The following is a 144,179-nucleotide window of genomic DNA, read 5'->3' on the forward strand; positions in this document are numbered from 1 at the left end:
TTTTCCCTCTTACTAGCTCTGACTTAGCTGATAGCTACTTTGAGGAAAAATGTACTTACTATGACTGTGATATGTGATTGTCCCACCTAGCTATCTTAAGATGAATGTACTAACTGTAAGTGACTCTGTTTAAGAGTGTCTGCTAAATGACTACAATGTAAAGGTAAAATTAAAAAATCCATTTCATATCTATAGGCTACAATGAGATTTCCTGCATTTATCAAAGTCCCATCAGGTAGCCTGATTTCAGATGTGTCCATGTAAAACAGGATTATTACAGAAACGTTCTAGTCATCTATTGTGGTTAGTCAATCACATTATTGTGTGAATGTAACCGTTAATAAATCATCAAATGTAATCCATAACTGCAAGCTTAACAGTGCCCTTTATTGAATCAAGAAGATATTTGACAGGAAATACTTTTTGTTTGCAAACATTGCATGTCCATAGACAATTGAATGACATTTCTTAAAACACTTATCTCTGATCTAGTTTATAAATGTGACATAACAGACACTTATACCATGCTCCCCACAAAGCGCAGGTGATGTCATCAAACACACAAGAAGAACTACCTCCTTTCTCTCATACACACACACAAAGCATCCTCAATTTAGAGGATACTCACTGTGAATCTCACCAAAGATGACATTTTTGCCTTCAAAAGGAGCAAAATAACAGTGACACACCATTGTAGAATAAGGCATGTGTAAGATGTAATTTGTCTTTAAGTTTTCTCATGTCCTGGATGAACTTACCGTTGCACTTTCAGTTAACAGTTTCCCAGTGGGACTCATCTGGTCCCATTCTAATCCCCCAAACTAATTTTACCGCAAACAACAACCGTTAAACTGACAGGGGTGGCATTTTGGTCACACTTTAAGACACAGGTTCGATCATCCATCCTCTAGCGCATACTCAGTGTTAAGACTTAATGGATTGTAGTTCAGTAACAAACTTGCTTCAGTTAAAAAAAGACGAGGTTATCATTTAATACTGGAACTTTTACAACAAACATTCCCCTGAAAAATATATTATACAAAACATCATAATAACAAAAACTCCCCAAATAAAACAGTGAAAATTGGTGCACGATCCAGTGATGAGAGCAACATAAGACACCAATAAATAGCCAGTGTTCACATAGTCAGTAGCCTCTGCGTCACGGTAGATAGACATACTCCTTTCCTGACGCCCTGTCCCCAATCTCCCCGCACACACAGGTTCCCTTCCAATTAAAAAAAAAGGTGAAATATAAAAGCATCTTCTTTATATCATGTCAAAAAAGTACATAAATAAAAAATAAAAAAAAACAGTTCTTGTCGTTAGTATAAAAATTGGTAATAAAAAAGGAGAATCTTCAGTCAGGTCCGATGTTCTTGTCCATTTAAAAGTTTTTTTATTTTGTTTTCATATTGTCTTCTGTCCACTCTACTTAAACTGGTTAGGGATAAGTCCCATCTGAGAATGCAAACTCATTGGAGGACTGGAGATGCCCTCTGACCAATCAGACATATTGGAATGTGGAGAGGAGCTAGACCATTGGTCAGGGGATCCGGGTGAGGGAGTTAGAAAGGGGTGGTCAGGCACCTGCAGCTGGTGATTGGGTGTGTTGTCTATTGGGCCGGAATAGCTGTGCTGGGAGGGTGGGGTGAGGAACTGTGTGCCGAGAATCTGGGTCTCCTGGGGGAGGATGGTGTGGATGGGGATCGAGCGACCCACCCCGTTGCCCTGCTGCAGGTCCGAGCCGCTCAGCTCGCTGCTCAGGAAACTCTGGTTCAGGACCTGGCCAGCCGTGGTGGAGTTGGAGTTCTGGTGCTGGAGCTGCGGGTTCTGCCGGGAGTGCATCTGCTGCATGAGGTGGGGCGGCGTGCCCAGATGGCTGGTCTGCAGGCCCTGGTAGCCCATGATCCGGGACAGGGTGGCAGTGGGGACCCCGCGGAGGGGAGCCATCATACCATGGGACATGGGAAGGCCTTGGTTAAAGCCACCCTGCTGCCCGAGACCCGGGTGTATCCTGGAGTGCCAATCACACTGTCCTCTTCCCCCAGCTCCGCCCATGGCCATAGTGATGGTTCCCTGGCTGCCGGGGCTGGAAACAGGCAGGTGGGACAGGCGGGGAGGGTTCGGGTCAAAGGGCATACGCCCCATGTCCTGCCCCTTGCCCATGCCCATCTGACCAACGTGGCTGTCTCCACTGCCTTGCAGGTGGTTGAACGACATGGGAGGAGACTGCTGGAATGGCGATGTCATTGGTGGCGACGCCACGTCGGACAGGTACCCGTGGGGCGACTCCAGGGAGTCGACGGGCGAGAGAACGGCTGAGCTGTCCAGCAGACTGCCCTTCCCATCCAGGGACTTCTTCTTCCGTATCCTCATATCTTTGCCACCATCCTTCCCTCCAGAGCCTGGCTTGCGGACCTTCTTGCCCGGGGCGGTGGGCTTGAGGCTGCCCAGGTATCCGTTGGGGGAGCACAGAGGAGGAGACAGGTTAGTGGCGCTCAGGGTCCCATTATGGAGCCCTGGGCTCCTCACCAGGTTGTATTCATCGAGCAGACGGATGATGTCATGGTGCATTCGCTCCTGGGCGATGTCCCGGGGCAGCTGGTCCAGGTGGTCGGTGATCTCACGGTTGGCAAAGTGCTCCAGCAGTATCTTGGCCGTCTCATAACTGCCCTCTCTGGCTGCCAGAAAGAGAGGAGTTTCCTCCTAGAGAGACAGCAAACAGTGTGTGAGAAAATGTTTGTACAATACTTTATTTTACATTCGATTGTGATTATTCTTTGATCCCTTGAACAATGGTGGCATTTACTGGAATGGCATTGCACCACAATGAGCGTTTAGTATTTTTTTCCAACATTTCGAAATACACCATTGAGCATATAACAATTACACACATAACTACACAAGTTGGCAAATAGTAGTTTCACTAGTGTGTCAACTAGTGTGATATGTAAGAGCCATGTTTGTGTTATCCATGTTTTTCACCTTATTGTTCTGCATGTCTTTGTTGGCGCCATTCTTCAACAACACCATGGCAGCATCCACGTTGTTGACAGCTGAAGCCCAATGAAGGGCAGATTTACCTGGATAAGAAATTAAAATAAATAAAAGGATGGATCATTTAATGCAAAAGCAAATAACCTGCACATTCCTAGACCATAAGGGCCATAGGCCATGAAGATTGGTCAGCCGGTTGACCTTTTGTGACTAGGGGGCAGTATTTTCATTTTTGGAAAAATAACGTTCCCGTAGTAAACGGGATATTTTGTCAGGACAAGATGCTAGAATATGCATATAATTGACAGCTTAGGATAGAAAACACTCTAAAGTTGCAAAACTGTAAAAATATTGTCTGTGAGTATAACAGAACTGATGTTGCAGGCGAAAGCCTGAGAAAAATCCAAACAGGAAGGGACTCTTATTTAGAAGGCTCTGCGTTCCTATGCGTCCCTATTGAGCAGTGAATGGGCTATCAACCAGATTACTTTTTCTATGGCTTCCCTAATGTGTCTAGTGTCACAATACATAGTTTCAGGCTTTTATTTTGAAAAATGAGCCTGAATGCCAACATTGCGTCAGTGGTCAGCTCAAGTCTCTCATAGTGTTTGGTGCGTATCTCTCTCTCCTACTAAGAAGCCACCAGTCCCGGTTGATATATTATCGAATATATATTTGAAAAACACCTTGAGGATTGATTATAAACAACGTTTGCCATGTTTCTGTCGATATTATGGAGCTAATTTTGAATATTTTTCGCCGTTTTCGTGACTGCAATTTCCGGGCAATTTCTCAGCCAAACGTAAAGAACAAATGGTGTTATTTCGCCTACAAAAATAATATTTTGGGTAAAAAGGAACATTTGCTATCTAACTGGGAGTCTCGTGAGTGAAAACATCCGAAGCTCATCAAAGGTAAACGATTTAATTTGATTGCTTTTCTGATTTCCGTGACCAAGTTGCTAGCTGGACAAAATATTTATGTCCGTTGCATTATGCTAATTAGTGTCAGATGATGACAATGGTCCCGTTCACGGGATTGGGTGTCACTAGAGGTTAAGGGCAAATCTCAAATTACACCCATTCCCTTAGTACACTGTGTGGGAGATATGATGTGAACAGAACCAAAGTAAATTCAGTGTAACACGGAACCCAAACCGGCTACGCGCGTGCGCCATCGTGCATAAGTGTATTCCACCAAGCGCGATCACGACACGCAGGTTAAAATATTAAAACAAACTCTGAACCAATTATATTAGTTTGGGGACAGGTGTAAAAACAAACATTTATGGCAATTTAGCTAGCTAATTTGTCCTATTTAAATAGCTTGCTGTTGTTAGCTATTTGTCCTGGGATATAAACATTGAGTTGTTATTTTACCTGAAATGCACAAGGTCCTCTACTCCACAAATTATTCCACACATAACTGAATCGTTTCTAGTCATTTCTCATCCTTCCAGGCCTTTTCTTCTCTTGACCTTCTATTGCGATTGGCAACTTTCATAAATTAGGTGCATTACCGCCACTGACCTCATCTTCAGTCACCCACGTGGGTATAACCAATGAGGAGATGGCACGTGGGTACCTGCTTATATAAACCAATGAGGAGATGGGAGAGGCAGGACTTGCAGCGCAATCTGCGTCACAAATAGAACTGACTTCTATTTTAGCCCTTGGCGACACCGACGTTCGTTGGCGCGCGCAGTATGGGTGCAATAATTGAAGTATATATAGATTTCTACATTTATTTTGCAACGCTCGCGTCACAGTGTGGTCAGCCTGTAACCTACCAAAGTCATCGATGGCGTTGGCATCAGCATGGCAGTTGATAAGCTCATCCACCATGCCTTCCACAGCCAATCGGGCAGCCAGGATCAGAGGAGTTGTTCCATCATGCATGCGGGCGTCAAGATCAGTTGCCCGGTTCCGGATCAGAATCTGAACGAAAAGACAGACACCTTTAGTGAACATGTACAGTACAGGCTAAATCTGAGAGCAAAGTCCAAATGCTTAACTGGTAATAGGGAATGCTACATATGGCATCGTGTATATAATAGCATTTTCAATTCTCGGAAATGCACCGTTTTGCACATGCTATAGAAAAGCATTTTGATAGTCCACAAATGAAAAGTGGCATATAAAATGAATATATTTACTATTTCAGAGTAGCACTATGCTAAGTATGTAGCACTACTAGAGTACTGTAGTAGTATAGAGAACTCTGGTACCTGGAATACTCCCTGTGCGTCTGCAGCAACAGCAGCATGCAGTGGAGTGCGCCCCATGTTGTCCTGGACATTGGCGTCGGCGGTGGACTCCAGCAGTCGCTTGGCGGCGTCGGAACGGGCGTAGCGGGCGGCCAGGTGAAGAGCGGTCTCGCCGGTTCGGTCCGTCTGGTTGTGCAGGTTGGCGCCCTGGTAGATGAAGTCAGAGATGATCTCAGCCGAAGGGTCCTCCTCCTCCTCACTGTTCCCCGTCTCCAAGCCTCCTCCGCTGCACGATGCGATCATTAGAGGAGTGAAACCATCTGAGAGATGGGAATTAGATAGAGAGAAAACACACACATTAGGACAAAGGGCAAATACTGAGTGGCACTCCAGTCTCCTTTTCACCTCACTTAACACCTGATTTACTTAACAATAGGTGGGCATGGTGGTGTGGGCCTTTGCTCTTTTGTTTTAGTTATTGCTCCTCAAGCAAGGGGGGAGGCCAATATCATCACAAATTCACATCAGACCAACTCATTGAATGCCCTACTCCTTGAAGTTTGCAGTTGTGTCTAACAAACATTATTTTTCTCATAACATATTTATTTACCCTTTAGTGTGTGCACTTTCAATTTATTTATACGTGGGATATCCCATTTCTACAGGATTCATTTTTTTTGTATCACTGGAGGACATCTTTAATGTTACTTCTAAACAAGTCATGTGACATGGGGGTATGACAGAGACACTATATAGGCCCCCCATATCAGACGTCCTCCAGCTACTCCATCCAAGAGGGGGATATCAACCATTTCCAGGCCCAGGGACATGTACTAGTCTGTGGCGACCTAAATGCCAGAACTGGACAAGAACCTGACACTGTCAGCACACAGGATGACAAACACCTACCTGGAGGTGACAGCATTCCCTCCCCCACATGCCCCACTTGGCACAACTGCGACAAAAACGGGTCACAACTCCTGCAGCTCTGTCAGATGCTGGGTAAGTACAAAGTCAACGGTAGGCTTCAAGGGGACTCTTATGGTAGGTACATATATAGCTCATCTCTTGGCAGTAGTACTGTAGACTACTTTATCACTGACCTCAACCCAGAGTCTCTCAGAGCGTTCAGTCAGTCCAGTGACACGTTTATCAGATCACAGCAAAATCACACTCCTTGAACAGAGCTTAGCCCAATCATGAGGCATCAAAGCCAAAGGAACTGAATAATATTAACAAATGCTATAGACTGAAGGAAAATAGTGTAGAAATCTACCCCAAATTTTTTTTGGCAATAACAAATTCAATCCCTTCTAGACAACCTGGACAAAATGTTTCGCTGTAATAATGAAGGTGAATACTTGGCAGTAGCAAGCCTAAACAGTATATTTGACCTCTCAGCTTCCCTACCAAATCTAAAAATGTCAAGCAGACAACCTAAGAAAATGAACAGCAATGACAAATAGTTTGATGAAGAATACCTAAGAAAGAAATGGAGAAACCTGTCTAACCATAAACATAGAGACCCAGAAAATCTGAGCCTACGCCTTCACTATGGTGAATCACTAAAACTATACAGAAATACACTACGGAAAAAGAAGGAACACCACGTCAGAAATCAGCTCAATGTAATTGAAGAATCCATAGAATCGAACCACTTCTGGGAAAATTGGAAAACTCCAAAACAAAACAGTTATCTATCCAAAACAGAGATGTATGGATAAACCACTTCTCCAATCTTTTGACTCAATAACAAGGAACAAACAGCAAAAACATATACATGATCAAATAAAAATCTTAGAATCAACTATTAAAGACTACACTGGATTCTTCAATTACATTGAATGAACTACAGGACAAAAATATACAAACCCTCCAACCCCAAAAGGCCTGTGGGGTTGATGGTATCCTAAATGAAATGATAAAATATACAGACCACAAATTCCAATTGGCTATACTTAAACTCTTTAACATCATCCTCAGCTCTGGCATATTCCACAATATTCGGAACCAAGACTGATCACCCCAATCCACAAAAGTGGAGACAAACTACCGTGGGATATGCGTCAACAGCAACCTTGGGGAAAATCCTCTGCATTATCATTAACAGCAGACTCATACATTTCCTCAGCAAAAAAATTTACTGAGCAAATGTACTGAGTAAATACATGTCAAATTGGCTTTTTACCAAATTACCGTACGACAGACCATGTGTTCACCCTGCACACCCTAATTGACAAACAAACCAAAATAAAGGCAAAGTCACGCAGATGAGCAGGGACCCTGGGCATCTTCTTTTGGTGTTTTTCAGAGTCAGTGGAAAGGCCTCTTTAGTGTCCTAGGTTTTCATAATTGTTTTCATAACATAATTGTCTACCGTCTGTAAATTGTTAGTGTCTTAACGACTGTTCCACAGGTGCATGTTCATTAATTGTTTATGGTTCATTGAGCAAGCATGGAAAACAGTGTTTAAACCCTTTACAATGAAGATCTGTGAAGTTATTTGGATTTTTACGAATTGTCTTTGAAAGACAGGGTCCTGAAAAAGGGGTGTTTCTTTTTTTGCTGAGTTAATTTCCCTCAGATTACACAGACACAAAGAATAAAACTGGATAAACTCCCATATCTATTGGTTGAAATACCACAGTGTGCCATCACAGCAGCAAGATCTGTGACCTGTTGCCACAAGAAAAGGACAACCAGTGAAGAACAAACACCTTTGTAAATAAAACCTATATTTATGTTTATTTATTTTTCCTTTTGTACTTTAACTATTTGCATATCATTACAATACTGTATATATTCAGAATATGACATTTTAAATGTCTTTATTGTTTTGGAACTTTTGAAAGTGTAATGTTTACTGTTAATTTTTTATTTCACTTTTGTTAATTATCTATTTCACTTGCTTTGGCAATGTAAACACATGTTTCCCATGCCAATAAATCCCATAAATTGAATTGAATTGAGAGACAGAGAGAGAAGAGAGAAAAGGGAGTGAATGTATACAGTACCATTCAAAAGTTTGGACACACCTACTAATTCAAGGGTTTTGAAAAAACACATGGAATCATGTAGTAACCAAAAAAGTGTTAAACAAATCAAAATATATTTTATATTTTGAGATTCTTCAAAGAAACCACCCTTTGCCTTGATGACAGAAACCTGGAATGCTTTTCCAACAGTATTGAAGGAGTTCCCACATATGCTGAGCACGTGTTGGCTGCTCTTCCTTCACTCTGCGGTCCAACTCATCCCAAACCATCTCAATTGGGTTGAGGTCGGGTGATTGTGGAGGCCAGGTCATCTGATGAAGCACTCCATCACGGTCCTTGGTCAAATAGCCCTTACACAGGCTGGAGGTGTGTTGGGTCATTGTCCTGTTGAAAAACAAATGATAGTCCCACTAAGCGCAAACCAGATGGGATGGCATATCGCTACAGAATGCTGTGGTAGCCATGCTGGTTAAGTGTGCCTTGAATTCTAAATAAATCACTGACAGTGTCACCAGCAAAGCATCCCCACACCATCACACCTCCTCCTCCATGCTTCACGGTGGGAACTACACATGTGGAGAGATCATCCGTTCACCTACTCTGTGGCTCACAAAGACACAGCGGTTGGAACCAAATATCTCAAATTTGGACTCTAGACCAAAGGACAGATTTCCACAGGTCTAATGTCCATTGATTGTGTTTCTTGGCCCAAGCAAGTCTCTTGTTCTTATTGATGTCCTTTAGTAGTGTTTCTTTGCAGCAATTCAACCATGAAGGCCTGATTGACGCAGTCCCCTCTAAACAGTTGATGTTGAGATGTGTCTGTTACTTGAACTCTGTGAAGAATTTATTTGGGCTGCAATTTCTAAAGCTGGTCACTCTAGTGAACTTATCCTCTGCAGCAGAGGTAACTCTGCGTCTTCCTTTCCTATGGCGGTCCTCATGAGAGCCAGTTTTCATAGCGCTTGATTGATTTTGCAACTGAAATTGAAGAAACTTTAAAAGTTCATGACAATTTCTGGATTTACTGACCTTCCTGTCTTGACGGACTGTCATTTCTCTTTGCTTATTTGAGCTGTTCTTGCCATAATATGGACTTGGTATTTAACCAAATAGAGCTATCTGCTGCATTCCACTCCTACCATGTCACAACACAACTGATTGGCTCAAACGCATTAAGGAAAGAATTTCCAAAAATGTACTTTTAACAAGGCACACCTGTTAATTGAAATGCATTCCAGGTGACTACCCCATAAAACTGGTTGAGAGAATGCCAAGAGTGTGCAAAGCTGTCATCAAGGCAAAGGGTGGCAACTTTGAAGAATTTCAAATATATTTTGATTTGTTTAACACTTTTATGGTTACTACATGATTCCATATGTGTTATTACATAGTTTGGACGTCTTCACTATTATTATATAGTAAAAACAAAGAAAAACCCTGGAATGAGTAGATGTGTCCAAACTTTTGACTGGTACTGTATATAGAGATAAAAAAGAGCATAGGGAGATCCTCACACACCTGGGCCTCGGACATTGACGTCCATGCAGTCATTCTCGATCTCTCCCTGGGGAGGCGTGGGGGCGATGGAAGGGATCCGCAGGTCAGCCGCGTCCAGGTGTTGCTGGGTCCACTGTCTGTGGTCAGTGCGGTCACCTAGGTCCAACACGGCCTGCTCCTCAAACTAACACAGAGACAAACATGGTCCATCAACTATCGTACAAAATATTTTTTTTAAACGACTACAGGGCAACACAATCTCTGTGACCACACAATACACATTATGTAGGCAAAGGCAATTATGTGTTTATGTATTTAACATTAATTCAACAATTTCCAGATGTGTACACAATTTTACACATTTAGTGGTTGTACATGGTCTGTATAGGTTTCAGATGCTCTCTTACCCTAAAGCGTCTCGAGTCTGGCTCCTCCTCTCCCCACAATCCATTCTGGTTGTCGTCCATCAGAGAAATGTCCAAAATGTTCTTCAGTGGCCTGATGGACATAGAAAAGACAAGTTAGACAGCCACACATGAAAACACACACACACACACACACACACACACACACACACACACACACACACACACACACACACATACTTGAGTCCCACAGAGTCCTCTCCTACGGGCTCTCTGCGTTTCTTCTTGCTGGGCTCAGAAACTTTGAAGCCCTCAGGGAACCATAGCTGTCCGTGCTCCCGTCGGCGTTTACGTGACACCAGCACCCCCAGGCAGATGAAGCCCAGTACAGCCAGCCCCAGGAACACCACGTACATTGGGTATAGCTCAGAGGATGCAGGGGTGGGCTGCACACCTGGGAGAGAGGGGCAGGGAGAGTACAGCATGTCAGAATGGGGACAACTGTTGTACTATGTATGTAATTCTTACAGTTGAAGTCGGAAGTTTACACTTAGGTCGGAGTCATTAAAACTTGTTTTTCAACCAATCCACAAATTTCTTGTTAACAAACTATAGTTTTGGCAAGTGGGTTAGGACATCTACTTTGTGCATGACACAAGTCATTTTTCCAACAATTGTTTACAGAGATTATTTCACTGTATCACAATTCCAGTGGGTCAGAAGTGTACATACACTAAGTTGACTGTGCCTTTAAACAGCTTGGAAAATTCCAGAAAATGATGTCATGGCTTCAGAAGCTTCTGATAGGCTAATTGACATCATTTGAGTCAATTGGAGGTGTACCTGTGGATGTATTTCAAAGCCTACCTTCAAACTCAGTGCCTCTTTGCTTGACATCATGGGAAAATCAAAGAAAAATAGCCAAGTCCTCAGAATTTTTTGTTGTTGACCTCCACAAGTCTGGTTCATCCTTGGGAGCAATTTCCAAATGCCTGAAGGTACCATGTTCATCTGTACAAACAATATTACGCAAGTATAAACACCATGGGAGCACGCAGCCATCATACCGCTCAGGAAGGAGATTCTGTCTCCTAGAGATGAACATACTTTGGTGGGGAAAGTGCAAATCAATCCCAGAACAGCAGCAAAGGACCTTGTGAAAATGCTGGAGGAAACAGGTACAAAATAATCTATATTCACAGTAAAACGAGTCCTATATATTGACATAACCTGAAAGGCCGCTCAGCAAGGAAGAAGCCACTGCTTCAAAACCGCCATAAAAAAAGACAGACTACGGTTTGCAACTGCACATGGGGACAAAGATCGTACTTTTTGGAGAAATGTCCTCGGGTCTGATGAAACAAAAATAGAACTGTTTGGCCATAATGACCATCATTATGTTTGGAGGGGGAGGCTTGCAAGCCGAAGAACACCATCCCAACTGTGAAGCACGGTGGTGGTAGCATCATGTTGTGGGGGTGCTTTGCTGCAGGAGGGACTGGTGCACTTCACAAAATAGATGGCAACATGAGGGAGGAAAATGATGTGGATATATTGAAGCAACATCTCAAGACATCAGTCATGAAGTAAAAGCTTGGACGCAAATGGGTCTTCCAAATGTTCAATGACCCCCAAGCATACTTCCAAAGTTGTGGCAAAATGGCTTAAGGACAACAAACTCAAGGTATTGGAGTGGCCATCACAAAGCCCTGACCTCAATCCTATAGAAAATGTGTGGGCAGATCTGAAAAAGCGTGTGCGAGCAAGGAGGCCTATAAACCTGACTCAGTTACACCAGCTCTGTCAGGAGGAATGGGCCAAAATTCACCCAACTTATTGTGGGTGTGGAAGGCTTCCCGAAACATTTGACCCAAGTTAAACAATGTAAAGGCAATGCTACCAAATACTAATTGAGTGTATGTAAACTTCTGACCCACTGGGAATGTGATGAAAGAAATAAAAGCTCAAATAAAATCACCCTCTACTATTATTCTGACAATTCACATTCTTAAAATAAAGTGGTGATACTAACACTAAGACAGGGGATTTTTACTATGATTAAATGTCAGTGAAACTGTGTTTAAATGTATTTGGCTAAGGTGTATGTAAACTTCCGACATTAACTGTATGTGTTCTACGTCGGTCTGTGAATATCTGTATATTGGCATGCTGTATGACACACATTTTCCTAATGGATACATATAAAGTCACCATCATCATCTAAATCACAAGCATTAAAGTAGTTAGTCTATTTTCATAATTTCATAGTCATATTTTATGAAGGAGAGACATTTTTTAATGGAGAATATTTCAGCTTGAGAGACTATATGTTGGTACTTACTGGTGACTGCCTCGATGTAAGGAACATTGAGGTTCCCGCTGGAGGCCAGCGCTCCCAGGAACGCGGCGACGTCGGTGGCGCTCTGGAAGCATTCCGTGGACTGCTGGTAGCACTGGCGGTTATCAATCTCCAGGTATACCACCGACCTATCAGCGAAGGGGAGAGTTAATTCAACCAATAATAGGGAAGGAAAGGATTCACTTGAACAATCAGGTCAACTTCTGACTCTCCTCTCAAATATCTAATCTAAGGAAAATTCTTTGGAAAGACTCAACATGTAATGTCTGAGTGAGTGAGCGAGCGAGTGAGTGAGCGACTGTGGGTGCATTCGTGTGTGCATCATTGAATGCGTGTGACTGAGCAATCAATGTATAACAAAATGAACAAGTGTGTGTACCTACCCTTTGACCTGCATGAGGTCCAATTCTCGGCGCTGGCGGGGCAGGTTCACCATGGACCCCACGCTCTCCTTCACCTGGCCGAGCATGTTGGCCGGCACGACCGCCCAGTCAGGCCAGCTGTCGGTGGAACGCTTCACGTTGTGCTTGGCCAGCTCCTGCTCGCTGCCATAGTAAGGGAACACCATGGGCTCTCCGTTTGCGTCGCGCCGGAACACCACGTTGGTGTGCAAAACGCTGCTGAGCTCACGGAGGAACGTGGACAAACCATTTTTTAGCTGCTCGGGGGGGATGTGGACCACAAGGACCAGGTGGCCGTCAGCTAGCTTCTCGGGCATGTTGTTGGCGCAGTCCAGGCCGTCCCACTCGCACTCTGCGTTGTTACAGCCCTGGTCGCAGTGGCCGTCCGCGTAGTGGTCCTTACAGTACTGGTCATACAGCGGGCTGGGGAGATTAACATGGTCAATATTAGGATTAGCACTTAAGTTAACTAAAGACAGAGGACTTGGATGAGGTCGCCATGTAGATAGAAAACTAGGTAGGTTAGAAAAGATTACTTGCATAGGTAGACTTGTAAGGAGTTGGAAGGTTGGAAGTAGACAATGTTCATTATTCTTACAAACACAACATATCATCCTTCTTACATGGTTTAATATGTTTTAATAATCATCTGAGAGTGAAACAGGTTTGAGACTGGGCATAGTAAGATAGTGAGAGGTTGAGATGGAACACAGGATATAGGAATTCGAGCCGGACTGAGACTCACTTGCACTGTCCCTCCTGTCCCTGGCAGTCGAAGCCGTCGTAGAGACACCCAGGGCTTTTGCACTGTTCGTCGCACTTCCCGTCATTGAAGTACCGCCAGCACTGCAGAGCTGCCGAGCAGTTCTGCCATGGGTCATCGAAGTTGAGCGAGCAGTCGCCACCGTCCCAGCCGCAGGCGTGGTTGTTGCACAGCGAGTCACAGATGTGGTTGCCCGCCCACTCGTCGCACTGCGGGATCTCGCAGCTCACCTCTACCTCGGGTGGTGGTGTGATGTCCCGGCCGAACCCACCGGGAAAGGAGTAATCAAGGATGTGGCAGAGCAGGCCATTGAAGTTGTTCGGGCAGCTGCAGTGGAAGAAGGGTGCATCGGGGGTTCTCTGGCAAGTGCCCCCGTTGTAGCAGTGGTTGACGTTGCAGGGGCTGTTCGTGGGAGTCTGGCACTCAGGGCCGGTAAAAGCCGTGGGGCACAAGCAACGAGGGCTCAGGTGGCCAGAGACACAGGTGCCACCATTTCTGCAGTTGAGGTTACCACAGAAGCGTGAGTCATATTCGCAGGAGGAGCCTGTGTAACCCTGGATAGACAGAGATCGGTGAGATGAGGTTGTACCTTACACACATTTACTTTGCATTGCCAAACCGCTCCCTTTCCACAAAGATATACAAAAAAGAGACTGAAAGTGAATCAAACACATAAATAATGATGCTTAATGAGATTGTGGCTATAAATACATAGGGAACTAGGGGCTGTCCAAATGTCACCCTATTCCCTTTTCTCTATATGGGGAAGATGTTGCCATTATGGCCAGGGTGAGGTCCACAGTTTGTTGTCTGGTCAGTAGAGTGTGGCTCAGTTGGTAGAGCAAGGCGCTTGCAATGCCAGGGTTGTAGGTTTGATTTCCACGGGGACCAGTACAAAAATGTAAGCACTCACTACTGCTCTGGATGAGATTGTCTGTTAAATGACTAAAATGTAAATGTGCTCACCGGTGGGCATTTGCAGATGAATCCGTCGGGGTTGTTACTGGCCACTGCACACATTCCTCCGTTCCTACATGGTCTCCCCTTACAGCCATCAAACACCTTGTCACAGCGCTGGCCTGGAGTTGAGAACGATGTGTGTTATTTATGTACATTACAAATGTGTGGACAATTTTTTTTTTTTGCATTGTTGTGTCAATCAGTCATAAACACAGAATAATCCAATTTATTTGAGGTGCGTAGGGTATGGTCAGTACCTGTGTATCCAGTGCGACACTCGCAGCGGTAGCTGTTGGTGAGCTGGACACAGTTGTAGGAGCCTCGCAGGTCGCAGGGGTCCGACAGGCACTCGTTGACGTCACCCTCGCAGCGCTCCCCTACGTAGCCAGCGGGGCACATGCAGTGGTAGCCCCCCACTCTGTCCACACACTGACCCTTGTTGAAACACTTGGGCTCATTGGTCAGAGGGTCTGTAGAGGGGTTGCAGTCATCCAGGTTGATCTCACAGTGAATGCCTGGGGAAAGGGTGGGTTGAGGATTATCATTCAGGATTAGACCCACCATTTGTATAATATCAAGTGTATGGACCAGGTTTTCCTTGAGTAGGGTTGCACAATTCTGGAAACTGTCAAGACATTTCCAGATTATCTTGAAATCCAGGTTGGAGGACTCCCGGAATCAGGAGGGAATAAGCAGAAAATACGGAAGAACATGATTACATCTAATTCTATGTCATTTAGCATAGAGCTCCACTACTACTGCATGGTTCTACATGACTAATATGCTGCTACTAACTGTTCTGTGCTTGTTTTTCAGTGGTAGACTGTAGACGGATGAGAGCTTCATAGAGATTTTTATGAGATGGCTGGTGTGTGTGTGTGTGCTAATGTGTACCTTGTGTTCCTCTGGGACAGGAGCATTTGTAGGTGTTTATGAGGTCGATGCAGGTGCCCCCGTGCTGACAGGGCTGAGACAGACATTCGTTGATCTCCTTGGAGCAGTTCACCCCGTGGTACCCAGGAAGACACTGACAGAGACAAACCGGACCAAAACCATTAAAATACCAGAGAAATTAAGTACCATCTTAAACACGATTCAAGATACCCAGCATTGCTCTACTTTCACACTGTTCTAATATCAAGTGTATGGACCAGGTCTCCCTTGAGTAGGGTTGCAAAATTCTGGAAACTTTCAATAAATTCCCAGATTTACCCAAAATCGTGGTTGGAGGATTCCGGATTTCCAACCTGGATTTCTGGATAATCTGGAAATGTATTGAAAGTTTCCAGAATTTTGCAATCCTACTCAAGGGAGACCTGGTCCATACACTTGATATTATACAACGGGTGGTTCTAATCTTGAATGCTGATTGATTAAAACCCTATTTCAGCCGGTGTCTGTTCCACAAATTACCACTTTTTAAATCTATGACGTTAAAATGCTTGTCTCATCAGCCCAGCCAGGCAATTTATAAACTTGATATCCACTATAAAAAGCATCTAGACATTATCACACATTTCTTTTAAACCAACATTTTGCTTTCAACAGCAGATATTTGTATAAACATTGCTATCTATCTCTCCAACATTTGCAACACTGTTTCAATATTGAAATTCAATCTCCTGCTGTCCCATAGTAATGAACATGTCGGGGGTCAGGATGAAACAGACAGGAAGACAGTGTTTCTCAGCCAGTCAAAATCTGGAATAAGCTGGCATCATTTTTATGGATATATACAAAAAATATATATATTGAAAAAAGTCATTTGCAGTCTTTCCAGCTTCAGTTTGAAATGATTGTATTACTGTAGCTTTGTTGTTGGCTAGCTCCTCTGAACAATAGTGTCCTGACAAATGATCACATTTTCTATGTCAGGCAAAATCATGCCTCATTAGCTCATTGTTATGGACGTATCCAAATAAATGTCAATAGAAAACAGCTTAAACAAACGCAAATGCAGCTACTTTGCTGTTATTCTGGCTGCACTTCTGACGTGATTGTAAATTAGCCGTAGTTGGCTAGCTAGCAAATAAGGGATAAGAACGCTGCCAGCCAGTATGGCAATGGAACATTTAGAACGAACGACTGGGCCACGTCCAAAGATACAGAACAAAAAGACTGAACGACTGGGTCGCGTCTCTAGCAACCCTAGATGTGTGTTGGGACAAGTTTACATACATAAGTTTACATACACCTTAACAAAATACATTTAAACTCCGTTTTTCACAATTCCTGACATTTAATCCTAGTAAAAAGTCCCTGTCTTAGGTCAGTTAGGATCACCACTTTATTTTAAGAATGTCAAATGTCAGAATAATACTACAGAGAATGATTTATTTAAGTTTTTAATCACATTCCCAGTGGGTCAGAAGTTTACATACATTCAATTAGTATTTGGTAGCATTGCCTTTAAATTGCTTAACTTGGGTCAAATGTTTCAGGTAGCCTTCCACAATAAGTTGGGTGAATTTTGGCCCATTCCTCCTGACAGAGCTGGTGTAACTGAGTCAGGTTTGTAGGCCACATTGTTAGCACAAGATTTTTCAATTCTGCCCGCATATTTTCTATAGGATTGAGGTCAGGGCTTTGTGATGGCCACTCCAATACCTTGACTTTGTTGCCACAATTTTGGAAGTATGCTTGGGCTCATTGTCCATTTGGAAGACGCATTTGCAACCAAGCTTTAACTTCATGACCGATGTCTTGAGATGTTGCTTCAATATATCCACATCATTTTCCTACCTCATGATGCCATCTATTTTGTGAAGTGCACCAGTCCCGCCTGCAGCAATGCACCCCCACAACATGATGTTGCCACCCCTGTGCTTCACGGTTGGGATGGTGTTCTTCGGCTTGCAAGCCTCCCCCTTTTTTCTCCAAACATAACGATGGTCAAACAGTTGTTACTATTTTTGTGTCATCAGACCAGAGGACATTTCTCCAAAAAGTACGATCTTTGTCCCCATGTGCAGTTGCAAACCGTAGTCTGGCTTTTTTAAATGGTGGTTTTGGAGCAGTGGCTTCTTCTTTGCTGAGGGGCCTTTCAGGTTACGTCGATATAAGACTCGTTTTACTGTGGATATATATACTTTTGGAACCAGTTTCCTCCAGCATCTTCACAAGATCCTTTGCTGTTGTTCAGGGATTGATTTGCAATTTTTGCACCAAAGTACATTCATCTCAAGGAGACAGAACACGTCTCCTGCCTGAACGGTATGAGGGCTGTGTGGTCCCATGGTGTTTATACTTGCGTGCTATTGTTTGTACAGATGAACGTGGTACCTTCAGGTGTTTGGAAATTGCCCTCAAGAATGAACCAGACTTGTGGAGGTCTACCATTTTTTTTCTGAGGTCTTGGCTGATTTATTTAGATTTTCCCATGATGTCAAGCAAAGAAGCACTGAGTTTGAAGGTAGGCCTTGAAATACATCCACAGGTCCACCTCCAATTAACTAAAATAATGTCAATTAGCCAGAAGCTTGTAAAGCCATGACATAATTTTCTGGAATTTTCCAAGCTGTTTAAAGGCACGGTCAACTTAGTGTATGTAAACTTCTGACCCACTGGAATTGTGATACAGTGAATTCTGTAAACAATTGTTGGAAAAATTACTTGTGTCATGCAGAAAGTAGATGTCCTAACCGACTTGCCAAACTATAGTTTGTTAACAAGACATTTGTGGAGTGGTTGAAAAACACATTTTAATGACTCCAATCTAAGTGTATGTAAACTTCCGACTTCAACTGTATATCTTGTGGAAGGATGAAATAATAACGGTTTTATCTTGAATTTTGACACCCTACCACCCTTGATAGAAAGAGAGATTATACTGTAGCACACCAAGTGGCGGAGCTGTCGTTTTTGTTGTGCATGGAATTACGGAGTGGGCATTTAACTGTATAAATAAATTATAACAAATTAATAATAATTGATGTTTGTGTTGATTCAGATTTGCCAGCTAGAGCATATATACCTCACAACTGTACCCTCCCAGGTAGTCTGTGCAGGTGGCACCGTTCTGGCAAGGGTTGGGGGAGCACTCGTCCACCTGTTCCTGGCAGTAGCTGCCCATGTAGCCCGCCTGGCAGCGGCAGTAGTGGGTGTTGCCAGCATCCAGACACTGGCCCGAGTTACGACACAGGTGAGCCACCTCCACACCTTCAGACCATAGGGGGGGTGGGGTATTAGCGATACAGTAACATATATACACTCACACAGCATACAAAAACACACACAAACATGTGCTTACCATCCCCTAACCATCCTGTATTGGTCAATTTTATATGCAAAATTGGATCTGTCTGCTTGGCCTAGAGATGTTCATACAGTGTGTGCTCAGAACAATTTGTGTTCTGTCTCGCCTAAATTAACGGTCTAATAGTTACAAATGTCTTCAGAAAGTATTCATACTCCTTGACTTATTCCACATTTTGTTGTGTGAATAAAAAAGTATATATATATATATATATAGTTGCAGTATTACTTTAGTGCCTTGTTGCAAAAACAGGATGCATGTTTTGGAATATTTGTATTCTGTACAGGCTTCCTTCTTTTCACTCTGTCAATTGGGTTAGCATTGTGGAGTAACTACAATGTTGTTGAATCATCCTCAGTTTTCTCCTATCGCAGCAATTAAACTCTGTTTTAAAGTCACCATTGGTCTCAAGTTAAAATGCCTGAGCAGTTACCTTCCACTCTGGCAACTGAGTTAGGAATGACGCCTATATATTTGTCGTGATTGGGTGTAATTGATACACCATCCAAAGTGTAATTCATTTCTTCACCATGCTCAAAGGGATATTTAGTGTCTGCTTTATTTTGTCATTAACCCATCTACCAATAGGTACTGTTTCTTCTATATTTTGTCTTTAACCCATCTACCAATAGGTACTGTTTCTTCTATATTTTGTCTTTAACCCATCTACCAATAGGTACTGTTTCTTCTATATTTTGTCTTTAACCCATCTACCAATAGGTACTGTTTCTTCTATATTTTGTCTTTAACCCATCTACCAATAGGTACTGTTTCTTCTATATTTTGTCTTTAACCCATCTACCAATAGGTACTGTTTCTTCTATATTTTGTCTTTAACCCATCTACCAATAGGTACTGTTTCTTCTATATTTTGTCTTTAACCCATCTACCAATAGGTACTGTTTCTTCTATATTTTGTCATTAACCCATCTACCAATAGGTACTGTTTCTTCTATATTTTGTCATTAACCCATCTACCAATAGGTACTGTTTCTTCTATATTTTGTCATTAACCCATCTACCAATAGGTACTGTTTCTTCTATATTTTGTCTTTAACCCATCTACCAATAGGTACTGTTTCTTCTATATTTTGTCTTTAACCCATCTACCAATAGGTACTGTTTCTTCTATATTTTGTCATTAACCCATCTACCAATAGGTACTGTTTCTTCTATATTTTGTCTTTAACCCATCTACCAATAGGTACTGTTTCTTGCATTGGAAAACCTTCCTGCTCTTTGTGGTTGAATCTGAGGGACCTTACAGATTTGTGAGTATTGTGTCTAGGCCAGTGACCAACAATCTTAATTTAATCAATCTAAAATTCTGTCTAACACAACAACAACAACGTCAGGGGAAGTGAATACTTTCTGAAGGCATATATATATATATATGTATAATTTGAATTGTTTTTACTCTGTGTGCTTTATGTTCACCTTGCTGTTTGGCAGCCACCTCGCAGGAGACACTGGGGACGTCACAGTAGAGGCCGGTCCATCCCGTCTGACACTGACAGGTGTACGAGGAGCCCTGCTGCCAACATGAGCCTCCATTCTTACAGGGAGATGAGTCACACCACCGCACCAGGTTCTGCAAGCAGAGCAGGAACACATTAACACACAAATAAACCCATGCGTAACACACACACACACACTCGCTGTTGAGTGAACTACCACTATTACGTCTCAGTTGTTTCAAAGATGTTTTTAAAAAATTATATCAATAGAAATAGAGGGAAAATAATTATATACAATATATATATGAATGCACTCAGGAGATAGTCGAGATGGCTGCCGCTCTGCCCATACCTGGCAGTTGACTCCAGTGTAGCCATGAGAGCAGGTACACTTGTAGGTGCCGTAGCTGTCCAGACAGGTGCCACCATTGAGGCAGGGCTTGGAGTCACACTCATTGATGTCGTGCTGGCAGTAGCTGCCTGTGAAGCCTGGCAGACACAGGCAGGTGAAGGTGTTGATGCCATCCACGCAGGTGCCACCGTTGAAGCAAGAGCTAGAGAAAAAAACACCACAACGGAAGAGTTGAGACGTATAGTAACCAGAAGTATAGTAACCAAATGAGAAGTATAGTAACCAAATGAGTTAAAGGGATGTTAAAAGGAAAGTTCACTTTTAATTTGAATTTTATTTACTTTATTTTAAATTTCTGTTGTTTCTTCCAATCTGTTTTTATTAGCTGGTTATTTAGCAACATCCAGAATAATCTGGTCAGCATTTTACTAATATTTTTATTTATTTAACCGTTATTTAAATAGGCAAGTCAGTTAAGAACAAATTATTATTTACAATGACGGCCTAGGAACAGTGGGTTAACTGGCCTAGGAACAGTGGGTTAACTGGCCTAGGAACAGTGGGTTAACTGGCCTAGGAACAGTGGGTTAACTGGCACGTTCAGGGGCAGAACGACATGTTACTTGCCCAACGCTCTAACCACTAGGCTACCTGCCGCCCCGAGCTTGAACCAAGCAATGTGGAAAGGAATTGTTTCTCTTAGGATGTATTCAAAATAATTTTACGTTTACATTTGAGTAATTTTGTAGATATTATTATCCAGAGACACTTAACAATTAGTGCATTCATCTAAAGACAGCTGGGCAAGACAACCACATCAGTCATAGAAATGAGGTTTTCCCTCAAAGTAGTTCAGCAAATTCAGCACTAGTAGGAAAAGACATGGGATGTATTTAAGATACTCTGAAGAGGTATGGTTTCTTGCAAAAAGGGTCTTTTTCTCCGTCCTTTTGAATTGCCACTAACGAAAACACAGTACGTGAACTGCTCTCTGTACCTCTCTGTGCAGTCGGGGGTGTTATTCTCGCAGTTGATGCCACTGAAACCGGGTGGACAGGTGCAGGTGTAGGAGTTGACACAGTCTGTGCAGTTGGCCCCATTCTTACACGGGTTGCTCTCGCACTCATTAATGTCATGCTCACACCTGCCACCACGGAACCCTGGCAGACAAGTGCACACAAAGCTGTCCACTCCATCTCTGCACAGACCTCCATTACTGCAGGGGTCTAGAAAGAGAAAGCGAGAGAGATATGTATCAGGTAAGTGATAGTTGGGCCAAGTTCACTTTACAAGACAGAGTGAAGAGTTGATGTTTAGTTCCTTACTGGGCTTGCAGTCGTCGATGTCCGTCTCACACTTCTGGCCGGTGTAGCCCGGACGGCAGCTGCATCGGTAGCTGCCCACCATGTTGTGGCATGTGGCGCCGCTGCGGCAAGGACTTTTCACACATTCGTTGATATCTATCTCGCATGTTTGACCTGAGAGAATAGGGGGGCAGTCAGTCTCTCAAAGAACACCCTCTATTGGATGGATGGGTGGACAGATGGAGGAATAAACAGAACAGATGGAGGAAGATATGAGTAGTTTACCTTGCCATCCCTCTGGACAGAGGCAGGAGAAGCTCTGGTAGTCCTCTGACTCATGACACACTCCACTGTTCTTACAGGGCTGCATGGGGCTGCATGGGGCCAGCAGTGTCTCACACATCTCACCTGGTAGGGATAGGAACACAACACACACCTCAAACAAATGCCCTCAAGTGCTACAGGGTCACCATCACAGATCATTAATCGGTCTGTATGCTTTTTGAGTAAGAGCCGTGAATGTTTGTTCCGTTCATACATGTTTCGTTCATGTTACATTTGTATTTCACTCTCCACTTCCCTTTTGCAGTTGGACAACTTTGGAGAAGTACTTACATCCCAATTCAATGCTTTTAAACTCTTTGACTTCTTCAAAGTTGTCTTCCAGCGAAATGGAAATGGCTGCATTGTATGATATTTCCCTTTTCTAGTCACATAGGGAGGACAACCCCCCCCCCCCGAAGAGTGACATCAGTTTTTAAAGCCCACTTTTCCGTCCACCTCCCTATCCATCTCCACAGTAACCAGAGGCCAGGCAGGAAGCTGCTTCCTGTTTCCTGCTATTGTTTAGCCCAGAGACAGGAAGAGGAAGTGGCCACGGGCTCCAGTTCCTTGTCCTCATGGTCTATAGCATGTTATTCACACACACAGTTATCACAACATGGTGGACAGGGTGGATTTTTCCACAAATGATAGAGAGGAACAAATCATAAGGCCTGTTTCCACACAGTTAGTGGGCATTAGTCAACCTATTTTCTTCTGAAATAACACTAAAAGTCTGCTAGAAATGTCTTTTTATACCATTGTTCAAGAAGTCTCCTATTCTGGAGCCCTACAGGGCTTTCTGAGTAGAGGGCCAAACCAAAACCAGAGCCATAAGTCTACTGTACACATCTCTTTAGGCCTATATGGCTCCGGGAAAATCAATACGTTCTCATACCGGTATAGGGCAGTAAGCAGTTGCACTTGTAGCCGGCCACATCGTCAATGCAGGTGCCCTGGTTCAGGCAGGGGTTGGAGGCACACTCGTTGATGTTAGTTTGGCAGTTAGGTCCTAAGGCATGGCCGGGGATTAGAGAACACACATGGGATTAGAGTCGCAGATTTACTAGGGATGATATCCACCACCCACAAACTCAGAGTTGCGTCATTGAGAGAGTTTTTATTTATTTATTTATATTCAACTAGGAATGTCAGTTTAGAACAAATTCCTATTTACAATGACGGCCTACCAAAAAGCCGTTTGCGGGGACGCAAAAATAAATAAAAATATAGGACAAACCACACATCACGACAAGAGAGATACTACATAAAGAGAGACCTAAGACAACATAGCATGGTAGCAACACATGACAACACAACATGGCAGCAGCACAAAACATGATACAAACATTATAAGGCACAAACAACAGCCACAACTGTCAGTAAGGTAGAGACAACAATACATCACGCGAAGCCGCCACAACTGTCAGTAAGGTAGAGACAACAATACATCACGCGAAGCCGCCACAACTGTCAGTAAGGTAGAGACAACAATACATCACGCGAAGCCGCCACAACTGTCAGTAAGGTAGAGACAACAATACATCACGCGAAGCCGCCACAACTGTCAGTAAGGTAGAGACAACAATACATCACGCGAAGCCGCCACAACTGTCAGTAAGGTAGAGACAACAATACATCACGCGAAGCCGCCACAACTGTCAGTAAGGTAGAGACAACAATACATCACGCGAAGCCGCCACAACTGTCAGTAAGGTAGAGACAACAATACATCACGCGAAGCCGCCACAACTGTCAGTAAGGTAGAGACAACAATACATCACGCGAAGCCGCCACAACTGTCAGTAAGGTAGAGACAACAATACATCACGCGAAGCCGCCACAACTGTCAGTAAGGTAGAGACAACAATACATCACGCGAAGCCGCCACAACTGTCAGTAAGGTAGAGACAACAATACATCACGCGAAGCCGCCACAACTGTCAGTAAGGTAGAGACAACAATACATCACGCGAAGCCGCCACAACTGTCAGTAAGGTAGAGACAACAATACATCACGCGAAGCCGCCACAACTGTCAGTAAGGTAGAGACAACAATACATCACGCGAAGCCGCCACAACTGTCAGTAAGGTAGAGACAACAATACATCACGCGAAGCCGCCACAACTGTCAGTAAGGTAGAGACAACAATACATCACGCGAAGCCGCCACAACTGTCAGTAAGGTAGAGACAACAATACATCACGCGAAGCCGCCACAACTGTCAGTAAGGTAGAGACAACAGTACATCACGCGAAGCCGCCACAACTGTCAGTAAGGTAGAGACAACAATACATCACGCGAAGCCGCCACAACTGTCAGTAAGGTAGAGACAACAATACATCACGCGAAGCCGCCACAACTGTCAGTAAGGTAGAGACAACAATACATCACGCGAAGCCGCCACAACTGTCAGTAAGGTAGAGACAACAATACATCACGCGAAGCCGCCACAACTGTCAGTAAGGTAGAGACAACAATACATCACGCGAAGCCGCCACAACTGTCAGTAAGGTAGAGACAACAGTACATCACGCGAAGCCGCCACAACTGTCAGTAAGGTAGAGACAACAATACATCACGCGAAGCCGCCACAACTGTCAGTAAGATAGAGACAACAATACATCACGCGAAGCCGCCACAACTGTCAGTAAGGTAGAGACAACAATACATCACGCGAAGCCGCCACAACTGTCAGTAAGGTAGAGACAACAATACATCACGCGAAGCCGCCACAACTGTCAGTAAGGTAGAGACAACAATACATCACGCGAAGCAGCCACAACTGTCAGTAAGGTAGAGACAACAATACATCACGCGAAGCCGCCACAACTGTCAGTAAGGTAGAGACAACAATACATCACGCGAAGCCGCCACAACTGTCAGTAAGGTAGAGACAACAATACATCACGCGAAGCCGCCACAACTGTCAGTAAGGTAGAGACAACAATACATCACGCGAAGCCGCCACAACTGTCAGTAAGAGTGTCCATGATTGAGTCTTCGAATGAAGAGATTGAGAAAACTGTCCAGTTTAAGTGCTTTTGCAGCTCGTTCCAGTCGCTAGCTACAGCGAACTGAAAAGAGGAGCGACCCGGGGATGTGTGTGCTTTGGGGACCTTTAACCGAATGTGACTGGCAGAACGGGTGTTGCATGTGGAGGATGAGGGCTGCAGTAGATATCTCAGATAAGGGGGAGAGTGAGGCCTAAGAGGGTTTTATAAATAAGCATCAACCAGTGGGTCTTGCGACAAGTATAGAGAGATACCCAGTTTACAGAAGAGTATAGAGTGCAGTCATGTGATGTGTCCTATAAGGAGCATTGGTGGCAAATCTGATGGCCGAATGGTAAAGACCATCTAGCCGCTCGAGAGCACCCTTCCCTGCCGATCTATAAATTATTGATCATTTACAATTTTTCCCAACACTTTTGATAAACAGGGCAAAAGAGAAATTGGCCTATAATAGTTAGGATCAGCTTGATCTCCCCCTTAAAATAAAGGACGCACCCTGGATGCCATCCAAGCAATGGGAACCTCCCCAGAGAGGAGAGACGTGTTAAAAAGGTTGGAGATAGGCTTGGTGATGATAGGGGCAGCAACCTTAAAGAAGAAAGGGTCTAAACCATCTGACCCAGATGGTTTTTTGAGGACAAGTTTAAGGAGCTCCTTTAGCACCTCGGACTCAGTGACTGCCTGCAGGGAGCAACTTTGTAGACGGACATGGGAAAAAGAGGGAAGAGCGCCGGGGATAGTCGCATTAGAAGGGGTGGGAGATTAGGAAATGTTGGACGGGCAAGGAGGCATGGCTGAGTCAAATAGGAATCCTGACTTAATGAAGTGGTGATTAAAAATCTCAGCCATGTGCTCCTTGTCAGTAACAACCACATCATCAACTTTAAGGGACATGGGGAGCTGTGAGGGGAGTTTATTCTCCAGGTCTTGAACCGTTTTCCAGAACTTCTTGGGGTTAGACCCACAGAGAGAGAACTGCTCCTTGAAGTAACTAACTTAGCCTGAGTGGACTTATTTCTAATTTGCCTGAAAGAGAGCCAGTCAGCCTGAGTATGCATGTGCCAAGCATTTTGCCAAATGCAATTATTGTGGAGTAACTCAGCAAGATCACATTCAAACCAGGGGCTGAACCTGTTTTTAATTCTCATTTTCTTTATGGGGGTGTGTTTGTTAACAATACCACTGAAAAAAAAGAAGAAGATCCAAGTGTCTTCGACAGAGGGGATCAAGCTGATTCTATACCAATATACAGGGGCCAGTTCATGAAGGAAGGCTTGCTCATTAAAGTTTTTAGCAAGCGTCTATGACAAATCAGGACAGGTCATTTCACTGAGCAGCCATTACGAACACCGGCTGTAAAACAGTGTTCACTAAAGTCATTACAGAAAACACCAGACTGATACCTATCAGGATTATTTGTGAGGATAAAATCGAGGAGAGTAGCCTATTCTGGGTGTTTGGAGTCATACCTTGTGGAATTGGTAATAATCTTAGAAAGATTTAGGGAGTCCCATTGCTTTAGGACTTGGTCATGTGGTTTAAGCATGTACCAGTTTAGGTCACCTCTCTGGACAAATTCAGACTTAGTGTAAGGGGCCAGGAGAGAGCTTTGTGCAGGTAGGGTACAGGCCGGTGCTGATGGAGGACGATAACACCCAGGAACAGTCAACAAGGAGCTATTTGAAAGTTTAATGCTTAAAACCAGCAAATCAAATTGTTTGGGGACAGACTTGGTGGAGACGACCGAGCACTGAAGGTGATCCTTGGTAAAGATTGCCACTCTACCATCTTTGGAAGATCTGTCTTGCCGAAAAAGGTTATAACCAGAAAGGTTAACATCAGTATTCAAAACACCCTTCCTTAAGCACGTCTCAGTAATGACCAACACATCTGGATTGGAGCTGTGAACCCACACTTTCAATTGATCCATTTTAGGTAATAAGCTTCTAGTGTTAACTTCCAAGGTGTAAGAAGGTAGAGTAGAGCGAGAGAGGGAGAGAGACAAGGAGATGATAGGGAGAGTGAGAAACAGTAAGGGAAGACACGTTGAATTGAACTGACCACTGAAGCCGGCTCGGCAGCTACAAACATATCCACTGGTCATATCCTTGCAGGTGCCACCGTTCATACACGGGTTGGACTCACACTCGTTGTTGTTGATGTCACAGTTAGGCCCACCCCAGCCAGAGTCACAGAAACACCTGTAGCTGGAATACAGATAGAGAATCAAATCAAATCAAATTTTATTGTCACATACACATGGTTAGCAGATGTTAATGCGAGTGTAGCGAAATGCTTGTGCTTCTAGTTCAGACAATGCAGTAATAACGAACAAGTAATCTAGCTAACAATTCCAAAAAAACTACTGTCTTATACACAGTGTAAGGGGATAAGGAATATGTACATAAGGATATATGAATGAGTGATGGTACAGAGCAGCATAGGCAAGATACAGTAGATGAAATCGAGTACAGTATAACATATGAGATGAGTATGTAAACAAAGTGGCATAGTTAAAGTGGCTAGTGATACATGTATTACATAAGGATGCAGTCGATGATATAGAGTACAGTAAATATGTATGCATATGAGATGAATAATGTAGGGTAAGTAACATTATATAAGGTAGCATTGTTTAAAGTGGCTAGTGATATATTTACATCATTTCCCATCAATTCCCATTATTAAAGTGGCTGGAGTTGAGTCAGTGTCATTGACAGTGTGTTGGCAGCAGCCACTCAATGTTAGTGGTGGCTGTTTAACAGTCTGATGGCCTTGAGATAGAAGCTGTTTTTCAGTCTCTCGTCCCAGCTTTGATGCACCTGTACTGACCTCGCCTTCTGGATGACAGCGGGGTGAACAGGCAGTGGCTCGGGTGGTTGATGTCCTTGATGATCTTTATGGCCTTCCTGTAGCATCGGGTGGTGTAGGTGTCCTGGAGGGCAGGTAGTTTGCCAACGGTGATGCGTTGTGCAGACCTCACTACCCTCTGGAGAGCCTTACGGTTGAGGGCGGTGCAGTTGCCATACCATGGCGGTGATACAGCCCGCCAGGATGCTCTCGATTGTGCATCTGTAGAAGTTTGTGAGTGCTTTTGGTGACAAAAGGGAGTACAGGAGAGGGCTCAGAACGCACCCTTGTGGGGCCCCAGTGTTGAGGATCAGCGGGGAGGAGATGTTGCCTACCCTCACCACCTGGGGGCGGCCCGTCAGGAAGTCCAGTACCCAGTTGCACAGGGCGGGGTCGAGACCCAGGGTCTCGAGCTTGATGACGAGCTTGGAGGGTACTATGGTGTTGAATGCCGAGCTGTAGTCGATGAACAGCATTCTCACATAGGTATTCCTCTTGTCCAGATGGGTTAGGGCAGTGTGCAGTGTGGTTGAGATTGCATTGTCTGTGGACCTATTTGGGCGGTAAGAAAATTGGAGTGGGTCTAGGGTGTCAGGTAGGGTGGAGGTGATATGGTCCTTGGCTAGTCTCTCAAAGCACTTCATGATGACGGATGTGAGTGCTACACGTCGTTTAGCTCAGTTACCTTAGCTTTCTTGGGAACAGGAACAATGGTGGCCCTCTTGAAGCATGTGGGAACAGCAGACTGGTATAGGGATTGATTGAATATGTCCGTAAACACACCGGCCAGCTGGTCTGCGCATGCTCTGAGGGAGCGGCTGGGGATGCCGTCTGGGCCTGCAGCCTTGCGAGGGTTAACACGTTTAAATGTCTTACTCACCTCGGCTGCAGTGAAGGAGAGACCGCATGTTTTCGTTGCAGGCCGTGTCAGTGGCACTGTATTGTCCTCAAAGCAGGCAAAAAAGTTATTTAGTCTGCCTGGGAGCAAGACATCCTGGTCCGTGACTGGGCTGGATTTCTTCCTGTAGTCCGTGATTGACTGTAGACCCTGCCACATGCCTCTTGTGTCTGAGCCGTTGAATTGAGATTCTACTTTGTCTCTGTACTGGCGCTTAGCTTGTTTGATAGCCTTGCGGAGGGAATAGCTGCACTGTTTGTATTCGGTCATGTTACCAGACACCTTGCCCTGATTAAAAGCAGTGGTTCGCGCTTTCAGTTTCACACGAATGCTGCCATCAATCCACGGTTTCTGATTAGGGAATGTTTTAATCGTTGCTATGGGAACGACATCTTCAAAGCACGTTCTAATGAACTCGCACACCGAATCAGCGTATTCGTCAATGTTGTTATCTGACGCAATACGAAACATCTCCCAGTCCACGTGATGGAAGCAGTCTTGGAGTGTGGAGTCAGCTTGGTCGGACCAGCGTTGGACAGACCTCAGCGTGGGAGCCTCTTGTTTTAGTTTATGTCTGTAGGCAGGGATCAACAAAATGGAGTCGTGGTCAGCTTTTCCGAAAGGGGGGCGGGGCAGGGCCTTATATGCGTCGCGGAAGTTAGAGTAACAATGATCCAAGGTCTTTCCACCCCTGGTTGTGCAATCGATATGCTGATAAAATTTAGGGAGTCTTGTTTTCAGATTAGCCTTGTTAAAATCCCCAGCTACAATGAATGCAGCCTCCGGATAAATTGTTTCCAGTTTGCAGAGAGTTAAATAAAGTTTGTTCAGAGCCATCGATGTGTCTGCTTGGGGGGGGGGGTATATACGGCTGTGATTATAATCGAAGAGAATTCTCTTGGTAGATAATGCAGTCTACATTTGATTGTGAGGAATTCTAAAATCAGGTGAACACAAGGATTTGAGTTCCTGTATGTTTCTTTCATCACACCATGTCACGTTGGCCATAAGGCATACGCCCCCACCCCTCTTCTTACCAGAAAGATGTTTGTTTCTGTCGGCGCGATGCGTGGAGAAACCCGTTGGCTGCACCACTTCGGATAGCGTCTCTCCGGTGAGCCACGTTTCCGTGAAGCAAAGAACGTTACAGTCTCTGATGTCCCTCTGGAATGCTACCCTTGCTCGGATTTCATCTTGTTGTCAAGAGACTGGACATTGGCAGGAAGAATGCTAGGGAGTGGTGCGCGATGTGCTCGTCTCCGGAGTCTGACCAGAAGACCGCCTCGTTTCCCTCTCTTTCGGAGTAGTTTTTTTGGGTCGCTGCATAGGATCCGCTCCGTTGTACTGTTTGTAAGGCAGAACACAGGATCCGCGTCGCGAAAAACATATTCTTGGTCGTACTGATGGTGAGTTGACGCTGATCTTATATTCAGTAGTTCTTCTCGACTGTATGTAATGAAACCTAAGATGACCTGGGGTACTAATGTAAGAAATAACACGTAAAAAAACAAAAAAACTGCATAGTTTCCTAGGAACGCGAAGCGAGGCGGCCATCTCTGTCGGCGCCGGAAGTACTGAAAGGTAGTACTGTCGGCGCCGGAAGTACTGAAAGGTAAGCGCGCATGTGTGTGTGCGCGTGCGTGCGTGTGTGTTTGCTCACCCATTGAGCAGATCCTGGCAGCGACCATGAATGCAGGGGTTGCTGCCACACTCGTCCACCTGCAACAGACAGGTGGCATCACTGTAGCCCTCTGGGCACAGGCATGTGAAGCTGTTGATGCCATCGATGCAGGTGCCACCATTGTGACAGGGGTTGATGGCACACTCATCGGTATTGATGTTGCACATGGCGCCTGAAAATCCAACACAGCAAGGGGTGAGTTTTGATTCATATATGGCCATTGTTTAAAGAAACCACAGCTGGACATAGTGTTTTCTTCTCCCTCTCTCACTCTCTATTCCTTTGTTAGTTGCTGAGGTGATGGGGGAGTCTGCACAACACACAGGGCCACATTACTAAAGGGTGTATGGAGGCAGGGTGAGGCTGCCTGGCTAGCCACTGGAGATTAGCAGTGAGGCCTTTCCCTCTCCCTACCCATTGAATAATAAGATGTGCTCTGGTAAGGAGGGAGAAGGAATGTTTCAGCTGGATCTGAGGGGGTGTAAGCTCAGATATTTTATACCAGTGACAATGGGACACACAAAGCCTCTCGCCACCCCCTCCTCCTCGCCTCATAGGGGGAACTGTGGAGGGAGGGCGGGCCACCTTAACCCAGGGCTGGTAAGGAGAAACAGAATGGCCAGGCCCCATTTCACACCCTGGTGAGCAACAATTACATCCCCCCCTCCCCCATCAATCAGAAAGGGGAGGGCCCAACTGCCTGCCCTACAACTACAATGGCCCTCTGTCTGTGAGCCCTGCCCCTCAACACTCACACAACAGAGGAAAGAGGACAAAAAGATAGAGGAGCAAGGGGGCAGCAGCAGCTTGCCTGCAAACCCTAAGAGTTTATTAAATATTCACAGACACACACACAAATGTGACACGTACGTGCACACACACACACACACAGACAAGTAGAGACAACAGGTCCTACAGGGTTTGGAAACAGGAGCCCCATGGGAATAAGTGGACTGGAATTGTTATTCCACAAATGGTTTGGGATAAATAATCACCTTTTCTTCACTGACACCGGGAAAAACATATAAAAAGGGCCAATGTAAAAACACTTCATATACAGACCAGGTGCAGCAGGTGTGTGTGTGTGTGTGTGTGTGTGTGTGTGTGTGAGAGAGAGAGTAGTTGCATGTGTGTGTATCAGGTTTGGGGCTGCCTCTCTGTTCTCCCGCCTTGTCCCACACAGCGAATGTGACACCACTTCTTTTTCAGTCAGCTCACTGGCCACCTGTCCCTCTCCCTTCCACCTTTCTTCCACCTGCCCCAGATTCTCCCGTCGACCCAGTGCTCACCTGCGTAACCTGGCTCACATGCACACTCATAGCTGTTGATCTTGTCAATGCACCTCCCGTAGTCACAGGGCTTGCTCTTACAGTCATCCAGATTCACCTCACAGTTAAAGCCTGTCAAACAACCAAAGTAGGGGGTACAATGTTACTAACACTGGCAGAGCTTCACACATATGCCTGGATGTGGCTGCCTGTGTTGGAAAATATGTAGGATTGTAGTATGGTGTGTGCATGCGTATGTCTGTATATGTGTGTATGTGCGTGTCTGTCTTCCTGTGTGGATGCGTATTTCTGTGTGTGTGTGTGTGTGTGTGTGTCTGTCTTCCTGTGTGGATGCGTATCTCTGTGTGTGTGTGTGTGTATGTGCGTGTCTGTCTTCCTGTGTGGATGCGTATCTCTGTGTGTGTGTGTGTGTGTGTATGTGCGTGTCTGTCTTCCTGTGTGGATGCGTATCTCTGTGTCTGTGTGTGTGTGTCTGTGTCTGTCTGTGTGTGTGTGTGTGTTCTTGTACCTGCAGTGCCCTTGGGGCAGGTGCAGATGTAAGTGTTCTCCCTGTCCTGACAGGTGCCTCCGTTCTGACATGGCTGGCTGAGACACTCATTGATGTTGGTCTCACACAGGCGGCCCGTGTAACCAGGGTGACAGTAGCAGGTGAAGGTGGCCAGGCCGTCCTTACACGTGCCATAGTGACAGGGGTCCGAGTAACACTCGTTGATGTCAGTCTCACAGTGCTGTCCAGAGTAACCTGGAAAGGAGGAGAAGGTAGAGAGTTCAAAACCTTTCTCCAGAAGTGTGCCCTCGTTCACTCCCCCTCGTGCATTTCAAAAGCATTAGATTGGTGCAAGCATAGCTGGAAGGAGTTTCCACCATATTCCTCACACCAATCCAATCCAATCTAAATCCATGAAAGGGAGTGTATGAGAGCACATTTCAGAATAAGGGTAGAGAATCAGAACATAGCTTATGTTCTAGGATGATGAGGTCTTATTGAGGGAGAAATTCCGCCGAACCAAAGGAAGCCTATCGATGAACAGGAGTAGGCTTGGCCTTGGTTCTTGTAACCACCCTATAAAGTGTATTAATTTAAACACAAAAATTGAGCCTCAAACCGTTCTGACCATGTGCAGGCCGACTGTACCTTCAGTGCATTCACATGAGTACTTGTTAGGGCCGTCGGTACACTTGGCTCCGTTCATGCAGGGCGTGCTGGCACACTCATCGATGTCAACCTGACATAGACCACCAGAGAAGCCTGGACAGGGAAGAATATATATCAGCCATATACCTTTTTGTTGTTGTTTTCTGTGCTGTTTTGCTATTCTTACCGTTTTGTTATTTGTCTCGTATCGACTACACATCTCAGTTTTATTTGTTAATCTTTGTACTATTTTTACCCCCTTTTCTCCCCAATTTCATAATATCCAATTGGTAGTTACAGTCTTGTCCCATTGCTGCAACTCCCCTACGGACTCGAGAGAGGCGAAGGTTCGAGAGCCATGCCTCCTCCGAAACACGACCCTGCCAAACCGCACTGCTTCTTGACACACTGCTCGCTTAAGCCGGAAGCCAGCCGCACCAATGTGTCGGAGGAAACACCATCCAGCTGGCGACCGAAGTCAGCTTGCAGGCGCCCGGCCTGCCACAGGTGTCACTAGTGCACGATGGTACAAGGACATCCTGGCCGGCCAAGCCCTCGCAAATTGTGCGCCGTCTTATGGGACTCCCGGTCACGGCCAGCGTTGACACAGCCTGTGATCGAACCTGGGTCTGTCGTGATGCCTCAAGCACTGTGATGCAGTGCCTTAGACCGCTGTGGCACTCGGGAGGCCCGGGACATTTTTTTTAGATTCAAATCCTGTGTTGTCTTGGAAAGCCTTTACACTATGATATATTAAAAGATGCACATTTCTCAAGTCTCGTACGCGACCACTAGATTTTCACCCCTGCAAGCAGTACAATCTAAACAGAATTGTCTCTTCAAGCCAAATGCTCATACAGTAGTTTTTTTTTTATAGCAGAACAATGTTTTGAAACAGCACAAATGTAGACATTTTCCTTTTAGTTGAATATGTTTTATTGGGTTTCTCTCTGAAAGTGCACTAATACAATCTGAAATTGACGCCGTAGCATGAAAAAAAATTAAGGAATCTCAGAACAATGCACTGGCAAGCTGGATCAACTCCCCAGTGAATTAACAGTTTTCAGTCGGAATTTGTTCTACCTCATGTAATGATTTGCATATTGATAGCCTGGTTTGTCCTAAGGTATTGATAGCCTGGTTTGTCCTAAGGTATTGAAGCCTGGTTTGTCCTAAGGTATTGAAGCCTGGTTTGTCCTAAGGTATTGAAGCCTGGTTTGTCCTAAGGTATTGAAGCCTGGTTTGTCCTAAGGTATTGAAGCCTGGTTTGTCCTAAGGTATTGAAGCCTGGTTTGTCCTAAGGTATTGAAGCCTGGTTTGTCCTAAGGTATTGAAGCCTGGTTTGTCCTAAGGTATTGAAGCCTGGTTTGTCCTAAGGTATTGATAGCCTGGTTTGTCCTAAGGTATTGAAGCCTGGTTTGTCCTAAGGTATTGAAGCCTGGTTTGTCCTAAGGTATTGAAGCCTGGTTTGTCCTAAGGTATTGAAGCCTGGTTTGTCCTAAGGTATTGAAGCCTGGTTTGTCCTAAGGTATTGAAGCCTGGTTTGTCCTAAGGTATTGAAGCCTGGTTTGTCCTAAGATATTGAAGCCTGGTTTGTCCTAATGTAACTTAAATATGCTAAAGTTATAACGTACGCCTAAAAGATATCGTTATCGTTAGATAACGTTATCTGAATGTAATTGCGCTCTTAATTATTTTACCACATCTTTCAAACATAATCCAGCCTTTATTGTGGCTCTAAAGTGCATGAGTTAGAAGAGGGAAAAACGGAAAAAGGTTAAACTAATTTGCATCTAAAGTAGGTCTGGAGGACCCTGAACTTTATAACGACACCCCCCACAACACACACACACACACACACACACAACCCATATAGCAGGAGCTCCAAATACACACTTGCACACCCCACCACCCCTTATGCCCCCTTTAATTCCCAATTAAATAGCCAGCATCAGCTGCGCAAAAGTGGGGTTGTGATGGAGACCTGAATGAGGATGTGTTCAACCCTCAGTTCCGGAGCTTCTCTATTCGGGTTGTTTTGTTGCCTTTAAAGTTTTGTAGCCTAAGAGAGTTTACCCAGGATCAGATCCACTCTTTGCGTCCGTGGACTACACCTCTCCGTTCTTCGTGGCCTTTCTGATTGGATTGTCTGACTGACTGACTGACTGACTACAACCTTTTTGTATACGGTATTTCATTTGTATTGATGTGATGTATACTGTGATGATTTATGTAGTTAGTTGTAGTTGAGGACTTAGTAAGAGTTGATACGCTTTAAAGTTCTGTGGTAAAATAATTGTTATATTGATTGTATGATTAATACTGGGTTTACGCTACACGGAATGAACGGACAAACATTGCGTGACAAAAGTCACTTGAGTTCCCCGAACTCCTTTACCGGGCTGGACTCTTTTTAGGCCCGAGGTACAGGACATTTCTGGAGGAACCAGAATATAGTTGTTTTGGAAGTTCTTTCCAATGTTTTAAGGGTTTATGAAAAGTTTATTTCCATCCTGACTTTTACATAAGTCCTTTGTATTGGTGTAGACTTGACGGACCAGATGGGACTCATTCCCTCCCAAACCAAAAGGAGAAACCAATGTTTTCTCTGGTAGGCACAACCTACCTGGCACCCCTATAAATAATCACCTCAAGTCAAAACCGTTACACAACACACACACACACACACACACACACGGTAATCATTCACTTTACTTCACCCTCCAGTGACCCCACTTCCACCCAAAACCTATCAGGAGCTGAGGACCCCCACCCCCCATCTACTCCTCAAACCCTCTCTCCCTGTACACCTTCCTTCCTCCATTCCTCCTTTCATTCATCAATTCCTTCCTCCCGCCAACTCTCTCTCTGGGCCATCTCTCTCACCTTTGTGGCACTCGCAGTGGAAGGAGTTGATCCTGTCGATGCACTTCCCGTTGTTCAGACAGGGCATGCTGGCACACTCGTCAGTGTTGATCTGGCAAAACACCCCCTCATAACCTGAACACACACATGTTTATGACAATATTACAGAAACAGTTTCAGGTCACACTACTTTGAGTTCACAGGCTCAAATATTTAGCCATTTTTAGATAGCTAGTATTGTCTTGTGTAGCAGGGGCAGAGAACTGAACTCCAATCATGAACAATTATTCTTACACCTAAAAACATGTCAAAGTGTCTATGTCAGTAAGACAGTGTTACAAACCTAAATATCCCCCTAAATGGTACATTTCAATGTGTCATTGTACCTGGCATGCAGATGCAGTGGAATCCTCCAATTTGGTCCAGGCATGTGGCATCGTTCTGACAGGGGTTGGACATGCACTCGTTGACATCCATCTCGCACCGCGGGCCCTCATAACCCTGGAGACACTTGCACTGGAACGAGCCTTTAGTGTTCAGGCAGCGCCCACCGTGCTCGCAAGGGTTGGCGCCTGAAACGTCAAACACAGGATCACCACTTATATCCCCACTTTCAGCCTGTGCAATTTCTCTATCATTAATACAAGAGGTAGATATAAAGATCCTGTACTTCAGTGTTCTAATGCCAAAATACTACCAAAATGCATACGCGTCACACTGACAATTATTTATTTTTATTTAACCTTTATGTATCCAAGTTAGTCTAATTGAAAATCGCTCAAGGGAGTGTTTGGTAAATAGCACATTGGCAGAGTTTGTCATCCTGAATGTTCAGAGACGGGTATCTTTCTATAGAGATGAGAGAGGAGCAGAGAGAGAAGTCACTCACCTAAGGAACACTCGTCAATGTCCTGGTTGCATGCAGAGCCAGTGTAACCTGGAGGGCAGGTACAGATGGCTTTCCCGTTGACAGGATTGGTGTCACAGTTAGAGCCTTTTTGACACGGGTTACTGATGCAGGCATCATCAAGATGACACAGTAAACCTGAGGAAAGACAAATGATGATGAATTTGATTTTTATAGGTAGTGCATTTCCAGGGGTACAAAATGCTTTCTATTGTAAAGGGGGAGAATTGACTCACCTCATCAACTAACATTGTGAAGCACCAACCTGAAAATAGTCTCTCAATATTGTCAAGCAACTATCATGGGGGTGTAACCAGGCCACCTCAGTCCAGTGCGGCCTGGTGTGCAAAGCTCTCAACGGTTTCTTATTTGTAATCTTCCTCCAGTGTGTGTGTGTGTGTGTGTGTGTGTGTGTGTGTGTGTGTGTGTGTGTGTGTGTGTGGTTTGTGTGGGACAGGCGAGGTCGTAGTACCTGTGCGCCCATGTGGACACTCGCAGAAGAAGGAGGCTACGCGGTCGTGGCATGTGGCGCCGTGATAACAGGCTGCGCTGGCACAGTCGTCGATGTTCTCACTGCAGTCATCGCCCGTCCAGCCATTGACACAGACACAGTGAAAGCTGCCATAGGTGTCGTGGCAGGTACCGCCGTTCTGGCACGTGTTTGGCATCATCTCACACTCATCCACATTCTCGGTACAGAACTGGCCTAGAGAGCAGAGGGCAACGATTACATTATGCAGGGGCCATAAGAGATTGATATAGGGACAATGTGGAATCTCAAGTTAATTTATTTCCAGAGACCTTGTCCATCTTGAAGATTGGAGGTTACCTGTAAAGTGAGGGGGGCACTGGCAGTTGTAGGTGTTGACCCCATCCACACACAAGCCACCATTCTGACAGTTGTGGCCTGGGCAGTCATCAATGTTGTGATCACAATTCTGACTTGTAAATCCTGAGAGTGAGTGAGAGAGCGTGAGAGTTGAGAGAGGGGGAGAAAGAAGAGACAATAGGGAAAGAAAAGGGAAAAAGAGACATGTCATTCATAGAAACCAGTAACAATTTCACTACACATAATTCAGACCCACCTTTCTTCTTATTGTTACAATCCTTTATAACCAGAGATAAGATCTGCATATTCCCATGGCCATCTGCTTGAATCTACCTCCTTGTACGCTTCAAAGGCTCCCTGCGTAGTGTGTAGCCATTTTACAAATCAAAACTCAGGTTAACGATCAACCCAAAGCGGCGTAGGTTTCCTGCTCGCCTCACTCTCTGTCTGCATTCTATCACAAAGATACACGAGAGTGGCACGCCGTGGGTTACATTTTAACTCTTAGTTAAATGTTAAAATGCATGCACACACACACACACACATTTATCCAAACCGTCCTTCACTCAGAACCTTTAGGATTGGTCTACGGGTGACTGAACTTTGATTCCCACTGAAATCTCAACCTTTAGGCCAACAACACCAACTGCATGCTTCACTATCATCAGGAGGATGGAATGAAGGAAAAATCTGGGAATACCGTCTGTTTCTGAGCCGCTGGGAATGAGGGAGTCTCGGCAGCTGCATGCAGAACTCCACAGCAGAGCCACAGACACAACCACCATGCATGAACCACCATTAGGGCTGTGGCGGTCATGGCATCCTTTTCAGCCGGTGATTGTCATGCAAATAACTGCCGGCCTCACGGTAATTGACCAATAAATTACCATAAACACATTTAGCATCTCCTGGCTACCATGAATAGCCTACAAACCACTGATACAGACCATTGGAACAATTACATGAATCCATTTAATATAGACTACAATTAAGCCATTATTTATTTTAGACAGGATTAAAGAAACATGATATGAAGAAAATGTAATCTATTTCAGAAGAACAGAATATAATATTCTGAGTTGTCCTTATGTTAGGCCCTGATCTGGCTATGCCATATGGCTGTGGGCTAAACAGTTCATTTAACAGACAAGATTAGTTTAGAAGTGTATATTATTTTATAGAATGAAGAATACAGCTGAATAAAATAGAAAGGATATTTTCTCCAAAAGATTTCCGAGGGAGTGCGCACATGCAGCTATTCTGTGTTGAGCAGTTAACAAAGAAACAGGTCCTCCTAAATGTTTTTAATATGCAAGCATAAGCAGCGAGGCCATAAGGCTAGGAGAATCTTTTCCTAAAGTATATTGAATTAAATGCCAAAATTACAGTGCATTCGGAAAGCATTTAATTTTTCCACATTGTTACGTTACAGCCTTTTCTAAAAATGGATTCAAAATACAGTTGAAGTCGGAGGTTTACATACACTTTAGCCAAATACATTTAATTCCTGACATTTAATCCTAGTAAAAATTCCTTGTTTTAGGTCAGTTAGGATCACCACTTTATTTTAAGAATTTTCAGAAAAATAGTAGAGTGATTTATTTCAGCTTTTATTTCTTTCATCACATTCCCAGTGGGTCAGAAGTTTACATACACTCAATTAGTATTTGGTAGCATTGCCTTTACATTGTTTAACTTGGGTCAAACATTTTGGGTAGCCTTCCACAATAAGTTGGGTGAATTTTGGCCCATTCCTCCTGACAGAGCTGGTGTAACTGAGTAGGTTTTGTAGACCTCCTTGCTTGCACACGCATTTTCAGTTCTGCCCACAAATGTTCTATAGGATTGAGGTCAGGGCTTTGTGATGGCCACACCAATACCTTGACTTTGTTGTCCTTCAGCGAATTTTCCACAACTTTGGAAGTATGCTTGGGGTCATTGTCCATTTGGGAGATCCATGTGTGACCAAGCTTCCTGACTGATGTCTTGAGATGTTGCTTCAATATATGCACATCATTTCCCCCCTCATGATACCATCTATTTTGTGAAGTGCACCTTTGCCCTCTGCAGCATAGCACCCACACAACATGAAGCTGCCACCCCCGTGCTTCATGGTTGGGATGATGTTCTTCGGCTTGCAAGCATCCCCCCCATTTCCTCCAAACATAACAATGGTCAATATGGCAAAACAGTTCTATTTTTGTTTCATCAGACCAGAGGCCATTTCTCCAAAAAGTATGATCTTTGTCCCCATGTGCAGTTGCAAACCGTAGTCTGGATTTTTTTGGGCGGTTTTGGAGCAGTGGCCTCTTTCTTGCTGAGCAACCTTCCAGGTTATGTCGATATAGTACTCGTTTTACTGTGGATATAGATACTTTTGGTTTCCTCCAGCCAGCATCTTCCTTTGCTGTTGTTCTGAGATTGATTTGCACTTAATGCACATTCATCTCTAGGAGACAGAACGGGTCTTCATCCTGAGCGGTATGACAGCTGCGTGGTTCCATGGTGTTTATACTTGCGTACCATTGTTTGTACAGATGAACGTGGGACATTCAGGCATTTGGAAATTGCTCCCAAGGATGAACCAAACTTGTGGAGACTACAACTTTTTTTCTGGGGTCTTGTCTGATTTTTTTTGATTTTCCCATGATGTCAAGCAAAGAGGCACTGAGTTTGAAGGTAGGCCTTGAAAAACATACCCAGGTGCACCTCCAATTGACTCCAATTATTTCAATTAGCCTATCAGAAGCTTCTAAAGTCCAGACACAATTTTCTGGAGTTTTCCAAGCTGTTTAAAGGCACAGTCAACTTAGTGTATGTAAACTTCTGACCCACAGTGAATTATAAGTGTAATAATCTGTCTGTAAACAATTGTTGGAAACATTACTTGTGTCATGCACAAAGTAGATGTCCTAACCGACTTGCCAAAACTATAGTTTGTTAACAAGAAATGTGTGGAGTGGTTGAAAAACGAGTTTAATGACCTAAGTGTTTGTAAACTTCTGACTTCAACTGTACATGTAAACTTCTGACTTCAACTGTATATTTTTCATCAGTTGACAGCGCATGTCAGAGCAAAAACCAAGTCATGAGGTCGAAGGAATTGTTCGTAGAGCTCTGAGACAGGTTTGTGTCGAGGCACCGATCTGAGGAAGGGTACCAACACATTTCTGCAGCATTGAAGGTCCCCGAAGAACACAGTGGCCTCCCTAATTCTTAAATGGAAGAAGTTTGGAACCAGCAAGACTCTTCCTAAAGCTGGCCACCCGCACAAACTGAGCAATCAGGGGAGAGGGACCTTGGTGAGGGAGGTGACCAAGAAGCCAATGACCACTCTGATAGAACTCTAGAGCTCCTCTGTGGAGATGGGAGAACATTCCAGAAGGACAACCATGTCTGCAGCACTCCACCAATCAGGCCTTTATGGTAGAGTGGCCAGATAGAAGCCACTCCTCAGTAAAAGGCACGTGACAGCCCAAAAGGCACCTAAAGGACTCTCAGACCATGAGAAACAAGATTCTCTGGTCTGATGAAACCAATGTTGAACTTTTTGTCCTGAATGCCAAGCGTCACATCTGGAGGAAACCTAACATCATCCCTACAGTGAAGCATGTTGGTGGCAGCATCATGTTGTGGGGATGTTTTTCAGCAGCAGGGACAGAGTCTAGTCAGGATCAAGGGAAAGATGAACGGAGTACAGAGAGACCCTTGATGAAGAGCACTCAGGACCTCAGACTGGGGCGAAGGTTCCCCTTCCAACAGGACAACGACCCTAAGCACACAGCCAAGACAATGCAGGAGTGGCTTCAGGACAAGTCTCTGAATGTCCTTGAGATCTCTGGAGAGACCTGAAAATAGTTGTGCAGCGACGCTCCCCATCCAACCGGACAGAGCTTGAGAGGATCTGCAGAGAGGAATGGGAGAAACTCCCAAAATACAGGTGTGCCAAGCTTGTAGCGTCATACTCAAGAAGGCCTGAGGCTGTTAAAAACTTCTTAGGGCTGAGATCCAGCTAACGGGATCGATATGACAACAGCCAGTGAAAGTGCAGGGCGACAAATTCAAAACAACAGAAATCTCATAATTAAAATTCCTCAGACATACAAGTATTTCACACCATTTTAAAAGATACACCTCTTGTTAATCCCACCAGTGTCCGATTTCAAATAGGCTTTACGGCGAAAGCCCCACAAACGATTATGTTAGGTCAGAGCCAAGTCACAGAAAACCACAGCCATAAATCAGAAATAGAGAGAGAATTCATTACTAACCTTTGATGATCTTCATCAGATGACACTCATAGGACTTCATGTTACACAATACATGTATGTTTTGTTCGATAAAGTTAATACTTAAATAAGAAAATTTCAGTATACATTGGCGCGTTTTCAGTAGTTTCAAAAACATCCAGTGATTTTGCAGAGAGCCACCTCAATTTACAGAAATACTCATAATAAACATTGATAAAAAGATACAACTATTAGGCACGGAATTATAGATCCACTTCTCCTTAATGCAACCGCTGTCAGATTTCAAAAAAGCTTTAGGGAAAAAGCAAACCATGCAATAATCTGAGTACGGCGCTCAGAGCCCAAACAAGCCAAAAATATATCCACCATATTGTGCAGTCAACAGAAGTCAGAAGTAACATTATAAACATTCACTTACCTTTGATGATCTTCATCAGAATGCACTCCCAGGAATCCCAGTTCCACAATAAATGTTTGTTTTGTTTGATAATGTCCAAATAGCTACTTTTGTTAGTGCGTTTTGTAAACAAATCCAAACTCACGAAGCGCTTTCACTAGGAGCAGACGAAATGTCAAAAAATTCCGTTACAGTCCGTAGAAACATGTCAAACGATGTATAGAATCAATCTTTAGGATGTTTTTAACATAAATCTTCAATAATGTTCCAACTGGAGAATTCCTTTGTCTTCAGAAATGCAGCTAACTCTCACGTGAACGAGCGTCACAAGCTCAAGGCATTCTGGCAGAGCACTGACTCTTTCCCCTCTCATTCTGCCCCACTTTACAGTAGAAGCATCAAACACGGTTCTAAAGACTGTTGACATCTAGTGGAAGCCTTAGGAAGTGTAACATGACCAAAATCCCACTGTATCTTCAATAGGGAATGAGTTGAAAAACAACCAACCTCAGATTTCCCACTTCCTGGTTGGATTTCTTCTCAGGTTTTTGCCTGCCATATGAGTTCTGTTATACTCACAGACATCATTCAAACAGGTTTAGAAACTTCAGTGTTTTCTATCCAAATATACTAATACTATGCATATATTAGTAACTGGGACAGAGTAGCAGACAGTTTACTCGCGGCACTTTATTCATCCAAGCTACTCAATTCTACCCCAGCCATAAGAAGTTAACGCTGCCAAAGGTGCTTCAACAAAGTACTGAGTAAAGGGCCTGAATACTTATGTAAATGTGATATTACATTTTTTATTTCTATACATACATATAAAATGTCTAAAAAACAGTTTTTGCTTTGTCATTATGGGGTATTGTGTGTAGTGAGATAAGGGGGAGAAAAACAATGTAATACATTTTAGAATAAGGCTGTAATGTAACAAAATGTGGAAAAAGTCAAGGGGTCGGAAAACTTTCCGAATGCACTTTCTGTTGAAAGGTGAACCCCAGTCTGAGGGGCGATAGGCTAATTAGCATACATTAAAAAGAATTGTCTACTAAAGCATGACTTGGATCAGTAGCTTCTTTAAAAAATACATAGTGCCTAACAGTCAGAAGGAAAGGCAGCGCGTGCAATTTGGGAAGATTATTGTTGAGTTGCAACGTCCTGAAAAGATGAGCGGCTAAGCCAGCCATATTGCCATATTTCATAATACATTGCAGAAAAACATACTTTGGTAAGCAAATGGTTATTGCTGTAAAGAGAACACAATAAAAAAATGTCGTATCAAAATTCTCAACGTAATCGACCGAACAACAGTATAGCCTATATTATTGGCACAGAACATATTCACTATTCATCATTGTTGGGTCAGTGCTACTTAAAGGTTCTCTTTTTACAATTTCCTCCTCCAGTTTAGATGAACGTCATATTCTGTGTCTCGCCTTCTCTTAGGCCTATTATATGGTCGTTTTTATTGTATCTACTTGTCAGTATCAGTCGAGTAGGCTAACTTGTAATTTGCTGAATAAAAAATATGATGCTAATGTCTCCAGTCATATAATGTATAGTAGAATTTGATGAAATGTGTTTATAAAAAGGCAACATTTTCCCATGCAAAGAAAGAAAATGTACAGTATCCAATATAGCCTAGGCCTAATCTACACTATAAGTGCTCAGCTATGCATTGAACGGTCGTTTTTTGCGAACAGTGATTGAGTTATATTATTAGCCTAAATGATGACCATCCAATCTACTCATTACTTTACAAACAGTATGCTATCTTACATAAGTCTGCAAATGCGATTATGCATGGAATGCTTTTTTATTAAGGGGAATCTTTATGGTGAAAATGTGCTTCACCAAACTTGAAACTCACGCGCCGCCTATGTATGCTAAGTTGTAAAGCGGATTTATGTTTATTTCATTTAAAGAATTGAACAACAAATATAGCAGCAAAAGAATCCTGGGATCGTTAAATAGTGGCCATCCAAAACTCTATTTTCAAATAGGCTATGTGCTCTCTAACTGTGTTCCAGGGGTCTTGGGCCTATAGGCTACAGTGCCGTGAAAAAGCACTTGTACCCTTTCTGATTTTCTGCATTTTTTGCAGATTTTTTTTATGCTGAATTTTTATCAGATCATCAACCAAAACCTAATATTAGATAAAGGGAACCTGAGTTTACAAATAACAAAACCAAAAGTATACTTATTTTCTTTATTTAACTAACAGAGTTATGCAACATCCAATTCCCGTGTGAAAAAGTAATTGTCTCCTGACACTCAATAACTGGTTGAGCCAACTTAAGCTGCAATGACTGCAACCAAATGGTCCCCGTAGTTCTTGATAAGTTGTGGAGGAATTTATCACAATACCACCCCCATGCTTGACCGTTGGTATGAGGTTCTTACTGTGAAATGCAGTGTTAGGTTTTCGCCAGACATAAATGGGACCCACCTCATCCAAAAAGTTGACAAGAAGCACATGGATGATCATCAAGACTCATGGAAGAACGTTCTATGGACAAATGAGTCAAAAGTATAACTTTTTGGACAACATGGGTACCATTATGCCTAACAAAAATCAAACACTGCATTCCACAGTAAGAACTTTATACCAATGGTCAAGCATGTTGGTGGAAGTGTGATGGATTGGGGATGCTTTGTTGCCTCAGGACCTGGACGAATTGCCTTAATAGAAGGAACCATGCTCTGCTCTGTATCAGATAATTCTATGGGAGAATGTCAGGCCATAATGTTTATGAGCTAAAGCTGAAGCGCAGCTGGGTCATGCAGCAAGACAATGATCCAAAACACACAATCAAGTCTACATGAAAATGGCTAAAATGCAACACATTTGAAGTTCTGGAATGGCCTAGTCAAAGTCCAGACCTAATCCCAATTGAGATGTTGTGGCAGGACATCAAACGAGCAGTTCATGCTTGAAAACCCACAAATATCGCTGAGTTAAAGCAATTCTGCATGCAAGAGTGAGCCAAAATTCTTATACAGCTATGTGAGAGACTGATCAACAACTACAGGAAGCATTTGGTTGCTTGAGTTGCATAACATTGTAAATTAAATAAATTAAATAAGTATACTTTGTTATTTGTTACCTCAGGTTCCCTTTATCTAATATGAGGTTTTGGTTGAAGATCTGATAACATTCAGTATAAAGAAATATGCAAAAATAGAGAAAATCAGAAAGGGGGCAAATACTTTTTCATGGCACTGTACATTTGGAGTTATTAGGTCACTTTAATTGTGATACAAACCTTAATAACAGAAAAGTGGTTTTGAGATTCTTCAAAGTAGCCATGCTTTGCCTTGATGAAAGTTTTGTACACTCTTGGCATTCTCTCTTCATGAGGTAGTCATCTGGAATGCATTTCAATTAACAGGTGTGCCTTGTTAAAAGTTCATTTGTGGAATTTCTTTCCTTCTTAATGTGTTTGAGCCAAATCAGTTGTGTTGTGACAAGGTAGGGGTGGTATACAGAAGATAGCCCTATTTGGTAAAAAAACAGGTCCATTTTATGGCAAGACAGTCCATCATTGTTTTACATGAAGGTCAGTCAATCTGGAAACTGTCAAGAACTTTGAAATTATCTTCAAATGCAGACGCCAAACCCATCAGGCGCTATGATGAAACTGGCTCTCATGAGGACCGCCACAGGAAAGAAAGACCCAGAGTTACCTCTGCTGCATGAGATATGTACATACGAGTTACCAGCCTCAGAAATTCCAGCCCAAATAAATGCTTCACATAGTTCAAGTAATAGACACATCTCAACATCAACTGTTCAGAGGAGACTGTGTGAATCAGGCCTTCATGGTTGAATTGCTGCAAAGAAACCACTACTAAAGGACACCAATAATAAGAAGAGACTTGCTTGGGCCAAGAAACACGAGCAATGGACATTAGACCGGTGGAAATCTGTCCTTTGGTCTGATGAGTTAAAATGTGAGATCTTTGGTCCAAGAAGGAGAGTGATGGAGTGCTGCATCAGATGACCTGGCCTCCACAATCACCTGACCTCAACCCAATTGAGATGGTTTGGGATGAGTTGAACCGCAAAGTGAAGGAAAAGCAGCCAACAAGTGCTCAGCATATGTGGGAACTCCTTCAAGAAGGTTGTTAAAGTATTCCTCATGAAGTTGGTTCAGAGAATTCCAAGAGTGTGCAAAGCTGTCATCAAGGAAAAGGGTGGCTACTTTGAAGAATCAAATACAGCAAAATGGTATTTAGTCAGCCACCAATTGTGCAAGTTCTCCCACTTAAAGATGAGAGAGGCCTGTAATTTTCATCATAGGTACACTTAAACAATGACGGTCAAAATGAGAAAAATATCCAGAAAATCACATTGTAGGATTTTTAATGAATTTATTTGCAAATTATGGTGGAAAATAAGTATTTGGTCAATAACAAAAGTTTATCACAATACTTTGTTAAATACCCTTTGTTGGCAATGACAGAGGTCAAACGTTTTCTGTAAGTCTTCACACACTGCTGGTATTTTGACCCATTCCTCCATGCAGATCTCCTCTAGAGCAGTAATGTTTTGGGGCTGTTGCTGGGCAACACAGACTTTCAACTCCCTCCAAAGATTTTCTATGGGGTTGAGATCTGGAGACTGGCTAGGCCACTCCAGGACCTTGAAATGCTTCTTACGAAGCCACTCCTTCATTGCCCGGGCGGTGTGTTTGGGATCATTGTCATGCTGAAAGACCCAGCCACATTTCATCTTCAATGCCCTTGCTGATGGAAGGAGGTTTTCACTCAAAATCTCACGATACATGGCCCCATTCATTCTTTCCTTTACACGATCAGTCGTCCTGGTCCCTTTGCAGAAAAACAGCCCCAAAGCATGATGTTTCCACCCCCATGCTTCACAGTAGGTATGGTGTTCTTTGGATGCAACTCCGCATTCTTTGTCCTCCAAACACGACGAGTTGAGTTTTTACCAAAAAGTTCTATTTTGGTTTCATCTGACCATATGACATTCTCCCAATCTTCTTCTGGATCATCCAAATGCTCTCTAGCAAACTTCAGACGGGCCTGGACATGTACTGGCTTAAGCAGGGGGACACATCTGGCACTGCAGGATTTGAGTCCCTGGCAGCACAGTGTGTTACTGATGGTAGGCTTTGTTACTTTGGTCCCAGCTCTCTGCAGGTCATTCACTAGGTCCCCCCGTATGGTTCTGGGATTTTTGCTCACCGTTCTTGTGATCATTTTGACCCCATGGGGTGAGATGGGTCCCAGATTGAGGGAGATTATCAGTGGTCTTGTATGTCTTCAATTTTCCTAATAATTGCTCCCACAGTGAATTTCTTCAAACCAAGCTGCTTACCTATTGCAGATTCAGTCGTCCCAGCCTGGTGCAGGTCAAAATTTTTGTTTCTGGTGTCCTTTGACAGCTCTTTGGTCTTGGCCATAGTGGAGTTTGGAGTGTGACTGTTTGAGTTTGTGGACAGGTGTCTTTTATACTGATAACAAGTTCAAACAGGTGCCATTTATACAGGTAACGAGTGGAGGACAGAGGAGCCTCTTAAAGAAGTTACAGGTCTGTGAGAGCCAGAAATCTTGCTTGTTTGTAGGTGACCAAATACTTATTTCCCACCATAATTTGCAAATAAATGCATTAAAAAAACTACAATGTGATTTTCTGGATTTTTTTTCTCTAATTTTGTCTGTAGTGTACCTATGATGAAAATTACAGGCCTCTCTCATCTTTTTAAGTGGGAGAACTTGAACAGTTGGTGGCTGACTAAATACTTTTTTGCCCCACTGTATATTTAGATTTGATCGTTTTCATGCCTACCAGGAAGGCTATACTCCTGTTGTAAAGCGAAAGTAATGTGCTTAATATTAGGAATGTTGAGAAATAAATATAGCAGGCCTAGCCTGCAGAAAGCTGATGGGAACCTCTTATTAGTAGAGGCCATCAAAACTCTGTTCTCACTCAAATGCATAGTCTATATAAATGTTGCGCAACATGAGCTCATGGGCTCTCATGAGGTGTTTGATTTTATTTTGGATTGCATTTGTATTGATGTCAGAGTGATTAGAGGGACAACAGATCCCGGAGTACAAGGCCATTAGCAACTGGCAGTTAGCAAGCCCTAGTAGGCTACTAATGACCACCAGTAGCATCAGAGCGCAGTTTTGGAGAAGCCTAGTTACTGTGACTAAACGGTCAGTTGGAATTTGACTGCGGTCATGACTCGGTAATACTTTCACCATAACATCCCTAACCATTAATCACTATCTTACACAATAGCTCTACAACTGTAGTTCTCCCACCAAGGGGGAATCCCAATTGGCTTTTCAAACCGTTTGGAAACAGAAAACCTTTGTGATGTGTTTGTGTGTGTGTGTGAGTAGATAACAGGAGGAACCCAGCTAGCACATAGCGTACATTGAACCATATGTTTCTTCGAGCTTGGTGAGAGCATGCTTGTCCTATGATTATTTTGCACACAACCTTTGCATAACTTTCTGGGAATGGTGCAGGATAGTTGCTTGGCCTTAGAACATTCTCAGCACATTTAAGGAACTTGACAAAAAATATATATATATTTTCTCTGTAATTCATTACTTTCGTAAATGTTCAAACATGGTTACATTTCATTTACATTTTGGTAATATTCAAGGAAAGTTCTCCAACTGTTTTGACTTTGAGAATGTTCTAAAATATTTCAGAGAACATTAAGAAACAACGTTCTTCTGTGGGAATTTCAGTAGTTAGCCATAACGTTTCCTACAGGTTCCTCATGGTTCTATTTAAAGGCATGTTTTCAGAACCTCCCAGCAATCTATAAATTTACATTCCCAGAACAGGAAAAATGTTCCCTTCCGTTTACAGAACATTTAAAAAAGTTCCGTTTTACAGGTCAGGAAACTCATGGTTTCGTTCCCGGAACCAATGGGAAACCAAAAACGTACGTTCCCACAACTTCCACAACGTTCCCACAACGTCTGCGCAATAATATCCTGCCAGCAGAAACCAGAGACTAGCAATGCCCTATATCCACCAATCACATCCAAGTTACAACAGCTCTCTATTAATCAATTCCTGACAGTACCTCTTTGGTAAACACAAATGATTGAAAAGTCAATGCCAGGCAGGCTCAAACAGGCACAGATTAGGAATTTTAATAGATTTGAGCAAAGGGGTGAAGGGTTACCTGGCAGGCAGCTGCAGTCATAGCTGGTGTCCCCCTTCTGCACGCAAGTGCCCCCACTGTGGCAGGGAGAGGGGTTGCAGGGCATGTAGGGGGTCTCGCAGTTGGCACCCGTGTACTCCTGGGGGCAGCGGCAGTGGTAGGAGCCCACCTCATTCACACACATGCCCCCGTTGCGACAGGGTGACGACATCTGGGCACACTCATTGACGTCCAGCTTGCAGGTCTGGCCATGAAAGGCGGGCAGGCATGCGCAGATGTAGTGGGACTCGAAGGGTGAGCATTGTCCACCGTTGGCACAGGGGTTGGATGCACAGGGGTTGGCAATCTGGCATGTCTTCCCTAGAGGAGGAGGATAGGATGACAACAAATAAAAACAAACAATGAAATAACATCAAACATACCTGCATGAACAGTATTTCATTTGGTGTTCTGAAAACCATATGTTAGAGCTTGGTGATAGCATGGTTGTCCTATGGTTATTTTGCATACAACCTTCCCACAACCCCCTGGGAATGGTGCAGGATAATTGATTGGCTTTTGAACACATTTAAGGAAAAAAATAAACGTTATTTTCTTGGTAACCCATTAGCCTGGTTGCAGTCTCTGTTCAGCTACTACATTCCACTCCTATAATTTCCCAAAGAGACTGGCCTTTTGGCAATCTTCAAATATGAACATTGTATCATTAATGAGCTCGAGGAGATCAGAGGATTTGATCCTGATTCAATAACCCTCACAGCTATCATCCAATCACAATATTTATGCAAATTCAATTGAGAGGAAAACGTAAACTTAATTTATACATTTGATTGGAAACATTGTAACATTGGGCATGCTGACAAAATACATGTGTGTGTGTGTGTGGCGTGTGAAGAACAGAAGATACCCGTTTATTGCATTTTTACCGCCAGCCAATGTGATCACATCATACCAGAGAAGCTCTTGCCATTCAAACTTCCCTGCCAGTTCATTGTGAAAGCAGTAGCCTATTTTATATCCAGCAAGCAAGAGCAAGGTGCCTCTTTCCTCAAATAAATGTATTTGCTCAAAATAAGTAACCAAACTATATTGCTACTTCTGGGACACGAATTGGGCTAGGCTACTGGTTCAATAGCTATATGAGGATGGAAGAGAGAGGAAGAAGAGATAGGGGAATAGAGAGAGGAAGAGAGGATGGAAGAGAGGTATAAAGAGGGAAATGAAAGGGAAAGGGATACCTAGTAAGTTGAACAATTGAATGCATTCAACTGAAATGTTTCTTCTCTGAATCAGAGGTGCAGGGTGCTGCCTTAATCGACATCCACGTCTTCGGGGCCGGGAAACAGTGGGTTAACTGCCTTGCTCAAGGGCAGAATGACACATTTTTACCTTTTCAGCTCAGGGATTCGATCCAGCAAGAGCGAGAGGATGGAAGAGAGCGAGAGGATGGAAGAGAGAGAGAGGATGGAAGAGAGAGAGAGGATGGAAGATAGATGGCCAGTGGAGGCCAGTGGAGATGCATGAATTGCACAAGAAGGGAATAGTGAAGACAGATGTGTGTGAATTAGAAGTTAATTAATAGGCTGGACTATGCTAGCCCATATATTAGACCTAGCCTACCACAACATCTGTGTTATGCAAGCCAGAGACTATTTCTTTTATATGTCTGATGCCCATTTTGTGCCAATTAATTGAAGTTGAAGATCTCCAAATCGTCAGTTTAATGAAATGTGCAATAAAAAACGCATAGTGCCTAGGTCTATTTAATGAAACTGGCTGACAGTGGCTGTTGACGTAGGCAACAGATTGCAAAACAGGGAATCCCCGATTCATCACTGAGCTCGTCTTATCCAAAAATGCATATAAAATGCAAGTGCACTGTCCAGCAGCTCACATCAGCAGGATCGAGAGCCTTTTGACTAGGAGGGACGTCTAACGTAGATTGCTAAAATAATGATTATGATCACATTTCCTCAATTTAAATACTAACCCTATGGGGACATCTATACCTAGGCAGCCAAGCATGAGGGATCAGTGTAGCCTTTTATCATTTAGACATGATGTTGAAATATCCTTACGCCTAGAATAAAAACCATCAGGCTTCCGGCATAGAGCCAGCAGCATACCACCCTGCATACCACTGCTGGCTTGCTTCTGAAGCTAAGCCGGGTTGGTCCTAGTCAGTCCCTGGATGGGAGACCAGATGCTGCTGGAAGTGGTGTTGAGGGCCAGTAGGAGGCACTCTTTCCTCTGGTCTAAAAAAATATCCCAATGCCCCAGGGCATTGCCCTGTGTGCCGTCTTTCGGATAGGATGTTAAAACGGGTGACCTGACTCTCTGAGGTCATTAAAGATCCCATGGCACTTATTGCAAGAGTAGGGGTGTTAACCCGTGTCCTGGCTAAATTCCCAATCTGGCCCTCAAACCATCACGGTCACCTAATAATCCCCAGTTTACAATTGGCTCATTCATCCCCCCCTCTCCACTGTAACCATTCCCCAGGTCGTTGCTGTAAATGAGTCAACTTACCTGGTAAAAGAATGGATAAATAAATAAAATATTCAACTGAATTTAAAGAATTACATGAGGTATTTAGGGAAAAACTAATCCAATGCAAATCTTCCTCTGGAATAAGGCACATGCTGAGATAATCATGACATCACTAGTAATACTATAGCGGTCTCTCCATCTCCCCCTTCAAACTTTCCTTGTCAATTCATTTGATATGGTGAATTACACTATAGGCCTAATCTAAAGTTTCCTAAAATAGCCTGTCTGGACTCCATCTCGGAATAAGAGAGGTAGGACAAATAATATAACTGACATAAAAGTAATGATGATCAGCATATGAAAAGGTTAGCTGGACTTAGCTAAAGACCCATAGATCAACAATTCAAGGTTTATCTAGTAGCAGTGCAAATATCATGGTACAGCTATATGGTACTTCTTAATGGTAAGTTTATAAACATATATTATGATAAATATAATTTAAACCTGTATCTCATTATGGTAAATGGTGAAATAAGCATTGCCATTTATAATTGTAATGGCTTAGCAGAAAATAAGAAAAGATTATCATTACCTAGCTTAATTAAAGAGAAGGAATATAATATATTTTGTTTACAGGAAACTCATTCAACAAATGGCAGATTCATTAAATAGTACCCGCGAAAACACCAGTCTCATCATCAACAGTGAAGAGCAGACTCCGGGATGCTGGTCTTCTAGGCAGTTGAGGTATACCAAACCTTTTTTGATGTACTCAGAGCACCGCTATCAGCATGTTTTAACCAGTCCTATAAAAATGGTAGATTATCAGACAGTCAACAAGAAAGTCTGATTTCATTATTACTGAAACAGGGCCCAAGAGTTTAAATATAAAGTTCCAGTCCGTAAAATAAATTGGAGGCCCCTTACACTTCAGTGTTGTGATGCAAAAATTCTAGCAAAATGGACATAGAATAAATAAGGTTTTGTCCGATATTATTCATCCTAATCAGACAGGTTTTTTACGATACATTGGAGATAATATAAGACAAGTACTGGAAACAATAGAATACTATGAAAAATCTGTGAAACCACAGCTGACTTTGAAAAGGCTTTTGACAAAGTACGACTGGAATTTATATATAAATGCCTGGAATATTTCAATGGGTTAAAGTTATGTATAGTAACCTAGGTGTAAAATAGTAAATAATGGCTACTTCTCAGAAAGTATTAAAACAAGGTTGTCCACTATCGGCATATCTATTTGTTTGACAATCGAAATGTCAGCTATTCAAATCAGATCCAACAATAATATCAAGGAGCTAGAAATCCAGGGCTTAAAAACAAAAAAGGTGTCATTGTGATGATTCTTTAAAAAGCATTAGAGCCTTAGAGGATCTATATATATTTTTTTATGATAAGTGTACTATATTATTATTACGTATTGGATCACTAAAATATACAACTTTTATATTACCGTGTAGTTTACCAATAATACCCTGTGTTCAAATGCCAAAAATAAACAAATGATTTCAATAAAATACATTTTAATAGAAAGTTAAATAGATAAGATCTTGATACCATGGAAAGGAAAATACTTGTCTACGTGATCTAAAAATCACCCTGATGACCTCCTTAGTCATATCCTAGTTCACCTACTTGCTTATGGCCTTGCCTACACACCAAGCTACTTGTTTTTTGATTATATGAGCAATTTTTGATTTTATTTGGAATGGCAAGCCAAACAAAATTAAATGGGCCTGTAAATATATACAGTTGAAGTCGGAGGTTTACATACACCTTAGCCAAATACATTTAAACTGAGTTTTTCACAATTCCTGACATTTAATCCTAGTAAAAAGTCCCCGTCTTAGGTCAGTTAGGATCACCACTATTTTAAGAATGTGAAATGTCAGAAGTTGACATACATTTGGTAGCAATGCCTATAAATTGTTTAACTTGGGTCAAACATTTCGGGTAGCCTTCCACAAGCTTCTCACAATAAGTTGGGTGAATTTTGGCCCATTCCTCCTGACAGAGCTGGTGTAACTGAGTCAGGTTTGTAGGCCTCCTTGCTCGCACATGCTTTTTCAGTTCTGCCCACATATTTTCTATAGGGTTGAGGTCAGGTCTTTGAGATGGCTACTCCAATACCTTGACTTTGTTGTCCTAAAGCCATTTTGCCACAACTTTGGAAGTATGCTTGGGGTCATTGTCCATTTGGAAGACCAATTGCGACCAAACTTTAACTGATGTCTTGAGATGTTGCTTCAATATATCCACATCATTTTAGTTCCTCATGATGCCATCTATTTTGTGAAGTGTACCAGTCCATCCTGCAGCAAAGCACCTCCACAACATGATGCTGCAACCCCCGTGCTTCACGGTTGGGATAGTGCTCTTTGGCTTGCAAGCAACCCCCTTTTTCCTCCAAACATAACGATGGCCAAACAGTTGTTACTATTTTTGTTTCATCAGACCAGGGGACATTTCTCCAAAAAGTACGATCTTTGTCCCCATGTGCAGTTGCAAACCGTAGTCTGGCTTTTTTTAATGGCGATTTTGGAGCAGTGACTTCTCCCTTGCTGAGCGGCCTTTCAGGTTATGTCGATATAGGACAAATTTTTACTGTGGACATAGATACTTTTGTACCGGTTTCCTCCAGCGTCTTCACAAGGTCCTTTGCTGTTGTTCTGGGATTAATTTGCACTTTTCGCACCAAAGTACGTTCATCTCTAGGAGACAGAACGCGTTTTCTTCCTGAGCGGTATGATGGCTGCGTGGTCCCATGGTGTTTATACTTGCGTACCATTGTTTGTACCGATGAACATGGTACCTTCAGGCGTTTGGAAATTACTCCCAAGGATGAACCAGACTTGTGAAGGTCTACAATTTTTCTGAGTTCTTGGCTGATTTCTTTAGATTTTCCAATGATGTCAAGCAAAGAGGCACTGAGTTTGAAGGCAGGGCTACACCCAGGTAAACCTCCGATTGACTCTAATGATGTCAATTAGCCTATCAGAAGCTTCTGAAGCCATGACATCATTTTCTGGAATTTTCCAAGCTGTTTAACACAGTCAACTTAGTGTATGTAAACTTCTGAACAACTGAAATTGTGATACAGTGAATTATAAGTGAAATAATCTGTCTGTAAACAATTTTTGGAAAAATGACTTTGTGTCATGCACAAAGTAGATGTCCTAACCGACTTGCCAAAACTATAGATGTTGGAACATTGCTGCTATAACAGCCTTCACTCTTCTGGGAAGGCTTTCCACTAGATGTTGGAACATGGCTGCGGGGACTTGCTTCCATTCAGCCACAAGAGCATTAGTGAGGTCAGGCATTCATGTTGGGCGATTAGGCCTGGCTCGCAGTCGGCGTTCCAATTCATCCCAAAGGTGTTCGATGGGGTTGGGGTCAGAGCTCTATGCAGGCCAGTCAAGTTCTTCCACTCTGATCTCGACAAACCATTTATGTATGGATCTCGCTTTGCGCAAGGGGGAATTGTCATGCTGTAACAGGAGGGGGGCCTTCCCGAAACTGTTGCCAAAAAAAAAAAAAAGAGTTGAAGCACAGAATCTTAAAGAACGTCATTGTATGCTGTGGCGTTAAGATTTCCCTTCACTGGAACAAAGGGGCCTAGCCTGAAGCATGAAAAAGAGCCCCAGAACATTAATCTTCCTCTACCAAACTTTACAGTTGGCACTACGCAGTCGGGAAGGTAGCGTTTTCCTGGAATCTGCCAAAACCACATTTTTCCGGCAGACTGCCAGATGGTGAAGCGTGTTTTATCACTCCAGAGAACGTGTTTCCACTGCTTCAGAGTCCAATGGCGGCAAGCTTTACAACACTCCAGCTGATGCTTGGCATTGCGCATGGGGATCTTAGGCTTGTGTGCGGCTGCTCGGCCATTGAAACCCATTTTATGACTTTCCCGACGAACAGTTATTGTGCTGACGTTGCTTCCAGAGGCAGTTTGGAACTCGGTAGTGAGTGTTGCAACCGAGGACAGACGATTTTTACGCGCTTCAGCACTCAGCAGTCCCGTTCTGTGGCCTACTACTTCGCGGCTGAGCCGTTGTTTCTGCTAGACGTTTCCACTTCACAATAACAGCATTTACAGTTGACTGGGGCAGCTCGAGCAGGGCAGAAATTTGACGAACTGATATGTTGGAAATGTGTCATCCTATTATGGTGCCACGTTGAAAGCCACTAAGCCCTTAAGTAAGGCCAGTCTACTGACAATGTTTGTCTGTGGAGATTGCACAAATGTGCACGATGTTATACACCCGTCAGCAACAGCGGTGGCTGAAATAGCCATATACTTTTGTATATATAGCGTCTCTATCTTTCCCTACTGTCAACATCTCCCAGTATCTATTCACTAAAATCAGAAATTACCTTAAAAATATACATCTTAATATCTTACCTGACCATCCGGGTGGGCAGCGGCAGCGGTAGTCGGAGAGCGTGATCAGGTCACAAGTCCCTCCATTGCGACATGGCGAACTCATGCAGGCATGGTTGGTAGGCGTCAGGCACAGCTGGTCGGAGAAGCCCAGTCGACATTTGCAGTGGAACTCAAAAGTGTTGCCGTGGGATACGGCGCGGCACTCGCCCCCGTTGCGGCATGGCGAGGGGTTGCAGGGGTTGGAGTACTGGCAGCGGCTACCCACATAGTCACTTGTACACCTGGAGAGAAAGGAGACCAGTGACAGAGGTGGTCGAAACAAGTGGACAGCAATCTAAAAGGTCACAAATGGTATAAAAGCAGAGTAACCACTTCTTTTATGTAGAGAATGAGGATAGAATATGGTGGAATTCCATTGCAGTTTCTCATGCAGTACAATAGAATTGTATCTCCCCAAACGCTATATCAACACATGATACTAACGAGCCAGGAGTGGAGGGAAGAAAGAGGATGGGTGTGGATAGTGGCCCTATCAGTTTCCTGCTCAGCAGAGGCCCACCGGAGCCCTGCAAGGGAGGGAGGGATGGAGTGTGAGCCAGGCCAGGGTGGGCTGTTTTCTTAGTGTGTCTTCCTGGATTAAATGTCCCTCAGAACTTTGAAAACACACTCTGCTGGAACAGATGCCACCAAAAACAGGATTTGGGGACAGTCTCGCTGTGCCCGTTTCCAGCTACCTTTTCTAACCCAGGCTGTCCACCCTCATCCCGTCATGACCCTAGAGATCAAGGGGCCCTGATCGGCCCAGCTGCCCAGATACCGAGCACCACATTAAGGCTACTAAGCCCCTCTGTGCCCCTCCACACTCCCACCACAGACACACAGCAACAGTCTCCTAGTCCAACTGCCCCCCCCCCCCACACACACACTACATCATGAGACACCCTCTTTATTCCCAGAAAGACCCTCACCCCCATCCAAACCATGGCAGCAGATGTGGTTGGCAGGGGAAAACTAGTCTGACTAGGCATCACTGTAATAATCTAACGTTTATACTAAGAGATCTAGACTGCGATCTCGAGAATCTGTGTGTGTGTGTGTGAGAGGGAGAGAGATAGAGAGTGTAAGTGTGTCTATGCATGTCAGAGAGGGCATCTGTTGGCCTCGTAGAATCTCCACAGGGAGCAGGTGCGCATGTTAATGAAGGCAGCTGTTAGGCACACCTCCTCCCCCTCTCCCCCTCCTCTCTGTCCTCTAGAGGGGGATGCTGTCCTCTAGATAGTGGATGCATTTTGTCATGAAAGGAGGTCTACTTGCAGTATGCACAAAAGCAACATATAATTCCTTGCACAACCGTGGGGGCAGTGTTGTGTAGGCAATTAAGCTGTATTTTACCACCAAACTCGCTTGGTTCCTTGATCTGATCTTTATAGGATACGTATTGATAACCAAATATGATCTCTGGGACTGCTCAAATAATAAGCCAAACAACATTATTACAATTCACCCCAAAAAGGTATTTTGTTTAGAAGTATAACTACACGATTCCAGGCTATTTTCAAATGGTAAAAACAGCTACTAGCCATGTGCTTTTCTCTGTGTCCAAACATGATGACATTCTATGTTTAGCTTATATGAAAACTGGGATAATGTTGTAGGTTACACTGGTAAGTATAATCATTTTTGCCATAGCATATTATTTAATTATAATTATTTAATTATAAAATCTAATTATTTCACGTGGGAAGCTAAAAGGCGAGCTTGCGTGCTGTTTTTAGCCAGCTAGCTAGCACGCTGCTAGAGGAGTAGCCTGCAGCCAACTGCCAGGCACAAAAAAAAGTCATGTAAAACTAACTTAAACTTTCATTACATGTAGCTATTACTCAAATATGCAATTGTTTTTCTTTGAAATGAGCTAACAGTGGTGATGTTTTCAACATGATTCCTCTTTTCTTTTACCACAAATGGGAAGACAAAAAGGACATTTCTGCTATCGTCCCCTTCTGAATGTTGCTATTTGGGGGTCTAGGAACACATGCAACGGCGGGGGTATCATGTTACCGAAAGGTGCGTGTTGCTACATTAAAAAACATGACCTTTACCGGGAGTCACCCTTTCACCTAGTATTGTCACGTTAACAGAATTTTCACTAGGTTTAGTATCATAATACTCAATACCAAAACCACATAAAAAAACATGACAATGACAGATTTTCCCCAGTTTTTTTGTGTGTACCCTTTAATTCATGCAGCTAGCACTGTTGTTTGATTAGCCTATCCAACTACATTAAGACGGTTATCATTAGCATCGCTAACGGCTACACAAAGTTTTAGTTTTATACATGTCTTATGATAAGCTTGTAGACACACAGTCAGGGGCATTCCCGTGCCATTACATGTCTTATGATAAGCTTGTAGACACACAGTCAGGGGCATTCCCGTGCCATTACATGTCTTATGATAAGCTTGTAGACACACAGTCAGGGGCATTTCCGTGCCATTACATGTCTTATGATAAGCTTGTAGACACACAGTCAGGGGCATTCCCGTGCCATTACATGTCTTATGATAAGCTTGTAGACACACAGTCAGGGGCATTCCCGTGCCATTACATGTCTTATGATAAGCTTGTAGACACACAGTCAGGGGCATTCCCGTGCCATTACATGTCTTATGATAAGCTTGTAGACACACAGTCAGGGGCATTCCCGTGCCATTACATGTCTTATGATAAGCTTGTAGACACACAGTCAGGGGCATTCCCGTGCCATTACATTCCCGGCTTGGGGGGGAAATTAATTACATTTTCAAATAAGTTCAATACATTTAGGTGATTTCCAAAATGTGCGAATTTTTTTTTTATAGAACAGAAAGTAACAAATTCGAATACCATTTTATTGTGTTATAGTATCAAAAGTACTGAAGTTTAGGTACACCATGCAACACCATCGCTTACTTTCTCGAAATACTCTCACTTGTGAATCCTCTCTCTCCCTCTCAAATTCAAAATAAGCTTTACTGCCATGAAAGTGATGACCCATGAACTCTCTCACAACCAGGGGAGTACGACTGCCCCTCTCATTTAAGCCACGGAAGTTCAAGGCCGACCGCGGTACTGTTGGCATTGTTAGCAGAAAACAGCATCCACCATTATAGTGAATGGAAAAATGATGAATCTTCGTGTAAAAAACAAAAAGACAATCATGGGACCAATAATTGCTTGTAATACACCAGATATATCATTGAACAGATTGTGTGTGATTTTTAAAACAGATGACGTTAAGAATAATTTAGTTGCTAATAGCAGCCTGCAGTAGCCCATTATGCCTTCAACTGGAGTTACTCAATGAGAGGGGGCAGCACTGATCTAGCCTGCAACGTCACACCCTGGAGTACCTCCAACTGCGCATGTTATGTTTCCATGCGACGCCATCTTAATTAACCAACTTCATTTGGATTCAAAGCGCTATTGAGTCGTCACATAGGAATAGATGGTGTAACATGATTGATGGCTTTGTCAATTCATATGGGGCGGCAGGTTGCCTAGTGGTTAGAGCGTTGTGCCAGTAATTGAATACCCGAGCTGACAAGGTCAGCTGTCATTCTGAACAAGGCAGTTAACCCACTGTTCCCCGGTAGGCCGCCATTATAAATAAGAATTTGTTCTTAACTGACTTGCCTAGTTAAATAGCGGTTACATATATACATTAAAAAACAGGGCTGACTCTCTCTGAACCTTCTTACAACTCTCCTATATGTGTAATTTCTACAGAGCTCGTCTCAGACCTCACACGTGCCTGTTGGGAGACTCTGTGGTTGACTCACTACGATATGAGGACCGGAGGTGAGGCCAACCGCTCTACCCTTCCCAGGGGTCCAGCCAGAGGCAATTGGCAAAACTGTGTCTTTCTTTGCCTCCCATGCAGACTTCCGTTTCCACAGCTTTTTTTTTTTTTTTCCACCTTTATTTAACCAGGTAGGCCAGTTGAGAACACCTTTATTTAACCAGGTAGGCCAGTTGAGAACACCTTTATTTAACCAGGTAGGCCAGTTGAGAACAAGTTCTCATTTGCAACTGCGACCTGGCCAAGATAAAGCAAAGCAGTGCGACACAAACAGTTACACATGGGATAAACAAATGTACAGTCAACAACATAATAGAAAAAACCTATATACAGTGTGTGCAAATGTAGTAAGATTAGGGAGGTAAAGGCAATAAATAGGCCATAGTGGCAATAATATGGGGATGAGGTAACATGATAAGTAAACAAAAAAACTCAATAAGTCATGCAGGATACATTTTTTGGTCGTGTCAGGGGCTTGTTCACACTACAATTGCTACTATATGTTTGGAGAGAGTTGTGTTTGTGCGAAATAGACAAAGAAACAAAGAAAGAGAAAGACAGAGGTGGAGTCTGTGTGTGCGCGTGTCTGCCTATGCGTGTTCCCCATCCCCTCACTGTAATGGATCTTCTTTGTCCTAAAGTCAGTCCCCCCCACGCTGTAAAACCATCAGGCCTCAGCAACAGACCCCAGCAACAGGTCTTTCCCAGCAATGCAATGTCCCCTCAGGGCCAGAGCAGATGCTTCCCTGACCCCTGACCCCAAACACATTTGTGACTTTGGGCCAGCCCCCTCTACTCCCCTCCCCCTATGGGGCCTGATCTGCCATCTGCCACTGAGAGTGACTTTAGCCTCCTACACAAAAACAGCCCCCAACTCCCACCTTTACACAACGTAGTGCACTGGGCCTTTACTAGTCTTTACTAGTCCTTTAGTCCTTTAGTCCGATATAGCAGTCTGTAGCGCGGATAAAAAACATTCTGGTGTGTATGCCTAGTTAAATTAAATAAAAGTACATGTCCGTGCATGAAGAAGTGTGACACTTGTACCTTCCTGCTGTTTGTTGCCACTGCTCAGGTAAACTCCGTCCTTTACCTCTCCTCACCACCACCCCCTTTCTTACTTAATTAACCCTCTGCTCATATTTTACTGCCCTTTCAGCATTATGTTAGTCTTCAAATAAAATTTTTTTTGTCACATTTACCAGCAGCATACCACCCTGCATCCCACTGCTGGCTTGCTTCTGAAGCTAAGCAGAGTTGGTCCTGGTTAGGAGACCAGATGCTGCTGGAAGTGGTGTTAAAGGGCCAGTTAGAGGCACCCTTCCTCTGGTCTAAAAAAATATCCCAATACCCCAGGGCAGTGATTGGGGACATAACATTGCCCTGTGTAGGGTGTTAAACAGGTGTCCTGACTCTCTGTGTTCACTAAAGATCCCATTGCACTTATAGTAGGGGTGTAAACCCTGATGTCCCAATCTGGCCCTCATGTGGTCACCTATTCATCCCCAGCTTACAATTGGCTCATTCCTTCCCCCTATATTCCACCGGTTGTTGCTATAAATGGGTCGGCAGGTAGCCTAGTGGTAAGAGCGTTGGGCCAGTAACCGAAAGGTTGCTAGTTTGAATCCCTGAGCTAACAAGGTAAAACTCTGTCGTTCTGCCCCTGAACAAGGCAGTTAACCCAATGTTCCGAGGCCATCATTGTAAATAAGAATTTGTTCTTGCCTAGTTAAATAAAGGTAAATAAAAGAGAACGCGTTCAGTAAAGTTACCTGGTAAAATAAAAAAACATGCGCCGAATACAACAGGTGTAATGCTTACATACGAGCCCTTAACCAACAATGCAGAGTTTTTAAAAAGTAAGTAAGAAACATTTGTTAAACAAAAGGAAAAATGGAAACAATAACGAGGCACGACGGGCACCAGTACTGAGTAAATGTGCTACTGGGAGTAGTACTGTAGACCAATCACTGACGATGGGGCGTAGAATAAGCATTATATTATATAACCATTTTGAGCGAGCGTCCTTTTAATTTTCTTTAATATTGATTACCATTTATTTGTCTCCCTCTGCCAAATCGTCCTTCTAAAAGGTAGGCTATATCCTACATGTAAATGTAGGTCAAGAGAAAGTGCAAATGTCCACTCTCATCATTCTTGCTGCTTTAAATTTAGTAGCCATGTGAGTGAATAGCTGCGTGTGGTATTTTTTCTAATTGTATTCTATACCTTATGCATGGACGGAGAGCATGGGGCAGCTATCTTTCCAATTAAATTAACTTCCTCAATATGATTAGGACATAGTTTACTGCATTGTCTAGAAATACATATTGATCACCTATATTTGTCTCGGTCTGAAAATCACCCCACTCCAAAAAGGTAGGCTATAAAATAGCTCAAGAGAAAGTGCAAGATTTCACTCTCTCATCTTCAAACTACGTCAAGCCTATTGGCTGATATAGCACAGCAATAACCTAATATAAATGGGCCATGTGAGAATAATTTAACCTATTTTGATATTGCCTATAGGGCACACAATTGCTGGGACCATGGCTAACTAGTGACTGCGATTGGGTTTGGGACCAGTTCTTGTGGTAGTGGGTGGGCATCGGACAGAAGGTATGAAAAGCTGCAGGTGCAGGCGGGATGAAGAAATCCATCCTGCCCAGACCTCTAGCTCGGGGTAAAACTTGGGGTAAATCTCCAATGGAAATTCAGCACTTGGGAATGGTTCGGGTCGTGAAAGGAGTGCTGGCCCTTGAGACTTAAAAGCCAATAAAAGACCAACACCTGCCAACACGCTTGGCGCTTGACCCTGGGCCGCACCGGACGGCTCCTGATATGGCCTTAAGCCTCAACTAGGAGTTGAGCTTTGCCAGAGCACGGAGTAATCCTATAGGAGGACAAATGAAGAGCAGCATTCGCATACATTGCAGGCAGCATTCCTTGAATCGTGGAGGAGCATCGCAGAGGATAAACGCGTTCCTCTGAACAATCTTAGAGGGGGTTTCGGATACTCCCTTAATTAATAGACCTTCGCTTAAAATATGAGAAAAGGCAGCAATAGTACTGCTTGTCCATCTTGAGACGCCATAGCCAGTATACAATTCCTAAAAAAAAAGTCTACGATCTAAGTCGTGCAGTTTTATATATAACGAAGATGTTTGGTGCAGTATTTCTCAAGTGAAAGATTTGCATGAAAACGAGTTGAATGACAGCAAACACCTTCATTGAAGAACCCCTACTGTTGACCAATGAAGGTGCATAGACTTCAGCTTGCCTCAATAATTTGTGCATGCATGAACAGTTGAAATACCCCATGACAAAGAACAAAATTAACAAAAATATCATCATAATAAACTCAGCAAAAAAATAAACGTCCCTTTTTCCGCACCCTGTCTTTCAAAGATAACTCGTAAAAATCCAAATAACTTCATTGTAAAGGGTTTAAACACTGTTTCCCATGCTTGTTCAATGAACCATAAATGAATGAACATGCACCTGTGGAACTGTTGTTAAGACACTAACAGCTTACAGAAGGTAGGCAATTAAAGTCACAGTTCTGAAAACTTAGGACCCTAAAGAGGCCTTTCTACTGACTCTGAAAAACACAAAAAGAAAGATGCCCAGGGTCCCTGCTCATCTGCATGAATGTGCCTTAGGCATGCTGCAAGGAGGCATGAGGACTGCAGATGTGGCCGGGGCAATAAATTGCTACATGGAGACAGGACGGACATCTGGTCGTCCTCGCAGTGGAAGACCACGTGTAACAACACCTGCACAGGATTGGTACATCCTGTACCTGTCCCGCAGGTGTGACGTTCGGATGGCAACAACAACTGCCCAAGTTACACCAGGAATCAACAATCCCTCCGTCAGTGCTCAGACTGTCCGCAATAGACAGAGAGGCTGGACTGAGGGCTTGTAGGCCTGTTGTAAGGCAGGTCCTCACCAGACATCACCAGCAACAATGGGCACAAACCCACCGTCGCTGGACCAGACAGGACTGGCAAAAAGTGTTCATCACTGACGAGTCCCGGTTTTGTCTCACCAGGGGTGATGGTCAGATTCGCGTTTACATTGCATTGCACATTGCAATTACAATGTGTACTGTTGCACAATGGCTGCTTTGGCAAATGGAAAGAATTCTGGGCACTGATGAGTGGCTTATGAGTCGGTTCTCTTGGATCTCTATGCTGTAGAGGGCCCAGCTTTACAGAAAAGCATGCGCAGAAACCAAGCCGCGCCTGTCCCACTTCAACTCCTTGGCAACCTTGTTAATAGAGTCGATGGTGTCTCTTTGCGTTTGCAGGACTGCATCTGTGAGGACACGGCCGGTTGGAGGGTTGTGACGCATGAGGTGCAGTGGAGACGGCAGGGCTGGGTGCACCCAGCTCCTGCAGCACCACCGACCCCGCTGGAACACGCAGCGACTCAATAGAAAAATCACAATTGTTTGTCTAAATATTTTTTTTAACAACTTGAATGCATTTGGTTTACTCTTTTCAAACGAGGGAATACTAATTACATACCTGGATCACCCGGTGCGTCTGCATGTCCGTGTCCCCCTCCATCACTACTCCACTCAGAAGGGATTCCCCTATAATACCGGCAAGTTGCTCATCAAGGGGGTTGAGCTCCAGTGTCCCCTTTCCCCCACCCGTGGCACAAACACTGTCTGGCTATGCGCCTTTTGGCCTCCATTTTTAAGTCAGACCACTTCTTTCTTTATTTCTGAGAGGGTCCGACCTTCTGAGCCAGCAGCATTCATAGCGTCGCCACATGCTGCCACTCTAATGCCCACACTGTGCCCATCAAACAATATATTTTGTCTTGCTTCAACCTCCCCTACAAGAACTTCCATTTCTTTTTTTAGCCTTCCTGTTGGGATTTGCCGTCATTGTCGTTATGCAGTCAGTATGGATGAATATTAATTAGGGCCGTTTCACTGACTATTTATAGGCAATTACGAGCATTAAAAAGGTTTTGTCCTTGTCAGACAAAACTCCCTCAGACCAAACTAATATAGATGCAAGTGGAGGGAAGGATGTGAAGCCATAAGGTGAGCGTTAAGGTGAGCTATTCTTGGAACCTGAGGTAGAGGACAGAATACATGGGCGACCCCCCCACCCCCCCAAAAAAGTACTTCCTGTTTTCGAGGAGGTGAGGCAATCCTGCAGGAAGGAGCAGCGTAAACAAGTCAGTAAAACCATGTCCTGTTCTAAACCCAAACCTAATCCCTAATAGTTTGATCCAGATGCATTTTAGCTTGGTCCTCTAAACCAACCTATATAGAATTTTTCCACCAGTTGGTCCATCATAAAACATTGACTTGAATGGGAATATCAAATCAAATTTATTTATATAGCCCTTCGTACATCAGCTGATATCTCAAAGTGCTGTACAGAAACCCAGCCTAAAACCCCAAACAGCAAGCAATGCAGGTGTAGAAGCACAGTGGCTAGGAAAAACTCCCTAGAAAGGCCAATACCTAGGAAGAAACCTAGAGAGGAACCAGGCTATGAGGGGTGGCCAGTCCTCTTAATATGTTCTATTAATTTATCTGAGCAGTTAGCTGAACTAAAGTATGCTTATCTGGACCAGGCTAAGCCCCTATCATGGTCCATTCTAACTCTCTAAACCTTTGACCTGTCAGGTCTCTGACAGAGTATGACTGAAATCTATCCCAGTATATTTGAATCAAACTCCACCTCACCATAACTGCCATCTGTGGCATGGGCCCAATCTCTGGATCACTCATCTAGAATGACATGAATCATTTGTAAATTCCTCAAAATAAGTAAAAGGGTGATCAGATGATGTGCTAAATGCTCTTTGACATTTCTGCTGCTGACACCCGCCCTCCTCTGATGGAACTCCGCACCATCACATCAATCAAACCACACACTGAAACTTGGGCACACTTTTCCCAAGACAATCTAGCTACCTAAGGTAATTCCACATAAACAGTTGGGGGTCATTCCATGTCATTTCAGCAAACCATAAAACCCACCATGTTGTTCAGAAAACATTTCTGTAGTTAAAAATTATAAACAGCACCATCTAGTCATCCCAATTCAGAACAATCTGAGATTGAGGGTCGAAATCCTCTTGCGTTTTTTGAGGTGGAACGAGATGTGTGCGTGTGAATAATAAACTTAATAAATAAACATGAGCTTGATAATCAATACCCTCCCAGATCCTTCCCAGTGACGCTCCACTCTGACCCCTGGATATTGACACTGACACACCTAAATGTCGAGTATGATTGATGGTTGTTTTGGCTTGGTGAGGAAGAGAGAGATACATGATGAATAAGAGGAAGACTAAGACTGCGTTTTGACAGGCAGAATTGGGCTGCCTGTAAATGCAGCTTAAGAAGAGAGTGGACAGAGACATCCGCATGTCTATCTGATGAGGCACTAGATAGGTTCCCTGTCCCCAGAGTGGACAGAGACATCCGCATGTCTATCTGATGAGGCACTAGATAGGTTCCCTGTCCCCAGAGTGGACAGAGACATCCGCATGTCTATCTGATGAGGCACTAGATAGGTTCCCTGTCCCCAGAGTGGACAGAGACATCCGCATGTCTATCTGATGAGGCACTAGATGCCCCATAGGTTCCCTGTCCCCAGAGTGGACAGAGACATCCGCATGTCTATCTGATGAGGCACTAGATGCCCCATAGGTTCCCTGTCCCCAGAGTGGACAGAGACATCTGCATGTCTATCTGATGAGGCACTAGATGCCCCTATCCTATGCTGGCATAGGTTCCCTGTCCCCAGAGTGGACAGAGACATCCGCATGTCTATCTGATGAGGCACTAGATGCCCCTATCCTATGCTGGCATAGGTTCCCTGTCCCCAGAGTGGACAGAGACATCCGCATGTCTATCTGATGAGGCACTAGATGCCCCATAGGTTCCCTGTCCCCAGAGTGGACAGAGACATCCGCATGTCTATCTGATGAGGCACTAGATGCCCCATAGGTTCCCTGTCCCCAGAGTGTACAGAGACATCTGCATGTCTATCTGATGAGGCACTAGATGCCCCTATCCTATGCTGGCATAGGTTCCCTGTCCCCAGAGTGGACAGAGACATCCGCATGTCTATCTGATGAGGCACTAGATGCCCCTATCCTATGCTGGCATAGGTTCCCTGTCCCCAGAGTGGACAGAGACATCCGCATGTCTATCTGATGAGGCACTAGATGCCCCTATCCTATGCTGGCATAGGTTCCCTGTCCCCAGAGTGGACAGAGACATCCGCATGTCTATCTGATGAGGCACTAGATGCCCCTATCCTGTGCTGGCAATCCAGTCTCATTTTAATCTAATTTAACACCTGACTTACTTAACAAAAGGCACTTCTAACTCAGATGTAATTGAGTTGTGGCCCACGGGCTAGCATAGGTTCCCTGTCCCCAGAGTGGGGCCTTCCCCAAATGCCATCAGGCCACACCCACCACTGAACTCCTTCAGAGACCACCAGCACCATGGTGATAAAAATATTTTCAGGGATGAACACGGGTCATTTGTATATTTGTTTTTACAGAAGGTCTTTAAATTCAAATGTAAAAATAGTCAGTATATAAATACACAATATTTTGTAACATATACTGCCCATCCCTGCACCAGCATCAGGCCCAGGCTAGAGAGCCCTCATCTGCTCCACTCACTCCCACTTGTTTGCTTTCAAATTTCTTCAGTTTACTCCAATTAAATTCACTCCACCAATAACATCCAATCCAATTACATTTCAGCGCCATCTGGCCCTCTACTGGAGTTCATAAGGGGGAAGAATGCCTATTCAGAAATCAGGAGAAGAGCCCTCGAACGGGGTACGGCAAGAGTTTTAGGGTGTGTTGTGGCGGTTTTTTTGGGGGGGGGTTGGTAGTTGTAGCGTTCTTGGGAAGCCCCACTCTGATTAGTCACACAGCATTGCTCTGACTAAGGGACAATGGTCACCGGGCGGCAGGCGATCCCCAGCTGTCGCCCCATGAAAGAGCAGAAAAACAGGATTTAGGACTGGGACGCGTCCCTCACGCCGCCGGGGAAGTGTCCTGCATTCATAAGCGTGGGGGGGCGGGGGGCACTTCTCTTTCAGTCTTTTCTTTTGGAGTGCAGACGCGCAGGGCTCTGCGGCTACAGGAAGGACCTTGCTCAGAGGAAAGTTGAGGGCCTCTGGTTGCTGAGCAGAGTTGCCTCTCAAAGGCTGGAATGAGGGGAAACACAAGGCCTCTTGCCTCTATAGCCTACCAAAGAACACTCTAATATGTCTAGTACCACACACTATTATCAAAACCTTACTATACCCCTAACACTGCACCATGCACCTTACAAAATACCCACGGATAACTTCAGCGTTCCAATAACCTAGCCCAACGTTGAACTCCTGTGCTTAGAAACACCCAAACTCAAAATCCTGATCACAGTTGTAATAACTGGTATTGGGGAAAAAGTTCTGAGGTTGATATCAAACAAGAAAAGCCATTCAGCCAAGTGTTGTCAATATGTGGACTGTGGACTATTTACCTGCATTCTCCATTTCTGTCAGAGGAGGCCTCACACCTCCCTCCATTCAGACATGATTCAGTAGTTAGAGAGCATCTTAGACCTGTAGAGAAAAATCTGTTATAAAGGAGCAACAATAACACTCTCACAAAAACAGTCATTCACACAAAAACACATTAAATTCAGTCATTAATAGGCCCACTGTAAAAATGTTATTTTACCGTAAGACATAGGCTGCAGAAAGTGGAACTTTAAAAGTCCATTCACATTAAGAACACTTGCACGATAACCATTTTTGCTAAATGCCAACTGAGATGTGTGCTTTGAAACTAATCATGTTGTGTGCAAGCTGTGGTTTGGGGGACAATGTAGGTCTAGACTACTTGTTGGCCGGCGAGGCTAGCAGCATGCATGGTGGGGGCTAATACTACTTCCTGATGTTGCCCCCACATCAAAGAGGAAGAGAGAAGCCAAACTCATCCAAAAATCTGCCAATTCAATTTAAGGGGCTTTAAAGGCATGGGAAAAATGTTTACATTGCCAAAGCCATATCTGTCTCCCTCCAGCAGGTGGCATGCTTTTTTGTTGGTGGCGTTCAAATACAATTTTTCCCAGTCAGAACTCGTTTCCCTCGAGTTTCGACTTGATTTGGACCCACTAAAGTCGGGTGGCGTACATTTCCGAGTTCCCAGTTGCTTTGAACGCAGCATCAGCCAGGGGTAAACAATAGACTGCTGCAACCAGATTGACTGAACGCGATACGCAACATCCGTGACTAGCATTCCTAGGCATTAGCCACTCTAGCATGGTGGTGGAAAATTGTGTTTCATAAAGAAAGTATGCATATTTTCCCAGTTATTTTCCCGCGTTCTTGCCATTGAATCGAGTTAAGGAGGAAATCAAAGCCTTTAGCAGCCTGAATGGAGAATGTTTTATGCACGAACCAGTCGCCGGGGGACACGAGTGTATTACCGTCTGGGCACATCAAGCCCAGATGACATTGGAGATCCATAGTACCCATTAACAGCTCTCAAGGCTAACTTTGCGCGGAAAGCGCAACAGCTGCTGAGCTCAGACGTGTGAACAAAAGAAATCACAGTCCCGCACGAGCCATAAAACAAGCCAGCAACCCCCACCTCCTACGGGACTGACACGCTCTCCCATAGAGAGAGAATAACACCCTCTCACCAACGCCCCCCGCAACACACGCCTTCCATACATAGCCTACCACGAAACTATCGCTCCACAGACGAAATCAAGTTTAGTCAGGCCTAGGCTAACCTTAGCCTACTTCATGTGAAATAAAACAAAATGGATCTCATTTTAAATCTAGATATAGTCTAACGAGACGAAATCAAGTACACGTTTAAAAAAGAATATTAACAAAGGTCACACATCAACAATAGCCCACATGCTTAGTGTTTTACATTGCAAATATGCTGAAGTCTACTAGTCAAGAGTCTATACAGTTTAAGTTATCGTCATCACTTTGAGTTGTGAAGTGTGTAAGACCGATGTGCCAAGGCACAGAGGGATGAGTTCCCATGATTTGTTCGCACTTAGAAAGACGCAGAAGATCAGAGATCCGTAATAAAGCAGATCAAATAGCCAACAAGACTTCTAAATCATATTAAGTACCACTTCACACCCGTAGACTACAGAGGCAGAGCACCAATAGCCTATTTTCCAAACATTAAAGCCTCATTTACTGAAATGAACGAATAGTGATCTTGCAGCACTCAACAAAATCAAACTCAACGTAACAGTCATTCAACTCAACTTAATAATATTGATTTGAATTACAACATTCAGTCTCAAATTGTTTAAATCCTTAGGAGAAATAACTTTACAGTAGCTTTTTTCCAGGCACTTTACCTTGTGTTATGACGATGACTGGAATAAGAAACGTTAGTTTCACAAAGAAACGATACATTCCTCCTCTCTTCAACTTCAAAAAAGCCCTACAATTCCTACGATTTGCATAGATCCACAGTGTCGTTAGCTGCAGACGTGGTTAAATTGTTTTAAATAAATATCCTTTGTAAATAAATAAATTGGACTGCCAGACGAGACACTCCGGAGAGAATAGTCTCCGTGAGAACTCAATTCGTGAGATGTCGACGCAAACGCTTCTGAGTTCGGAATGAAGAGCAGTCTATCGCGCAACTCTGAAAGTTCCTCCTCCCCAGCCCAATATCCTCAGGCAATGGGGGTTACCCTTCACTCAGGTAGACCAACGGCTGCCTATCAAGTCAACTCATTCGATATGGTTTCACTGTCATTGTCAAATTAGCAGATACTGTATGTATATACAGTACGTGTAATGAAATGTGTACAATAATACATTGAAAAGGAAACACCTTCCCCCCATTTGTGAATGTAGCCCGCATAATACACGTTGTATCTTGTTGCTGTATCATGTCCTGTTAATACGTTTGTATTTGTTTGAATGTAATGCAGTTTGGCCCTATTCAAATTTGGGATATGCACCCCTTTCCTACACATGCCTTGTCTATGTGTTGGGGAGTTAAAATGGTTATTCCATCGAATTTCAAATTATTAGAATAGTGCACAATGCAGAACAGAACAACCATGTTAAGGGTCAGTGGCCCAAGCCCATGAACAGGAATATTCCAAGTTCAGACAGAAGGGGGGAGTCAGATCGCTCTGATCGTCAAGAACTTTACATTTGGTGTCTATTTTTAATTGTTGTGCTACTAGTGCGGCCTGTTGATGTTAAGTAGACAGCTACAGTAGCTGAATGATATGAACATCTTCAGGTTTTATTTCATTAAATGTATTTAATTTAATCTGGGTGCTTACGTTACCTACTAACACCCTGGTACTACCCATAGCTCTCGTTCTCCTCAGTCAGAGAAAACACAGAGAGAAAGATATCAAATCAAATGTATTTATATAGCACTTCTTAAATCAGCTGATATATCAAAGTGCTGTACAGAAACCCAGCCTAAAACCCCAAACAGCAAGCAATACAGGCGTAGAAGCACGGTGGCTAGCAAAACTCCATAGAAAGGCCAAAACCTAGGAAGAAACCTAGAGAGGAACCAGGCTATGAGGGGTGGCCAGTCCTCTTCTGGCTGTGCCGGGTGGAGACTAAAACAGAACATGGCCAAGATGTTCAAATGTTCATAAATGACCAGCATGGTCAAATAATAATAATCACAGTAGTTGTCGAGGGTCCAACAAGTCAGCACCTCAGGAGTAAATGTCAGTTGGCTTTTCATAGCTGATCATTGGGAGTATCTCTACCACTCCTGCTGTCTCTAGAGAGTTGAAAACAGCAGGTCTGGGACAGGTAGCACGTCCGGTGAACAGGTCAGGGTTCCATAGCCGCAGGCAGAACAGTTGAAACTGGAGCAGCAGCACGGCCAGGTGGACTGGGGACAGCAAGGAGTCATCATGCCAGGTAGTCCTGAGACATGGTCCTAGGGCTCAGGTCCTCAGAGAGAGAGAAAGAAAGAAAGAGAGATTTAGAGAGAGCATACTTCAATTCACACAGGACACAGAATAAGACAGGATAAATACTCCAGATATAACAGACTGACCCTAGCCCCCTGACACATAAACTACTGCAGCGTAAATACTGGAGGCTGAGACAGGAGGGGTTGGGAGACACTGTGGCCCCATCCAATGATACCCCCGGACAGGGCCAAACAGGCAGGATATAACCCCACCCACTTTGCCAAAGCACAGCCCCCACACCACTAGAGGGATATCTTCAACCACCAACTTACCATCCTGAGACAAGGCCGAGTATAGCCCACAAAGATCTCCACCACGGCACAACCCAAGGGGGGGTGCCAACCCAGACAGGAAGATGACGTCAGTGACTCAACCCACTCAAGTGATGCACCCCTCCTAGGGACGGCATGGAAGAGCACCAGTAAGCCAGTGACTCAGCAACTGTAATAGGGTTAGAGGCAGAGAATCCCAGTGGAGAGAGTGGAACCGGCCAGGCAGAGACAGCAAGGGCGGTTCGTTGCTCCAGAGCCTTTCCGTTCACCTTCACACTCCTGGGCCAGACTACACTCAATCATATGACCTACTGAAGAGATGGGTCTTCAGTAAAGACTTAAAGGTTGAGACCGAGTCTGCGTCTCTCACATGGGTAGGCACACCATTCCATAACAATGGAGCTCTATAGGAGAAGGCCCTGCCTCCAGCTGTTTGCTTAGAAATTCTAGAGACAATTAGGAGGCCTGCTTCTTGTGACCGTAGCGTACGTGTAGGTACGTACGGCAGGACCAAATCGAAAAGATAGGTAAGAGCAAGCCCATGTAATGCTTTGTAAGGTTAGCAGTAAAACCTTGAAATCAGCCCTTGCCTTAAGAACTTTTTAGGGCTGCAATCCCATTAACGGGATCGATATGACAACAGCCAGTGAAAGTGCAGGGCGCCAAATTCAAAACAACAGAAATTTCATAATTGAAATTCTTCAAGCATACAAGTATTTTATACCATTTTAAAGGTAATCTTGTTGTTAATCCCACCAAAGTGTCCGATTTCAAATAGGCTTTACAGCGAAAGCACCACGAACGATTATGTTAGGTCAGAGCCAAGCCACAGAAAAACACAGCCATTTTTCCAGCCAAAGAGAGGAGCCACAAAAAGCACCAATAGAGATAAAATTAATCACTAACCTTTGATGATCTTCATCAGACGACACTCATAGGACTTCATGTTACACAATACATATATGTTTTGTTCTGTAAAGTTCATTTAAAAAAATCTCAGTATACATTGGACGCGTTATGTTCAGTAGTTCCAAAAACATCCAGTGAATTTGCAGAGAGCCACAACAATTTACAGAAATACTCATCATAAATGTTGATGAAAATACAAGTGTTATACATGAAATTAAAGATATACTTCTCTTTAATGCAACCGCTGTGTCAGATTTTTAAAAAGCTTTACGGAAAAAGCTAATCACGTGTCACGGGATACTAGGAGTGGTGGGTTGGAATCAGACGCAGAGAGCAGGGTTCAGTGTATCGTGAATTTATTCTCCGGCAAACAAACGGTCACGCCAACACACAGGGCGCATAGAATAGACCAGCCCAAACACAGGACAAAACAGTCCGGAGAATACACACATGAAAACCACAATCCAACAGAGTAACAAAAACAATCCCGCACAAAACAAGGGCGGGACAATCTACTATATATAGGGAAGCTAATTAAACTAAAATACACACAGGTGAAACTAATAACACAAAACCAACAGACAAAAGAAAAAGGGATCGGTAGCGGCTAGTAGGACGGTGACGACGACCGCCGAGCACCGCCCGAACAGGCAGGGGAGCCAACTTCGGCAGAAGTCGTGACACCATGCTATAATCTGAGAACAGCGCTAAGAGAACAAATACATATATCCGCCATGTTGGAGTCAACAGAAGTCAGAAATAACATTATAAATATTCACTTACCTTTGATGATCATCAGAATGCACTCCCAGGAATCCCAGGTCAACAATAAATGTTTGATTTGTTCGATAATGTCCATCACTTATGTCCAAATAGCTACTTTTGTTAGCGCGTTTGGTAAACAAATCAAAACTCACGAAGTGCGTTCACTAATTGCTGATGAAATGTCAAAAAGTTCCGTTACAGTCCGTAGAAACATGTCAAACGATGTATAGAATCAATCTTTAGGATGTTGTTAAAATACATCTTCAATAATGTTCCAACCGGAGAATTCCTTTGCCTTCAGAAAAGCAATGGAACTGGAGATATGTGAAATGCACGTGACCAGCGTGTGACTGCTGGCAGACCTCTGACTCAAATCCACTCTCATTCGGCCACACTTCACAGTAGAACCCTCAAACAAGTTTCTAAAGATGGTTGACATCTAGTGGAAGCCTGATGAAGTGCAAGATGACCAATATCCCACTGTAACTTCAATAGGGGCTGAGTTGAAAATCGACCAACCTCAGATTTCCCACTTCCGGGTTGGATTTGTTTCTCAGGTTTTTGCCTACCATATGAGTTCTGTGATACTCACAGACATCATTCAAACAGTTTTAGAAACTTCAGAGTGTGTTCTATCAGGATTCTAGCAGCCGTATTTAGCACTAACTGAAGTTTATTTCGTGCTTTATCCGGGTAGCCGGAAAGTAGAGCATTGCAGTTGTCTAACCTAGAAGTTATTTTTGCAATGTTACGTAGAGTAAGGTAGTTCAAGAAGAGTAAGGTAGTTCATTGAAACTTCATACTGTTATTTTTGCAATGTTACGTAGAGTAAGGTAGTTCAAGAAGAGTAAGGTAGTTCATTGAAACTTCATACTGCCAGTGAACTTCCTGCCGGTGGGACACAGTCGTCTCTACTGCTTCAGAGGACGAAAGACCGTTATTCGTATGTGGATGAGAATTCAGAGGATCGAAGGACTGCTGCCTGGATTCTTGAGGGCCAGAACCCTGAGGGGCCTACAGAAGCTGAAGCTCAAAAATCTTTGGGACTGAAAGATGGAGTAAACATGAGAGAAGCTGCTCCTCAAAGCCTATGAAAGGACCTGATCTCCAGAGAAGAAGCTAGCTCCAGTACAAGAAGCTCCTCAAGGATGCCTAGTGATGATTCAAGTGATCCTTCTGAAGATGACACAAGTAGAAAAGGGACTTCAGTGAGCAGTCTACATCGCATGAGCAGTAGAAGTGCATCAGTCAGCGGCTCTGGATGCATAAGATCTACTGAGAAGAGAATGAGTAACCAGAGAGAGGAAGAGCACAGAAACAGACAACTGAGTTCACTGATACAGTCCTGAGACCCAGTGAAGGCACCTTGAGAACTCGAACTGAAAGAGTTGTGAAGCCTGTCAGAAGACTTTTAGAGTCAGCGAGTCAAGTGATTGTTGAGCCTGACAAAAGAGATCATCTAGCTGCCCTGATTCAAGCCATATCAACTTTTGTGACAGTACCCCAGTGAAACAGAGGCCAGAGGATATATTAAGGAAATGAGAAATACTTTATTATGGGGTCATATGTTGTATGTATATGGGCATATTTCTACCTGGCAAAGTCTGCTGTCCTTCTGGATGACTCTTGGTCAAGGTTACCCCTGTGGAGGAAGAACTCTTACCTTTTGTCTTAAAGTTTGCTGAAATTAAGAAGGGGTATATGTTGGAGATTACTCCTTTGTAGAAGTCCATAACATGAAATAAAGAAAAGGTTAAAATAAATAAATCAAAGGTTAATGCTGTAGATATTGTTATAGGGGAGTGAGAGACTATCGAAACATGTAACTTTCAGAGTTTGATTGTTGTTATTGATATAGTTTACAGAGTGCTAAAAAGTATTGCTGTTGCTAGCTAGCCTGCCTTTCTGTGATGCAAACGGTTAGCTGAGCTGCTGACTGATGCTAGCGTTGCATTATGGGAGATATAGTTTTGGCTCTCTAAGGTCTGAATGGGATAAAGGCGATTTCACGTTGTAGCTTGTTTGTATTTCAGTGTTTTTGTACATGAGTTGTTGTATTTTGGTACAGTCAACACAGAAAGCACCTAGCAATGTATTGGGGATGTGAGACAGGATATGTGTTTTACCTTTCTTCATGCTCCTGTATAGAACAACTTGTACATGAGTTGTTGTATTTTGGTACAGTCAACACAGAAAGCACCTAGCAATGTATTGGGGATGTGAGACAGGATATGTGTTTTACCTTTCTTCATGCTCCTGTATAGAACAACTTGTCAGATTTATTTATTTCACCTTTATTTAACCAGGTAGGCTTGTTGAGAACAAGTTGTCATTTACAACTGCGACCTGGCCAAGATAAAGCAAAGCAGTTCGACGCATACAACAACACAGAGTTACACATGGAGTAAACAAACAATAATAATACAATAATACAATAGAAAAAGTCTATATACAGTGGTGCATTGGAGACTGATGTGTTCCTGTCCTGTCTTTTCATAATACTATTGCAGGTATGGTTCTATTGTCTAAGAATTAAGATGATACATTCTTTGTATTAAGGTTTGGTTATTATTTTATACTATACATTATGGCTTTATGTATGAATGTGATTGTGTGAGTCTGAGAAAACACAGAGAGAACGAACAACTTGTCAGATGGTGCATTGGAGACTGTTGTGTTCCTGTCCTGTCTTTTCATAATACTTTTGATTGACATAAAAGCCAAAAAGACAGCCGTGGTGTCGCTCTTCATTTGGTTCCCCTGTGGTACATATAAAGACCGCTACATATTCACTTCTCAGTAGCTGGTATTCAGACTTACGTTCAGAGCGTGTGCGTCTAGTGTGCGTTCAGAGCGCACACTAGAAGCTCTGGACGAATAGGGTTGATCCGAGCGTTCTGGCCCCACAACTGCAGTCAAGCACCCAAGGTAACAGGCTAACGTTGGCTAGCTTGCTAGCTACTTCAAATCAAATTATTATTGTTCACATACACATGGTTAGCAGATGTTATTGCGAGTGTAGCGAAATGCTTGTGCCTCTAGTTCCATCAGTGCAGCAATATCTAACAAGTAATATCTAAGAATTCCACAACAGATACCGAATACACACATATCTAAGTAAAGTAATGGAATAAGAAAATATTCATATAAATATATGGATGAGCAATGACAGAGCGACATAAGCTAAGATGCAATAGATTGTATAGAATACAGTATATACATATGAGATGAGGAATGCAAGATATGTGTACATTATTAAAGTGGCATTATTCAAGGGACTAGTGTTCTGTTTATTAAAGTTGCCAATGATTTCTAGTCTGTATGTAGACAGCAGCATCGCTGTGCTAGTGATGGCTGTTTAACAGTGTGATGGCCTTGAGATAGAAGTTGTTTTTTAGTCTCTCGGTCAAAGCTTTGATGCATCTGTACTGACCTCACCTTCTGGATGGTAGTGGGGTGAACAGGCAGTGGCTGTCCTGGAGGGCAGGTAGTTTGCCCCCGGTGATGTGTTGTGCAAACCGCACCACCCTCTGGAGAGCCCTGTGGGTGTGGGTGGTGCTGTTACCGTACCAGTTGGTGATACAGCCCGCCAGGATGATCTCAGTTGTGCATCTGTAAACGTTTGTGATGGTTTTAGGTGACAAGCCACATTTCTTCATCCTCCTGAGGTTGAAAAGGTGCCGTTGCACCTTCTTCACCACACTGTCTGTGTGGGTGGACCATTTCAGTTTGTCCATGATGTGTATGCCAAGGAACTTAACTTTCCACCTTCCACCTTCCACCTTCATCAATAAGCTAAGGACCCTGGGACTAAACACCTCCCTCTTCAACTGGACCCTGGACTTCCTGATGGGCCGCTCCCAAGTGGTAAGGGTAGGTAACAACACGACTTAAGTTTGCCGATGACACAGCAGTGGTAGGCCTGATCACCGACAACGAGGAGATAGGCAGGAGATAGCCTATAAGGAGGAGGTCAGAGAACTGGCTGTGTGGTGCCAGGACAACAGCCTCTCTCTCAACGTGATCACGACAAAGGAGATGATTGTGGACTACAAGAAAAGAGGACTGAGCATGCCATTCTCATCGACGAGGATGCAGTGGAGCTGGTTGAGAGCTTGGTGTCCACATCACCAACAACCTAAAATGGTCCAAGCACACCTAGACAGTCGTGAAGAGTGCACAACAAAACCTATTCCCCCTCAGGAGACTGAAAAGAAGGTTCTACAGCTGCACCATCGAGATCATCCTGACTGGTTGCATCACTGCCTGGTATGGCAACTGCTCGACCTCCGACCGCAAGACACTACAGACACTACATTTTTTCAAACTGCATTGTTGGTTAGGGGCTTGTAAGTAAGCATTCACTGTTGTATTTGGTGCATGTGACTATTACAATTTGATTAGATTTTGTCTTCACTGCTGTCCCATTGATGTGGATAGGGGGGTGCTCCCTCTGCTGTTTCCTGAAGTCCACGATCATCTCCTTTCTTTTGTTGACATTGAGTGAGAGGTTATTTTCCTGACACCACACTCCGAGAGCCCTCACCTCCTCCCTGTAGGCTGTCTCGTCGTTGTTGGTAGTCAAGCCTACTACTGTTGTGACGTCTGCAAACGTCATCATTGAGTTGGAGGCATGCATGGCCACGCAGTCATGGGTGAACAAGGAATACAGGAGGGGGCTGAGCACGCACTCTTGACGGACCAACTGGGGGCGGTCTGTCAGGAAGTCCAGGACCCAATTGCACAGGGCGGGGTTGAGACTTAGAGGGATGCTGAGCTGTAGTCAATGAACAGCATTCTTGCTTAGGTATTCCTTTTGTCCAGATGGATAGGGCAGTGGGAAGTGTGATGGTGATTGCATTGTCTGTGGACCTATTGGGGGGGGGGGGTGGAAGTGGGTCTAGGGTGACTGGTAAGGTGGAGGTGATATGATCCTTGCCTAGTCTCTCAAAGCACTTCACGATGACAGAAGTGAGTGCTACGGGGCGATAGTCATTTAGTTCAGTTACCTTTGCTTTCTTGGGGACAGGAACCAATGGTGGCCATCTTGAAGCATGAGGGGACAACAGACTGGGATCATGAGAGATTGAATAGGTCCATAAACACACCAGCCAGCTGGTTTGCGCATGCTCTGAGGACGCGGCTAGGGATGCCGTCTGTGCCGGCAGCCTTGCGAGGGTTAACATGTTTAAATGTCTTACTCACGTCGGCCACGGACAATGAGACCCCACAGTCCTTGGTAGTGTGCCACGTTGGTGGGACTGTATTATCCTCAAAGCAGGCAAAGAAGGTGTTTAGTTTGTCTGGGAGCAAGACATTGGTGTCTGAGACGTGGCTGGTTTTCCTTTTGTAGTCTGTAGACCCTGCCACATGTGTCTTGTGTCTGAGCTGTTGAATTGCGACTCCACTTTGTCTCTATACTCACATTTTGCTTATTTGATTGCCTTGTGGATGGAATGACTACACTTTTTGTATTTGGCCATACTCCCAGTTGCCTTTCCATGGTTCAATGCTGTGGTTCGCGCTTTAAGTTTTGTGCGAATTCCGCCATCTATCCACAGTTTCTGGTAAGTGTAGGTTTTAAAAGTAACAATGGGTACAACATATCCTATGCACTTCCTTACAAACTCACTCACCGAATCAGTGTATATGTCGGTATTATTCTCTGATGCTACTCGGAACATATCCCTGTCCGGGTGATCAAAACAATCTTGAAGCGTGGATTCCGATTGGTCAGACCAGCAGTGAATAGTCCTTAGCACGGGTGCTTCCTGTTTGAGTTTCTGCTTATAGGAAGGGAGAAGCGAAATGGAGTCGTGGTCAGATTTTCCAAAAGGAGGGCGGTGGAGGGCCTTGTACGTATCGCGAAAGTCAGAGTAATAGTGGCCCAGCGTTTTTCCAGTGCGAGTGCTACACAATAAACTGATAGAATTTAGGTAGTCTTGTTCTCGCATTAGCTTTGTTAAAGTCCCCAGCTACAATAAATGCAGCCTCAGGATATATGGTTTCCAGTTTGCATAAAGCCCAATGAAGTTCCTCGAGGGCCACCGTGGTATCAGCTTGAGGGGGGATATACATGACTGTGACAATAACGGAAGAGAATTCTCTTGGTCGGCATTTGATTGTGAGGAATTCTAGGTCAGGTGAACAAAAGGACTTGAGTTCCTGTATGTTGTTACAATTACACCATGAGTTGTTAATTATGAAACATACATCCCCGCCCGTCTTCTTCTCGGAGAGATGTTTATACCTGTTGGCGCAATGCACTGAGAATCCAGGTGGCTTTACCGACTCCAAATATATCCCAAGAGAGCCATGTTTCCGTGAAACATAGTATGTTACAATCGCTGGAAAGCAACCCTTGCCCTGATTTCGTCGACCTTGTTATCTAAGGACTGGACATTAGCGAGTAATATACTCAAAAGCGGTGAGTGGTGTGAAGGCCTCCGAGGTCTGACCAGAAGTCCACTCCGTCTACCTGTTCTCCGGCGGCGTTGTTTTGGGTTGGCCTCTGGGATCAGTTTAAATGCCCTGGGTGGTGTGGACAAAGAATCCGCTTCTGAAAATTGTATTCCTGGTCGTAGTGCTGGTAAGTTGACGTCGTTCTGATATCCAATAGTTCTTCCCGGCTGTATGTAATGACACTTAATATTTAGAACAATATAAGAAATAATACATAGGAAACGTTGAGGTATTTAGTTTTTTTAAAGACTAGAAGCGAGGCAGCCCTCTCTGTCGGCGCCATCTTCCAGACACAAATGAGAGAACACCTCAGTCTGACCATTTTACTCGCCTTAGCAGAGCTTGTTAGGCTGTTTTCATGTTATCCAGAGCATTGGTAACAATTGAATTATTATTTTTTAACGACATTGAATGACACCGGCCTTATTCAATTGAGCTTTCGTAAATTCGGCAGTTATTTTGCACTCTGGCACACTCAGATGAGAGTGAATTTACGAACGCACCTAAAGAAAGCCATCTAAATATATGCACATTTGTCTTTGTTTCAGCACCGACTTGTAGATTTAAAAATCATTTGATCTTGTTATTATTTAGGGACATTTTAGGGTTAGGAAAGTATGTATAAATCATAGAAAAATAGGTTGGAGAGCCTTTACACACTAAATATATTGATCAATCAAAAATACAGTTGATTTAACTTGTCCTGAAAGTGCCATATTCAAGTTGAATGTATGCAATATTCAATAAATAAATGTACAATAGTCCTATAAATCTATAGTGCCCTACACTAATATTGGCACCCTTGGTAAACATGAGCAAAACGGGCTGTGAACATTTTTTCTTTTCTGTTTATCCCCTTGGTCTTTCATTCAAAATACTCACCAAAATCAAACCTTTAATTTAAAAAAATGTAAATGAAAAAAAATGTGTGTGAAATAAAAAAAACATTTTTCTCCAAACACGTGTGCCACAATTATAAGTTCTTATGAGTAAAATCTAACTGAAGTGCATTCATATTTTACGTTTTTAAGTTCACCTGAGTGATTAGGAACACTTAATAAGTGGGAAGCCGAGATTTATACCCCTGTTTTACTGGGGTATAAATATGAGGTGACGAACAGGCCAAGTTCCCATTGTCATCCTTCATTATGGGAAATACCCGAGAATACAATGATGATGTGCGACAAAAGGTTATTGAGCTGCACAAATCAGGAAATCAAATGTTCAAATGTTAAAAATGCCCATTTCCACTATCAGGGCAATAATTAAGAAATGTAAAGCAACTGGAGATGTTAACAATCGGCCTGGAAGAGGATGTGTGTCTATATTTGACCCCACGCACAGTGAGGAGGATGGTTTGAGAGGCAAAAAAAATCTCCAAGGACCACAGCTGGAGAATTGCAGTCGTTAGTTGGGTCATGGGGGGGTCAGAAAATATCCAAAACTACGATCAGATGCCACCTACATAACCACAAGTTTGTTTGGGAGGGTTGTCATAAAAAAGCCTTTGCTGGCATCAAACTACAACCTCAAGCGCCTACAGTTTGCCAAACGTTACTGGAACTTTCAATGGGACCGGATTCTATGGTTAGGTAAGACTAAAATAGAGCTTTTTGGAAAGAAACACCAGAGGTGGTTTTGGCATAGACAGAAAGATATCCATGCAGAAAAGCACCTCATCCCCACTGTGAAGTATGGTGGTGGATATATGGTATCATGGACTCCATCAAGTACCAGCAGATATTAATTCAAAACCTGACTGCCTCTGCTAGGAAGCTTAAACTGGGCCGTGGTTGGATCTTCCAGCAGGACATTGATCCAAAGCACACCTCAAAATCAACACAAATGTGGTTCACTGATCACAGAATCAAGGTTTTGCCATGGCCATCCCAGTCCCCTGACCTAAACCCCATAGAAAACCTGTAGGATGAGCTGAAGAGGAGAGTCCACAAGCCTGGGAATCTGAAGGATCTGGAGAGATTCTGTATGGAGGAATGGTCTCAGATCCCTTGTCATGTGTTCTCCAATCTCATTACGCATTAAAGGAGAAGACTCAGACCTGTTATCTTGGCAAAGGGAGGTTGCACAAAGTATTGAATGAAGGGGTGCCAGTAATTGTGGCACACATATATTTGAGAAAAATATTTGTTTCATGATAAGAATACATTTTTTCTTCCAATTATTTTACTTTAATTAAAGGTTTGATTTTTGTGTACATTTTGAATGAAAGTCCAAGAGGATAAACAATAAAGACGTTTTTTTTTCACAGCCTGGTTTGCTCATATTTACCAAGGGTGCCAATATTAGTGGAAGGCACTGTACCTTAATCCTCACTAATCATGGAACTGTATGACAACGATCTTGTCATCGTGAACCGTGCGCCAGGCTCCAGGTTTAAACTGCTAAGTGTGGTTAGTTCCATAATGATTCAAATACTATTGCAAATACTATCCACTATTGCTAGCAGGAACAAGTATATGGACGTAACAGAGGAAAGAAAGATAAACAGAATGGAATAGAATGATGCAAAATGTAGGCTCCAAATTGAAGGAAACTAAACACTAAAGTGACAGTTATACATTTATGTGGGTATATACTGACGGTGGCTCCCAATAGTGGCTAATATTTAACTTGATACAAATAGTAATATATAACTGAGAAACACCCAGGTCTCTGAATAACCGCACAGCGATTTATAGCCTAGTTTTACTATAGAAAAGGGGCCACAAAACTTGTCATGTTGATATGATTTTCTGTTTGCTTCCATATGACTGGTTTCACATTAGTCTCCAAGGATAGTAAGGATATCATCTAAAACAATTGCTAGGTATATTTAAAATCCCCTTCTCCAAATTGATTGCTAATTTACCTAGCTCTTATCAATAGCTCTTATCAATTTACCTAATTACTGTGCATGGAGATTATATTGTAAAAAATAAAGTAGATGCTTTATTACCTTTTTACCTTATTCATGTTTTCCTTGTGCGTAAAATTAGTGGAATTAGTGGAATTAAGTCAAGTTCAGAATACGGCGTAGTGAATCTGTAGACACTCCTCTAGCACACCTTCATTTCATGTTATTTTCATGCATAAATTCAAGGTCAGAATACCCGTAGAGAGAAAAGTGACTGATATGTGCATACAAATGGAAGTTCCATTTACTCACGCTTAACTCGGGTAGGAATTCCCCCCCTATGTGTTGTATGCCCTATGTGCCTGTATGTGCCATACTCTAAACGACTTTATTATATTCTATAATAATTCATTCAAGTATGGTTAATCTATGACAGATGTACATGGTATATAATGCAACAATATTTCAATAATATCACAGGTAACACCATGCAAACATAAATGTTCCATCATTTTGCTGAACATGCCTGTTCCACATTGGGGCAGGTAAGATTGTTTAGTACTGTAACCAGGTAAGGATGTTATTTTACAAGAGAAGCTCAATAACAAGTTACTGATACAGTGATAGCCCTGTAATCTGTCAGGAGTCTGGAGTCTCTAGACCAATGTTCCCTCTGAGCAAATTTCAGGTATGCTGAGCACAAACTTCCAGTGCCAGCGCCAGGTGGCACCCGTAGAGGTGGGGGTACTGTCACATCTGCTCCTACAACGCCCTCTACTACACATCCTGTGTCTCCTTGACCTGCCGCCACTCCCCCAGTACTCTCTCCCTCTCCCTCTCTTCTGTGTGTGTGATTGTGTGGGTGGAGACAGGTGTGCTGGAGTCAGAGCAGATCCCCACCAGCTGCAACCTGTTCCATAAGCAATACCTCTACAAATACTCAGCCCTGCCACTTCCATGTTGCCAGATCGTAATCTCTGCTCAGTCAGTATATACTTCTAGCTGTTTGTTGCTATTCAGATCCTGTTATCCTGTTGTGCCTGTTTTCCTTGCCTGATACTGTTTTGCTCTCCGCTACAGTTCTGCCTGCTCTGACTCTTGTCCCTGTCTCCAGTCCCACATCTTGTCATCACGCTACTCTGTCCTGGATTCTCCACTCTACTACTCCCTTGGATTCCCCTCTGGACCTGCTTACCCTGTCTCAACCCCTATCGCTCCAGCCTTAGCCTCAGCACCTGGTTTCCACCTTCCAACCTGCCCGAGCTTCCCCTGACCCGCACTCCATCTCCCCCTGGGTTTCAATAAATACCTTGGTTACTTCATCCTAGTCTCCTCATCTGAGCTCTTGGGTACCCCTGTTCCACTTCACGTAACAAGCGATGGGGAAAGGGACGATAAAAGGGGGTGAACGTTTATGGGACACCACCCGGAGGGGCAGATCCTGAATGGACAGCCATTCCATCTCCCCGATATGATAGTGGGGTGCAGGGGTCTGGTGGCGCACCGCCTGTTGCCGATACCTGGAGATGATCTTCAGAACAGCGGACCGGGCTCTCTTCCATGTATGGTGATAGCGGCGGATGAACATCTGGGCCGAGGGTATACTGGCCTCTTCCACAGGGAAGAGTCGGGTCTGATATCCCATGGAACACTCAAAGGGCGAGAGACCAGTGGCTGAGCAGGGAAGTGTGTTGCAGGCGTATTCCACCCACACGAGTTGCTGGCTCCAGGTGGTCGGGATTGGCGGAGGCGAAGCAACAAAGAGCTGTCTTCAGGTCCTGATTGGCTCGCTCCGACTGGCCATTAGACTGAGAGTGAAAACCAGAGGACAGGCTGGCTGACGACCCAATGAGGAGTCAGAATGCCTTCACGAACTGGGACAAGAACTGAGACCCACGATCACCATGAGCTGGGCCGTGTCCTTGGCTTAGGGTAACCTGGGAAGGGGAATGAAATGGGCGGCTTTGGAAAACCTATCCACCACAGTAATGATAGTGGTGTTGCCATCTGATGGAGGGTGGTGACAAAGTCCAGGGATATATGGTACCAGGGGCGGTGAGGAACAGGGAGTGGTTAAAGGAGAACAGCCGGAGCTTGCCGCGGAGTCTTATTCTGAGCAGGCGGCGACAAACGCGGAGATGTCAGGAATCATGGTGGGCCACCAAAAATGTTGTTGTACAAATGCCAGGGTCCGACGGGAGCCAGGACGGCAGGCAAGTTTTGAGGAATGAGCCCATTCCAGGACCGGGGAACGGGCAGAGTCGGGGAAAATATCCGGTTAGCTGGGTCCCCCGGACCTAGTTCTCTATGACCCAGATGAGTGCAGCCGCTAGTCAAAAGGTAGGGAGGATGGTCTCGGGGTCCGACGATGTAGCAGCGGGACTATGGAGGCGTGAGAGCGCATTAGGCTTCACACTGGAATCCGGGCAGTAGGAGATGGTAAAGATGAATCAAGTGAATAGCAGGGCCCATCAAGCTTGCCTAGAGTTGAGGCGCTTGGCGGTGCGGAAATATTCCATGTTCTTATGATCAGTCCACTCTAAGAATGGATGTTCTAGTGCCTCTACTCCTCCAACGCCATCTTCACTGAGTAGTTCTCGCTTTCCAACATCATAATTCCTCTCAGTGCTATTAAGACATGGGAAAAGAAAGCGCAGGGATGCAGCTTTTATTCCTGGGCAGAACGCTGGGACAAGACAGACCCTACTCCGACATCCGAGGCGTCGACCTCCACCAAGAACTGACAGGACAGATCCGGATGGATTAAAATGGGAGCTGTAGTGAATCGATGCTTGAGGTCCGAGAACGCCCGGTCAGCAGCTGGAGACAAAATGAACGGGACCTTGGAAGAGGTGAGTACTGAAAGGGGGGAAGCCAAGGTGCTGTAACACTGGATGAAATGGCGGTAGAAATTACCAAACCCCAGGAAGTGTTGCAGCTGCACTCTGGATGTGGGTTGAGGCCAATCCACCACCGCTCTCACCTTGTCAGGATCCATCTGCATATTCCCTGCCGCGATGATTTATCCTAGGAAGGAGATGGTGGAGCCATGGAAAAAGCTGTTTCTCCAGGACACGCTGGAGGACCTGTCGGATGGGTAGGACATGCTTTTATGCTGAGCAGGAAAAGACGAGGATGTAATCGAGGTAGACAAACACGAACTGGTTCAACATGTCACGGAGAACATTGTTAACCAGGGTCTGGAACACTGCAGGAGCATTGGTCAGTCTGAATGGCATCAGAAGGTATTAGTAGTGCCCACTAGCCGTGTTAAAGTTTGCCTTCCACTCGTCTCCTTCCCGTATCTGCAACAGATGGTAGGGGTTCCGAAGATCCAACTTCGAGAAGATCGTAGCCCCCTGGAGAGGAAAATGAGGAGATGAGTGGAGGCGGGTAAAGTTTTTTAACCGTGATGTCATTAAGGCCCCCGTAGTCGATTCGCTTGCGGGGGAAGCAGATGGATGGATACACCCTGCAGCCAGGGAGTTATCAATGTACCTTTCCATCGCCTTGGTCTACACCCCGCAGGGAATAAAGCCGCCCCCGAGGTGGTGTAATGCCAGAGAGAAGGTCAATAATGCAGTTGTAGGGCAGGGGAATCCCTGTGGCCTTGGCCTTGTTGAAAACCTCCTGGAGATCCTGGTACTCTGCGGGAACGGCGGAGAGCTCTGAGCCTTATCCCAAGACGTCCCGGGCATGCGGTGCCGACTCCAGACAATGAGCGTAGCTGAATGGACTGCAAACATTGATAGAACCAACAGTCCAGTTGTCACGCCCTGGCCATAGAGAGGCTTTTATTGTCTATTTTGTTTAGGCCAGGGTGTGACTAGGGTGGGCATTCTATGTTCCTTTTTCTATGTTTTTGTATTTCTTTGTTTTTGGCCGGGTATGGTTCTCAATCAGGGCCTCACCTTCTTCCACCAACGGCTGTTACACCAGTCAATAAAGGAATTGTGCCTCCAGAGCCATGAAAACCCCAAAACCATGGGTACTTGAGGAGATTCGATGAGCAGAAATTGCATAGACTTACTGTGGTTACCTGACACTCGCAGGTTGATAGGAATCTTATTGTGGGTAACTCTGCCAATAGAGCGCTCATCTAGTGCTCTGATATGCATGGGAATGGAGAGGGTTTGAGTGGGGATTCCCAGCTCTGACACCAGGGTAGCTTTCATAAAACTATGTTTGGGCCCAGAGTCAATGAGTACCCGGAGAGATTTAGACCGGTTACCCCACAGCAGGATGGCATGGAGAGGGGTACGAGTATGGCCCACCAGCGTTCCAGCGTACTCCTACCTACTGATAAGCCTGGTCTTTTTAATGGACAGGTAGAAGTGAAATGTCCTGTAGTTCCACAATACAGACAGCTCTTGGAGTTCAGCCTGCATAAACGTTTGGCATGAGACAATCTAGCTCTGCCAAGTTGCACAGGCTCCGGAGGAGGCGAGTCGGCAGACCTCTGTGAAACCTGGGGGAACACGGGTAATGTTGGATTCTCTTGGTAATGTAGATGCCGGGGACCTCTGGGATTCCTCGGAGGTGAGGTGGGATCAGTGGACGAGCGAGTATGACTGGGAACAGACCTTTTCTCCCTCCGAAGTTCCCGTAGTCACCCATCGGTCCGTATGTTCAAGGCGATGAGAGAGTCGAGATCCATGGGCAGCTTCCGGGCTGCAAGCTCGTCTTTCCCCCCTCCGATAATCCATGAAGGAACACTTCGAGCAGGGATTCCGGGTTCCAGGCACTCTCGGCAGCCACCTTCCGGAAATCGACCGCATAGTCTGCCATACTACGGGAGTAGTGGAAGTCCTCCTGGACATCAGCGTTATAAGGTACACTAACTTCCAGCGGTCCGAGAGAAAAGGAGAGGGTTGCAGCTCGAAGATGAAGGAGCACTGGGAGAGAAATGCCCAACAGTTTTCCGAATCTCCAGCGAAGCGCTCCGGAGGAGGTAAGCGGGGTTCTCGGGAAGCTGGGTTGGGCTGGGAAGACGCGCTGCTGACAGCGGGGTTACTGAGAGGCTGGGAGGTTACTGTTGTGGCTAGATAGATAATCTGCGGAATTGCTCCTGCAATGTATTGAAAGCACAGTCATAGCGTTCCACCAAGGTCTGGAATCCTTCCATAAGATTTTGAAGTAACACCTCGTGTCTTCCAATGGTGGCTCTTTGGGAGTAGACAACGTTGCGAAGCTGGAAGTCTGCTGGGTCAGTCATGGCCAGTTCGTACGAACACAACTCAGGATAAGACCCAGATGCAGACACAGGAGAATCTCAGATGTTTATTACAAAAAAGGGGCAGGCAAACAGCGGGTCAAAGGCAGGCAGAGGTCAGTAATCCGATGCAGAGTCAAACAGGGACAGAAAGGCAGGCAGGCTCAGGTTCAGGGCAGGCAGAATGGTCAGAAATGGGAAGACTAGAAAACAGAAACTGGAGATACTGGAAAATGGGAAAAAATGCTGGTTTGACAAGACAAGACGAACTCGCAACAGACAAACAGAAAACACAGGTATAAGTACACAAGGGATAATGTGGGAAATTGGGAGACACCTGGTGGGGGGTGGTGACAAGCACAAGCCAGGTGAAATAGATCAGGGTGTGACACCATAGTTTGTTTTGTTTAGGTATGTTGTATTGAAAGTGACAAATTTTGCATTGATTCAATCACAATTGCCACAGTAAAGGGACACATTGATAGTGTTAACAGGGAAAATTGTAGAACAGAGTCAAGATCACTTTGAGTCAAAATGCAAGCTGAGAAGTAAAGCTATTGGTAGGAGCTATAGGAGAACGGGCTCATTGTAATTATTTTTTAAATGTCTTAAGTCAGTTAAGAACAAATTCTTATTTACAATGACGGCCCACCAAAAGGCAAAAGGCCTCCTGCAGGGACGTTGACAGGGATATAAAAAAATACATATAGGACAAAACACACACATAAAGATAGACCTAAGACAACAACATAGCATGGCAGCAACACATGACAACACAGCATGGTAGCAACACAACATGACAACAGCATGGGAGCAGCACAACATGGTAGCAGCACAAAACATGGTATAAACATTATTGGGCACAGACAACAGCACAAAGGGCAAGAAGGTAGAGACAAATAATAAATCACACAAAGCAGCTACTACTGTCAGTAAGAGTGTCCATGATTGAGTCATTTGAATGAAGAGATGGTGTTCCAGCTCTCGTTGGTGGTAGGAAGTGTAGACCAAAGCGCAGCGTGGAAAGTGATTATTTTATTAAAAAAACACAAAAAAAACAAAAACAAACGAAAGCGCACAGTTCTGTCAGACAAAGACACTAAACAGAAAACAAGATCCCGCAACCTAATGGTGGGAAAAGGGCTGCCTAAGTATGATCCCCAATCAGAGACAACGATAGACAACTGCCTCTGATTTGGAACCACACTCTGCCAAAAAAGCAGAAGACATAGAATTTCCCACCCGAGTCACACCCTGACCTAACCAAACATAGAGAATAATAAGGATCTCTAAGGTCAGGGCGTAACAGATGGAGATAACACTGTCCAGTTTGAGTGTTTTTTGCAGCTCGTTCCAGTCGCTAGCTGCAGCGAACTGAAAAGTGGAGCGACCCAGGGATGTGTGTCCTTTGGAGACCTTTAACAGAATGTGACTGCCAGAACAGGGGTTGTATGTGGATGATGTGGGCTGAAATAGGTATCTCAGATAGGGGGAGTGAGGCCTGAGGGTTTTATAAATAAGCATCAATCAGTTGTTCTTGTGATGAATATACAGAGATGCCCAATTTACAGAGGAGTATAGAGTGCAGTGATGTGTCCTATGAGGAGCATTGGTGGCAAATCTGATGGCCGAATGGTAAAGAACATCTACCTGCTCGAGAGCACCCTTACCTGTGGATCTATAAATGACATCTCTGTAATCTAGCATGGGTAGAATAGTCATCTGAATCAGGGTTAGTTTGGCAGCTGGGGTGAAAGAGGAGCGAGTACGATAGAGGAAACCAAGTCTAGATTTAACCTTAGCCTGCAACTTTGATATATGCTGAGCGAAAAACAGTCTACCATCTTGCCATACTCCCAAGTACTTGTATGAGGTGACTACCTCAAGCTCTAAACCCTCAGAGGTAGCAATCACACCTGTAGGGAGAGGGGCTTTTTTTTACCAAACCACATGACCTTTGTTTTGGAGGTGTTCAGAACAAGATTAAGGGTAGAGAAAGCTTGTTGGACACTAAGAAAGCTTTGTAGAGCATTTAACACTAAATCCAGGAGAGGGGTCAGCTGAGTATAAGACCGTATAATCTGCATATAAATGGATGAGAGAGCTTTCTACCACCTAAGTTATGTTGTTGATGTAAATTGAGAAGAGCCTGGGGCCTAGCATCGAGCCTTGGGGTACTCCCTTGGTGACAGGCATTGGCTGAGACAGCAGATGTTCTGACTTCATACACTGCAAACCAGGCCTCGGAGACACCAATACCCAGCCCACAAGGATGGAATGGTCTACTTTATCAAAAGCTTTGGCCAAGTCAATAAAAATAGCAGCACAGCATTGCTTGGAATCAAGGGCAATGGTGGCATAATTTAGTACCTTTTAGATTGCAGTGGCACATCCATAACCTGAGAGGAAAACCAGATTGCATACCAGAGAGAATATTATAGACATCAAGAAAGCCAGTCAGTTGATTACTGACAAGTTTTTCCAACACTTTTGATAAACAGGGCAAAATAGAACTTGGCCTATAACAGTTAGGATGAGCATGATCTCCCTCTTTTAATTAAGGACGCAACGTGGCTGCCTTCCAAGCAATGGTCACCTCCCCAGAGAGGAAAGGCCTTTTAAACAGTTCAGAGATAGGCTTGTCGAGGATAGGGGCTGCAACCCTGATGAAGAAAGAGTCTAAACCATCTGACCCAGATGTTTCTTTGTGGTCAAGTTTAAGGAGCTCCTTTAGCACCTCAGACTCAGTGACCGCCTGCAGGGAGAAACTTTATAGAGGGGCAGGGGGAAAATAAAAAAAGAGGGAGGAACATCGGGGCTAGTCCCGTTAGAAGGAGTGGGAGATTAGGAAATGTTGAACGGGCAAGGAGGCATGGCTGAGTCAAATAGGAATCCTAACCGAATGAAGTGGTGATTAAAGAGCTCAACCATGTCAGTAACAACCACATCATCAACATTAACTTCTTCGGGCTAGGGGGCAGTATTCGGAAGTTTGGATGAATGAGGTGCCCAACGTAAACTGCCTGTTACTCAGGCCCAGAAGCTAGGGTATGCATATAATGGTAGTATTGGATATAAAACACTCTAAAGTTTCCAAAACTGTTAAAATAATGTCTGTGTGTATAACAGAACTGATATGGCAGGTGAAAACCCTTAGGACAATCCATCCAGAATTTCTTTTCAGCTCACCCTTGATTACTATGGCTGTCAATGGGAATATAAAAGGAATAACTCCCAGAATGCAGTTCCTAGAGCTTCCACTAGATGTCAACAGTCTTTAGAAAGAGTTTCAGGCCTGGGTTTTGAAAAATTAGCTAGAATTTGTAGTTTTAGTAAGTGGTTCCCAAGTTGTCTGTAGTGTTTGTTGTGTGTTCTGGTGAGGGCGCGTACTTTGTTATTTATCTCCGGTAATGGTCTCCATTATTCTCCGTCTTAAATTTGATTGTTTATTTACATATTAGTGTACCTGAGGATTGATTGTTGTTTGATATGTTTGGAAGAAGTTTATTGGTAATTTACGGGATTCATTTATATGCATTTTTGAACGAGGGAAACCGGTGGATTACTGAGTCAAGCGCGCCAATGAAAAATACATTTTTTGGGATATAAAAGAAGGACTTTATCGAACAAAAATACCATTTGTTATGTAGCTGGGACCCTTGTGATTGCAACCAGATGGCGATCTTCAAAGCCAAGTGATTTATTTTATCGCTATTTCTGACTCTGCTTGGTTGGAAATGTATGTAATGTTTTTGTATGCGGGCGCTGTCCTCAGATAATCGCATGGTGTGCTTTTGCCGCAAAGCCATTTTGAAATCTGACAAAGCGGCTGGATTAACAAGAAGTTATTAAGCTTTTAGATGATGTATGACACCTGTTTTCATGAATGTTTAATATTACGATTTTTGTCATTTGAATTTCGCACTCTGCACTTTCACTGGATGTTGTCGAGTTGGGTCGCTAGCGGCACGTCTAGCCCAAAGAGGTTGGGACATGGGCAGCTGTGAGGAAGAGGTTGTTTCTCCAGGTCTTTAACCGTTTTCCATAACTTCTTGGGGTTAGACCCAGAGAGAGAGTACGACTCCTTAGTTTTAAAGTAACTAACGTTGGCCTTCCGGTTAACACTTATTTCTCATTTGCCTGAACAAGAGCCAGTCAACCTGAGTATGCATGTGCCGAGCCTTTCGCCAAATGCAATTCTTGAGGTGGAGTAACTCTGCAAGATCAGGGTCGAACCAGGGGCTGAAACTGTTTTTAATTATATTTTTTTATAGGGGCGTGTTTGTTAACAATACCACTGAAATTATCAAATAAGAAGGTCCAAGCGTCTTCGACAGAGGGGATGAAGCTGATTTTATACCAATTTGCAGAGGCCAGGTCATGAAGGAAGGCTTGCTCATTAAAGTTTTTTTACCAAGCGTCTATGACAAATCAGGACAGGTCATTTCACTGAGCAACCATTACGAACACAGGCTGTAAAACAGTGATCACTAAGGTCATTACAGAAAACACCAGACACCTATCAGGATTATTTGTGAGAATAACATCAAGGAGAGAAGCCTTTTCTGGGTGTTTGAAGTCATATCTTGTGGGATTGGTAATAATCTGAGAAAGATTTAGGGAGTCCCATTGCTTTAGGACTTGGTCAGGTGGTTTAAGCATGTACCAGTTCAGGTCACCTTAAAGGACACATTCAGACTTAGTGTAGGGGCCAGGAGAGAACTTAGGGCAGGCAGGGTACAAGCTGGTGCTGATGGTGGACAGTTACACCCAGCAACCCTCAACAAACAACTATTTGAAAGTTTAATGCTTAAAACCAGCAAATCAAATTGTTTGGGGACAGACTTGGTGGAGACAACCGAGCACTGAAGGTGTTCCTTGGTAAAGACTGCCAACCCACCACCTTTGGAAGATCTGTCTTGCCGAAAAAGGTTATAACCAGAAAGGTTAACATAAGTGTTCAAAACGCGCTTTCTTAACCAATGGCTATAATGGAATAAATGGAATAGTATCAAGCATATCAAACAAATGGAAGCCACATGTTTAACTCCATTCCATAAACTCCATCCCAGCCATTACAGTGAGCCTGTCTTCCTATAGCTCCTCCCACCAGCCTCCTCTGAAGCTGAGATCTACTGCTCAGATTTTTTGTATTACTTGACTTCAAAAAAAGTAAGCTTATGCAACATTAATCAATTAAAAACACTGTACTGTAGCAATGAGGTTTGTCCAATACATTACCACTGCATATTGACTTTGCTTGAATTGCCCTGCCAATGCCTTTAAACAAATTATATTTCAAAATTTGTGGTAGCCTATATGATCACACCCGTTGTTGTATTATTTTTCCATTGTTGAATTACTGTTGTATTACTTGTGAAGCACAGCTGAGTGAGCATACATTTAAATCATATTTTATTTTTTATTTTACTGGGCTGATGGTCAGTCTTAGTGGAGAGAGAGAGCAGCAGATTGAGGGTCCGCCTCTCAACATCCCTCCCCTCTCCCTTTCCTCCACTGACACTGACCAAAAAGGGAAACCGTCTTCCAGCTGATGGCGAAACTGAAGTCGCACCACATTATTTCTGCCTCGTGTACAAATTCATGTTGTTACTCCTATGAACAGAGAAAGTTAAATATTCCTTGATATTAAAAAAGACCCAAGCCTAAAGATACACTTTCCTCCTAAATTCATTACTGCTGCAGTGCTTGTTGTAGCGCTGAGTGGAAGTAGGAAAAACACCTATTTTATGACTTATAAAAGTGTTGAATACAAAGTGTTGAATACAAAGTGTTGACAGTGCTGAGTAAGAACTTAAACATGAACTCACTCATAAAAACAGCAGCTCTGCTGTATTCGTTGACAGTATATTTCTAGTCATGGTTTCAAACATTTTGAAATCTCACAGTGTCAAATTGCAGACACAGTAATCTGAACCATCCGATTGGCCAGAGGTAGGCATATAGTGCACTTCAAGGCAGAGTTTGTGCCTTCAGACACATGAAATTGTTTAAAATGGCAACAGTTCGCCTTCCTGAATCAGGTGCACCTACCGCCAACAGCCAAAAATAAATAAATAATGGGAATACAAGGCTTTATCGTTGTTGTTTTTTTACAGAAATGCTTGGCGATTGACTAGGAATGCCTTGGAGATCATCCAGTCGATCGGGTTAGTGACCACTGCTTTGGAAAGTTGAGTGAAGTTCAATCTCATGCTTCTCTCTGTGGGTGGATAGTTCGTGGTCTCGGCGCTACTGCAACTCAGTTTAGAGGGAACATAGCTCTAGACCACCAGCAAACTCAGACCACTGGCCCAATCTCACTTCCCTTTCAATCTACAGTCATGTTAACACATTCAAGTCAACCCATGATCTTATAGACAACAGTCTTGCCAGTCATGACACAATTGTCTAACACCAGACTATTATTCAAAAACCCAACATCTTAAAAAACATCCCTCCTCTGTCTGGAATGTTATAACATTGCTATAATACATTTAAACATACAGTTGAAGTCGGAAGTTTAGATACAACTTAGCCAAATACATTTAAACTTTTAATTTAAATTAAAAGTTTCACAATTCCTGACATTTAACCCTAGTAAAAGGTCCCTGTTTTAGGTCAGTTAGGATCACCACTTTATTTTAAGAATGTGAAATATCAGAATAATAGGAGAGAGAATGATTTATTTGAGCTTTTATTTCTTTCATCACATTCTCAGTGGGCCAGAAGTTTCCATAACCTCAATTAGTATTTGGTAGCATTGCCTTTCAATTGTTTAACTTGGGTCAAACGTTTCAGGTAGCCTTCCACAAGCTTCCCACAATAAGTTGGGTGAATTTTGGCCCATTCCTCCTGACAGAGCTGGTGTAACTGAGTCAGGTTTGTATGCCTCCTTGCTCGCACACACCTTTTCAGTTCTGCTCACACATTTTCTATAGGATTGAGGTCAGCGCTTTGTGATGGCCACTCCAATACCCTGACTTTGCTGTCCTTAAACCATTTTGCCACAACTTTGGAAGTATGCTTGTGGTCATTGTCCACTTGGAAGATCCATTTGCGACCAAAATGTAACTTCCTGACTGATGTCTTGAGATTTTGTTTCAATGTATCCACATAATTTTCCTACCTCATGATGCCATCTATTTTGTGAATTGCACCAGTCCCTCCTGCAGCAAAGCACCCCCACAACATGATGCTGACACCCCAGCGCTTCACGGTTGGGATGGTGTTCTACGGCTTGCAAGCGTCCCCCTTTTCCTCCAAACTTAACGATGGTCGTTATGGCCAAACAGTTCTATTTTTGTTTCATCAGACCAGAGGACATTTCTCCAAAAAGTACTATCTTTGTCCCCATGTGCAGTTGCAAACCGTAGTCTGGCTTTTTTATGGCGGTTTTGGAGCAGTGGCTTCTTCCTTGCTGAGTGGCTTTTCAGGTTATGCCGATATAGGACTTGTTTTACTGTGGATATAGTTACTTTTGTACCCGTCTCCTCCAGCATCTTCACAAGGTCCTTTGCTGTTGTTCTGGGATTGATTTGCACTTTCAGCACCAAAGTACGTTCATCTCTAGGAGACAGAACACGTCTCCTTCCTTAACGGTTTTGCAGCTGCGTGGTCCCATGGTGTTTATACTTGCGTACTATTGCTTGTACAGGTGAATGTGGTACCTTCAGGCGTTTAGAAATTGGCCCCAAGGATGAACCAGACTTGTGGAGGTCTACCATTTTTTTCCTGAGGTCTTAGCTGATTTCTTCAGATTTTCCCATGATGTCAAGCAAAGAGGCACCTGAGTTTGAAGGTAGGCTTTGAAATACATCCACAGGTACACCTCCAATTGACTCAAATGATGTCAATTAGCCTATCAGAAGCTTCCAAAGCCATGACATAATTTTCTAGAATTTTCCAAGCTGTTTAAAGGTACAGTCAACTTAGTATATGTAAACTTCTGACGAACTGGAATTGTGATACAGTGAATTATAAGTGAAAGTCTGTAAACAATTGTTGGAAAAATCACTTGTGTCATGCACAAAGTAGATGTCCTAAACGACTTGCCAAAACTATAGTTTGTTAACAAGAAATGTGTGGAGTGGTTGAAAAACTAGTTTTACCGACTCCAACCTAAGTGTATGTAAACTTCCAACTTCAACTGTATGGTGTCTTGATTGACAGCAGGTATAGGAATAGTGTTGAAAATATAAATTGCCTTGTTCTTTTTGTGTCCTAGGTATTATGCACCTGAATTCATATATTCTTTGCTGCTCCACTTGGTTTTTCAGAAAACAGTGGATTACACTTCCCATTAATTCATTTAATTACTTTTTCAGGCGTGTTCCTAATAAACAGTGTATTCAACATTTTTTTTACGTTACAGCCTTATTCTAAAATGGATGAATAATTTTTAAAAATCATAATCAATCTACACACAAAACTCCATAATGATAAAGTGTAAACACGTTTTTAGGAATGTTTCTAAATGTAAAAAAAACAAAATGTTATAAGTACCATAAGTATCGTTTTGCTATGAGACTCGAAATTGAGCTCAGGTGCATCCTGTTTCCATTGATCATCCTTGAGATGTTTCTACAACTTGATTGAAGTCCACCTGTGGTAAATTCAAATTATTGGATATGATTTGGAAAGGCACACACCTGTCTATAGAAGGTCCCACTGTTGACAATGCATGTCACAGCAAAATCCAAGCCATGAGGTCGAAGGAATTGCCCATAGAGCTCTGAGACAGGATAATGTCGAGGCACTGATCTGGGGAAGGGTACCAACAAATTTCTGCAGCATTGAAGGTCCCCAAGAACACAGTGGCCTCCATCATTATTAAATAGAAGAAGTTTGGAACCACCCAGACTCCTCCTAGAGCTGGACACCTGGCCAAATTGAGCAATCAGGGGAGAAAGGCCTTGGTCAGGGAGGTGACCAAGAACCCGATGGTCACTCTGACAGAGCTCCAGAGTTCATCTGTGGAGATGGGAGAAACTTCCAGAAGGACAACCATCTCTGCAGCACTTCACCAATCAGGCCTTTATGGTAGAGTGGCGAGACGGAAGCCACTCCTCAGTAAAAGGCACATGACAGCCCGCTTTGAGTTTGCCAAAAGGCACCTAAAGGACGCTCAGACCAAGAGAAAAAAGATTATCTGGTCTGATGAAACCAAGATTGAACTCTGCCCTGAATGCCAAGTGGCTTCGGGACAAGTCTCTGAATGTCCTTCAGTGGCCCAGCCAGAGCCCGGACTCGAACCTGATCAAACATCTCTCGATAGACCTGAAAATAGCTGTGTAGGGACTTTCCCCATCCAACCAGACAGAGTTTGAGAGAATCTGCAGAGAACAATGGGAGACACTCCCCAAATACAGGTGTGCCAAGCTCGAGAAAACATGAGGCTGTAATCGTTGCCAAAGGTGCTTCAACAAAGTACTGAGTAAATGGTCTGAATACTTACGTAAATGTGATATTTCAGCTTTTATTTTTAGGTGTGCCAAGCTCGAGAAAACATGAGGCTGTAATCGTTGCCAAAGGTGCTTCAACAAAGTACTGAGTAAATGGTCTGAATACTTACGTAAATGTGATATTTCAGCTTTTATTTTTAGGTGTGCCAAGCTCGAGAAAACATGAGGCTGTAATCGTTGCCAAAGGTGCTTCAACAAAGTACTGAGTAAATGGTCTGAATACTTACGTAAATGTGATATTTCAGCTTTTATTTTTAGGTGTGCCAAGCTCGAGAAAACATGAGGCTGTAATCGTTGCCAAAGGTGCTTCAACAAAGTACTGAGTAAATGGTCTGAATACTTACGTAAATGTGATATTTCAGCTTTTATTTTTAGGTGTGCCAAGCTCGAGAAAACATGAGGCTGTAATCGTTGCCAAAGGTGCTTCAACAAAGTACTGAGTAAATGGTCTGAATACTTACGTAAATGTGATATTTCAGCTTTTATTTTTAGGTGTGCCAAGCTCGAGAAAACATGAGGCTGTAATCGTTGCCAAAGGTGCTTCAACAAAGTACTGAGTAAATGGTCTGAATACTTACGTAAATGTGATATTTCAGCTTTTATTTTTAGGTGTGCCAAGCTCGAGAAAACATGAGGCTGTAATCGTTGCCAAAGGTGCTTCAACAAAGTACTGAGTAAATGGTCTGAATACTTACGTAAATGTGATATTTCAGCTTTTATTTTTAGGTGTGCCAAGCTCGAGAAAACATGAGGCTGTAATCGTTGCCAAAGGTGCTTCAACAAAGTACTGAGTAAATGGTCTGAATACTTACGTAAATGTGATATTTCAGCTTTTATTTTTAGGTGTGCCAAGCTCGAGAAAACATGAGGCTGTAATCGTTGCCAAAGGTGCTTCAACAAAGTACTGAGTAAATGGTCTGAATACTTACGTAAATGTGATATTTCAGCTTTTATTTTTAGGTGTGCCAAGCTCGAGAAAACATGAGGCTGTAATCGTTGCCAAAGGTGCTTCAACAAAGTACTGAGTAAATGGTCTGAATACTTACGTAAATGTGATATTTCAGCTTTTATTTTTAGGTGTGCCAAGCTCGAGAAAACATGAGGCTGTAATCGTTGCCAAAGGTGCTTCAACAAAGTACTGAGTAAATGGTCTGAATACTTACGTAAATGTGATATTTCAGCTTTTATTTTTAGGTGTGCCAAGCTCGAGAAAACATGAGGCTGTAATCGTTGCCAAAGGTGCTTCAACAAAGTACTGAGTAAATGGTCTGAATACTTACGTAAATGTGATATTTCAGCTTTTATTTTTAGGTGTGCCAAGCTCGAGAAAACATGAGGCTGTAATCGTTGCCAAAGGTGCTTCAACAAAGTACTGAGTAAATGGTCTGAATACTTACGTAAATGTGATATTTCAGCTTTTATTTTTAGGTGTGCCAAGCTCGAGAAAACATGAGGCTGTAATCGTTGCCAAAGGTGCTTCAACAAAGTACTGAGTAAATGGTCTGAATACTTACGTAAATGTGATATTTCAGCTTTTATTTTTAGGTGTGCCAAGCTCGAGAAAACATGAGGCTGTAATCGTTGCCAAAGGTGCTTCAACAAAGTACTGAGTAAATGGTCTGAATACTTACGTAAATGTGATATTTCAGCTTTTATTTTTAGGTGTGCCAAGCTCGAGAAAACATGAGGCTGTAATCGTTGCCAAAGGTGCTTCAACAAAGTACTGAGTAAATGGTCTGAATACTTACGTAAATGTGATATTTCAGCTTTTATTTTTAGGTGTGCCAAGCTCGAGAAAACATGAGGCTGTAATCGTTGCCAAAGGTGCTTCAACAAAGTACTGAGTAAATGGTCTGAATACTTACGTAAATGTGATATTTCAGCTTTTATTTTTAGGTGTGCCAAGCTCGAGAAAACATGAGGCTGTAATCGTTGCCAAAGGTGCTTCAACAAAGTACTGAGTAAATGGTCTGAATACTTACGTAAATGTGATATTTCAGCTTTTATTTTTAGGTGTGCCAAGCTCGAGAAAACATGAGGCTGTAATCGTTGCCAAAGGTGCTTCAACAAAGTACTGAGTAAATGGTCTGAATACTTACGTAAATGTGATATTTCAGCTTTTATTTTTAGGTGTGCCAAGCTCGAGAAAACATGAGGCTGTAATCGTTGCCAAAGGTGCTTCAACAAAGTACTGAGTAAATGGTCTGAATACTTACGTAAATGTGATATTTCAGCTTTTATTTTTAGGTGTGCCAAGCTCGAGAAAACATGAGGCTGTAATCGTTGCCAAAGGTGCTTCAACAAAGTACTGAGTAAATGGTCTGAATACTTACGTAAATGTGATATTTCAGCTTTTATTTTTAGGTGTGCCAAGCTCGAGAAAACATGAGGCTGTAATCGTTGCCAAAGGTGCTTCAACAAAGTACTGAGTAAATGGTCTGAATACTTACGTAAATGTGATATTTCAGCTTTTATTTTTAGGTGTGCCAAGCTCGAGAAAACATGAGGCTGTAATCGTTGCCAAAGGTGCTTCAACAAAGTACTGAGTAAATGGTCTGAATACTTACGTAAATGTGATATTTCAGCTTTTATTTTTAGGTGTGCCAAGCTCGAGAAAACATGAGGCTGTAATCGTTGCCAAAGGTGCTTCAACAAAGTACTGAGTAAATGGTCTGAATACTTACGTAAATGTGATATTTCAGCTTTTATTTTTAGGTGTGCCAAGCTCGAGAAAACATGAGGCTGTAATCGTTGCCAAAGGTGCTTCAACAAAGTACTGAGTAAATGGTCTGAATACTTACGTAAATGTGATATTTCAGCTTTTATTTTTAGGTGTGCCAAGCTCGAGAAAACATGAGGCTGTAATCGTTGCCAAAGGTGCTTCAACAAAGTACTGAGTAAATGGTCTGAATACTTACGTAAATGTGATATTTCAGCTTTTATTTTTAGGTGTGCCAAGCTCGAGAAAACATGAGGCTGTAATCGTTGCCAAAGGTGCTTCAACAAAGTACTGAGTAAATGGTCTGAATACTTACGTAAATGTGATATTTCAGCTTTTATTTTAGGTGTGCCAAGCTCGAGAAAACATGAGGCTGTAATCGTTGCCAAGGTGCTTCAACAAAGTACTGAGTAAATGGTCTGAATACTTACGTAAATGTGATATTTCAGCTTTTATTTTTAGGTGTGCCAAGCTCGAGAAAACATGAGGCTGTAATCGTTGCCAAAGGTGCTTCAACAAAGTACTGAGTAAATGGTCTGAATACTTACGTAAATGTGATATTTCAGCTTTTATTTTTAGGTGTGCCAAGCTCGAGAAAACATGAGGCTGTAATCGTTGCCAAAGGTGCTTCAACAAAGTACTGAGTAAATGGTCTGAATACTTACGTAAATGTGATATTTCAGCTTTTATTTTTAGGTGTGCCAAGCTCGAGAAAACATGAGGCTGTAATCGTTGCCAAAGGTGCTTCAACAAAGTACTGAGTAAATGGTCTGAATACTTACGTAAATGTGATATTTCAGCTTTTATTTTTAGGTGTGCCAAGCTCGAGAAAACATGAGGCTGTAATCGTTGCCAAAGGTGCTTCAACAAAGTACTGAGTAAATGGTCTGAATACTTACGTAAATGTGATATTTCAGCTTTTATTTTTAGGTGTGCCAAGCTCGAGAAAACATGAGGCTGTAATCGTTGCCAAAGGTGCTTCAACAAAGTACTGAGTAAATGGTCTGAATACTTACGTAAATGTGATATTTCAGCTTTTATTTTTAGGTGTGCCAAGCTCGAGAAAACATGAGGCTGTAATCGTTGCCAAAGGTGCTTCAACAAAGTACTGAGTAAATGGTCTGAATACTTACGTAAATGTGATATTTCAGCTTTTATTTTTAGGTGTGCCAAGCTCGAGAAAACATGAGGCTGTAATCGTTGCCAAAGGTGCTTCAACAAAGTACTGAGTAAATGGTCTGAATACTTACGTAAATGTGATATTTCAGCTTTTATTTTTAGGTGTGCCAAGCTCGAGAAAACATGAGGCTGTAATCGTTGCCAAAGGTGCTTCAACAAAGTACTGAGTAAATGGTCTGAATACTTACGTAAATGTGATATTTCAGCTTTTATTTTTAGGTGTGCCAAGCTCGAGAAAACATGAGGCTGTAATCGTTGCCAAAGGTGCTTCAACAAAGTACTGAGTAAATGGTCTGAATACTTACGTAAATGTGATATTTCAGCTTTTATTTTTAGGTGTGCCAAGCTCGAGAAAACATGAGGCTGTAATCGTTGCCAAAGGTGCTTCAACAAAGTACTGAGTAAATGGTCTGAATACTTACGTAAATGTGATATTTCAGCTTTTATTTTTAGGTGTGCCAAGCTCGAGAAAACATGAGGCTGTAATCGTTGCCAAAGGTGCTTCAACAAAGTACTGAGTAAATGGTCTGAATACTTACGTAAATGTGATATTTCAGCTTTTATTTTTAGGTGTGCCAAGCTCGAGAAAACATGAGGCTGTAATCGTTGCCAAAGGTGCTTCAACAAAGTACTGAGTAAATGGTCTGAATACTTACGTAAATGTGATATTTCAGCTTTTATTTTTAGGTGTGCCAAGCTCGAGAAAACATGAGGCTGTAATCGTTGCCAAAGGTGCTTCAACAAAGTACTGAGTAAATGGTCTGAATACTTACGTAAATGTGATATTTCAGCTTTTATTTTTAGGTGTGCCAAGCTCGAGAAAACATGAGGCTGTAATCGTTGCCAAAGGTGCTTCAACAAAGTACTGAGTAAATGGTCTGAATACTTACGTAAATGTGATATTTCAGCTTTTATTTTAGGTGTGCCAAGCTCGAGAAAACATGAGGCTGTAATCGTTGCCAAAGGTGCTTCAACAAAGTACTGAGTAAATGGTCTGAATACTTACGTAAATGTGATATTTCAGCTTTTATTTTTAGGTGTGCCAAGCTCGAGAAAACATGAGGCTGTAATCGTTGCCAAAGGTGCTTCAACAAAGTACTGAGTAAATGGTCTGAATACTTACGTAAATGTGATATTTCAGCTTTTATTTTTAGGTGTGCCAAGCTCGAGAAAACATGAGGCTGTAATCGTTGCCAAAGGTGCTTCAACAAAGTACTGAGTAAATGGTCTGAATACTTACGTAAATGTGATATTTCAGCTTTTATTTTTAGGTGTGCCAAGCTCGAGAAAACATGAGGCTGTAATCGTTGCCAAAGGTGCTTCAACAAAGTACTGAGTAAATGGTCTGAATACTTACGTAAATGTGATATTTCAGCTTTTATTTTTAGGTGTGCCAAGCTCGAGAAAACATGAGGCTGTAATCGTTGCCAAAGGTGCTTCAACAAAGTACTGAGTAAATGGTCTGAATACTTACGTAAATGTGATATTTCAGCTTTTATTTTTAGGTGTGCCAAGCTCGAGAAAACATGAGGCTGTAATCGTTGCCAAAGGTGCTTCAACAAAGTACTGAGTAAATGGTCTGAATACTTACGTAAATGTGATATTTCAGCTTTTATTTTTAGGTGTGCCAAGCTCGAGAAAACATGAGGCTGTAATCGTTGCCAAAGGTGCTTCAACAAAGTACTGAGTAAATGGTCTGAATACTTACGTAAATGTGATATTTCAGCTTTTATTTTTAGGTGTGCCAAGCTCGAGAAAACATGAGGCTGTAATCGTTGCCAAAGGTGCTTCAACAAAGTACTGAGTAAATGGTCTGAATACTTACGTAAATGTGATATTTCAGCTTTTATTTTTAGGTGTGCCAAGCTCGAGAAAACATGAGGCTGTAATCGTTGCCAAAGGTGCTTCAACAAAGTACTGAGTAAATGGTCTGAATACTTACGTAAATGTGATATTTCAGCTTTTATTTTTAGGTGTGCCAAGCTCGAGAAAACATGAGGCTGTAATCGTTGCCAAAGGTGCTTCAACAAAGTACTGAGTAAATGGTCTGAATACTTACGTAAATGTGATATTTCAGCTTTTATTTTTAGGTGTGCCAAGCTCGAGAAAACATGAGGCTGTAATCGTTGCCAAAGGTGCTTCAACAAAGTACTGAGTAAATGGTCTGAATACTTACGTAAATGTGATATTTCAGCTTTTATTTTTAGGTGTGCCAAGCTCGAGAAAACATGAGGCTGTAATCGTTGCCAAAGGTGCTTCAACAAAGTACTGAGTAAATGGTCTGAATACTTACGTAAATGTGATATTTCAGCTTTTATTTTAGGTGTGCCAAGCTCGAGAAAACATGAGGCTGTAATCGTTGCCAAAGGTGCTTCAACAAAGTACTGAGTAAATGGTCTGAATACTTACGTAAATGTGATATTTCAGCTTTTATTTTTAGGTGTGCCAAGCTCGAGAAAACATGAGGCTGTAATCGTTGCCAAAGGTGCTTCAACAAAGTACTGAGTAAATGGTCTGAATACTTACGTAAATGTGATATTTCAGCTTTTATTTTTAGGTGTGCCAAGCTCGAGAAAACATGAGGCTGTAATCGTTGCCAAAGGTGCTTCAACAAAGTACTGAGTAAATGGTCTGAATACTTACGTAAATGTGATATTTCAGCTTTTATTTTTAGGTGTGCCAAGCTCGAGAAAACATGAGGCTGTAATCGTTGCCAAAGGTGCTTCAACAAAGTACTGAGTAAATGGTCTGAATACTTACGTAAATGTGATATTTCAGCTTTTATTTTTAGGTGTGCCAAGCTCGAGAAAACATGAGGCTGTAATCGTTGCCAAAGGTGCTTCAACAAAGTACTGAGTAAATGGTCTGAATACTTACGTAAATGTGATATTTCAGCTTTTATTTTTAGGTGTGCCAAGCTCGAGAAAACATGAGGCTGTAATCGTTGCCAAAGGTGCTTCAACAAAGTACTGAGTAAATGGTCTGAATACTTACGTAAATGTGATATTTCAGCTTTTATTTTTAGGTGTGCCAAGCTCGAGAAAACATGAGGCTGTAATCGTTGCCAAAGGTGCTTCAACAAAGTACTGAGTAAATGGTCTGAATACTTACGTAAATGTGATATTTCAGCTTTTATTTTTAGGTGTGCCAAGCTCGAGAAAACATGAGGCTGTAATCGTTGCCAAAGGTGCTTCAACAAAGTACTGAGTAAATGGTCTGAATACTTACGTAAATGTGATATTTCAGCTTTTATTTTTAGGTGTGCCAAGCTCGAGAAAACATGAGGCTGTAATCGTTGCCAAAGGTGCTTCAACAAAGTACTGAGTAAATGGTCTGAATACTTACGTAAATGTGATATTTCAGCTTTTATTTTAGGTGTGCCAAGCTCGAGAAAACATGAGGCTGTAATCGTTGCCAAAGGTGCTTCAACAAAGTACTGAGTAAATGGTCTGAATACTTACGTAAATGTGATATTTCAGCTTTTATTTTTAGGTGTGCCAAGCTCGAGAAAACATGAGGCTGTAATCGTTGCCAAAGGTGCTTCAACAAAGTACTGAGTAAATGGTCTGAATACTTACGTAAATGTGATATTTCAGCTTTTATTTTTAGGTGTGCCAAGCTCGAGAAAACATGAGGCTGTAATCGTTGCCAAAGGTGCTTCAACAAAGTACTGAGTAAATGGTCTGAATACTTACGTAAATGTGATATTTCAGCTTTTATTTTTAGGTGTGCCAAGCTCGAGAAAACATGAGGCTGTAATCGTTGCCAAAGGTGCTTCAACAAAGTACTGAGTAAATGGTCTGAATACTTACGTAAATGTGATATTTCAGCTTTTATTTTTAGGTGTGCCAAGCTCGAGAAAACATGAGGCTGTAATCGTTGCCAAAGGTGCTTCAACAAAGTACTGAGTAAATGGTCTGAATACTTACGTAAATGTGATATTTCAGCTTTTATTTTTAGGTGTGCCAAGCTCGAGAAAACATGAGGCTGTAATCGTTGCCAAAGGTGCTTCAACAAAGTACTGAGTAAATGGTCTGAATACTTACGTAAATGTGATATTTCAGCTTTTATTTTTAGGTGTGCCAAGCTCGAGAAAACATGAGGCTGTAATCGTTGCCAAAGGTGCTTCAACAAAGTACTGAGTAAATGGTCTGAATACTTACGTAAATGTGATATTTCAGCTTTTATTTTTAGGTGTGCCAAGCTCGAGAAAACATGAGGCTGTAATCGTTGCCAAAGGTGCTTCAACAAAGTACTGAGTAAATGGTCTGAATACTTACGTAAATGTGATATTTCAGCTTTTATTTTTAGGTGTGCCAAGCTCGAGAAAACATGAGGCTGTAATCGTTGCCAAAGGTGCTTCAACAAAGTACTGAGTAAATGGTCTGAATACTTACGTAAATGTGATATTTCAGCTTTTATTTTTAGGTGTGCCAAGCTCGAGAAAACATGAGGCTGTAATCGTTGCCAAAGGTGCTTCAACAAAGTACTGAGTAAATGGTCTGAATACTTACGTAAATGTGATATTTCAGCTTTTATTTTTAGGTGTGCCAAGCTCGAGAAAACATGAGGCTGTAATCGTTGCCAAAGGTGCTTCAACAAAGTACTGAGTAAATGGTCTGAATACTTACGTAAATGTGATATTTCAGCTTTTATTTTTAGGTGTGCCAAGCTCGAGAAAACATGAGGCTGTAATCGTTGCCAAAGGTGCTTCAACAAAGTACTGAGTAAATGGTCTGAATACTTACGTAAATGTGATATTTCAGCTTTTATTTTTAGGTGTGCCAAGCTCGAGAAAACATGAGGCTGTAATCGTTGCCAAAGGTGCTTCAACAAAGTACTGAGTAAATGGTCTGAATACTTACGTAAATGTGATATTTCAGCTTTTATTTTTAGGTGTGCCAAGCTCGAGAAAACATGAGGCTGTAATCGTTGCCAAAGGTGCTTCAACAAAGTACTGAGTAAATGGTCTGAATACTTACGTAAATGTGATATTTCAGCTTTTATTTTTAGGTGTGCCAAGCTCGAGAAAACATGAGGCTGTAATCGTTGCCAAAGGTGCTTCAACAAAGTACTGAGTAAATGGTCTGAATACTTACGTAAATGTGATATTTCAGCTTTTATTTTTAGGTGTGCCAAGCTCGAGAAAACATGAGGCTGTAATCGTTGCCAAAGGTGCTTCAACAAAGTACTGAGTAAATGGTCTGAATACTTACGTAAATGTGATATTTCAGCTTTTATTTTTAGGTGTGCCAAGCTCGAGAAAACATGAGGCTGTAATCGTTGCCAAAGGTGCTTCAACAAAGTACTGAGTAAATGGTCTGAATACTTACGTAAATGTGATATTTCAGCTTTTATTTTTAGGTGTGCCAAGCTCGAGAAAACATGAGGCTGTAATCGTTGCCAAAGGTGCTTCAACAAAGTACTGAGTAAATGGTCTGAATACTTACGTAAATGTGATATTTCAGCTTTTATTTTTAGGTGTGCCAAGCTCGAGAAAACATGAGGCTGTAATCGTTGCCAAAGGTGCTTCAACAAAGTACTGAGTAAATGGTCTGAATACTTACGTAAATGTGATATTTCAGCTTTTATTTTTAGGTGTGCCAAGCTCGAGAAAACATGAGGCTGTAATCGTTGCCAAAGGTGCTTCAACAAAGTACTGAGTAAATGGTCTGAATACTTACGTAAATGTGATATTTCAGCTTTTATTTTAGGTGTGCCAAGCTCGAGAAAACATGAGGCTGTAATCGTTGCCAAAGGTGCTTCAACAAAGTACTGAGTAAATGGTCTGAATACTTACGTAAATGTGATATTTCAGCTTTTATTTTTAGGTGTGCCAAGCTCGAGAAAACATGAGGCTGTAATCGTTGCCAAAGGTGCTTCAACAAAGTACTGAGTAAATGGTCTGAATACTTACGTAAATGTGATATTTCAGCTTTTATTTTTAGGTGTGCCAAGCTCGAGAAAACATGAGGCTGTAATCGTTGCCAAAGGTGCTTCAACAAAGTACTGAGTAAATGGTCTGAATACTTACGTAAATGTGATATTTCAGCTTTTATTTTTAGGTGTGCCAAGCTCGAGAAAACATGAGGCTGTAATCGTTGCCAAAGGTGCTTCAACAAAGTACTGAGTAAATGGTCTGAATACTTACGTAAATGTGATATTTCAGCTTTTATTTTTAGGTGTGCCAAGCTCGAGAAAACATGAGGCTGTAATCGTTGCCAAAGGTGCTTCAACAAAGTACTGAGTAAATGGTCTGAATACTTACGTAAATGTGATATTTCAGCTTTTATTTTTAGGTGTGCCAAGCTCGAGAAAACATGAGGCTGTAATCGTTGCCAAAGGTGCTTCAACAAAGTACTGAGTAAATGGTCTGAATACTTACGTAAATGTGATATTTCAGCTTTTATTTTTAGGTGTGCCAAGCTCGAGAAAACATGAGGCTGTAATCGTTGCCAAAGGTGCTTCAACAAAGTACTGAGTAAATGGTCTGAATACTTACGTAAATGTGATATTTCAGCTTTTATTTTTAGGTGTGCCAAGCTCGAGAAAACATGAGGCTGTAATCGTTGCCAAAGGTGCTTCAACAAAGTACTGAGTAAATGGTCTGAATACTTACGTAAATGTGATATTTCAGCTTTTATTTTTAGGTGTGCCAAGCTCGAGAAAACATGAGGCTGTAATCGTTGCCAAAGGTGCTTCAACAAAGTACTGAGTAAATGGTCTGAATACTTACGTAAATGTGATATTTCAGCTTTTATTTTTAGGTGTGCCAAGCTCGAGAAAACATGAGGCTGTAATCGTTGCCAAAGGTGCTTCAACAAAGTACTGAGTAAATGGTCTGAATACTTACGTAAATGTGATATTTCAGCTTTTATTTTTAGGTGTGCCAAGCTCGAGAAAACATGAGGCTGTAATCGTTGCCAAAGGTGCTTCAACAAAGTACTGAGTAAATGGTCTGAATACTTACGTAAATGTGATATTTCAGCTTTTATTTTTAGGTGTGCCAAGCTCGAGAAAACATGAGGCTGTAATCGTTGCCAAAGGTGCTTCAACAAAGTACTGAGTAAATGGTCTGAATACTTACGTAAATGTGATATTTCAGCTTTTATTTTTAGGTGTGCCAAGCTCGAGAAAACATGAGGCTGTAATCGTTGCCAAAGGTGCTTCAACAAAGTACTGAGTAAATGGTCTGAATACTTACGTAAATGTGATATTTCAGCTTTTATTTTTAGGTGTGCCAAGCTCGAGAAAACATGAGGCTGTAATCGTTGCCAAAGGTGCTTCAACAAAGTACTGAGTAAATGGTCTGAATACTTACGTAAATGTGATATTTCAGCTTTTATTTTTAGGTGTGCCAAGCTCGAGAAAACATGAGGCTGTAATCGTTGCCAAAGGTGCTTCAACAAAGTACTGAGTAAATGGTCTGAATACTTACGTAAATGTGATATTTCAGCTTTTATTTTTAGGTGTGCCAAGCTCGAGAAAACATGAGGCTGTAATCGTTGCCAAAGGTGCTTCAACAAAGTACTGAGTAAATGGTCTGAATACTTACGTAAATGTGATATTTCAGCTTTTATTTTTAGGTGTGCCAAGCTCGAGAAAACATGAGGCTGTAATCGTTGCCAAAGGTGCTTCAACAAAGTACTGAGTAAATGGTCTGAATACTTACGTAAATGTGATATTTCAGCTTTTATTTTTAGGTGTGCCAAGCTCGAGAAAACATGAGGCTGTAATCGTTGCCAAAGGTGCTTCAACAAAGTACTGAGTAAATGGTCTGAATACTTACGTAAATGTGATATTTCAGCTTTTATTTTTAGGTGTGCCAAGCTCGAGAAAACATGAGGCTGTAATCGTTGCCAAAGGTGCTTCAACAAAGTACTGAGTAAATGGTCTGAATACTTACGTAAATGTGATATTTCAGCTTTTATTTTTAGGTGTGCCAAGCTCGAGAAAACATGAGGCTGTAATCGTTGCCAAAGGTGCTTCAACAAAGTACTGAGTAAATGGTCTGAATACTTACGTAAATGTGATATTTCAGCTTTTATTTTTAGGTGTGCCAAGCTCGAGAAAACATGAGGCTGTAATCGTTGCCAAAGGTGCTTCAACAAAGTACTGAGTAAATGGTCTGAATACTTACGTAAATGTGATATTTCAGCTTTTATTTTTAGGTGTGCCAAGCTCGAGAAAACATGAGGCTGTAATCGTTGCCAAAGGTGCTTCAACAAAGTACTGAGTAAATGGTCTGAATACTTACGTAAATGTGATATTTCAGCTTTTATTTTTAGGTGTGCCAAGCTCGAGAAAACATGAGGCTGTAATCGTTGCCAAAGGTGCTTCAACAAAGTACTGAGTAAATGGTCTGAATACTTACGTAAATGTGATATTTCAGCTTTTATTTTTAGGTGTGCCAAGCTCGAGAAAACATGAGGCTGTAATCGTTGCCAAAGGTGCTTCAACAAAGTACTGAGTAAATGGTCTGAATACTTACGTAAATGTGATATTTCAGCTTTTATTTTTAGGTGTGCCAAGCTCGAGAAAACATGAGGCTGTAATCGTTGCCAAAGGTGCTTCAACAAAGTACTGAGTAAATGGTCTGAATACTTACGTAAATGTGATATTTCAGCTTTTATTTTTAGGTGTGCCAAGCTCGAGAAAACATGAGGCTGTAATCGTTGCCAAAGGTGCTTCAACAAAGTACTGAGTAAATGGTCTGAATACTTACGTAAATGTGATATTTCAGCTTTTATTTTTAGGTGTGCCAAGCTCGAGAAAACATGAGGCTGTAATCGTTGCCAAAGGTGCTTCAACAAAGTACTGAGTAAATGGTCTGAATACTTACGTAAATGTGATATTTCAGCTTTTATTTTTAGGTGTGCCAAGCTCGAGAAAACATGAGGCTGTAATCGTTGCCAAAGGTGCTTCAACAAAGTACTGAGTAAATGGTCTGAATACTTACGTAAATGTGATATTTCAGCTTTTATTTTTAGGTGTGCCAAGCTCGAGAAAACATGAGGCTGTAATCGTTGCCAAAGGTGCTTCAACAAAGTACTGAGTAAATGGTCTGAATACTTACGTAAATGTGATATTTCAGCTTTTATTTTTAGGTGTGCCAAGCTCGAGAAAACATGAGGCTGTAATCGTTGCCAAAGGTGCTTCAACAAAGTACTGAGTAAATGGTCTGAATACTTACGTAAATGTGATATTTCAGCTTTTATTTTTAGGTGTGCCAAGCTCGAGAAAACATGAGGCTGTAATCGTTGCCAAAGGTGCTTCAACAAAGTACTGAGTAAATGGTCTGAATACTTACGTAAATGTGATATTTCAGCTTTTATTTTTAGGTGTGCCAAGCTCGAGAAAACATGAGGCTGTAATCGTTGCCAAAGGTGCTTCAACAAAGTACTGAGTAAATGGTCTGAATACTTACGTAAATGTGATATTTCAGCTTTTATTTTTAGGTGTGCCAAGCTCGAGAAAACATGAGGCTGTAATCGTTGCCAAAGGTGCTTCAACAAAGTACTGAGTAAATGGTCTGAATACTTACGTAAATGTGATATTTCAGCTTTTATTTTTAGGTGTGCCAAGCTCGAGAAAACATGAGGCTGTAATCGTTGCCAAAGGTGCTTCAACAAAGTACTGAGTAAATGGTCTGAATACTTACGTAAATGTGATATTTCAGCTTTTATTTTTAGGTGTGCCAAGCTCGAGAAAACATGAGGCTGTAATCGTTGCCAAAGGTGCTTCAACAAAGTACTGAGTAAATGGTCTGAATACTTACGTAAATGTGATATTTCAGCTTTTATTTTTAGGTGTGCCAAGCTCGAGAAAACATGAGGCTGTAATCGTTGCCAAAGGTGCTTCAACAAAGTACTGAGTAAATGGTCTGAATACTTACGTAAATGTGATATTTCAGCTTTTATTTTTAGGTGTGCCAAGCTCGAGAAAACATGAGGCTGTAATCGTTGCCAAAGGTGCTTCAACAAAGTACTGAGTAAATGGTCTGAATACTTACGTAAATGTGATATTTCAGCTTTTATTTTTAGGTGTGCCAAGCTCGAGAAAACATGAGGCTGTAATCGTTGCCAAAGGTGCTTCAACAAAGTACTGAGTAAATGGTCTGAATACTTACGTAAATGTGATATTTCAGCTTTTATTTTTAGGTGTGCCAAGCTCGAGAAAACATGAGGCTGTAATCGTTGCCAAAGGTGCTTCAACAAAGTACTGAGTAAATGGTCTGAATACTTACGTAAATGTGATATTTCAGCTTTTATTTTTAGGTGTGCCAAGCTCGAGAAAACATGAGGCTGTAATCGTTGCCAAAGGTGCTTCAACAAAGTACTGAGTAAATGGTCTGAATACTTACGTAAATGTGATATTTCAGCTTTTATTTTTAGGTGTGCCAAGCTCGAGAAAACATGAGGCTGTAATCGTTGCCAAAGGTGCTTCAACAAAGTACTGAGTAAATGGTCTGAATACTTACGTAAATGTGATATTTCAGCTTTTATTTTTAGGTGTGCCAAGCTCGAGAAAACATGAGGCTGTAATCGTTGCCAAAGGTGCTTCAACAAAGTACTGAGTAAATGGTCTGAATACTTACGTAAATGTGATATTTCAGCTTTTATTTTTAGGTGTGCCAAGCTCGAGAAAACATGAGGCTGTAATCGTTGCCAAAGGTGCTTCAACAAAGTACTGAGTAAATGGTCTGAATACTTACGTAAATGTGATATTTCAGCTTTTATTTTTAGGTGTGCCAAGCTCGAGAAAACATGAGGCTGTAATCGTTGCCAAAGGTGCTTCAACAAAGTACTGAGTAAATGGTCTGAATACTTACGTAAATGTGATATTTCAGCTTTTATTTTTAGGTGTGCCAAGCTCGAGAAAACATGAGGCTGTAATCGTTGCCAAAGGTGCTTCAACAAAGTACTGAGTAAATGGTCTGAATACTTACGTAAATGTGATATTTCAGCTTTTATTTTTAGGTGTGCCAAGCTCGAGAAAACATGAGGCTGTAATCGTTGCCAAAGGTGCTTCAACAAAGTACTGAGTAAATGGTCTGAATACTTACGTAAATGTGATATTTCAGCTTTTATTTTTAGGTGTGCCAAGCTCGAGAAAACATGAGGCTGTAATCGTTGCCAAAGGTGCTTCAACAAAGTACTGAGTAAATGGTCTGAATACTTACGTAAATGTGATATTTCAGCTTTTATTTTTAGGTGTGCCAAGCTCGAGAAAACATGAGGCTGTAATCGTTGCCAAAGGTGCTTCAACAAAGTACTGAGTAAATGGTCTGAATACTTACGTAAATGTGATATTTCAGCTTTTATTTTTAGGTGTGCCAAGCTCGAGAAAACATGAGGCTGTAATCGTTGCCAAAGGTGCTTCAACAAAGTACTGAGTAAATGGTCTGAATACTTACGTAAATGTGATATTTCAGCTTTTATTTTTAGGTGTGCCAAGCTCGAGAAAACATGAGGCTGTAATCGTTGCCAAAGGTGCTTCAACAAAGTACTGAGTAAATGGTCTGAATACTTACGTAAATGTGATATTTCAGCTTTTATTTTTAGGTGTGCCAAGCTCGAGAAAACATGAGGCTGTAATCGTTGCCAAAGGTGCTTCAACAAAGTACTGAGTAAATGGTCTGAATACTTACGTAAATGTGATATTTCAGCTTTTATTTTTAGGTGTGCCAAGCTCGAGAAAACATGAGGCTGTAATCGTTGCCAAAGGTGCTTCAACAAAGTACTGAGTAAATGGTCTGAATACTTACGTAAATGTGATATTTCAGCTTTTATTTTTAGGTGTGCCAAGCTCGAGAAAACATGAGGCTGTAATCGTTGCCAAAGGTGCTTCAACAAAGTACTGAGTAAATGGTCTGAATACTTACGTAAATGTGATATTTCAGCTTTTATTTTAGGTGTGCCAAGCTCGAGAAAACATGAGGCTGTAATCGTTGCCAAAGGTGCTTCAACAAAGTACTGAGTAAATGGTCTGAATACTTACGTAAATGTGATATTTCAGCTTTTATTTTTAGGTGTGCCAAGCTCGAGAAAACATGAGGCTGTAATCGTTGCCAAAGGTGCTTCAACAAAGTACTGAGTAAATGGTCTGAATACTTACGTAAATGTGATATTTCAGCTTTTATTTTTAGGTGTGCCAAGCTCGAGAAAACATGAGGCTGTAATCGTTGCCAAAGGTGCTTCAACAAAGTACTGAGTAAATGGTCTGAATACTTACGTAAATGTGATATTTCAGCTTTTATTTTTAGGTGTGCCAAGCTCGAGAAAACATGAGGCTGTAATCGTTGCCAAAGGTGCTTCAACAAAGTACTGAGTAAATGGTCTGAATACTTACGTAAATGTGATATTTCAGCTTTTATTTTTAGGTGTGCCAAGCTCGAGAAAACATGAGGCTGTAATCGTTGCCAAAGGTGCTTCAACAAAGTACTGAGTAAATGGTCTGAATACTTACGTAAATGTGATATTTCAGCTTTTATTTTTAGGTGTGCCAAGCTCGAGAAAACATGAGGCTGTAATCGTTGCCAAAGGTGCTTCAACAAAGTACTGAGTAAATGGTCTGAATACTTACGTAAATGTGATATTTCAGCTTTTATTTTTAGGTGTGCCAAGCTCGAGAAAACATGAGGCTGTAATCGTTGCCAAAGGTGCTTCAACAAAGTACTGAGTAAATGGTCTGAATACTTACGTAAATGTGATATTTCAGCTTTTATTTTTAGGTGTGCCAAGCTCGAGAAAACATGAGGCTGTAATCGTTGCCAAAGGTGCTTCAACAAAGTACTGAGTAAATGGTCTGAATACTTACGTAAATGTGATATTTCAGCTTTTATTTTTAGGTGTGCCAAGCTCGAGAAAACATGAGGCTGTAATCGTTGCCAAAGGTGCTTCAACAAAGTACTGAGTAAATGGTCTGAATACTTACGTAAATGTGATATTTCAGCTTTTATTTTTAGGTGTGCCAAGCTCGAGAAAACATGAGGCTGTAATCGTTGCCAAAGGTGCTTCAACAAAGTACTGAGTAAATGGTCTGAATACTTACGTAAATGTGATATTTCAGCTTTTATTTTTAGGTGTGCCAAGCTCGAGAAAACATGAGGCTGTAATCGTTGCCAAAGGTGCTTCAACAAAGTACTGAGTAAATGGTCTGAATACTTACGTAAATGTGATATTTCAGCTTTTATTTTTAGGTGTGCCAAGCTCGAGAAAACATGAGGCTGTAATCGTTGCCAAAGGTGCTTCAACAAAGTACTGAGTAAATGGTCTGAATACTTACGTAAATGTGATATTTCAGCTTTTATTTTTAGGTGTGCCAAGCTCGAGAAAACATGAGGCTGTAATCGTTGCCAAAGGTGCTTCAACAAAGTACTGAGTAAATGGTCTGAATACTTACGTAAATGTGATATTTCAGCTTTTATTTTTAGGTGTGCCAAGCTCGAGAAAACATGAGGCTGTAATCGTTGCCAAAGGTGCTTCAACAAAGTACTGAGTAAATGGTCTGAATACTTACGTAAATGTGATATTTCAGCTTTTATTTTTAGGTGTGCCAAGCTCGAGAAAACATGAGGCTGTAATCGTTGCCAAAGGTGCTTCAACAAAGTACTGAGTAAATGGTCTGAATACTTACGTAAATGTGATATTTCAGCTTTTATTTTTAGGTGTGCCAAGCTCGAGAAAACATGAGGCTGTAATCGTTGCCAAAGGTGCTTCAACAAAGTACTGAGTAAATGGTCTGAATACTTACGTAAATGTGATATTTCAGCTTTTATTTTTAGGTGTGCCAAGCTCGAGAAAACATGAGGCTGTAATCGTTGCCAAAGGTGCTTCAACAAAGTACTGAGTAAATGGTCTGAATACTTACGTAAATGTGATATTTCAGCTTTTATTTTTAGGTGTGCCAAGCTCGAGAAAACATGAGGCTGTAATCGTTGCCAAAGGTGCTTCAACAAAGTACTGAGTAAATGGTCTGAATACTTACGTAAATGTGATATTTCAGCTTTTATTTTTAGGTGTGCCAAGCTCGAGAAAACATGAGGCTGTAATCGTTGCCAAAGGTGCTTCAACAAAGTACTGAGTAAATGGTCTGAATACTTACGTAAATGTGATATTTCAGCTTTTATTTTTAGGTGTGCCAAGCTCGAGAAAACATGAGGCTGTAATCGTTGCCAAAGGTGCTTCAACAAAGTACTGAGTAAATGGTCTGAATACTTACGTAAATGTGATATTTCAGCTTTTATTTTTAGGTGTGCCAAGCTCGAGAAAACATGAGGCTGTAATCGTTGCCAAAGGTGCTTCAACAAAGTACTGAGTAAATGGTCTGAATACTTACGTAAATGTGATATTTCAGCTTTTATTTTTAGGTGTGCCAAGCTCGAGAAAACATGAGGCTGTAATCGTTGCCAAAGGTGCTTCAACAAAGTACTGAGTAAATGGTCTGAATACTTACGTAAATGTGATATTTCAGCTTTTATTTTTAGGTGTGCCAAGCTCGAGAAAACATGAGGCTGTAATCGTTGCCAAAGGTGCTTCAACAAAGTACTGAGTAAATGGTCTGAATACTTACGTAAATGTGATATTTCAGCTTTTATTTTTAGGTGTGCCAAGCTCGAGAAAACATGAGGCTGTAATCGTTGCCAAAGGTGCTTCAACAAAGTACTGAGTAAATGGTCTGAATACTTACGTAAATGTGATATTTCAGCTTTTATTTTTAGGTGTGCCAAGCTCGAGAAAACATGAGGCTGTAATCGTTGCCAAAGGTGCTTCAACAAAGTACTGAGTAAATGGTCTGAATACTTACGTAAATGTGATATTTCAGCTTTTATTTTTAGGTGTGCCAAGCTCGAGAAAACATGAGGCTGTAATCGTTGCCAAAGGTGCTTCAACAAAGTACTGAGTAAATGGTCTGAATACTTACGTAAATGTGATATTTCAGCTTTTATTTTTAGGTGTGCCAAGCTCGAGAAAACATGAGGCTGTAATCGTTGCCAAAGGTGCTTCAACAAAGTACTGAGTAAATGGTCTGAATACTTACGTAAATGTGATATTTCAGCTTTTATTTTTAGGTGTGCCAAGCTCGAGAAAACATGAGGCTGTAATCGTTGCCAAAGGTGCTTCAACAAAGTACTGAGTAAATGGTCTGAATACTTACGTAAATGTGATATTTCAGCTTTTATTTTTAGGTGTGCCAAGCTCGAGAAAACATGAGGCTGTAATCGTTGCCAAAGGTGCTTCAACAAAGTACTGAGTAAATGGTCTGAATACTTACGTAAATGTGATATTTCAGCTTTTATTTTTAGGTGTGCCAAGCTCGAGAAAACATGAGGCTGTAATCGTTGCCAAAGGTGCTTCAACAAAGTACTGAGTAAATGGTCTGAATACTTACGTAAATGTGATATTTCAGCTTTTATTTTTAGGTGTGCCAAGCTCGAGAAAACATGAGGCTGTAATCGTTGCCAAAGGTGCTTCAACAAAGTACTGAGTAAATGGTCTGAATACTTACGTAAATGTGATATTTCAGCTTTTATTTTTAGGTGTGCCAAGCTCGAGAAAACATGAGGCTGTAATCGTTGCCAAAGGTGCTTCAACAAAGTACTGAGTAAATGGTCTGAATACTTACGTAAATGTGATATTTCAGCTTTTATTTTTAGGTGTGCCAAGCTCGAGAAAACATGAGGCTGTAATCGTTGCCAAAGGTGCTTCAACAAAGTACTGAGTAAATGGTCTGAATACTTACGTAAATGTGATATTTCAGCTTTTATTTTTAGGTGTGCCAAGCTCGAGAAAACATGAGGCTGTAATCGTTGCCAAAGGTGCTTCAACAAAGTACTGAGTAAATGGTCTGAATACTTACGTAAATGTGATATTTCAGCTTTTATTTTTAGGTGTGCCAAGCTCGAGAAAACATGAGGCTGTAATCGTTGCCAAAGGTGCTTCAACAAAGTACTGAGTAAATGGTCTGAATACTTACGTAAATGTGATATTTCAGCTTTTATTTTTAGGTGTGCCAAGCTCGAGAAAACATGAGGCTGTAATCGTTGCCAAAGGTGCTTCAACAAAGTACTGAGTAAATGGTCTGAATACTTACGTAAATGTGATATTTCAGCTTTTATTTTTAGGTGTGCCAAGCTCGAGAAAACATGAGGCTGTAATCGTTGCCAAAGGTGCTTCAACAAAGTACTGAGTAAATGGTCTGAATACTTACGTAAATGTGATATTTCAGCTTTTATTTTTAGGTGTGCCAAGCTCGAGAAAACATGAGGCTGTAATCGTTGCCAAAGGTGCTTCAACAAAGTACTGAGTAAATGGTCTGAATACTTACGTAAATGTGATATTTCAGCTTTTATTTTTAGGTGTGCCAAGCTCGAGAAAACATGAGGCTGTAATCGTTGCCAAAGGTGCTTCAACAAAGTACTGAGTAAATGGTCTGAATACTTACGTAAATGTGATATTTCAGCTTTTATTTTTAGGTGTGCCAAGCTCGAGAAAACATGAGGCTGTAATCGTTGCCAAAGGTGCTTCAACAAAGTACTGAGTAAATGGTCTGAATACTTACGTAAATGTGATATTTCAGCTTTTATTTTTAGGTGTGCCAAGCTCGAGAAAACATGAGGCTGTAATCGTTGCCAAAGGTGCTTCAACAAAGTACTGAGTAAATGGTCTGAATACTTACGTAAATGTGATATTTCAGCTTTTATTTTTAGGTGTGCCAAGCTCGAGAAAACATGAGGCTGTAATCGTTGCCAAAGGTGCTTCAACAAAGTACTGAGTAAATGGTCTGAATACTTACGTAAATGTGATATTTCAGCTTTTATTTTTAGGTGTGCCAAGCTCGAGAAAACATGAGGCTGTAATCGTTGCCAAAGGTGCTTCAACAAAGTACTGAGTAAATGGTCTGAATACTTACGTAAATGTGATATTTCAGCTTTTATTTTTAGGTGTGCCAAGCTCGAGAAAACATGAGGCTGTAATCGTTGCCAAAGGTGCTTCAACAAAGTACTGAGTAAATGGTCTGAATACTTACGTAAATGTGATATTTCAGCTTTTATTTTTAGGTGTGCCAAGCTCGAGAAAACATGAGGCTGTAATCGTTGCCAAAGGTGCTTCAACAAAGTACTGAGTAAATGGTCTGAATACTTACGTAAATGTGATATTTCAGCTTTTATTTTTAGGTGTGCCAAGCTCGAGAAAACATGAGGCTGTAATCGTTGCCAAAGGTGCTTCAACAAAGTACTGAGTAAATGGTCTGAATACTTACGTAAATGTGATATTTCAGCTTTTATTTTTAGGTGTGCCAAGCTCGAGAAAACATGAGGCTGTAATCGTTGCCAAAGGTGCTTCAACAAAGTACTGAGTAAATGGTCTGAATACTTACGTAAATGTGATATTTCAGCTTTTATTTTTAGGTGTGCCAAGCTCGAGAAAACATGAGGCTGTAATCGTTGCCAAAGGTGCTTCAACAAAGTACTGAGTAAATGGTCTGAATACTTACGTAAATGTGATATTTCAGCTTTTATTTTTAGGTGTGCCAAGCTCGAGAAAACATGAGGCTGTAATCGTTGCCAAAGGTGCTTCAACAAAGTACTGAGTAAATGGTCTGAATACTTACGTAAATGTGATATTTCAGCTTTTATTTTTAGGTGTGCCAAGCTCGAGAAAACATGAGGCTGTAATCGTTGCCAAAGGTGCTTCAACAAAGTACTGAGTAAATGGTCTGAATACTTACGTAAATGTGATATTTCAGCTTTTATTTTTAGGTGTGCCAAGCTCGAGAAAACATGAGGCTGTAATCGTTGCCAAAGGTGCTTCAACAAAGTACTGAGTAAATGGTCTGAATACTTACGTAAATGTGATATTTCAGCTTTTATTTTTAGGTGTGCCAAGCTCGAGAAAACATGAGGCTGTAATCGTTGCCAAAGGTGCTTCAACAAAGTACTGAGTAAATGGTCTGAATACTTACGTAAATGTGATATTTCAGCTTTTATTTTTAGGTGTGCCAAGCTCGAGAAAACATGAGGCTGTAATCGTTGCCAAAGGTGCTTCAACAAAGTACTGAGTAAATGGTCTGAATACTTACGTAAATGTGATATTTCAGCTTTTATTTTTAGGTGTGCCAAGCTCGAGAAAACATGAGGCTGTAATCGTTGCCAAAGGTGCTTCAACAAAGTACTGAGTAAATGGTCTGAATACTTACGTAAATGTGATATTTCAGCTTTTATTTTTAGGTGTGCCAAGCTCGAGAAAACATGAGGCTGTAATCGTTGCCAAAGGTGCTTCAACAAAGTACTGAGTAAATGGTCTGAATACTTACGTAAATGTGATATTTCAGCTTTTATTTTTAGGTGTGCCAAGCTCGAGAAAACATGAGGCTGTAATCGTTGCCAAAGGTGCTTCAACAAAGTACTGAGTAAATGGTCTGAATACTTACGTAAATGTGATATTTCAGCTTTTATTTTTAGGTGTGCCAAGCTCGAGAAAACATGAGGCTGTAATCGTTGCCAAAGGTGCTTCAACAAAGTACTGAGTAAATGGTCTGAATACTTACGTAAATGTGATATTTCAGCTTTTATTTTTAGGTGTGCCAAGCTCGAGAAAACATGAGGCTGTAATCGTTGCCAAAGGTGCTTCAACAAAGTACTGAGTAAATGGTCTGAATACTTACGTAAATGTGATATTTCAGCTTTTATTTTTAGGTGTGCCAAGCTCGAGAAAACATGAGGCTGTAATCGTTGCCAAAGGTGCTTCAACAAAGTACTGAGTAAATGGTCTGAATACTTACGTAAATGTGATATTTCAGCTTTTATTTTTAGGTGTGCCAAGCTCGAGAAAACATGAGGCTGTAATCGTTGCCAAAGGTGCTTCAACAAAGTACTGAGTAAATGGTCTGAATACTTACGTAAATGTGATATTTCAGCTTTTATTTTTAGGTGTGCCAAGCTCGAGAAAACATGAGGCTGTAATCGTTGCCAAAGGTGCTTCAACAAAGTACTGAGTAAATGGTCTGAATACTTACGTAAATGTGATATTTCAGCTTTTATTTTTAGGTGTGCCAAGCTCGAGAAAACATGAGGCTGTAATCGTTGCCAAAGGTGCTTCAACAAAGTACTGAGTAAATGGTCTGAATACTTACGTAAATGTGATATTTCAGCTTTTATTTTTAGGTGTGCCAAGCTCGAGAAAACATGAGGCTGTAATCGTTGCCAAAGGTGCTTCAACAAAGTACTGAGTAAATGGTCTGAATACTTACGTAAATGTGATATTTCAGCTTTTATTTTTAGGTGTGCCAAGCTCGAGAAAACATGAGGCTGTAATCGTTGCCAAAGGTGCTTCAACAAAGTACTGAGTAAATGGTCTGAATACTTACGTAAATGTGATATTTCAGCTTTTATTTTTAGGTGTGCCAAGCTCGAGAAAACATGAGGCTGTAATCGTTGCCAAAGGTGCTTCAACAAAGTACTGAGTAAATGGTCTGAATACTTACGTAAATGTGATATTTCAGCTTTTATTTTTAGGTGTGCCAAGCTCGAGAAAACATGAGGCTGTAATCGTTGCCAAAGGTGCTTCAACAAAGTACTGAGTAAATGGTCTGAATACTTACGTAAATGTGATATTTCAGCTTTTATTTTTAGGTGTGCCAAGCTCGAGAAAACATGAGGCTGTAATCGTTGCCAAAGGTGCTTCAACAAAGTACTGAGTAAATGGTCTGAATACTTACGTAAATGTGATATTTCAGCTTTTATTTTTAGGTGTGCCAAGCTCGAGAAAACATGAGGCTGTAATCGTTGCCAAAGGTGCTTCAACAAAGTACTGAGTAAATGGTCTGAATACTTACGTAAATGTGATATTTCAGCTTTTATTTTTAGGTGTGCCAAGCTCGAGAAAACATGAGGCTGTAATCGTTGCCAAGGTGCTTCAACAAAGTACTGAGTAAATGGTCTGAATACTTACGTAAATGTGATATTTCAGCTTTTATTTTTAGGTGTGCCAAGCTCGAGAAAACATGAGGCTGTAATCGTTGCCAAAGGTGCTTCAACAAAGTACTGAGTAAATGGTCTGAATACTTACGTAAATGTGATATTTCAGCTTTTATTTTTAGGTGTGCCAAGCTCGAGAAAACATGAGGCTGTAATCGTTGCCAAAGGTGCTTCAACAAAGTACTGAGTAAATGGTCTGAATACTTACGTAAATGTGATATTTCAGCTTTTATTTTTAGGTGTGCCAAGCTCGAGAAAACATGAGGCTGTAATCGTTGCCAAAGGTGCTTCAACAAAGTACTGAGTAAATGGTCTGAATACTTACGTAAATGTGATATTTCAGCTTTTATTTTTAGGTGTGCCAAGCTCGAGAAAACATGAGGCTGTAATCGTTGCCAAAGGTGCTTCAACAAAGTACTGAGTAAATGGTCTGAATACTTACGTAAATGTGATATTTCAGCTTTTATTTTTAGGTGTGCCAAGCTCGAGAAAACATGAGGCTGTAATCGTTGCCAAAGGTGCTTCAACAAAGTACTGAGTAAATGGTCTGAATACTTACGTAAATGTGATATTTCAGCTTTTATTTTTAGGTGTGCCAAGCTCGAGAAAACATGAGGCTGTAATCGTTGCCAAAGGTGCTTCAACAAAGTACTGAGTAAATGGTCTGAATACTTACGTAAATGTGATATTTCAGCTTTTATTTTTAGGTGTGCCAAGCTCGAGAAAACATGAGGCTGTAATCGTTGCCAAAGGTGCTTCAACAAAGTACTGAGTAAATGGTCTGAATACTTACGTAAATGTGATATTTCAGCTTTTATTTTTAGGTGTGCCAAGCTCGAGAAAACATGAGGCTGTAATCGTTGCCAAAGGTGCTTCAACAAAGTACTGAGTAAATGGTCTGAATACTTACGTAAATGTGATATTTCAGCTTTTATTTTTAGGTGTGCCAAGCTCGAGAAAACATGAGGCTGTAATCGTTGCCAAAGGTGCTTCAACAAAGTACTGAGTAAATGGTCTGAATACTTACGTAAATGTGATATTTCAGCTTTTATTTTTAGGTGTGCCAAGCTCGAGAAAACATGAGGCTGTAATCGTTGCCAAAGGTGCTTCAACAAAGTACTGAGTAAATGGTCTGAATACTTACGTAAATGTGATATTTCAGCTTTTATTTTTAGGTGTGCCAAGCTCGAGAAAACATGAGGCTGTAATCGTTGCCAAAGGTGCTTCAACAAAGTACTGAGTAAATGGTCTGAATACTTACGTAAATGTGATATTTCAGCTTTTATTTTTAGGTGTGCCAAGCTCGAGAAAACATGAGGCTGTAATCGTTGCCAAAGGTGCTTCAACAAAGTACTGAGTAAATGGTCTGAATACTTACGTAAATGTGATATTTCAGCTTTTATTTTTAGGTGTGCCAAGCTCGAGAAAACATGAGGCTGTAATCGTTGCCAAAGGTGCTTCAACAAAGTACTGAGTAAATGGTCTGAATACTTACGTAAATGTGATATTTCAGCTTTTATTTTTAGGTGTGCCAAGCTCGAGAAAACATGAGGCTGTAATCGTTGCCAAAGGTGCTTCAACAAAGTACTGAGTAAATGGTCTGAATACTTACGTAAATGTGATATTTCAGCTTTTATTTTTAGGTGTGCCAAGCTCGAGAAAACATGAGGCTGTAATCGTTGCCAAAGGTGCTTCAACAAAGTACTGAGTAAATGGTCTGAATACTTACGTAAATGTGATATTTCAGCTTTTATTTTTAGGTGTGCCAAGCTCGAGAAAACATGAGGCTGTAATCGTTGCCAAAGGTGCTTCAACAAAGTACTGAGTAAATGGTCTGAATACTTACGTAAATGTGATATTTCAGCTTTTATTTTTAGGTGTGCCAAGCTCGAGAAAACATGAGGCTGTAATCGTTGCCAAAGGTGCTTCAACAAAGTACTGAGTAAATGGTCTGAATACTTACGTAAATGTGATATTTCAGCTTTTATTTTTAGGTGTGCCAAGCTCGAGAAAACATGAGGCTGTAATCGTTGCCAAAGGTGCTTCAACAAAGTACTGAGTAAATGGTCTGAATACTTACGTAAATGTGATATTTCAGCTTTTATTTTTAGGTGTGCCAAGCTCGAGAAAACATGAGGCTGTAATCGTTGCCAAAGGTGCTTCAACAAAGTACTGAGTAAATGGTCTGAATACTTACGTAAATGTGATATTTCAGCTTTTATTTTTAGGTGTGCCAAGCTCGAGAAAACATGAGGCTGTAATCGTTGCCAAAGGTGCTTCAACAAAGTACTGAGTAAATGGTCTGAATACTTACGTAAATGTGATATTTCAGCTTTTATTTTTAGGTGTGCCAAGCTCGAGAAAACATGAGGCTGTAATCGTTGCCAAAGGTGCTTCAACAAAGTACTGAGTAAATGGTCTGAATACTTACGTAAATGTGATATTTCAGCTTTTATTTTTAGGTGTGCCAAGCTCGAGAAAACATGAGGCTGTAATCGTTGCCAAAGGTGCTTCAACAAAGTACTGAGTAAATGGTCTGAATACTTACGTAAATGTGATATTTCAGCTTTTATTTTTAGGTGTGCCAAGCTCGAGAAAACATGAGGCTGTAATCGTTGCCAAAGGTGCTTCAACAAAGTACTGAGTAAATGGTCTGAATACTTACGTAAATGTGATATTTCAGCTTTTATTTTTAGGTGTGCCAAGCTCGAGAAAACATGAGGCTGTAATCGTTGCCAAAGGTGCTTCAACAAAGTACTGAGTAAATGGTCTGAATACTTACGTAAATGTGATATTTCAGCTTTTATTTTTAGGTGTGCCAAGCTCGAGAAAACATGAGGCTGTAATCGTTGCCAAAGGTGCTTCAACAAAGTACTGAGTAAATGGTCTGAATACTTACGTAAATGTGATATTTCAGCTTTTATTTTTAGGTGTGCCAAGCTCGAGAAAACATGAGGCTGTAATCGTTGCCAAAGGTGCTTCAACAAAGTACTGAGTAAATGGTCTGAATACTTACGTAAATGTGATATTTCAGCTTTTATTTTTAGGTGTGCCAAGCTCGAGAAAACATGAGGCTGTAATCGTTGCCAAAGGTGCTTCAACAAAGTACTGAGTAAATGGTCTGAATACTTACGTAAATGTGATATTTCAGCTTTTATTTTTAGGTGTGCCAAGCTCGAGAAAACATGAGGCTGTAATCGTTGCCAAAGGTGCTTCAACAAAGTACTGAGTAAATGGTCTGAATACTTACGTAAATGTGATATTTCAGCTTTTATTTTTAGGTGTGCCAAGCTCGAGAAAACATGAGGCTGTAATCGTTGCCAAAGGTGCTTCAACAAAGTACTGAGTAAATGGTCTGAATACTTACGTAAATGTGATATTTCAGCTTTTATTTTTAGGTGTGCCAAGCTCGAGAAAACATGAGGCTGTAATCGTTGCCAAAGGTGCTTCAACAAAGTACTGAGTAAATGGTCTGAATACTTACGTAAATGTGATATTTCAGCTTTTATTTTTAGGTGTGCCAAGCTCGAGAAAACATGAGGCTGTAATCGTTGCCAAAGGTGCTTCAACAAAGTACTGAGTAAATGGTCTGAATACTTACGTAAATGTGATATTTCAGCTTTTATTTTTAGGTGTGCCAAGCTCGAGAAAACATGAGGCTGTAATCGTTGCCAAAGGTGCTTCAACAAAGTACTGAGTAAATGGTCTGAATACTTACGTAAATGTGATATTTCAGCTTTTATTTTTAGGTGTGCCAAGCTCGAGAAAACATGAGGCTGTAATCGTTGCCAAAGGTGCTTCAACAAAGTACTGAGTAAATGGTCTGAATACTTACGTAAATGTGATATTTCAGCTTTTATTTTTAGGTGTGCCAAGCTCGAGAAAACATGAGGCTGTAATCGTTGCCAAAGGTGCTTCAACAAAGTACTGAGTAAATGGTCTGAATACTTACGTAAATGTGATATTTCAGCTTTTATTTTTAGGTGTGCCAAGCTCGAGAAAACATGAGGCTGTAATCGTTGCCAAAGGTGCTTCAACAAAGTACTGAGTAAATGGTCTGAATACATACGTAAATGTGATATTTCAGCTTTTATTTTTAGGTGTGCCAAGCTCGAGAAAACATGAGGCTGTAATCGTTGCCAAAGGTGCTTCAACAAAGTACTGAGTAAATGGTCTGAATACTTACGTAAATGTGATATTTCAGCTTTTATTTTTAGGTGTGCCAAGCTCGAGAAAACATGAGGCTGTAATCGTTGCCAAAGGTGCTTCAACAAAGTACTGAGTAAATGGTCTGAATACTTACGTAAATGTGATATTTCAGCTTTTATTTTTAGGTGTGCCAAGCTCGAGAAAACATGAGGCTGTAATCGTTGCCAAAGGTGCTTCAACAAAGTACTGAGTAAATGGTCTGAATACTTACGTAAATGTGATATTTCAGCTTTTATTTTTAGGTGTGCCAAGCTCGAGAAAACATGAGGCTGTAATCGTTGCCAAAGGTGCTTCAACAAAGTACTGAGTAAATGGTCTGAATACTTACGTAAATGTGATATTTCAGCTTTTATTTTTAGGTGTGCCAAGCTCGAGAAAACATGAGGCTGTAATCGTTGCCAAAGGTGCTTCAACAAAGTACTGAGTAAATGGTCTGAATACTTACGTAAATGTGATATTTCAGCTTTTATTTTTAGGTGTGCCAAGCTCGAGAAAACATGAGGCTGTAATCGTTGCCAAAGGTGCTTCAACAAAGTACTGAGTAAATGGTCTGAATACTTACGTAAATGTGATATTTCAGCTTTTATTTTTAGGTGTGCCAAGCTCGAGAAAACATGAGGCTGTAATCGTTGCCAAAGGTGCTTCAACAAAGTACTGAGTAAATGGTCTGAATACTTACGTAAATGTGATATTTCAGCTTTTATTTTTAGGTGTGCCAAGCTCGAGAAAACATGAGGCTGTAATCGTTGCCAAAGGTGCTTCAACAAAGTACTGAGTAAATGGTCTGAATACTTACGTAAATGTGATATTTCAGCTTTTATTTTTAGGTGTGCCAAGCTCGAGAAAACATGAGGCTGTAATCGTTGCCAAAGGTGCTTCAACAAAGTACTGAGTAAATGGTCTGAATACTTACGTAAATGTGATATTTCAGCTTTTATTTTTAGGTGTGCCAAGCTCGAGAAAACATGAGGCTGTAATCGTTGCCAAAGGTGCTTCAACAAAGTACTGAGTAAATGGTCTGAATACTTACGTAAATGTGATATTTCAGCTTTTATTTTTAGGTGTGCCAAGCTCGAGAAAACATGAGGCTGTAATCGTTGCTTCTTTTTTTTAATCTTTTATTTTTATTAAAAGGCAAAAATATAAAAAAGGTTTTTGCTTTGTCATTATGGGGTATTGTGATGTCATTATGGGGTATTGTGATGTCATTATGGGGTATTGTGATGTCATTATGGGGTATTGTGATGTCATTATGGGGTATTGTGTGTAGATTTGATACATTTTAGAATAAGGCTGTAATGTAACAAAATGTGGAAAAAGTCAAGGGGTCTGAATACTTTCCGAATGCACTCAATATTGCACATGTAGACACATTGGGATCCTTGCCAAAAGCTTACAGGGTGCAGCCTTTTTTCCCTCCTCTCAGGGCAAGTGAAACTGCCAGAGAGTAACTGTGCAGTTTCAGCACCCGGGGGCACAGCTTATTTTGTTATTACAGCACTACTCCTCTATATTATACCGTGACAGCTAAATGGACATGTGCCAGGAAAGGGAGATCAATGTACTACTCAACAAGGTGTGTGGGAACTGTTGGGTAACCAGAGAAAGCGAGAGAGAGATAAGATTGAAGGGAGCGTGAAGCATATTCTACACGAAAGTAAATGTGTATGGACATGTGGGACTAGCGGTGCATTCGTATCGCCCCAGCGTGAGAATCTGTCAAATCACCCTGACACACGCTGTAATTGTCATGCTAACGCTGTTAGCACATGTCCCTCTACACTTTTCATGCTCAGTGACTGCGATGTGCCCCAGTGAATTTGTCTTTAAACTTAAGTAACACGTCTGAAAAGTGTTAACTTGGTGTTAGCTGACTGACACTAGTGAAATCTGAACTCCCCAGGTCTTTGCTGACTTGGAATGCTTGTTTGTTTGTGTAGAGCTTAGGGACTATGAGAAAATGTGGTGTAAGGGATTCACATGGATGGAGAGGAGCGGAGAGGGTTGGATAATTGTTTATAAAAAATATCTTGATATAGTACACATGGTTATCAAAACGTTGATAGAGTTTATAATGGAATTACATCAGAAAGTTATTGTAGAGTGCTCATATTGGGAAGTGCTGTGACCCTGTCTTTGTCTATTTCTGCTCTGAGGGAGAAAGGAGGGGGTCCAGAGGAACGAGGAACTGTTATTGGCTACGAGTCAGATTCCATTGTTCCTAGGGAGGACAGCTATTGCCATACGCATATTTCAGCACCAAAAAAAATCATATTTTTACTTGAAGTTCGTTTTAAAGCTGCGGTCTGCATATGTACTATATCAAGAAATGTTTTTTTATTTTCATTATCCAACCATCCATGTGAATCCCATACACCACATTTTCTCATAGTCCCTTAGCTCAGAGGAGAAGTCAATGTTTGTGGTTAGATAGAATTGAATACACCCAGGAAATTGATGTAGGCTTTAAATCAAATGACCTGCCATCATGTGATTGCCCTTTATGTTAGCTAGTCACCAATTGACTTTTTATTGATTCAATGAACACATTTATAGGCATAAAGCCTAACCTGACCTATTAGAAGGAGATCAGGGGCCAGCGAGAATGTGCCCCTAAAACAGTAGGTCATCTAGTAGAACATCTAACATAGTAGAACATCTAATTTGCTCCATCTTCAGCCAAAATCATTCCTCTACCTAAGAATGATAAAGCCTGCTTTACTGGCTCAAATAGCCGACCAATCAGGCTGTTACCAACCCTTAGTAAACTTTTGGGAAAAAATTGTGTTTAACAAGATACAATGCTATTTTACAGTAAACAAATTGACAACTGACTTTCAGCACGCTTATAGGGAAGGACATGTAATCAGCCAAAGTCGATGTTATGCACGCCTCTTGGAGGAGGGAACGCAACACCCTGCTACACTGAAGGAGAATATATGACAGTTTACAGGGAATTTATTTCCTTCACACGGTAATTTTGGGAAAGGGGGCTGGAAGGAACCAAAGCAAAGAAAGTTCAAGTTAAAGAGCACCTACCTTACCTACCCACAACTTACCTAAACTGCACCACCTGCCTCACTAACCAAAATACAAGGGATGGTCCGCCCAGGTCTTACCTAGTGTGCATAGACATACTACCGGTATATTTCTGCCCGCAGGCCTCTTGCCTAAGCACTCACAAGGTGCCTTTCCCTTCCCCCCTGGGAACAAATTAAACAGAATACAAACTTACAATCAAACACACAGTCCTATGGCATACACAAATGTCAGCAGGTCTAACGGAAGGTGAGTTTTTTCTTCACCTCTGTTGAGGTTCAAAGTGCCTGCCTCATGTTTCCTGGTCTCTGAGATTCAGCGTTTAAACCACTTTAGATGTGGGCTGCAACTCTGTCCTTCCTCGTCTAATGTTCATTTCTGTTGGCAATCCTTTATGCAATCTTGCCAAAGGGGACGGTTCCGTCAGTCAGACGCTCTCTGACCGCACTCGGGGCGTGGCTACTTACTATGCACAGTTTATAGGCAATAGATTCGTAAAATCACATTCATATCTTAACAAAAATACTTTCATTTTCATATACAATGTTAGTAATGGAGACTTCATACCTATAGTGTAAATACTTTTCAAGTTACAATATTTCCTCCATAATCTTTTAAATCAAATCAAAGTGTATTTGTCATGTGCGCCGAATACAACCTTACAGTGACATGCTTACTTACAGGCTCTAACCAATAGTGCAAAAAAGGTGTTAGGTGAACAATAGGTAAGTAAAGAAATAAAACAACAGTAAAAAGACAGGCTATATACAGTAGCAAGGCTATAAAAGTAGCGACGCTACCTACAGACGGTTAGTCAGGCTGATTGAGGTAGTATGTACACGTAGACATGGCATCAGAAAATAAAAAACAATATTACATGAGTTTTCTATAGCTCCCCACTGATCATTCCCCACATTCCTATGTTAGAATTATTGTTCCAGTATCCACTTTTGACCGTGGTATAGTTTTGACGGGAAATGTCTGTTAACAAAGACATTCCTCTGGTGGATTTTACTGTAGTGGGAGAAAGAGTCCACCTTCTCCTGTGATTTACAACAGGGTGTCAACTGTCTCTTCTGTTAGTGAGAGAAGGTCTGGTTGTTGTCAACCATTGCCAAGCTGATCTGACCTATTGTGAACCTCACAGGACAGTCATGACACTAATCAATCCATGGTGCCTTAGCTGTTCTAGCAGTCAGTTTAAAAAAAATTATTATGGGTATAGGGGACGCTTGCGTCCCACTTGGCCAAAACCCAGGGAATATGCCGCGCGGCAAATTCAAATAAAATGATATAAAAACCAAACCTTCCATTAAATCACACATGTAAGACACTCAATTAAAGCCACACTCGTTGTGAATCCAGCCAACATGTTGGATTTTAAAAGGCTTTTCGGCGAAAGCATAAGAAGCTATTATCTGATGATAGCACAACAGTAAACAAAGAGGGTAGCATATTTCAACCCTGCAGGCTCTACACAAAACGCAGAAATAAAATATAAAACATGCCTTACCTTTGACGAGCTTCTTTTGTTGGCACTCCAATATGTCCCATACACATCACAATTGGTCCTTTTGTTCGATTAATTCCGTCCATATATGTCCAAAATGTCCATTTATTTGTCGCGTTTGATCCAGAAGAAAAAACTGCTTCCAAATTGTGCATGTCACTACAAAATATTTCAAAAGTTGCCTGTAAACTTTGCCAAAAATGTCAAACTACTTTGTAATACAACTTTAGGTATTGTTAAACGTTAATAATCGATCAAATTGAAGACGGGTCTATCTGTGTTCAATACAGGAAGACAACAAACCAAGCTACTTTTCAAGTCTTGACCAACTCTCAACAGTGTTACGCAGTTCCTAGATGGCCATACTTCTTCATTGCACAAAGGAATAACCTCAACCAAATTCCAAAGACTGGTGAAATCCAGTGGAAGCGGTTCCTAAGAAAATATCGTTTCCCAATGAGAACTCAGTGAACAGACAGAGACCTAAAAAAAAAAAAATTCTGAACGGTTAAGTCCTCGGGGTTTCGCCTGCTACATAAGTTCTGCTATACTCACAGATATGATTCAAACAGTTTTAGAAACTTCAGAGTGTTTTCTATCCAAATATACTAATAATATGCATATCTTATATTCTTGGCATGAGTAGCAGGAAGTTGAAATTGGGCACACTATTTATCCAAATGTGAAAATGCTGCCCCCTATACCTTAAGAAGTTAATAAGTGCATGTTTATCAATAACAGGATGGAGTCCTTTCATGAATACTTTAATTGCAGTGTCTGTATGCTCCCCATTACACCAAATCAATCTTCTTTATATCTTCAGCATAGGAATCACTACAAAACATATCCACTCTTGTAGGCCCTGTCTTTGGAACTTTGGCATTTCAGAATTCAACTATTATATTGTGGCTCAATGGGTGTGGAAACATATTTCGAACAAAGTTCTGCAGCATTAGTAAAGATATAATCAATACACCTGGGTGATATAGTGCCTGTACTGTTTGTAAACACTCTGGTAGCTTGATTAACACCTTTATCTTTGTGGACCTGATGGCTCTGTTCATTAGGGCACACCGTAGTGAAACATAATACAACAGAAAACAAAATCGAGCATTTCTTACTGGACAACTTCCCTATCGCACTCCATTTTGGGCACTTTTCTTAAATTTCTTGACTAAGGATCACCGTGGTTAGTTGGTAGAGTATGGCTTTTGCAACACCAGAATCAGAAGTTTGATTCCAGCTGGGGCCATCCACACTATTATATACTAGTATATATGCATGCATGACTCTAAGCCGCTTTGGATGAAAGCGTCTGGTAAATGGCATATATTATTAACTAGACCCAGAACAGAGAGCTCCACTTTGTTCAACCACATGCTCACTCAATCACTATTTGTAATGTAAAAAGTAGGGATGAGACTTGTCACCCTCCGGCTGCAAAGACCAATGTGCGAAATCCGAACATCCCCTTGATAGGTGCTAGCTACCATAGGTGGTGGGTGAAGTGAGGATCAGCCCACCAGGTGAGTGCCCTACACCCCAGCCCTCAATTCCACTCTCACTCCAACCCCTGACCATTGATCTGACTGGACACCACCTTACCTTAACGGACACATCACACAGCCTTTGTTTGGTTGATATGTATGAGTCATGCTAATGCCAGACCTGTCCAAAGCATGCCACGAAGAGGATAGTGGAGGTTGATCAGGGGAGCCAACTTGCCCTTGATAATAACTCTGTACCATTACACTAAACAGAAATCATTGAAAGATAGGTGTCTTCTGTAGTTTTGTTAAAAGCACCAATGCTCAATCTGAACATTGTGGTATGTTTTGGAATCATTAGGACATTATCTTCCATATCAGTGAGAAATAATTGTAAAAAATGTATACACAAATTGAACGGTTTAGGGTTAGTGTTCTCACATGGCCATATCTCCATGTTACAGCGCTTGTTAACAAAAGACAAGAGGCGACCACCTTTGCTAATTATCTGTCTCTCCTAGGCAATCAGCAATTAGTACCGGGAGGTGTGCTCTTCATCTTTGCAAGGCAATTAGCATTTATTATTAATACATCAGTTTCCTCTGTTATTTCTCGTCACAAAACTGTAACCGTCGCTGAAACATAGACTGTTCTCCCGAGCTGTTCTGCAGAGTTGTGTGAGGAAGGAAAGAGAGGAAAGCCCCACACCACTTGAATATCTTACCTAGTCATATTATCTAATTTTGTTATTTTGTAGCTTTGGCAACTGAGTGTGTGTTTTCTATCTCAGTTCCCTCCTATCCCTGTAGGCTTTACAGAAGGTCTCTTAGCTGCAACCCTTCTAATTTAGTGTACCCTGCATGCACAAGCCATGTTGAATTCCTGGTCTCTGGCAACGTTTGGAACTGCCGATCTGCGGTCAAGAACGCCAAACACTTTTTGGCCCTGACAGAGACATGTAGCACCCCAGAGAACACTGCTACTGCAGCTGCTCTTTCTTCATCTGATTACGTTTTCTCTCATAGTCCGAGAGCATCTCGTCGTCGCTGTGGTGTCACAGGGCAACTAATTTCTTCTAAATTTAGATTTTTTTTTCTCTCTCTCTCACCTGTCCAGCTCCTTATTTGAATTCCATGCTTTCACTGTCACAAGCGTAAACAACTTCTTAGGTCTAGGGGGCAGTATTCGGATGTTCGGATGACTGACGTTCCCAAAGTAAACTTCCTGTTACTCAGGCCCAGAACCTAGGATATGCATATAATTGGTAGTATTGGATTGAAAACACGCTGAAGGTTCTAAAACTGTTAAAAATAATGTCTGTAGGTATAACAGAACTGATATGGCAGGCAAAAACCAGAGGAGAATCCATCCCGAAATTATTATTTTTGAGGTCACCACCCATTCAAACGCTTGTCTGTGGGATATTCAAAGGAAATCCTTCCAGATTGCAGTTCCTATGGCTTCCACTAGACGTCAATAGTCTTTAGAAAGGGTTTCAGGCTTGTGTTTTGAAAAATTAGCTAGAATGAGCTAGTTTTTCAAGGTGGTTCTCATTTGAACTGTAGTCTTGTGTCGCGCGTCGTTATTTATCTCCGATATTGAACATACTATTCTCCATATTAAATTGTATAGTTTATTTACATATTAGGGTACCTGAAGATTGATTAGAAATGTTGTTTGACTTGTTTGGACGAAGTTTACCGGTAACTTTTGGGATCCCATTGTCTGCATGTAGAACGAGTGGAACAGGTGGATTACTGAATCAAGCGCGCCAACTAAACTGACTTTTATAACTGGGTTATAAAGAAGGACTTTATTGAACAAATCAACCATTTGTTGTGTAGCTGGGACCTTTGGGATTGCAAACAGAGGAAGTTCTTCAAAGGTAAGTGATGTCTGACTATTTCTGACTTTTGTGACGCCTCTGCTGGTTTGGAAAATGTTTTTAATGCTTTTGTGTGCAGGGCGCTGTCCTCAGATAATCATATGTTATGCTTTTGCTATAAAGCCTTTTTGAAATCTGACAAAGCGGCTGGATTAACAAGAAGTTAAGCTTTTAGATGATGTTCTGACACTTCTATTCTCATGAATGTGTAATATTATGATTTTTGTATTTTGAATTTTATGCTCTGCAATTTCACCGGATGTTGTCGAGGTGGGTCGCTAGTGGCACGCCTAGCCCAAAGAGGTTTTTAAATTGTTGTCTTCTACCCACCAGGTGTTCCTCAATGAGCTTGACACCACGATAAGCTCATTTCCTGATGATGGCTTACTGCTTTTTGTACTTGGCGACTTATACCTCCCGACGTCTGCCTTCGATTCCTCTTTTCAAACTCTTTCTTTCCCTCTTTGCTTTTTTTGGCCTCGCCCTTTCCCAGTCCCCTCCCACTCACAAGACAATGGCTCACTGCTTTTTGTACTTGACGACTTCAACCTCCTGATGCCTGCCTTGGATTCACATTTTCATACTCTTTCTTTCCCCTCTTTGCCCTCACCCTTTCCCAGTCCCCTTACACTCACAAGGCAGGCAATGCTTGACCTCATATTTACTAGAGGCTGTTCCCTGACTAATCTCACTGCAATCCCCCCTCCAGGTCTCTGATCACTACTGTGTTTCCTTTCCTCCAACCCTAGCCACTCAACCCCTACCCAGATGGTCATGCGCCAGTCACAATCTTAGCTCTCTCTCTCCCACTAAATCAAATCAAATGTATGTATAAATCCATTTTTACATCAGCAGATGTCACAAAGTGCTTATAAAGAAACCCAGCCTAAAACCCCAAACAGCAAGCAATGCAGATGTAGAAGCACAGTGGCTTTTAAAAAGTCCCTAGAAAGACAGGAACCTAGGAAAAAAACTTAGGAGAGGAACCAGGCTCCGAGGGGTGGCCAGTCCTCTTCTGGCTGTGCCAGGTGGAGATTATAAGGATTACATGGCCATTAAGGCCAGATCCTTCTTCAAGATGTTCAAATGTTCATAGATGACCAGCAAGGTCAAATAAAAATCACAGTGGTTGTAGAGGGTGCAACAGGTCAGTACCTCAGGAGTAAATGTCAGTTGGCTTTTAATAGCTGAGTATTTAGACAGCAGGTGTGGTAGAGGGAGGGAAAGAGAGAGATTGTTGAAAACAGCAAGTCTGGGACAAGGTAGCACAGCCGGTGAACAGGCCAGGGTTCCATAGCCGCAGGGAGAACAGTTGACACTGGAACAGCTGCACGACAAAGTAGCATGTCTGGTGAACAGGTCAGGGTTCCATAGCCACAGGCAAAACAGCACAAATTGGATCAGCAGCACGACCAGGTGGACTGGGGACAGACAGGGGTCATCAGGCTTGGTCCTAGGGCTCAGGTCCTCATTCTCCGAGAGAGAAAGAGAGATGGGAAAATTAGAGAGAGCATACTTAAGTTCACACAGGACACCAGATAAGACAGGAGAATTTGACCAGATAGGACAGACTGACCCTTGTACCCCGGCACATAGACTATTGCAGCATAGTGGATACTGGAGGCAGAGACGGGGGTGACGATCGGGAAGTCCAGGATTCAGTTGCAGAGGGGGGTGTTTAGTCCCAGGGCAATATGGTGTTGAACGCTGAGCTGTAGTCAATGAACAGCATTCTCACGTAGGTGTTCCTTTTGTCCAGGTGGGAAAGGGCAGTGCGGAGTGCAATTCAGGTTGCATCATCTGTGGATCTGTTGGGGCGGTATGCGAATTGCAGAGGGTCTAGGGTATCCGGGAAGATGCTGTTGATGTGAATCATAACCAGATTTTCGGCTACTGACGTGAGTGCTACAAGGCGGCAATCATTTAGGCAGGTTACATTCGCTTCCTTGGGCACACGGACTATGGTGGTCTGCTTGAAACATCTAGGTATTACAGACTCGGCTAGGGAGAGGTTGAAAATATCAGTGAAGACACTTGCCAGTTGCTTTGAGTACACACCCTAGCAATCCGTCTGGCCCCGCGCCTTTGTGAATGTTGACTTGTTTGAAGGTTTTGCTCACATCGGCTACCGAGAGCGTTATCACACAGCCGTCTAGAACAGCTGCTGCTCTCGTGCATACTTCAGTGTTGCTTGCATTGAAGCGAGCATGAAAGGCATTTAGCTCGTCTGGTAGGCTCACGTCACTGGGTGGCTGCGTCTGAGTTTCCCTTAGTAGTCCGTAATAGTTTTCAAGACCTGCCACATCCGACAAGCGTCATAGCCGGTGTAGTAGGATTCAATCTTAATCCTGTATTGACGCTTTGCTTGTTTGATGGTTCGTCTGAGGGCATAGCTGTTTTCTTATAAGCGTCCGGATTAGAGTCCCGCTCCTTGAAAGCGGCAGCTCAAGGCTATAGATCGATGCGGATGTTGCCTGTAATCCACGGCTTCTGGTTGGGACATGTACGCACTGTTACTGTGGGGACGACGTCGACGATCTACTTATTGATGAAGCTGATTATTGAGGTGGTGTACTCCTAATGCCATTGGATGAATCCCGGAATATATTCCAGTCTGTGCTAGCATATTCCAGTCTGTCCCCCTACCAGAGTCCAAAGAACCGTGGCTTGAACCTGGACAACACCCTGTCGTTCTCTGCAAATATCAAAGCAGTGACTCAATCTGCAGGTTAATGCTATGCAACAAAAGGCAAAGATCAACCTTCTCCAAAGAATTCAATCCTACTGGACCAGATTCTTCTTCATCATGTCCATTGATGCCAGGTTCGGGTTCCAAACTCTTCACCACAGCTCCACCTCACTTAACACGCCCTCATTCACTTCTATTTCATTACCAGAACTCAGTCTGGCACACGGCTCACTGTTTGCACTTGACACCCATCTTCTTCGACATCCCATCTCCATTTTTATTGGCATCTTCCTCAAATTAAAATCCAACCTCTGTTTTCCTTATTCTCTTCAACCTCTTCTTCCTCTTTTTTTTACCTTCCATTGCTCCTCAAAATTCTACCTTTCTGTGTTCCTGTCCCAATATTCCTCTTCTCCTGACATTGCTTGCGGCCCGGTGGCATCCCGATGTAACTCCATCTCATAATCATCCTGCTCACCTCGGAGTAGTGTCTTGTCCAGGCGGCAACATTTTGAGAGCATGAGCAGTGGCCACACACAGAAAAACGACCCCCCTAAATCAACTCTGTTCTACCCCCATCCTCTGTTGTCTGTGTCAGTCTGGATCCCTTGACTGAACTGAAGGCCAAACCTTTATAGCAGGGGACACACCCTTAAATTGTTAATGAATAATTAGAAACACATGGAAGCAGCCATGAGATTGAGTTGAAGAGCTCGTGACTGTTACATTCATAAAATAAAGCCTGGTTTGTCCTCTGGAAATATGCTGAAGTTTTAATGTCTAGCAGCTATAGTTCAGCCAGTAAGTAGCTAATGTTAGCTAACTAGTAGCACATCATTTCTGCATCCGCTTCTCATCATTGATGATCTAGTTTAGTCTGATATCAAGCTCTGTATAATAAAAATGACACTATATGATAACGTTACTGTTCTTTTATATTTATATGAGAGGTGTAATCATACAGTTTTGATAGGCTAACATTACATGCTGATGTTTTTAGCTAGCTTGCAGCAGCTGCTATGTGCTATTGTCTTGTAATTTTATAAGTTTATGGATGAGAAAATAAAAAATTTAATTGTCTGTACCTTTTTGTGAATTTTTGTGTTATTCAATAGTGAAATATAGTTTAGATGAGATGTTGCTCACATTTAACATTGTTAAAGTCCCACTCCAGTTTCCTTTTGAGCTAATTTATCACTTGATTTACTTAAAGTGCATGATGTTTCTGTGTTTTATATATTTTTGCACACTATGAGGTTGGAATAATACTGTGAAAATGTGAAAATTATGATAAGGCCCTTGTAATGTAAGAACAGTTTGAAAAGACTGAAATGTCTACCTGTTTTGGTGGGATGGATTTTTGGCCTGCCTGGTGACATCACCAGGTGGTAAATTAGTAATAAACCAATAAGAAAGGGAATTTTAAACCACTCTGCCAATAACTGCTAGTTTTCAGTTTTCCTTTTTGTCCATTTGAACTGAAAACAGTCACAGAATGGTATTTAATTGTTACCCAGAAATGATTTGATATTGAGATAAAAACAGCTGCATTGGGCCCTTGACAAAAAGAACATTAGAAACACCCGGAAGGTGGGTATGTATCCTCATGACGTGGCACAAGTGGGGTATGGACCCTTTCTCTTTTCTTCTCTATTTGTCCTCTATTGTTCCCGCAGGCAAGCGGGGAGGCCGAAGACATCAGACCAACTCTTTGAATGGTAAATTACGCCTGGAATTGACTTATAAATGCCTGGAATTTCAATTTAGGAGAATCTCTTGTAAAATGGGTTAAAGTTATGTATAGTAACCCTAGGTGTAAAATAGTAAATCATGACTACTTCTCAGAAGGTATTATACTGTCAAGAGGAGTAAAACAAGGTTGTCCACTATTGGCATATCTATTATGGCCATTGAAATCTTAGCTATTAAATCAGATCCAACAATAATATCAAGGGGTTAGAAGTCAAGTGTTTAAAAACAAAGGTGTTATTTTGATCCTTCCACTTTTTCTAACCTCTCTGGATTACAACCAAATTATGATAGGTACTATATTACATATTAGATCACAAAAATTACAACTTTTACTTACTTACTTATTACTGTGTAGTTTACCAAGAAAATGGTCTGACGGTGATGTGGACATACTCGGTATACATATCCTGAAAGAAAGAAATTGTCACGCCTGCTCCCGCTCCCAAGCGCCTGGCTGACCATCATTACGCACACCTGTCACCATCATTACGCATATCGGCACTTCATTGGACTCACCTGTACTCCGTCACGTTTTTGACTGCCTGTTTCATCCCTGTGTCAGCACTTGGTCATTACGTTTCCCTTGTCCAGATGCTGTCCTTGTTTCGTTTCATGTCTGTTATTTATTAAATGTTCACTTGTACTTGCTTCTCGTCTCTCAGCGCCTGTCCTTACAGAATGCTGACACCACAATTTAAGCATCAGGGAGTTTTTGTTTTTTTGTTTTTGTTGGTGACATTGGGTCCAGGTGCCACTGCAGATGGAACTGGGGGTGCCTCAGCTGACTTCTTTGCCTTGGTTGGCTCGGCAGGCTCCCATCCCAAGTCATGCCTCAGGTGGCTCATCAGGCTCCCACGCCTCAATGGGATCGTCGGGTTTCCACACCTCAGCCGGCTCGTCGGGAGCACCCGACGTGAGAAACGAACATCTACGTGAGAATGATATTCATTGACTACAGCTCAGTGTTCAACACCATAGTACCCTCAAAGCTCATCACTAAGCTAAAGACACTGGGACTTAACACCACCCTCTGCAACTGGATCCTGGACTTCCTGACAGGCCACTCCAGGTTGTAAGGGTAGGTAACAACACATTTGTCACGCTGATCCTCAACACAGGGGCCCCTCAGGGGTGCGTGCTCAGTTCCCTCCTGTACTCCCTTTTCACCCATGACTGCATGGCCAAGCACGACTCCAACAGCCTATAGGGAGGAGGTCAGAGACCTGGCAGTGTGGTGCCAGGATAAAAACCTCTCCCTCAACGTAATCAAGACAAAGGAGATGATTGTGGACAACAGAAAAAGGAGGACAGAGCACGCCCCCATTCTCATCGACAGGGCTGTAGTGGAGCAGGCTGAGAGCTTCAAGTTCCTTGGTGTCCACATCACCGAACAAACAACACCAAGACAGTCATGAAGAGGGCACGACAAAACCTATTCCCTCTCAGGAGACTGAAAAGATTTGGCATGGGTCCTCAAATCCTCAAAGTTCTACAGCTGCAACATCGAGAGCATTGCATCACCGCACGGTATGTCAAATCAAAATCGAATCAAATTTATTTATTTGCCCTTCGTACATCAGCTGATATCTCAAAGTGCTGTACAGAAACCCAGCCTAAAACCCCAAACAGCAAGCAATGCAGGTGTAGAAGCATGTCAACTGCATGGCTTCCTACCGCAATTCACTACAGAGGGTAGTGCATACGGCCCAGTACATCACTGGGGCCAAGCTTCCTGTTATCCAGGACCTCCATACCAGGCGGTGTCAGAGGAAGGCCCCAAAAAATTGCCCAGGGGCCACAGTGTCTCCCGACCCCTCCTGTCTATTTATGATGCAATAGTTTGTCATGGGTCAGTTTGTTATATCTGGAGTATTTATCCTGTCTTATGTGGTGTCCTGTGTGAATTTAAGTATGCTCCCTCTAATTCTCTCTCTCTCCCTCTCCCTCCCCTCCCGGAGGACCTGAGCCCTGGGAACATGCCTCAGGACTACCTTGCCTGATGACTCCTGGCATTCCCCAGTCCATGTGGTCGTGCTGCTGCTCCAGTTTCTACTGTTCTGCCTGCGGCTCTGGAACCCTGACCTGTTCACTGGAAGTGCTACCTTGTCCCGGACCTGCTGTTTCTCTGACTCTCTCTACCACACCTGTTGTCTCTAACTCTGAATGCCCGGCTATGAAAAGCCATCTGACATTTATGACAGCTCTCCTTTGTTTACACCCATTCAACATTGTTTACACCCTCTTAAGCCAGCCCCACCAATCTCTTTAAGGATTCACATGTGAGGTCATGTGCTAAACAGTGAGTAGTGTAGTAAAGATTGACTAAAAGTGGTAGTAGCCTAAAATTAGGAAAAATTCCAGGTAAACAGAAAGTGTCCAGATGTAAAGATACTTTAGTAGAAAATGACTGTAAAAGTAAGTCACCCAGTAAAATATTACTTGAGTAAAAGTCTAAAAGTATTTGGTTTTGAAAATGTACTTAAGTATCAAATGTAAAGTATAAATAATTTCAAATTCCTTAAACCAGACGGAACAATTTGTATTTTTATTTTTTATTGACGGATAGCCAGGGGCACATTCCAACACTAATTTAGAAAAAAAAGCATTTGTGTTTAGTGAGTCTGTGTGATATGTCACAAAATCATGTTACGGCCACACATATCAATATTAATTTTATATATCAATATTTTGCTAAGTCTTGCTAAGTGGATGGGTCTCTACGGAAGGTGTAACGGTACAGCCAATGGTTACTTGAGTCAATATAAATCAAATAATATACAGTATGTACACAAACAATAACGATAGTGACAAACGAGGTAGTTGTATGCCTACAATCAGTGGTAAAGGGGCTGATCAGCAGGATAAAAAAATTACAGTAGTATGGCGTGTGTGTTAGGAGACAGGAATTTGAATAGAGGCACTGTGTCACGTCCTGACCTTAGTTCCTTTTTTATGTCTCTATTTTAGGTTGGTCAGGGCGTGAGTTGGGGTGGGCATTCTATGTTTTGTTCTATGTTTGTATTTCTAGGTGTTTGGCCTGGTATGGTACCCAATCAGAGGCAGCTGTCAATCATTGTCTCTGTTTCAGAACCATACTTAGGCAGCCTGTTTTCGCCCTTGAGTTGTGGGTAGTTGTTTTCTGTTTTGTGTGAGTACCTGACAGAACTGTTGCGTTTTGTTCTACTTTTGTTTCAGTGTTCCGGTTATAATAAACAACATTGGTCCGATATTTCATACTCCTTGTCAGAGGAGGAAGAAAACCGCAGTCTGGATAATACTTGCCAGACTGCGAGTCTGCACAGCTTGCTATCAATCCAAGATGGCGTAGCAGTAAGACGTTTTGTCGTGTCGCGTCCCTTTGTATATATTGTTTTTTAAGTTTTTTTTAGTTTTTCTTCGCATATCTTTTAAAACATTTTGCTAAACTTCAACTTCTAAATACTCTCCTGCAACCCGCCTCACCCAATGTAGCTATTTTTCCTAAAGTATTTATATTTACTTCGGATCCGGAACCCCTCGACTGAAGCTAGCCAGCTAACTACCAGCTATCACTCAGCAAAACATTGCTAGCGGTCTTCAGCTAACCGGTCATCAGCTAACCTTTAGGTCGGAAAGCTCTCGCCAGTTCGAACAACGCGACTCTAACCAGAGCATAACGGACCTATTTTTCCCACCGCAAACGGAACATCTTCAGCTGGATCTTCACAACTAGCTACCTAGCTAACCGCAACCCCGGATGATTACACCTGGCTAGCGTTTCCACCCACTTAGCTTGAAGCTAGCCCGGCCAGAGCCCTTGTGCTACCACCGTAGCATACTCCTGGGCTACAATATCCGGACCCACGACCGGTCTATCGATGTCAACGCATGAAGAGGAATAAACAGACTCACCCCATCGCGACATCCCCCAAAGGCTAACTCTCTAGCCCTTGCTATCTCCTTGCTTGCTAATTCGGCCTGCTAACTGCTAGCTTGTTTAGCCCCGGTCCGCTAACTGCTATCTTGTTTAGCCCCGGTCTACTAACTGTTAGCTTGTTAGCACAGGCCTGCTAACCGTCTGAATCGCCGCGTCCCAAACACTCACTGGACCCATATTTACTTTCTATCTCTTTCGATTTTTTATTTGTTTACACCTTCCGGTAACCTGCCTCACCCAATGTGATACGGAGAACACACTCAAGAACCTCCAGAAGCTAACCAGCTAACTAGCTACATGCTATTTAGTCATTGTTCGTTTTTTTAACCTGGATAACACTCGCCAGTCCAGCTTCCCTGCCCCATCCACCGCTGCCCCCTGCCCACTGATCACTTGGCTACATAGCTGATGCATGCTGGACTGTCCATTAATCACGGTACTCCATTCTGCTTGTTTATGTTTTATCTGTCGGCCCCAGCCGCACTCAGGCTCTGTGTGTAGTTAATCCGACTCTCCCTCTGCCTAGTTAACGCCATTTTACCTGCTGTTGTTGTGCTAGCTGATTAGCTGTTGTTGTCTCACCTACTGTTTTAGCTAGCTCTCCCAATTCAACACCTGTGATTACTGTATGCCTCGCTGTATGTCTCTCTCAAATGTCAATATGCCTTGTATACTGTTGTTCAGGTTAGTTATCATTGTTTTAGTTCACAATGGAGCCCCTAGTTCCACTCTTCATACCCCTGATACCTCCTTTGTCCCACCTCCCACACATGCGGTGACCTCACCCATTACAACCAGCATGTCCAGAGATACAACCTCTCTAATCATCACCCAGTGCCTGGGCTTACCTCCGCTGTACCCGCACCCCACCATACCCCTGTCTGCGCATTATGCCCTGAATATATTCTACCATGCCCAGAAACCTGCTCCTCTTATTCTCTGTCCCCAACGCTCTAGGCGACCAGTTTTGATAGCCTTTACCCGCACCCTCATACTACTCCTTCTCTGTTCCGTGGGTGATGTGGAGGTAAACCCAGGCCCTGCATGTCCCCCGGCACCCTCATTTGTTGACTTCTGTGATCGAAAAAGCCTTGGTTTCATGCATGTCAACATCAGTCAAACCTAAGTTTGTTTTACTCACTGCTTTAGCACACTCTGCTAACCCTGATGTCCTTGCCGTGTCTGAATCCTGGCTCAGGAAGGCCACCAAAAATTCTGAGATTTCCATACCCAACTATAACATCTTCCGTCAAGATAGAACTGCCAAAGGGGGAGGAGTTGCAGTCTACTGCAGAGATAGCCTGCAAAGTAATGTCATACTTTCCAGGTCCATACCCAAACAGTTCGAACTACTAATTTTGAAAATGACTCTCTCCAGAAATAAGTCTCTCACTGTTGCCGCCTGCTACCGACCCCCCTCAGCTCCCAGCTGTGCCCTGGACACCATTTGTGAATTGATCGCCCCCCATCTAGCTTCAGAGTTTGTTCTGTTAGGTGACCTAAACTGGGATATGCTTAACACCCTGGCAGTCCTACAATCTCACACAAATTATCAAGGAACCCACCAGGTACAACCCTAAATTCGTAAACATGGGCACCCTCAAAGTTATTATCCTG

General features: G+C 42.4%; 1 protein-coding gene across 1 annotated transcript; it reads right to left on the reverse strand.

Moving 5' to 3' along the window:
- Nucleotides 1-366: 366 nt before the first annotated feature.
- On the reverse strand, nucleotides 367-70,992 carry LOC109882970 (neurogenic locus notch homolog protein 1). Its single transcript, XM_020475043.2, has 34 exons — nucleotides 70,651-70,992; nucleotides 68,797-68,878; nucleotides 56,441-56,703; nucleotides 49,543-49,881; nucleotides 37,709-37,831; nucleotides 37,352-37,585; nucleotides 36,862-37,017; nucleotides 36,359-36,544; nucleotides 35,994-36,107; nucleotides 33,108-33,221; nucleotides 32,481-32,714; nucleotides 31,973-32,083; nucleotides 30,663-30,855; nucleotides 27,316-27,461; nucleotides 23,138-23,251; nucleotides 22,204-22,326; nucleotides 21,940-22,092; nucleotides 21,612-21,840; nucleotides 20,615-20,816; nucleotides 20,243-20,396; nucleotides 18,524-18,708; nucleotides 15,445-15,577; nucleotides 14,808-15,065; nucleotides 14,557-14,669; nucleotides 13,573-14,144; nucleotides 12,810-13,250; nucleotides 12,409-12,554; nucleotides 10,308-10,521; nucleotides 10,110-10,200; nucleotides 9,724-9,886; nucleotides 5,228-5,526; nucleotides 4,790-4,937; nucleotides 2,989-3,086; nucleotides 367-2,709 (listed from the first exon to the last, which is right to left on the reverse strand). The coding sequence occupies exons 1-34, from the start codon at nucleotides 70,706-70,708 to the stop codon at nucleotides 1,432-1,434; spliced, it is 7,467 nt and encodes a 2,488-aa protein (XP_020330632.1). The 5' UTR covers nucleotides 70,709-70,992; the 3' UTR covers nucleotides 367-1,431.
- Between the last annotated feature and the right edge of the window lie 73,187 nt (nucleotides 70,993-144,179).

This window comes from Oncorhynchus kisutch, linkage group LG23 (genome assembly GCF_002021735.2).
Source record: "Oncorhynchus kisutch isolate 150728-3 linkage group LG23, Okis_V2, whole genome shotgun sequence".
NCBI lineage: Eukaryota > Metazoa > Chordata > Actinopteri > Salmoniformes > Salmonidae > Oncorhynchus > Oncorhynchus kisutch.

Excerpts from the sequence above, each read along its gene's own strand:
- LOC109882970 (XM_020475043.2), bottom strand. The coding sequence starts at position 70,708 with ATGTATCGTTTCTTTGTGAAACTAACGTTTCTTATTCCAGTCATCGTC. Across the intron at positions 21,841-21,939 it reads CATCGACGACTGCAAGCCCA|ACCCCTGCAGTAATGGAGGT; the intron begins GTAAGGAACTAA and ends TTCTCTTTCTAG. Across the intron at positions 18,709-20,242 it reads GGTGGCTGCCAAACAGCAAG|GTGTGGAGGTGGCTCACCTG; the intron begins GTGAACATAAAG and ends TATGGTCTGAAG.